Genomic DNA, 119,057 nt, shown 5'->3' with positions numbered 1-119,057 from the left:
CCCTGACAAGTGAAGGGCCGAGAGAGGGCGCCAATCTGAGTGCAGCAATGCAACACGCGTCCATGTAAACAACGCCAGGAGTCACATGGCACAGCAAAACAAAGTGTTATATATACACAGCACCCCCCAGAAGTGAGCCCCCCCCGGACTGTATACAATGTATATATATATATACACAGCACCCCCCAGAAGTGAGCCCCCCCCTGGACTGTATACAATGTATATATATATATACACAGCACCCCCCAGAAGTGAGCCCCCCCCGGACTGTATACAATGTATATATATATATACACAGCACCCCCCAGAAGTGAGCCCCCCCTGGACTGTATACAATGTATATATATATACAGCACCTCCCAGAAGTGAGCCCCCCCCTGGACTGTATACAATGTATATATATATACACAGCACCCCCCAGAAGTGAGCCCCCCCGGACTGTATACAATGTATATATATATATACAGCACCCCCCAGAAGTGAGCCCCCCCCCCCCCTGGACTGTATACAATGTATATATATATACACAGCACCCCCCAGAAGTGAGCCCCCCCGGACTGTATACAATGTATATATATATATACAGCACCCCCCAGAAGTGAGTCCCCCCTCCCCCGGACTGTATACAATGTATATATATATATACAGCACCCCCCAGAAGTGAGCCCCCCCTGGACTGTATACAATGTATATTTATATACACAGCACCCCCCAGAAGTGAGTCCCCCCTGGACTGTATACAATGTATATATATATATACACAGCACCCCCCAGAAGTGAGCCCCCCCCTGGACTGTATACAATGTATATATATATATATACACAGCACCCCCCCAGAAGTGAGCCCCCCCTGGACTGTATACAATGTATATATATATACACAGCACCCCCCAGAAGTGAGCCCCCCCCCCTGTATACAATGTATATATATATATATACACAGCACCCCCCAGAAGTGAGCCCCCCCCTGGACTGTATACAATGTATATATATATCTCCCAGAAGTGAGCCCCTCCCCCGGACTGTATACAATGTATATATATATATACACAGCACCCCCCAGAAGTGAGCCCCCCCTGGACTGTATACAATGTATATATATATATATATATCTCCCAGAAGTGAGCCCCCCTCCCCCGGACTGTATACAATGTATATATATATACAGGGGGGCAAAAAAGTATTTAGTCCCCCCCAATGGTACAAGTTCTCCCACTTACAGAGATGAGAGAGGCCTGTAATTGGCATCATAGGGAGACCTCAACTATGAGAGACAAAATGAGAAAACAAATCCAGACAATCTCATTGGCTGATCTGGAAAGAATTTATTTGTAAATTATGGTGGAAAATAAGTATTTGGTCTCCTACAAACAAGCAAGATTTCTGGCTCTCACAGACCTGGACCTTCTTCTTTAAGAGGCTCCTCCTCCTGCACTCATTACCTGTATCAATGGCACCTGTTTGAACTTGTTATCAGTATAAAAGACACCTGTCCACAACCTCAAACAGTCACACTCCAAACTCCACTATGGTGAAGACCAAAGAGCTGTCGAAGGACACCAGAAACAAAATTGTAGACCTGCACCAGGCTGGGAAGACTGAATCTGCAATAGGCAAGCAGCTTGGTGTGAACAAATCAACCGTGGGAGCAATAATTAGAAAATGGAAGACGTACAAGACCACTGATAATCTCCCTCCATCTGGGGCTCCACGCAAGATCTCACCCCGTGGGGTCAAAATGATCACAAGAACGGTGAGCAAGAATCCCAGGACCACACGGGGGGGACCTAGTGAATGACCTGCAGAGAGCTGGGACCAACGTAACAAAGGCTACCATCAGTAACACACTACGCCGCCAGGGACTCAGATCCTGCAGTGCCAGACGTGGCCCCCTGCTTAAGCCAGTACATGTCCGGGGCCGTCTGAAGTTTGCTAGAGAGCATTTGGATGATCCAGAAGAGGATTGGGAGAATGTCATATGGTCAGATGAAACCAAAATAGAACTGTTTGGTAGAAACACAACTCGTCGTGTTTGGAGGAGAGAGAATGCTGAGTCGCATCCAAAGAACACCATACCTACTGTGAAGCATGGGGGTGGCAACATCATGCTTTGGGGCTGTTTCTCCGCAAAGGGACCAGGACTGATCCATGTACAGGACAGAATGAATGGGGCCATGTATCGTGAGATTTTGAGTGCAAACCTCCTTCCCTCAGCAAGGGCATTGAAGATGAAACGTGGCTGGGTCTTCCAACATGACAATGATCCCAAACATACCGCCCGGGCAACGAAGGAGTGGCTTCGTAAGAAGCATTTCAAGGTCCTGGAGTGGCCTAGCCAGTCTCCAGATCTCAACCCCATAGAAAACCTTTGTAGGGAGTTGAAAGTCCGTGTTGCCCAGCGACAGCCCCAAAACATCGCTGCTCTAGAGGAGATCTGCATGGAGGAGGAGATCTGCATGGAGGATGGGCCAACATACCAGCAACAGTGTGTGCCAACCTTGTGAGGACTTCCAGGAAACGTCTGACCTCTGTCATTGCCAACAAAGGATATATAACAAAGTATTGACATGAACTTTTCATATTCACCAAATACTTATTTTCCACCAAAATTGGCAAATAAATTCTTTCCAGATCAGCCAATGAGATTGTCTGGATTTGTTTTCTCATTTTGTCTCTCATAGTTGAGGTCTCCCTATGATGCCAATTACAGGCCTCTCTCATCTCTGTAAGTGGGAGAACTTGCACCATTGTGGGGACTGAATACTTTTTTGACCCCCTGTATATATATAGTTATATTTAATATAATATCCGTGTGATGAATAAAGTGACTAAAGCTGCAAATCCTTCTAATCCTTTTATTTCCATCCACACAAATGCATTGGGAACACGACACATTCTATTCCAAATCACAACATGAAGAAAAATACATCAAATTTGTGTTGTTCCTCTAAAAAAATTGAGGAAAAGTGAATATTAGACGGTTCAAAAAAATGGCCGTGTTTGTATTCTTCTTTACAAACTCCAACATTCACTATATAAACTGAGAAATGTTTGAAGATTTTGCTTTCCTTTGAATGACTTCATGAATATTTGGTTGTAGTCGCACTGTTTCTGAGAACTGCTGTACATCTGTGTTGCATGGAGTCCCCCAACTTCTGGCCCCTGTGATCAGGTATTCCAGCCCAGGATGATTGGACCACATTCCACAGTTCTTCTCTATTTCTTGGTTTGGCCTCAGAAACGGCATTTTTGATGTCACCCCACAAGTTTTCTATTGGATGAAGATCCGGGGATTGGGCTGGCCACTCCATAACGTCCATCTTGTTGGCCTGGAACCAAGATGTTGCACGTTTACTGGTGTGTTTGGGGTCGTTGTCTTGTTGGAACACCCATTTCAAGGGCATTTCCTCTTCAGCATAAGGCAGCATGACCTCTTCAAGTATTCTGATGGATTCAAACTGATCCATGATCCCTGGTATGCGATAAATAGGCCCAACACCGTAGTATGAGAAACATCCCCATATCATGATGCTTGCACCACCATGCTTCACGGTCTTCACAGTGTACTGTGGCTTGAATTCAGTGTTTGGGGGTCGTCTGACAAACTGTCTCCGCCCACTAGACCCAAAAAGAACAATCTTACTTTCATCAGTCCACAAAATGTTGCACCATTTCTCTTTAGGCCAGTCAATGTGCTCTTTGGCAGATTGTAGCCTCTTCAGCACACGTCTTTCCCCCAACAGTGGGACTTTGCGGGGACTTCTTGCAGATAGCTTGGCTTCACATAGGCGTCTTCTAATTGTAACAGTCCTCACACCTTCTTTCATCTTCCTGGAGCTGATTGTTGGCTGAGTCCTCACAGGGAACGTCACACCTTCTTTCATCTTCCTGGAGCTGATTGTTGGCTGAGTCCTCACAGGGAACGTCACACCTTCTTTCATCTTCCTGGAGCTGATTGTTGGCTGAGTCCGCCCCATGTTGGCTATTCTTCTATCCATTCCAATGGTAGTTTTTCGCTTTCTTCCACGTCTTTCAGGTTTTGGTTGCCATTTTAAAGCATTTGCCATCATCTTAGCTGAGCAGCCGATCATTTTCTGCACTTCTTTATATGTTTTCCCCTCTCCAATCAACTTTTTAATCAAGGTACGCTGTTCTTCTGAACAATGTCTGGAACCACCCATTTTCCTCAGAATTTCAGAGAGAAATGCACTGTAACCACCATGTCCAACATTTGCTGCCTTCCTTCCTTAAATAAGGGCAATAATTGCCACCTGTTTATCAAAGAATGAATGACATCACTAATAGAACTCCACACGGCTATTATTGTGAACACGCCCCTTTCAATGAGTGATTCAATGACACAGAATCAGCAGCATGCATGTCATGACTGTCGGGTCTGTTGGATTTCTATGACTCTACTACACCTGCTAGGAAATTATCTGCCATGTAGAAATATCATTTCCACCAAAAACAGAGATTGATCCGGTTAGTGATGTCTGACGGCTAGTATTTTCAACACAACTGTATATATATATACAGTGAAGGAAATGCGTATTTGCTCCCCGGCTGATGCTGAATGTTCGCCTCTCACACAGAAATGATCGGTCTAACAATGGAATGTTCGCCCCTCACACAGAAATGATCGGTCTAACAATGGAATGTTCGCCCCTCACACAGAAATGATCGGTCTAACAATGGAATGTTCACCCCTCACACAGAAATGATCGGTCTAACAATGGAATGTTCGGTGTAACACTGAGAGACAGAATACAACAACAAATTCAGCAGAAATGCGTCTAACAAATGATGACGGATCTGCATGTTCATGAGGGAAAGAAGGATTTGATCCCCTATCATTCAGCAGGATTTCTGGCTCCCAGGTGTCTCTCATACAGGTAACAAGCTGAGATTAGAAGCAGTCTCTTAAAGGGAGTGCTGCTAATCTCATTGTGTTACCTGTATAAAAGACACCTGTCCACAGGAGCCATCAAACCATCAGATTCCAAACTCTCCACCATGGCAAAGACCAAAGAGCTGTCCAAGGATGTCAGGGACAAGATGGTAGACCTACACAAGGCTGGACTGGGCTACCAAACTATGGCCAAGCAGCTTGGTGAGAAGGTGACAACAGTTGGTGCAATCATTCACAAATGGAAGAAACACAAAACAAGTGTCAGTCTCCCTAGGTCTGGTGCACCATGCAAGATCTCACCTCGTGGAGTGTCAATGATCATGAGAACAGTGAGGAATCATCCCAGAACTACACGTGAGGATCTTGTCAATGATCTCCAGGCAGCTGGGACCACAGTCACCAAGAAAACAATTGGTAACACACTACGCCGACAAGGACTGAAATCCTGCAGTGCCTGCAAGGTCCCTCTGCTCAAGAAAGCCCATGTCCAGGCCCGTCTGAAGTCTGCCACTGAACATCTGAATGATGCCGAGGAGGACTGGTGGGAAGTGTTGTGGTCAGAGGAGACCAAAATCCAGCTGTTTGCCATCAACTCAACTCGCCGTGTTTGGAGGAGGAGGAATGCTGCCTATGACCCCAAGAACACCATCCCAACTGTGAAACATGGTGGTGGAAACATTCTGCTTTGGGGGTGTTTTTCTGCTAAGGGGACAGGACAACTGCACCGCATCAAAGGGACGATGGGCGGGGCAATGTACCCTCAAATCTTGGGTGAGAACCTTCTTCCCTCAGTCAGGGCATTGAAAATGGGTGGTGGATGGGTGTTCCAGCATGACAATGACCCAAAACACACAGCCAAGGCAACAAAGGAGCGGCTCAAGAAGAAGCACATTAAGGTCCTGGAGTGGCCTAGCCAGTCTCCAGACCTTCATCCGATGGAAAATCTGTGGAGGGAGCTGAAAGTTTGAGTTGCCAAACGTCAGCCACCAAACCTTAATGACTTGGAGAGGATCTGCCAAGAGGAGTGGGCCAAAATCCCTCCTGAGATGTGTGCGAACCTGGGGGCCAACTCCAGGAAATGTCTGACCTCTGTGATTGCCAACAAGGGATTGGCCACCAAGTACTAAGTCATGTTTTGTGAAGGAGATCAAATCCTTCTTTCCCTCATGAACATGCAGATCAGTCATCATTTGTTAGACTAATTTCTGCTGAATTTGTTGTTGTATTCTGTCTCTCAGTGTTACACCGAACATTCCATTGTTAGACCGATCATTTCTGTGTGAGGGGTGAACATTCCATTGTTAGACCGATCATTTCTGTGTGAGGGGTGAACATTCCATTGTTAGACCGATCATTTCTGTGTGAGGGGCGAACATTCCATTGTTAGACCGATCATTTCTGTGTGAGGGGCGAACATTCCATTGTTAGACCGATCGTTTCTGTGCGAGGGGCGAACATTTCATTTGGTTTGTCAGTATGGGGTGAGACGGTCTGACTGCCTGAGCCGGAAATGTCCTCAGAGCTTGCAGTCCAGTGACAGACATCGGCTGCAATCGGGGTCTTCAGTCTGCTGAGGAACGTTCCGGGTTTCTGTGCACATAGAAGGACGCACGGCCTACAGGAAATCGAATTGCCTCGCTTGCATACAACAATAATGAGGTTCTATTGTGCGGCTCGTCTCACACACGGCGAGGTTCCCGGCATGAAATCCGCATCGTCTCCCAGGACCCCTCACACGGTCCAATCTGCTGCGCACTTCACTGATCGATTTTAAAGTCCTAATTGGATTGATTGTAATTGTGAAGCCAGAAGGACTATCGATCGATCTCGGCCCCGAGTGGTTGTTCCCTGTAAAATAATTAATTTGGACAACCGCACTCCTCCGTCTCCGGAACCTCTGCTGATTATACCCGAGCGCAACTTGTATCCGGATTGGACAACACGGCCGAACTTTCCACAAACTTCTCACAGTTACCAAATGCCGTGTATGAAAAACTCCGGGCCGTTCACACAACGCGCTTCAGCTGCTTTATTTCTGCATCCAAAACGCACAGAAAGGCGGTGATCTGGTGGTCGGTGTCATCATTCAAATCAGTGCTTGCAGTTCCGGTGCATTCCGGTTGCAAAAAAAAAAAAAAAAAAAAAGAGTAGAACCAGCTGCATTTTTCCTGCACAGAACTGTACTGAAACGCGGTAAAACGTATAAAAAAATGCATCAGAATGCACTGGAGCGAACCAAAATGGTTGTCAGTGTCATAGTTCCCATCAGCGCTCGCAGTTCCGGTGCGATCCGGATGCAGAAAAAAAAAAAAGTAGAACCGACTCCATTTTTCTTGCACAGAACTGTACTGGAACGCGGTAAAATGCATCAAAAATGCACCGGAATACACAGGAGCGTACTAAAAACGCACCAGAATGCACTGGAGTGTACAAAAAATGCACTGCAACGTACCAAAAACGCACCAGAATGCACTGGAACGTACCAAAATGGTTGTCAATGTCATAGTTCCCATCAGCACTTGCAGTTTCAGTGCATTCCGGTTGCAGGAAAAAAAAGTAGAACCAGCTGCATTTTTCTTGCACAGAACTGTACTGGAACGCGGTAAAACACATCAAAAACGCATCGGAATGCACTAGAGCTTACCAAAAACTCACTAGAATGCACTGGAGTGTACCAAAAATGGTTTTCAATGTCATAGTTCCCATCAGCGCTCGCAGTTCCAATGCATTCCGGTTGCAGAAAATAAAAAAGTAGAACCAGCTGCATTTTTCTTGCACAGAACTGCACTGGAACTCTGTAAAACACATAAAAAATGCACCAGAATGCACTGGAGCGTACCAAAATGGTTGTCAGTGTCATAGTTCCCATCAGCGCTCGCAGTTCCAGTGCGGTCTACTGGCTGCATTTTTCTTGCACAGAACTGTACTGGAATGCGGTAAAACGCATCAAAGACCCACCAAAAACGCACTAAAATGCACATGTCCCTATTCAAACGGAGGAAAAAGAGTGGGGGGAAAAATGAACTGGAACATATAAAAAACTCACTGGAATGTGTCAAAATGCATCAAAAACCTACCGGAATGCACCAAAAACGCACATGTCTCTATTTAAACTGAAAAAAAAGGGGAAAGATGAACAGGAATGCATAAAAAATGCATCAAAAACACACCGGAACGCGCCAGAAACACGCATGTGGGAACACGCCTATATTACATTTCTAATTTACACGATTTCAGGTGCAAAATTCTCTTTTTCAAAAAATCGTTTTGAAAAGTTTTGGCTTTAGGTTCACTTTAAGAAAGATCAAAATGAAACGAATCAGCGGAAGTTCGATGAGGACGATTTGCGATCTCCTGAGCTGCCGAGGTGAATTCACACAACATTGGCCACAGAATTTCACGATAAACAAATCATTTAAAAAATGCGTTCTTTAGATACAATGTCACAAACACGGAACTTCCCTTCAGATCTACAGAAGGATACAATGTATCAATAATGACAGAAATCGCCATCAATCTGATCTGCCGACGGCGACGGGTTATGTGTATTGTGGTGGCAAGTTGAAGGACGCAATATCCGGCGCAGAATCGTCCCAATTCTCTATAGAAATACAAAATCGTTTGGAAAAGTGTTGGTTTTAGAGATTCTAACAAAGACGGCGTTTCCCATCTATGGAGGGAGACAATAAATCGATGACGATGAAAATCTCGATAAAGCGAATCGATGGAAGTGAGAGGACCATGGCTGGAGGTAGGAAGGAGAATTTTACCAATTGTAAAAAAAAATGATCTCAATAAAAATGAATTCTGGCTTGAGGTATGAAGGTGAATTTTGACAATTTTCTAAAAAACAAAAAAAATGATTTAGGAAAGTCTTGGCATTCGATAGACTTTACCGAAGACGTCGTTTCCCATCTATGGAAGGAAACAATGTATCAATGACGATAAATATTCGATGGAAGTGAGAGGACCGAGGCCTGAGGTATGAAGGAGAATTTTGACAATTTTAAACAAAATAATTATATATATAAATTTTATTTTATTTTTTTAATTTAGGAAAGTTTTGGCATTCGATACACTTTACCAAAGATGGTGTTTCCCAGTATATCTGTGGAAGGAGACAATGTATCAATGATGATGAACATCTCAATGACATGAATGGATGGAAGGGAGAAGACCGAGGCCTGAGGTATGAAGGAGAATTTTACCAATTTTTAAAAAAAATTTAAGAAAGTTTTGGCATTCGATACACTTTACCGAAGACGGCGTTTCCCATTATGTCTATGGAAGGATACAATGTATCAATGGAAGGATACAATGTATCAATGGAAGGATACAATGTATCAATGGAAGTGAGAGGACCACGGCTTGAGGAATTATTATTATTATACAGGATTTATATGGCGGCAGAAGGTTTGCTCAGCGCTGTACATTATAGTGGGGGCAGTACATGAGACAATACAGTCACAATACAATACACGAGGGGTACGAGGGCCCTGATCCTAGGAGCTTACAATCTAGGAGGGAGGGGGTGGTGGTACAGGAGGAAGTGGCTGTGGGGGATGGAGTGGTAGGAGGAGTGGAGGAGATCGGCTGTTAGGTGAGGGTGGGGTAGGCTTCCCTGAAGAGATGGGTTTTCAGGGTGCGCCTGAAGGTGAGGAGGGTAAGTGACAGTCTGATGGGTTGGGGTAGTGAGTTCCAGAGGATGGGGGAAGCTCTGGAGAAGTCCTGCAATCGGGCATGGGAGGTGGAGACCAGGGAGCTGGAGAGTAGGAGGTCTTGTGAGGAGCGGAGGGCACGGGTAGGGTAGTATTTGGGTATCAGGTTGGTTATGTAGTTCGGGGCAGCGTTGTGAATGGCTTTGTAGGTCAGAGTTAGCAGTTTGAATTTGGTACGCTGGGCAATCGGGAGCCAGTGGAGGGATTGGCAGAGAGGGGTGGAGGACACTGAATGGAGGCCAGTGGAGGGATTGGCAGAGAGGGGTGGAGGACACTGAATGGAGGCCAGTGGAGGGACTGGCAGAGAGGGGTGGAGGACACTGAATGGAGGCCAATGGAGGGACTGGCAGAGAGGGGTGGAGGACACTGAATGGAGGCCAGTGGAGGGATTGGCAGAGAGGGGTGGAGGGATTGGCAGAGAGGGGTGGAGGACACTGATTGGAGGCCAGTGGAGGGATTGGCAGAGAGGAGTGGAGGACACTGAATGGAGGCCAGTGGAGGGACTGGCAGAGAGGGGTGGAGGACACTGAATGGAGGCCAGTGGAGGGATTGGCAGAGAGGGGTGGAGGGATTGGCAGAGAGGGGTGGAGGACACTGATTGGAGGCCAGTGGAGGGATTGGCAGAGAGGGGTGGAGGACACTGAGTGGAGGCCAGTGGAGGGATTGTCTGCGTGATCCCGGTCACCAATGATGAATTTGCGCAGGTTTTGCCGCAGATGGCGATTCCTATCGCATATCAGTAATGCCGAATATCACCATGGGGTGACTTGGCAGGACTGTGACGGCGACTGCGGTTGATTTTTATCGCGCGAAGGTGAAGGTTTGGCGCAGAATTTTCCGTGTTCATCAGACGAGGTGAAGGACGGCGGCACGTGGGGGGAGAACACGACAGGATGGCGGGGGAAGCAATTTGCGCGCCGAGCGGAAGCCGCTCCATCCTATTAATAATCGCAAATCAATAGCGACGTTTCGTATAATTCCCGCCAATAGAGCGAGCGCACTTTGTGCCGCGGGGACCGAGCGCCGCAGATTGCACTTCAACAAGCTGATGGAATGAAAGGTCTGAACGCACGCGGCCCGGCGCTGGGACCTCGCCTCCCCCGCCGGTTGTGCGCAGAGACAGGAGATGAGCGCCGCTGAGCCGCGTCCTCCGGGGGGGAGGGGAGAGGCAGATGGCGGCCCTCTTGTAGAAGATCGTTCACAACCAGCGAATGATACGCATGAAGACGCACGCTCTGCTCCCCCATTGGACCGTCTAGTGGCTCATTATTGGCAGCGCGGTGACGTCGCAGTCCCTGGGCCCTCGCTCACGTTTCTACGCTGCGGGAATTTCGCTCCAAATCACGCACTTTCCCAAACGCACAGAAAAGCGTCGGCGTGCCGCGGCACCATTCGTTCCTGATATGGCGTTCCTGTAGATCTGCGAACGCGCACCAACATGCGTGGAGCAGTGCGGCTCAGTTCTCAGATTGAAGGGCAGCGCGCTGAAACGGCGGGAATGGCACCTCGGGCCGCATCCGAAACCTGCGAGTTTCCAAAACGTGCGACAGAACAAAGTGTGGGAAACGCACGGCAATCGCAGGTCACACTCGCGGGGACATTAACCGTTACGGGGCGCAGACGCGTGATTTGCCGTTTGTTGTGCGCCGAAACACGATATGAGGACAAAATGCGCACTGAAAAAAATGGCAGACGCTCTGCGACTGAGAAGGTGGTGGAGCTACTTTGGGGCGCTTTTCACACGCAAGGCGGCTCATTCCAGCACATAGAGCGACACGCGTGTTGTGGGGGCCCCGGTGCTCCTCATCGGTCACACCGCTGCGATTTGTACGCAATTTCAGTGCCATTTCTGAAGACTTTATTGCGACTTGTGAAGATTTTCAGCGATTTCTTGCGATTTTCAGTGCAATTTCCATGGATGTGAAATTGCAGAAAAAGTCACGCCAGAACTTCAGAAATCACGCCGCGGCAAATCGCATGTCAGGACCGCGACATTCACAGTAATTTCAATTCCCAAATCGCAGCGTTAGGACCCGCCCCTTTCCCTGCAGCCCAGACTCTCACAATGTGCCTTAGAAGCTGCAGCCAGTCAGACAGAGCTCCGCCTCCTTTCCTGGCTGGAGGACGTCCAGCATCATCCATCACTTTCCTCCCCAGCCTGACAGTCCCTGGCCCCGCCCCTTTCATTCATTGGATATAAACTCCGCTGCAGCCTCTCACCTTGTCACTTACTACAAAGTTACAATGTACAGTCTGATCGCTGGGGGAGGAGACTGAGGAAATGACTCCTCCTCCTTCTACAAAGTTACAATGTACAGTCTGATCACTGGGGGAGGGGAGACTGAGGAAATGCCTCCTCCTCCTTCTACAAAGTTACAATGTACAGTCTGATCACTGGGGGAGGGGAGACTGAGGAAATGACTCCTCCTCCTTCTACAAAGTTACAATGTACAGTCTGATCACTGGGGGAGGGGAGACTGAGGAAATGCCTCCTCCTTCTACAAAGTTACAATGTACAGTCTGATCACTGGGGGAGGGGAGACTGAGGAAATGACTCCTCCTTCTACAAAGTAACAATGTACAGTCTGATCACTGGGGGAGGGGAGACTGAGGAAATGACTCCTCCTCCTTCTACAAAGTTACAATGTACAGTCTGATCACTGGGGGAGGGGAGACTGAGGAAATGACTCCTCCTCCTTCTACAAAGTTACAATGTACAGTCTGATCACTGGGGGAATTTGGGATCCTTATAGGTAAAATAAGATGAATATGGCGGCAGATAACGCGTTGTGTCGGGGAGATCAGATCTGGTGATATAGGGATGCGATGCGTGGAGCGGCCCCGGGGGGGGGAGGGGAGTCGCTGTGATGGTCCTTGGTGGAGGAGACCGGTGAGTGGAGGAGAAATGTCATCCAGCAGGAAGGTGGCGGCGCAGACATGTTATGGCGTCACGGATCAGCGCTTCGCACTTACCACTTCTGTGACTAACATAATGAGCCCCCCCCCCCCGCTGCCCTCCCCCTCCTCTGCCCCCCCCTCCTCATCCCCCCCCCGCCCTCCCCCTCCTCTGCCCCCCCCTCCTCATCCCCCCCCCCCCCCCCGCAGACATACCGCAAATCATAACCTTTTCAAGGAACATAAAGCAGGGACAGCCCCCCCTCCCCCCCCCCCCCCCGGCCGCCATTTACAGGGAGCGCTCCAGTAAGCAGGTTAATTGGAGTCGGAGAGCGCGAGATCTGCGCCGAGCGCGTCTTGTACCGCGAGGATCGATCAGGGAATCGGCCAATGAGCCAATAAAACGGCTGGATGAGGCGGACTGTACAGGTGCCGCGCCGCCAGGAGACGCCAGACATTGTCGGCCGAAGAGTTCCTATAACCCTCACACTGCCTGAGCCGATTCTGCGCAATTTTAAAAAGATCTTTTTAGGCCCGAGGACCAGATCACACTCCATGCGTTTCCTACGCACATCTAGACGATGAGGAGCAGATCACACTCCATGCGTTTCCTACGCACATCTAGACGATGAGGACCGGATCACACTCCATGCATTTCCTACGCACATCTAGACGATGAGGACCAGATCACACTCCATGCGTTTCCTACGCACATCTAGACGATGAGGACCAGATCACACTCCATGCGTTTCCTACGCACATCTATACGATGAGGAGCGGATCACACTCCATGCGTTTCCTACGCACATCTAGACGATGAGGACCAGATCACACTCCATGCGTTTCCTACGCACATCTAGACGATGAGGAGCGGATCACACTCCATGCAATTCCTACGCACATCTAGACGATGAGGAGCGGATCACACTCCATGCGTTTCCTACGCACATCTAGTCGATGAGGACCAGATCACACTCCATGCGTTTCCTACGCACATCTAGTCGATGAGGACAGCTTCACACTCCATGCGTTTCCTACGCACATCTAGACGATGAGGACCGGATCACACTCCATGCGTTTCCTACGCACATCTAGACGATGAGGACCAGATCACACTCCATGCGTTTCCTACGCACATCTATACGATGAGGACCAGATCCCACTCCATGCGTTTCCTACGCACATCTAGACGATGAGGAGTGGATCACACTCCATGCGTTTCCTACACACATCTAGACGATGAGGACCAGATCACACTCCATGCATTTCCTACGCACATCTAGACGATGAGAACCGCTTCACACTCCATGCGTTTCCTACGCACATCTAGTCGATGAGGACCGCTTCACACTCCATGCGTTTCCTACGCACATCTAGATGATGAGGACAGCTTCACACTCCATGCGTTTCCTACGCACATCTAGACGATGAGGACCGCTTCACACTCCATGCGTTTCCTACACACATCTAGACGATGAGGACCAGATCACACTCCATGCGTTTCCTACGCACATCTAGACGATGAGAACCAGATCACACTCCATGCGTTTCCTACACACATCTAGACGATGAGGACCGCTTCACACTCCATGCGTTTCCTACGCACATCTAGACGATGAGGAGCGGATCACACTCCATGCGTTTCCTACGCACATCTAGACGATGAGGAGTGGATCACACTCCATGCGTTTCCTACGCACATCTAGACGATGAGGACCGGATCACACTCCATACGTTTCCTACGCACATCTAGACGATGAGGACCGGATCACACTCCATGCGTTTCCTACGCACATCTAGACGATGAGGACAGCTTCACACTCCATGCGTTTCCTACGCAAATCTAGACGATGAGGACTGGATCACACTCCATGCGTTTCCTACGCACATCTAGACGATGAGGACCGGATCACACTCCATGCGTTTCCTACGCACATCTAGACGATGAGGACTGGATCACACTCCATGCGTTTCCTACGCACATCTAGACGACGAGGACCGCTTCACACTCCATGCGTTTCCTACGCACATCTAGACGATGAGGAGCAGATCACACTCCATGCGTTTCCTACGCACATCTAGACGATGAGGAGCGGATCACACTCCATGCGTTTCCTACGCACATCTAGACGATGAGGAGTGGATCACACTCCATGCGTTTCCTACGCACATCTAGACGATGAGGAGCGGATCACACTCCATGCGTTTCCTACGCACATCTAGACGATGAGGACCGGATCACACTCCATGCGTTTCCTACGCACATCTAGACGATGAGGACCGGATCACACTCCATGCGTTTCCTACGCACATCTAGACGATGAGGACCAGATCACACTCCATGCGTTTCCTACGCACATCTAGACGATGAGGACCGGATCACACTCCATGCATTTCCTACGCACATCTAGACGATGAGGAGCGGATCACACTCCATGCATTTCCTACGCACATCTAGACGATGAGGACCAGATCACACTCCATGCATTTCCTACGCACATCTTCAATTTTTTTTAATTCTATTTGTCGAAATTCGTTTAACTATTTTGGATTTATTTAAACTCATTGCTATTGTACTCCAGAAATTCGGATACATCGGAATCTTCGAATAACGAACAATTCATCCGAATTTCGATTTGAAACGACACAAACCGCACATGCCCGGTCTCACTTGCTCCGCCCCCTCATTAAAGCTATTGGATGACAGATCACGCTTCGTTAGCTCCTTCCACGGCCAATACCATCTGGGGAAAGGAACACCGGAACCCGGAAGTGAAGTTTTTCATGTCGCTTCAGGAAGGGGAGAGCAGCGATCAGACATTCACCGATCTCCCTCCCCCCTGGCCTGCCGGTCCCGGGTCCACCGACGGGCACAACCCCAACAATGAACTTCTCCCATATGGTCCCTTTACATCTGTCAAATACATCATTTTGTTGCATCTGTTTGATCCCGCCAGAAATCTTGTGAGGCGATCTGCCCGTGATGCACTCTTAATGGTTACATTGTTTCCAGCATATCACAGAGGACTACAGAACTCCTCCCCCTATGTTATGGAGAAGAAAAGACGGGGAGCACTGGGGGTGGTGGGGGGAGGTTTGTGCATGAGGATACAGAATGGTATGACCCCCACGGAGGTAGTGGCTTAAAAACGCTGCACCCCCCTGGGCACAGGGCTCCTGACGGGGCAAAATGCTCAATGGTCCATCAAGGTTGAAGCCAGGAGGACCCCACTCCTTAAAGGACCTGCCAAAGGTGTTCCGCCATGTCCTTGGTGGAGGGTTGTCCCGAAGAAAGCCCCTTCTGAGTACAGAATGGTCTGACCTTCAAAGAGGAGGGATGCAACCCCTACACCACCCTGGACGCAGGGCTCCTGATGGGGCTTAATGGTCTATCAAGGCTGAAGCCAGGGGGACCCCGCTCCTTAAAGGACCTGCCAAAGGCGATCCTCTGTGTCCTTGGTGGAGGGCTCTCCCAAAGAAAGCCCCTTCTGAGTACAGAATGGTCTGACCTTCAAAGAGGAAGATCCTCAATCCCGGAACCCCCATGGCTCCTGACAGGGGCAAAGCACTCTATGGTCTACCTAGGCTGAAGCCAGAGGGACCCCACTCCTTAGGGACATGCCAAAGCCGGTTCTCCAAGTACTTGGTGAAGGACTCTCCCAAAGAAAGCCCCTTCTGAGAATGGTCTGACCTTCAAAGAGGAGGGATTCAACCCCTACACCACCCTGGACGCAGGGCTCCTGATGGGGCTCAATGGTCTATCAAGGCTGAAGCAAGGGGGACCTGCTCCTTAGGTACATGCCAAAGCCGGTTCTCCAAGTACTTGGTGAAGGACTCTCCTGAAGAAAGACCCTCTCAGCTGGGGAAAGGAAAAAGATTAGAAGGCCACAGTTCCTCCCCCTGAGGTCAGGACAGGCCCCAATAACCTGCACACTCTAGCTTACCTAGCTGAAACCAAGTGGACTCAAATCCTTAGGGACCGGCCAAAGCCAGTCCTCCATATACTTGGTGGAAAGAGAGAGAAAGACCCTCATGGTTGAGGAGATGAAAAAGATTCAAAGGACCCAGATCCTCCCCCCTGATGTCAGGACAGGCCCCCAAAATCTGCACAATCTACTTTACCTAGCCAAAACCAGAGAGACTCCGATCCTTAGGGACCAACCAAGGCCAGTCCTTCAAGTACTAACTGAGGACTCTTCCAAACAGAGATCTCTAGTTGGGGGAGAGGAAAAAAGACCTGTGCAAGCCACAGAGCCTCCTCACGTCAAGACAGGACCTGATAAACCTCATAAGGTCTTCTGGAACTTCTTTATTTTCCTAGATACAGATCACCTCCTTGAACCTTTCATGGCTTAGCTGAGCTCCCCAGTGGGAGGGATAAAAGTCAGAGCTCGGCACTTCTGCTGGAGCCCTAGTCCATTAGGTCTGGAGTATGGAGACTTCTGCCTGACATCTATTCAAACGGTTGTTCTAAAGGTTCTAGTATGGCTGTCTTGGTCAGTATTGTTCTCAGTGGACAGCAGGAGCAAAGCAAAAAGAAAAAGGAAGATTTGCAAACTTGCTTGAAGAGTAGAAGAGAACCGACAACTGTTTCCCTTTCCTGAAAGACTACATTCTCCACCTTCATTGGGTTTTGTGTCATTTCCGTATTTTGGAAGGTTTTCCTAGATCCTGATCACCTCCTTGTGACTTTTAGGGCCCGGGTAAGTTCTCCAATGGGAGGGAACGTATTCTGAGAATTGCACCTCTGCTGGAGAAGCAGTCTATGGAGCCTGGAATGCAGAGACCACAATTTATCTCCACCCTTTCTCAGGCTAATGTCCATTCAAGCTCTTGAATGGTCCACCAGGCCAGTTCATATGGCCCTCATAATTATCCTGCACCCTTGTCTCAGCCCCCACCTTGTCTCCAAAGTTGGCAACAGAAAGGAGGACAGAACTCCTCCTCCAGACCCTGCTCTTTCTGCTTCCAATCTCTGCCCCCCCAGCTTCTCCCGGCAGTAGAACAAAGTATTGGGAGGTGCACTGTGATGTAAGGGATGGTGGAGGACTCTTGATTCTGATTGCAAGGAGGCTCTTGACATACATTATATTGGCAAAAGTATTGGGCTGCCGCCCTTTCCACACACATGACCTTTAATGGCCCCCCCGTCTTAGTCCGTAGGGTTCAATATTGAGTTGCATGCCTAGGGGCTTGATTGTATACACCTGTGTCCATGGAGGGGATTGGAACACCCGAATCACATGATATGGAGGGGATTGGAACACTTGAATCACATGATATGGAGGGGATTGGAGCACCTGAATCACATGATTGGGAGGGGATTGGAACACCTGAATCACATGATTGGGAGGGGATTGGAACACCGGAATCACATGATATGGAGGGGATTGGAACACCTGAATCACATAATTGGGAGGGGATTGGAACACCAGAATCACATGATTGGGAGGGGATTGGAACACCTGAATCACATGATATGGAGGGGATTAGAGCACCTGAATCACATGATTGGGAGAGGATTGGAACACCTGAATCACATGATTGGGAGGGGATTGGAACACCTGAATCACATGATATGGAGGGGATTGGAACACCTGAATCACATGATTGGGAGGGGATTGGAACACCGGAATCACATGATTGGGAGGGGATTGGAGCACCTGAATCACATGATATGGAGGGGATTGGAACACCTGAATCACATGATATGGAGGGGATTGGGACACCTGAGTCACATGATTGGGAGGGGATTGGAGCACCTGAATCACATGATATGGAGGGGATTGGAACACCTGAATCACATGATATGGAGGGGATTGGGACACCTGAGTCACATGATTGGGAGGGGATTGGAGCACCTGAATCACATGATATGGAGGGGATTGGGACACCTGAGTCACATGATTGGGAGGGGATTGGAACACCTGAATCACATGATATGGAGGGGATTGGAACACCTGAATCACATGATATGGAGGGGATTGGAACACCTGTGTCCATGGAGGTGAGGAGAATAGAAAACGGAGAGAAATGTTCTCGGTCCTAGCTGAGCCTTCTGCATCTGTATTTGGGCCTCGGGGGAGGGGGGGGAGGTGGTCTCAGTGGGAAGGAGGGAATTATGGGATCCACACCAGTATATGAAGCCTGCAGTACACGGACCTTTCCTCACCCCCCCCCCCCCCCCCACTCTCCTTTCCTATACCCTCCCGGTAATGAGTGGTGGCACCGGGGAGGACACGTGGCACCGCCTGCCTGTAATGAGAAATGAGTAAACTTAATTCACTGATGAATTATTAAGCCGACTGAAATATTTATGGAAGTTTAGAAGAACAAATTTCCGGCTCTCGGGAAGTTGCTGTTTGATGAGATTCTTATCAGTATCACGGCTACAACCACGAGTGACACCAGCAGATAAAACAAGCCGGTAACACGTGTCTGCGTGTAGGACAGCTTGTACACGCCGCCGCCGGCCTGGGCCAATCGGGACTCTCCACGCTGAGATGGAGTCAGACGCACAGCGGAGCTTTGTTACCCACAGCACTGGGGGCAGAGCGACGTATCAACACTGTGCCACGCTTTGTGGTATCAGCACTCTGCCACCCTCTGTAATATCAGCATTGTACCACGCACCATGATATCAGCATTGTACCACGCACCATGATATCAGCATTGTACCACGCATCATGATATCAGCATTGTACCACGCACCATGATATCAGCATTGTACCACGCACCATGATATCAGCATTGTACCACGCATCATGATATCAGCATTGTACCACGCACCATGATATCAGCATTGTACCACGCACCATGATATCAGCATTGTACCACGCACCATGATATCAGCATTGTACCACGCATCATGATATCAGCATTGTACCACGCACCATGATATCAGCACTGTGCCATGCTTTGTGGTATCAACACTGTGCCATGTACTGTAATATCAGCACTCTGCCACGCACCATGATATCAGCACTGTACCACGCACCATGGTATCAGCATTGTACCACGCTCCATGATATCAGCATTGTACCACGCTTTGTAATATCAGCACTGTACCACGCACCATGGTATCAGCAATCTGCCACGCATCATGATATCAGTATTGTACCACGCACCATGATATCAGCACTGTACCACGCACCATGATATCAGCACTGTGCCATGCTTTGTGGTATCAACACTGTGCCACGCTTTGTGGTATCAGCACTGTGCCATGTACTGTAATATCAGCACTCTGCCACGCACCATGGTATCAGCATTGTACCACGCACCATGGTATCAGCACGCTGCCACGCACCATGATATCAGCATTGTACCACGCACCGTGGTATCAGCATTGTACCACGCTCCATGATATCAGCATTGTATCACGCTCCATGATATCAGCATTGTACCACGCTCCATGATATCAGCATTGTACCACGCTCCATGATATCAGCATTGTACCACGCTTTGTAATATCAGCATTGTACCACGCACCATGGTATCAGCAATCTGCCACGCATCATGGTATCAGCACTGTACCACGCACCATGGTATCAGCATTGTACCACGCACCATGGTATCAGCACGCTGCCACGCACCATGATATCAGCATTGTACCACGCACCATGGTATCAGCATTGTACCACGCTCCATGATATCAGCATTGTACCACGCTCCATGATATCAGCATTGTACCACGCTCCATGATATCAGCATTGTACCACGCTCCATGATATCAGCATTGTACCACGCTCCATGATATCAGCATTGTACCACGCTTTGTAATATCAGCATTGTACCACGCACCATGGTATCAGCAATCTGCCACGCATCATGGTATCAGCACTGTACCACGCACCATGGTATCAGCATTGTACCACGCTCCATGATATCAGCATTGTACCACGCACCATGGTATCAGCATTGTACCACGCACCATGATATCAGCATTGTACCACGCACCATGGTATCAGCATTGTACCACGCTCCATGATATCAGCATTGTACCACGCTTTGTAATATCAGCATTGTACCACGCACCATGGTATCAGCAATCTGCCACGCATCATTATATCAGTATTGTACCACGCATCATTATATCAGTATTGTACCACGCATCATTATATCAGTATTGTACCACGCTCTGTGGTATCAGCACCTGTTGTTATGCGACACTGCATTGGAAATGTAGATTTGTGGTTCATTTTTTCAGTTCATCTCGGTGTCTCTGCAGTCCATTCGAAATAAGTGTGCCACCTTACCACAACGCAGATATTATTGCCACGCGTGTCCTCATTTATAGTCTGTGGCTCCAAACTAGACAATACAGTCCAGAAAGACTCAGGGCCCCTGGATCTGAGGGGCCCGCAGGCAGTGGCACCCTGCGATGTAGCAGAATCCAAGGCGACGGGAAGGGGCAGAGACTGAGGCACTGCACTGCGGGGGATCCATACGGCACGTTCGCTCTATACTGGATGAAGCAGATCGATGGTCCGTTAACCTTTTACTAATGATCATTTCACAGGACCAGGTGCTTTCACTGTGCGCATGACTTCAGTGGCTCAGCCCACTCATAAATCACCTCATTGCGGGGCTGGATTGTGGAGAATGTCGTAGTCCGCCGTGTCCGCCACAAATGGGGGCCTACGAGTATATTATCGAGATCTATCACCGGGAACGGGGGAGGGGAGGGACTGTCAGGGAGCGGGGGAGGGGAGGGACTGTCAGGGAACGGGGGAGGGGAGGGACTGTCTGGGAACGGGGGAGGGGAGGGACTGTCAGGGAGCGGGGGAGGGGAGGGACTGTCAGGGAGCGGGGGAGGGGAGGGACTGTCAGGGAACGGGGGAGGGGAGGGACTGTCAGGGAACGGGGGAGGGACTGTCAGCACCAAATGCCGGCTTCTTCTAGGTGAGAAAATAAAAAGGAAGAAAAGTCGTTTCTGAGAATTTGTGTCGTTTTCTCCTTCAATTGAATAAAGAAACCGCCGGAGATGAGATTCTGGTGAGACCTTTGAGAGCCGGAGAGAGTCAGCTATACGAGGAACCAACACAGGACAATTGTGGGACCAAAATATATCTACACTGTATGACCAAAAGTATTACCCCCCCCCCCAAATCATGTGATTCTGGTGTTCCGATCCCCTCCCAATCATGTGATTCAGGTGTTCCAATCCCCTCCATATCATGTGATTCAGGTGCTCCAATCCCCTCCCAATCATGTGATTCAGGTGTTCCAATCCCCTCCATATCATGTGATTCAGGTGCTCCAATCCCCTCCCAATCATGTGATTCAGGTGTCCCAATCCCCTCCATATCATGTGATTCAGGTGTTCCAATCCCCTCCATATCATGTGATTCAGGTGCTCCAATCCCCTCCATATCATGTGATTCAGGTGTTCCAATCCCCTCCCAATCATGTGATTCAGGTGTCCCAATCCCCTCCATATCATGTGATTCAGGTGTTCCAATCCCCTCCATGGACACAGGTGTATACAATCAAGCCCCCAGGGCGGGGTCAGCGCATGCTGAAGCGCACAGTGCGCAGAAGTCACCAACTGTCTGCAGAGTCAATAGCTAAAGACCTCCAAACTTGGTGTGGCCTTCAGATGAGCCCAACAACAGTGCGTAGAGAGCTTCATGGAATGGGTTTCCATGGCCGAGCAGCTGCATCCAAGCCTTCCATCACCAAGTGCAATGCAAAGCGTCGGATGCTGTGGTGTAAAGCACGCCGCCACTGGACTCTATAGCAGGGGAGACGTGTTCTCTGGAGTGACCAATCACACCTCTCTTGTCTGGCAATCCGATGGACATGTCTGGGTTTGATGGTTGCCAGGAGAACGGTACTTGCCTGACTGCATTTTGCCAAGTGTAAAGTTTGGTGTAGGGGGGATTATGGTGTGGGGGTGTTTTTCACGGGTTGGGCTTGGCCCCCTAGTTCCAGTGATGGAAACTCTTAAGACGACATTTTGGACAATTTCATACTCCCAATTTTGTGGGAGGAGTTTGGGGATGGCCCCTTCCTGTTCCAACATGACTGCGCACCAGTGCACAAAGCAAGGTCCATAAAGACATGGAGGAGCCAGTTTGGGGTGGAGGAACTTGACTGTCCTGCACAGAGTCCTGACCTCAACCCCATAGAACACCTTTGGGATGAATTAGAGCGGAGACTGCGAGCCAGGCCTCCTCCCCCGACATCAGTGCCCCTCCCCCGACATCAGTGCCTGACCTGACAAATGTGCTTCTGGAAGAATGGTCCAACCTTCCCATAGACACCCTCCTAAACCTTGTGGACGGCCTTCCCAGAAGAGGCAAAGGGCGGGGCCAACTCAATATTCAACCCTATGGACTAAGACTGGGGGGCCATTAAAGGTCATGTGCGTGGAAAGGGCGGGGCCAACTCAATATTGACCCCTACGGACTAAGACTGGGGGGCCATTAAAGGTCATGTGTGTGGAAAGGGCGGGGCCAACTCAATATTGAACCCTACGGACTAAGACTGGGGGGCCATTAAAGGTCAGGTGTGTGGGAAGGGCGGGGCCAACTCAATATTGAACCCTACGGACTAAGACTGGGGGGCCATTAAAGGTCAGGTGTGTGGGAAGGGCGGGGCCAACTCAATATTGAACCCTACAGACTAAGACTGGGGGGCCATTAAAGGTCATGTGTGTGGGAAGGGCGGCGGACCAATACTTGGGGCAATATAGTGTATATATGGGGGGGGCGGGGACAATACTTGGGGCAATGTCATGCGTCTATCTCTGATCACAGACAGGAGTTTCCCTGAGAACTGAGACTGGATGAATAAAAGGGGCGGAGTCCCGCGAACGCACACCAGCGCCAAGTGCTGATCACAAGGCCATGTTGAACGCTGAATTATAAATCTTCCACCAAAAAATGTGTTCTTCCCTCACAAAGGTGCCTCTCCTGCGTTATCCAGAAAATCCTGAGCCCCGGTCAGGGCAGACTGACAACTCATGGGGCCCCCAGGCAATACAGGATCATGGGGCCCCCAGCTCTGCTAACCCCCCCCCCCAGTAGTAACCACCAGCCAGGGGCGGACTGACAACTCATGGGGCCCCCGGGCAATAGGGGATCATGGGGCCCCTGTGTCCTTGCCCAAACTCAAAAAAGCCTATGAAAAAGGTACCAGGGGCATCTCATGGGGCCCCCTACTGACCCCGGGCCCTCGGGCAGCACTCAAGTTTCCAAATGGTCAGTCCGCCTCTGGCCCCGGTTCACACTGCGTCGACATCTGTGACCACGGAAAGCCGCACGACAAGACGCATTGGCGTCAAAGGGCGCCATCTTCATTTATACATTTTATATATTTCAGGTCTTTATAGAGATCCACCAATTTACGCCGCGATTTATATATATATTGTTCCCGCAATACTTTTCCTGCGTCTTCAGTGCGACGCGACGGCAATGCAAAAATCACAAAAGTCGCATGGCGGTTGTATCTCCGTCTGACCGCTGGGGGCGGCTCCGGCTGCCACTTCAGAGGGTTTATATTTGTTTTTCAAAACATCAAAGTCGCATGAATGCTGCACTGAAGTTCCGTCACGTCGCGGTGCACACTGGAAGGCGCATGACTTTGGGGGTGGGGGAGGGGAAGGGGGAGGGGTCACACAGGTGAACCGAGCCGAACACTGATATCATCCAATAATATTTCATTATTATAATGAAGGGCCGGTTCACACTCCATGCGGTTCAGTTGCTTTTTTTCTGAAAGTCGGTGAAATGGTTGCCAGTGTCATAGTTCCCATCAGGGCTTGCAGTTCCGGTGCGTTCCGGATGCACGGAACTATTGGAACGCGGTAAAACACATCCAACACACACCGGAACGCACTGAAAACGCATCAAAAACACACTGAATCGAACATGTTCCTATTTAAATGAAATAAAAAGAGAGGGAAAAAGAAGGAACTGGAGTGCATAAAAAAAACGGAACCGGAACGTATCACAAAGACATCAAAATTGCACCGAAACGTGTCAAATATACATCAAAAACGCACCGCAACGTGTCATAAATACATAAAAATCGCACTAAAATGTATCAAAAATACATCAAAACTACACCGGAATGCGTAAAACAAAAATCAAAACCGCAACGTGTCAAAAATACATCAAAATTGTAGCGAAACGTGTCAAAAATACATCAAAATTGCACTGAAATGCGTCATAAATACATCAAAATCGCACCGAAATGTGTCAAAAGTACATAAAAGTCGCACTAAAATGTATCAACAATACATTAAAATCGCACAGAAACATATAAAAAATACATCAAAATCGCACCAGAGTGTCAAAAATACATAAAAAACGCACCAAAATGCGTAAAAAATATAGCAAAATCGCACCGAAATGTGTCAAAAATACATCAAAATCGCACTGAAATGTGTCAAAAATACATCAAAATCGCACCAAATGTGTAAAAAATACATTAAAAAAAGCACCGAAACGCGTAAAAAACACATTAAAAATACACCGAAACGCGTCAAAAGTACATAAAAAACATACTGAAATGTGTAAAAAAATACATCAAAACCGCACCGAAACATATCAAAAATGCACATGTGGAAAAGCATCCAAAACGTGTCTGTACTGTCCCCGGTCACACTGGATGCGATTGGCTGACACGTGACTCTCATGCCAAGTCGCAGCCTATTGTCTACAATTAGATCGGTCACGTCGGTCACGTCTGGCAGATCGCACCTGAAATCAGCCTGTCACCGTCACTGTAAGTCGCACGATTTCAAAGTCGGGTGTGATGTGACCGGGGGGAGGGGGGGTTGTAAGGCAAGATTCACACCTATGCAGTTTGTGTTTTTGAACGTGTTTTTGACGCATTTTGCGTTTTCTTTTACTTGTTGCTGGCAGATAAAAATGCAAAAAGCATAAAAAAATGCATCAAAAACACACTGCGTGCTTTTCTGCAGCGTCTCCAAGTCTATGGAACCAAAAAAAAAAAAAGTTCCCGACCCTTTCCAAAAACGCAGCGGGGTGAAAACGCAGAGATATGAACGTGTCCCGTAGGAAATCGTGTTACATGGACTGCTGTGCGTTTATGCAAAATGCAGCGGAAAACGCATGGGTGTGAACCTAGACTAAGGCTACGGTGCAGTACATCGCATGTGATTCACACAGGAACCGCACTGCATTCCCTGCACATCATATGACTTGTGTGCGGTGTGATCGGATCGGCCATTTTGTATCTAATCGCAGCACACCCGCACCAAGAAGGAGCAGGACCCTTTTTTGGTCTGCACCAGAATCAGATCGCTTGGGTACTGACACCTATGGGATCTGATTCTGCACATCGCACCACATTTTGCGGACCAATTTCGGGGTGTTGTTAACATACACACCCGCAGCGGTTCGCATGAACGGGGCGCGATTCTGATTCGGTGCGGAATTCAAACAGAAAACGCTGCAAATTCTGCACCTCATCAGTGTGAACCCGGGCTCACGTCATGACGCAGACATCATTGTGAACACAGGCTCACGTCATGACGCAGACATCATTGTGATCCCGGGCTGAATGACATTTCTTTATTAATAATAACATTTGATATGAATTCGGATACGAAGTATATACAATGTATCGCTGGTATATATAGGAAGAACAATTCTACAATATTTCAACACCAGCAACAACAGAGCGCAAGAATCCGCAGTCTGGCCTGCATGGAGGAGTTCCAGAGAACCTGGGCTCACGTCATGACGCAGACATCAGTGTGATCCCGGGCTCACGTCATGACGCAGACATCAGTGTGATCCCGGGCTCACGTCATGACGCAGACATCAGTGTGATCCCAGGCTCACGTCATGACGGAGACATCAGTGTGATCTCAGGCTCACGTCATGACGCAGACATCATTGTGAACCAGGGCTCACGTCATGACGTAGACATCAGTGTGAACCCGGGCTCAATTCAAGGCGCAGACATCAGTGTAAACACGGGCTCACGTCATGACGCAGACATCAGTGTAATACCGGGCTCACGTCATGACGCAGACATCAGTGTAATCCCGGGCTCATGTCATGACGCAGACATCAGTGTAATCCCGGGCACACGTCATGATGCAGACATCAGTGTGAACACGGGCTCACGTCATGACGCAGACATCAGTGTAATCCCGGGCACACGTCATGATGCAGACATCAGTGTAAACACGGGCTCACGTCATGACGCAGACATCAGTGTAAACACGGGCTCACGTCATGATGCAGACATCAGTGTAATCCCGGGCACACGTCATGATGCAGACATCAGTGTGAACACGGGCTCACGTCATGACGCAGACATCAGTGTAATCCCGGGCACACGTCATGATGCAGACATCAGTGTAAACACGGGCTCACGTCATGACGCAGACATCAGTGTAAACACGGGCTCACGTCATGATGCAGACATCAGTGTAATCCCGGGCACACGTCATGATGCAGACATCAGTGTGAACACGGGCTCACGTCATGACGCAGGGCTGTATTAATAATAACATTTGATAAGAATATGGATACGAAGTATATACAATGTATCGCTGGTATATACAGGAAGAACGATTCTACAATATTTCAACGCCAGAAACGACAGAGCGCAAGAAGCCACAGCAGCCAATCCGCAGTCCAGCCTGCACAGAGGAGCTCCAGAGAACCCAGGCTCACGTCATGACGCAGACATCAGTGTGAACCCGGGCACACGTCATGATGTAGACATCAGTGTGAATCCGGGCTCACGTCATGACGCAGACATCAGTGTGAATCCGGGCTCACGTCATGACGCAGACATCAGTGTGATCCCGGGTTCACGTCATGACGCAGACATCAGTGTGAATCCGGGCTCACGTCATGACGCAGACATCAGTGTGATCCCGGGTTCACGTCATGATGCAGACATCAGTGTGAATCTGGGCTCACGTCATGACGCAGACATCAGTGTGATCCCGGGTTCACGTCATGATGCAGACATCAGTGTGATCCCGGGCTCACGTCATGACGCAGACATCAGTGTGAATCCGGGCTCACGTCATGACGCAGACATCAGTGTGATCCCGGGTTCACGTCATGATGCAGACATCAGTGTGATCCCAGGCTCACGTCATGACGCAGACATCAGTGTGATCCCAGGCTCACGTCATGACACAGACATCAGTGTGATCCCGGGCTCACGTCATGACGCAGACATCAGTGTGATCCCGGGTTCACGTCATGATGCAGACATCAGTGTGATCCCAGGCTCACGTCATGACGCAGACATCAGTGTGATCCCAGGCTCACGTCATGACGCAGACATCAGTGTGATCCCGGGCTCATGTCATGACGCAGACATCAGTGTGATCCCGGGCTCACGTCATGACGCAGACATCAGTGTGATCCCGGGCTCACGTCATGACGCAGACATCAGTGTGATCCCGGGCTCACGTCATGACGCAGACATCAGTGTGAACCCGGGCTCACGTCATGACGCAGACATCAGTGTGATCCCGGGCTCACGTCATGACGCAGACATCAGTGTGATCCCGGGCTCACGTCATGACGCAGACATCAGTGTGATCCCGGGCTCACGTCATGACGTCATTTCTGTATTAATAATAACATTTGATATGAATTCGGACACAAAGTACATACAATGTATCGCTGGTATATACAGGAAGAACGATTCTACAATATTTCAACGCCAACGACTGAGCGCAAGAATCCGCATCAGCCAATCCGCCTGCGTGGAGGAGCTCCAGAGAGCGATCGGATTGGCTGCTGCGGGCGACTGCGCGCCGCGTCACACCTGGAAAGGAGAAGGGGGCGGATCACAGAGTTCACGCAGGAATCTGACTTACGTGTCGGTCTCGTCCCAGGAGATGCACGTGTGGTTGGTGGTCGCCTGCGGAGAGGGGAGAAAAATGCAGCGTTAAGCGTCGCATGGAAAAGTGGGCGTCGGTCTCCCGGGCCGGCTCACAGCGGTGGGCGGGGCCGGGAGAGGCATTCTGCGCAAACATTAAACGACAATTCGATGAGCTGAACGCGGATTGTGCGCCCGGGGCAAGGTGATCGTCCGCCAGCGCTGGACACGGCTAATGATGGGTATTGATTCCACCACGCCAATGACACGCCGCCAATACCGCGACCTTGGGGGGCTGCGGAGCTGCAGCGACTGTTCATACACGCCATGGTACATGATGTAGACGTGTCATGCCGTTCTAAGGCCTGAAACATGTCACACCAGAACATGGCTGGAATCTGTCGGCCAATCGCCGCCATTCTCATCTACACTGACATGCGGTCACACCGATCCCACGCTGGAATGCTGCGACTTCCTGTGCAGTCACATGACTTCATTCCAACTCGAGGAGCGACTGGATGTCTGGGCAAGTCACACCTGAAGTCACGCGTGTACTGCTATAGAAATCGATGCGGGTCCAGCCGAGTCAGGATGGCACAGATATCAACCCTTTAATCACAGACAATACGGTGCGACTTGGCATGCGATTTCCAACTCGCATGTCATGGCACTATCACACGTCAAGTCGCATGTCATGGCAACATCACATGGCAAGTCACATGTCATGGCAGTATCGCATGGCAAGTCACATGTCATGGTAATATCGCATGGCAAGGCAACATCACACGGCAAGTCGCATGTCATGGCAATATCGCATGGCAAGTGGCATGTCATGGCAACATCGCACGGCAAGTCGCATGTCATGGCAATATCGCATGGCAAGTCGCATGTCATGGCAACATTACACGGCAAGTCGCATGTCATGGCAATATCGCATGGTAAGTCACATGTCATGGCAACATCACACGGCAAGTCGCATGTCATGGCAATATCGCATGGCAAGTCGCATGTCATGGCAATATCGCATGGCAAGTCGCATGTCATGGCAACATCACACGGCAAGTCGCATGTCATGGCAATATCACACGGCAAGTCGCATGTCATGGCAATATCGCATGGCAAGTCGCATGTCATGGCAATATCGCATGGCAAGTCGCATATCATGGCAATATCGCATGGCAAGTCGCATGTCATGGCAATATCGCATGGCAAGTCGCATGTCATGGCAATATCGCATGGCAAGTCGCATATCATGGCAATATCGCATGGCAAGTCGCATGTCATGGCAATATCGCATGGCAAGTCGCATGTCATGGCACTATCACACGGCAAGTCGCATGTCATGGCAATATCGCATGACAAGTTGCATGTCATGGCAACATCGCATGGCAAGTCGCATATCATGGCAATATCGCATGGCAAGTCGCATGTCATGGCACTATCACACGGCAAGTCGCATGTCATGGCAATATCGCATAACAAGTGGCACCCGGTGTGACCGGAGTCATGAAGGATGAAGACCCTCTGTGAGGATTCCCTGCACTCCGAGGATCACACATTTCCCTGATTGTCACGTCTAATATCGAACGATCACTTTGAGCCCAAATCACACTGATGCCGTGCGGAATTCGGGCACACGTGTGTCCTTCATAGTCTCCATACTGGGCACACGTGTGTCCTTCATAGTCTCCATACTAGGCACACGTGTGTCCTTCATAGTTTCCATACTGGGCACACGTGTGTCCTTCATAGTCTCCATACTGGGCACACGTGTGTCCTTCATAGTCTCCATACTGGGCACACGTGTGTCCTTCATAGTTTCCATACTGGGCACACGTGTGTCCTTCATAGTCTCCATACTGGGCACACGTGTGTCCTTCATAGTCTCCATACTGGGCACACGTGTGTCCTTCATAGTTTCCATACTGGGCACACGTGTGTCCTTCATAGTCTCCATACTGGGCACACGTGTGTCCTTCATAGTCTCCAAACTGGGCACACGTGTGTCCTTCATAGTCTCCATACTGGGCACACGTGTGTCCTTCATAGTCTCCATACTGGGCACACGTGTGTCCTTCATAGTTTCCATACTGGGCACACGTGTGTCCTTCATAGTCTCCATACTGGGCACACGTGTGTCCTTCATAGTCTCCATACTGGGCACACGTGTGTCCTTCATAGTCTCCATACTGGGCACACCTGTATCCTTCATGGTCTCCATACTGGGCACACGTGTGTCCTTCATAGTTTCCATACTGGGCACACGTGTGTCCTTCATAGTCTCCATACTGGGCACACGTGTGTCCTTCATAGTCTCCATACTGGGCACACGTGTGTCCTTCATAGTTTCCATACTGGGCACACGTGTGTCCTTCATAGTCTCCATACTGGGCACACGTGTGTCCTTCATAGTCTCCAAACTGGGCACACGTGTATCCTTCATAGTCTCCATACTGGGCACACGTGTGTCCTTCATAGTCTCCATACTGGGCACACGTGTGTAGTTTATAGGTGCAATCGAAGGTCCCTCACATACATACATACATATATGAGAGCCAATTCACCTCCCAGTGTGTTTTTGGACCCCGAGTACCGAGAGAAATCCCGCACAGTCACAGGGAGAACATGCAGGCGGTGCCGTGGTTGGGACTTGAATCAATGACCCCAGCGCTGCCTGGATCCTGTTCATGTATGCTGAGTGATGGGTCCGTGTGACCCTTCCATGTACGTATCCCCTCCCCCGGAGATCACACGACAACCCCGGAGATCACACGACAACCCCGGAGATCACACGACTCCCCCGGAGATCACACGACAACCCCGGAGATCACACGACTCCCCCGGAGATCGCACGACAACCCCGGAGATCGCACGACAACCCCGGAGATCGCACGACAACCCCGGAGATCACACGACTCCCCCGGAGATCGCACGACAACCCCGGAGATCGCACGACAACCCCGGAGATCGCACGACAACCCCGGAGATCACACGACTCCCACGGAGATCACACGACAACCCCGGAGATCACACGACTCCCCCGGAGATCACACGACAACCCCGGAGATCGCACGACAACCCCGGAGATCGCACGACAACCCCGGAGATCGCACGACAACCCCGGAGATCACACGACTCCCACGGAGATCACACGACAACCCCGGAGATCACACGACTCCCACGGAGATCACACGACTCCCCCGGAGATCGCACGACAACCCCGGAGATCGCACGACAACCCCGGAGATCGCACGACAACCCCGGAGATCGCACGACAACCCCGGAGATCGCACGACTCCCCCGGAGATCGCACGACTCCCCGGAGATCGCACGACTCCCCCGGAGATCGCACGACTCCCCCGGAGATCGCACGACTCCCCGGAGATCGCACGACTCCCCCGGAGATCGCACGACTCCCCCGGAGATCACACGACAACCCCGGAGATCGCACGACAACCCCGGAGATCGCACGACAACCCCGGAGATCGCACGACAACCCCGGAGATCGCACGACAACCCCGGAGATCACACGACAACGCCACCATCTGATCTCCTCCCCAGAAGAAGTACCATCTCTATTCCGGCATCTTCCAGGGACATCATCACTGCCTGGGATGGGATGTCGGCTCAGAGATCACACAATCATGTCAGTCCCGGTGTCTGTGCAGATCCCGGCCGTGTTCACAAATGCCACATTGTGACTTGCTACAAAGTTACACTGTACAGTCTGATCACTGGGGGAGGGGAGACTGAGGAAATGCCTCCTCCTCCTTCTACAAAGTTACAATGTACAATCTGATCACTGGGGGAGGGGAGACTGAGGAAACGCCCCCTCCTCCCTCTACAAAGTTACAATGTACAGTCTGATCACTGGGGGAGGGGAGACTGAGGGAATGCCTCCTCCTGCCTGCAGCAGACTGATGACATCATCCCAGCCTAGGCAAAGTCTCTGACTGGAGCTCCAGGACGGCTTTATAATGACAACATGAGGCGCATTATTTCACTGGATATTGTGAGATTGGGGAATCCCTCCTGCAGAGACAGTTTCGGGGTGACATCCCCAATATCTGCGAAACCCAACATTGATCTCCCGGCAGTGCTGTGCAGCGATCTCCGCCCTCCCATTGGCTGCTCAACCTTTTAATGAAGAAATACATTTATTCCTCATTCCAGGTGGTCAGCCGTGATCCCCGAAATCAAACACCCGAACCCCCCTGATCCCCCCCGAACCCCTCGATCCCCCTGAACCCCCCAAACCCCTCGATCCCCCTGAACCCCCGAACCCCTCAATCCCTCCGAACCCCCCAAACCTTCCAATCCCTCCGAACCTCCCGAACATTTCATGACGAAGTTCCCCGGGATGGAAATTCATCAGAAGCAACAAATCAAAGTCGTCTACTTACATTGTACAGGTGGGAGAACTCGATGTCCAGAGGGACGGAGGTGCTGCGGGGGGAGGGCTTCACCGTCACCGAAATCACCCGAGAATTCAGGACCGTCACATTCCTAGAAACCGGAAATATTATAAATGTATCAAACTAAGAAAATAACAAGAAAAAGACTTCCAACCAGATTCCTCCAGAGATCTCCAGGAGTCCCGTAATCTGACCCCCAATGTATCATTATTATACAGGATTTATATTATTATTATCATTATTATTATCATTATACAGAAATTATATTATTATTATTATACAGGATTTATGGAGCCAACAGATTGCTCAGCGCTGTACAATATAATGGGAGACAATACAGATCAATACAAGAGGGATAAGAGGGCCCTGATCCTGGGAGCTTACAATCTAAGAGGGAGGGGCTGATCCTGGGAGCTTACAATCTAGGAGGGAGGGGCTGATCCTGGGAGCTTACAATCTAGGAGGGAGGGGCTGATCCTGGGAGCTTACAATCTAGGAGGGAGGCCCTGATCCTGGGAGTTTACAATCTAGGAGGGAGGGGCTGATCCTGGGAGCTTACAATCTAAAAGGGAGGCCTTGATCCTGGGAGTTTACAATCTAGGAGGGAGAGGCTGATCCTGGGAGCTTACAATCTAGGACGGAGGGGCTGATCCTGGGAGCTTACAATCTAAAAGGGAGTCCTTGATCCTGGGAGTTTACAATCTAGGAGGGTGGGGCTGATCCTGGGAGCTTACAATCTAAGAGGGAGGGGCTGATCCTGGGAGTTTACAATCTAAGAGGGAGGGTCTGATCCTGGGAGCTTACAATCTAGGAGGGAGGGGCTGATCCTGGGAGCTTACAATCTAGGAGGGAGGCCCTGATCCTGGGAGTTTACAATCTAGGAGGGAGGGGCTGATCCTGGGAGCTTACAATCTAAGAGGGAGGCCCTGATCCTGGGAGCTTACAATCTAAGAGGGAGGGGCTGATCCTGGGAGTTTACAATCTAGGAGGGAGAGGCTGATCCTGGGAGCTTACAATCTAGGAGGGAGAGGCTGATCCTGGGAGCTTACAATCTAGGAGGGAGAGGCTGATCCTGGGAGCTTACAATCTAGGAGGGAGGGGCTGATCCTGGGAGCTTACAATCTAAGAGGGAGAGGCTGATCCTGGGAGCTTACAATCTAAGAGGGAGGGGCTGATCCTGGGAGCTTACAATCTAGGAGGGAAGGGATGATCCTGGGAGTTTACAATCTAGGAGGGAGGGGCTGATCCTGGGAGTTTACAATCTAGGAGGGAGGCCCTGATCCTGGGAGTTTACAATCTAGGAGGGAGGGGCTGATCCTGGGACCTTACAATCTAAGAGGGAGGGGCTGATCCTGGGAGTTTACAATCTAAGAGGGAGGGCTGATCCTGGGAGCTGACAATCTAGGAGGGAGGGGCTGATCCTGGGAGTTTACAATCTAGGAGGGAGGCCCTGATCCTGGGAGTTTACAATCTAGGAGGGAGGGGCTGATCCTGGGAGTTTACAATCTAGGAGGGCGGGGTGAGTGGTACAGTAGGTAGTCACTGTGGGGGATGGAGTGGTTGGAAGAGTAGAGGATTCCAGAATTAGCAGAGGGAGGGGTAGGCTTCCCTGAAGAGAGAGGTTTTCAGTGAACGCCGAAAGGCAAGTAGAGTAGGTGATAATCTGATAGATTGGGGTAGGGAGTTCCAGAGGATGGGTGATGCCCTGGAGAAGTCTTGGAGACAAGCATGGGAGGAGGAGACAAGGGAGCTAGAGAGAAAGAGGTCTTGCGAGGTGATATTTAGAGATAAAATCGGTGATGTAATTTGGGGCGGAGTTATAAATGGCTTTATATGTCAATGTTAGTGTTTTGAATTTTATCCGTTGGGCAACTGGGAGCCAGTGGAGGGATTGGCAGAGAGGGGTGGAGGACACTGAAAGGAGGCCAGTGGAGGGATTGGCAGAGAGGGGTGGAGGACACTGAATGGAGGCCAGTGGAGGGATTGGCAGAGAGGGGTGGAGGACACTGACTGGAGGCCAGTGGAGAGATTGGCAGAGAGGGGTGGAGGACACTGAATGGAGGCCAGTGGAGGGATTGGCAGAGAGGTGTGGAGGACACTGAGTGGAGGCCAGTGGAGGGATTGGCAGAGAGGGATGGAGGACACTGAGTGGATGCCAGTGGAGGGATTGGCAGAGAGGGGTGGAGGCCAGTGGAGGGATTGGCAGAGAGGGATGGAGGACACTGAGTGGATGCCAGTGGAGGGATTGGCAGAGAGGGGTGGGATTTACAGAATGGTTAGTAAGGTGGATGACTCTGGCAGCAGCATTCATGATAGACTGGAGAGGGGATAGCCTGCGATGAGGTCGGCCAATGAGGAGGGAGTTACAGTAGTCGAGGCGAGAGATAACCAGGGAGGGAATAAGTTGCTTAGTATTTTCTGGGGTTAGGAATGGCCATATCTTGCAGATGTTGCGGAGGTTGGAGATGTTGCGGAGGTTGGAGGTGTTGCGGAGGTTGGAGGTGTTGCGGAGGTTGGAGGTGTTGCGGAGGTTGGAGGTGTTGCGGAGGTTGGAGATGTTGCGGAGGTTGGAGATGTTGTGGAGGTTGGAGGTTGGAGATGTTGTGGAGGTTGGAGGTGTTGCGGAGGTTAGAGATGTTGCGGAGGTTGGAGGTGTTGCAGAGGTTAGAGGTGTTGCGGAGGTTAGAGATGTTGCGGAGGTTGGAGGTGTTGCGGAGTTGGAGGTGTTGCGGAGGTTGGAGGTGTTGCGGAGGTTGGAGGTGTTGCGGTGGTTGGAGATGTTGCGGAGGTTGGAGATGTTGTGGAGGTTGGAGATGTTGTGGCGGTTGGAGATTTGGCGGAGGTTGGAGATGTTGTGGAGGTTAGAGATGTTGTGGAGGTTAGAGATGTTGCGGAGGTTGGAGGTGTTGTGGAGTTGGAGATGTTGTGGAGGTCGGAGGTGTTGCGGAGGTTGGAGATGTTGCGGAGGTTGGAGGTGTTGCGGAGGTTGGAGATGTTGCAGAGGTTGGAGATGTTGTGGAGGTTGGAGATGTTGTGGAGGTTGGAGATGTTGCGGAGGTGAAGTCTACAAGATTTTGTCAGCAATTGGATCTGGGGCTGCAAGGACAGATGGAAGTCTAGGATTACACCTCGTACCCTGGCGTGAGGGGAGGGACTGAGGATGGTGTTAGCGATATTTATGGAGAAGTCGGGAAGGGGCGCGGGCTGGGGGGAATACTAGGAGCTCAGTTTTGGAAAGATTGAGTTTGAGGGAGTGGAGTGACATCCATGCCGATTTGTCGCTTAGTAGGCTAGCGATGCGGGTGGAGACTGAAGGGGTGAGGTGAGGAGGAGACTGAAGGGGTGAGGTGAGGAGGAGACTGAAGGGGTGAGGTGAGGAGGAGACTGAAGGGGTGAGGTGAGGGGTAGACAGATAGATTTGTGTGTTGTCGGCATAGAGGTGGTAGTTGAAGCCGTGGGAGTTTATCAAGTGACCTAGGGAGGAGGTGTAGATGGAGAAGAGAAGGGGGTCCAAGGACAGAACCTTGAGGGACCCCTACAGAAAGACAGAGTGAAGAGGAGGTGGCAGTGTTATAGGTAACACTGAAGTAGCTCTGAGATAGATAGGAGGAGAACCAGGAGAGAGCAGAGTCTCTGTGGCCAAGAGAGTGGAGTTTTTTGAAGAGGAGGGGATGGTCAACCGTGTCAAAAGCCGTGGAGAGGTGGAGTAGTAAGAGTACAGAGTAGTGGCCCTTGGTCTTTGCAGTTAGTAGGTCATTAGAGAGCTTTAGTAGGGGGGGGTGTCAGTGGAGTGTAGGGGGCAGAAGCCAGACTGTAAAGGGTCGAGAAGGTTGTCGGTGAGGTGGGAGGAGCTCAGGCATTGTAGACTAAGCTTTCTAAGAGTTTAGAGGTAAATGGCAGCAGGGAGATGGGTCTGAGGTTGTTCAGGTTGGTGGGGTCCAGGGAGGGTTTCTTAAGTATGGGGGTGATGTGTGCGTGCTTTAGAGGGGAGGGGAAGGTACCTGTAGAGAGGGAGAGATTGAAGATGTGAGGAAAGGAGAATAGGATGGAAGAGGAGGGTGACCAAAGGAGTTGTGAGGGGACAGGATCCAGGGGGCAGGTGGTGAGGCGGGCTTCTGAGAAGACCTTAAGGACCTCTTCGGTGGTAGCGAGGTCAAAGGAGGACAGTGTTGGGGGAGGTATGGTGTGAGGGATGCTAGGTGGGGTGGGTGTCTGTGTGGTGGCGATGTCCCTACGAATTGCGTCAATCTTGTTTTGGAAGTGGTGTGCAATCTCGTGGGCAGTGAGTGAGGTGCTGGGTGGGGGTGGAGGCGGAGAAAGTGGAGAGTTAAAGGAGAAGAGCCGACGAGGACTGAAGGAGAAGGTATTAATGAGGGTGTTAATGTAAGGGACCTTCTTCCCACTGACCCCCAATGTAAGGGACATTCTTCCCACTGACCCCCAATGTAAGGGACATTCTTCCCACTGACCACCAATGTAAGGGACATTCTTCCCACTGACCCCCAATGTAAGGGACATTCTTCCCACTGACCCCCAATGTAAGGGACATTCTTCCCACTGATCACCAATGTAAGGGACATTCTTCCCACTGACCCCCAATGTAAGGGACATTCTTCCCACTGACCCCCAATGTAAGGGACATTCTTCCCCCTGACCCCCAATGTAAGGGACATTCTTCCCCCTGACCCCCAATGTAAGGGACATTCTTCCCCCTGACCCCCAATGTAAGGGACATTCTTCCCACTGACCCCCAATGTAAGGGACATTCTTCCCACTGACCCCCAATGTAAGGGACATTCTTCCCACTGACCCCCAATGTAAGGGACATTCTTCCCACTGACCCCCAATGTAAGGAACATTCTTCCCACTGACCCCCAATGTAAGGGACATTCTCCCCACTGACCACCAATGTAAGGAACATTCTCCCCACTGACCCCCAATGTAAGGGACATTCTTCCCACTGACCCCCAATGTAAGGGACATTCTTCCCACTGACCCCCAATGTAAGGGACATTCTTCCCACTAACCACCAATGTAAAAGACCTTCTTCCCACTGACCCCCAATGTAAGGGACATTCTTCCCACTGACCCCCAATGTAAGGGACATTCTTCCCACTGACCACCAATGTAAGGGACATTCTTCCCACTGACCCCCAATGTAAGGGACATTCTTCCCACTGACCCCCAATGTAAGGGACATTCTTCCCACTGACCACCAATGTAAGGGACATTCTTCCCACTGACCCCCAATGTAAGGGACATTCTTCCCACTGACCCCCAATGTAAGGGACATTCTTCCCACTGATCACCAATGTAAGGGACATTCTTCCCACTGACCCCCAATGTAAGGGACATTCTTCCCACTGACCCCCAATGTAAGGGACATTCTTCCCCCTGACCCCCAATGTAAGGGACATTCTTCCCCCTGACCCCCAATGTAAGGGACATTCTTCCCCCTGACCCCCAATGTAAGGGACATTCTTCCCACTGACCCCCAATGTAAGGGACATTCTTCCCACTGACCCCCAATGTAAGGGACATTCTTCCCACTGATCACCAATGTAAGGGACATTCTTCCCACTGACCCCCAATGTAAGGGAAATTCTTCCCACTGACCCCCAATGTAAGGGACATTCTTCCCACTGACCCCCAATGTAAGGGACATTCTTCCCACTGACCCCCAATGTAAGGGACATTCTTCCCACTGACCCCCAATGTAAGGGACATTCTTCCCACTGACCCCCAATGTAAGGAACATTCTTCCCACTGACCCCCAATGTAAGGGACATTCTCCCCACTGACCACCAATGTAAGGAACATTCTCCCCACTGACCCCCAATGTAAGGGACATTCTTCCCACTGACCCCCAATGTAAGGGACATTCTTCCCACTGACCCCCAATGTAAGGGACATTCTTCCCACTAACCACCAATGTAAAAGACCTTCTTCCCACTGACCCCCAATGTAAGGGACATTCTTCCCACTGACCCCCAATGTAAGGGACATTCTTCCCACTGACCACCAATGTAAGGGACATTCTTCCCACTGACCCCCAATGTAAGGGACATTCTTCCCACTGACCCCCAATGTAAGGGACATTCTTCCCACTGACCACCAATGTAAGGGACATTCTTCCCACTGACCCCCAATGTAAGGGACATTCTTCCCACTGACCCCCAATGTAAGGGACATTCTTCCCACTGACCCCCAATGTAAGGGACATTCTTCCCCCTGACCCCCAATGTAAGGGACATTCTTCCCCCTGACCCCCAATGTAAGGGACATTCTTCCCACTGACCCCCAATGTAAGGGACATTCTTCCCACTGACCCCCAATGTAAGGGACATTTTTCCCACTGATCACCAATGTAAGGGACATTCTTCCCACTGACCCCCAATGTAAGGGAAATTCTTCCCACTGACCCCCAATGTAAGGGACATTCTTCCCACTGACCCCCAATGTAAGGGACATTCTTCCCACTGACCCCCAATGTAAGGGACATTCTTCCCACTGACCCCCAATGTAAGGGACATTCTTCCCACTGATCACCAATGTAAGGGACATTCTCCCCACTGACCACCAATGTAAGGAACATTCTCCCCACTGACCCCCAATGTAAGGGACATTCTTCCCACTGACCCCCAATGTAAGGGACATTCTTCCCACTGACCCCCAATGTAAGGGACATTCTTCCCACTGATCACCAATGTAAGGGACATTCTTCCCACTGACCCCCAATGTAAGGGACATTCTTCCCACTGACCCCCAATGTAAGGGACATTCTCCCCACTGACCACCAATGTAAGGAACATTCTCCCCACTGACCCCCAATGTAAGGGACATTCTTCCCACTGACCCCCAATGTAAGGGACATTCTTCCCACTGACCCCCAATGTAAGGGACATTCTTCCCACTGACCACCAATGTAAGGGACATTCTTCCCACTGACCCCCAATGTAAGGGATGTTCTTCCCACTGACCCCCAATGTAAGGGACGTTCTTCCCACTGACCCCCAATGTAAGGGACATTCTTCCCACTGACCCCCCAATGTAAGGGACATTCTTCCCACTGACCCCCAATGTAAGGGACATTCTTCCCACTGACCCCAATGTAAGGGACATTCTTCCCACTGACCCCCAATGTAAGGGACATTCTTCCCACTGACCCCCAATGTAAGGGACATTCTTCCCACTGACCCCCAATGTAAGGGACATTCTTCCCACTGACCCCCAATGTAAGGGACATTCTTCCCACTGACCCCCAATGTAAGGGACATTCTTCCCACTGACCACCAGCGTAATTGGGTTTCTAGGGTTCCTCTGCCCTTCCCACAGCTCTGCGCTCTCTTTCCTTGTGCAGATTGATTGGTCACCCTGGTCTAGTCTCCGCCCCCTCCCATAGTTTTCTGTAGTGGGTGGGGCCTGCTCAGCCCCTCCCACAGCTCTGCTTTTTGCTCAGGCTATATACAGCCCAGTGATGATGTTACTGCTGCTTTTACAAGGTAATATCTGGGTTTGAAAAGGCATTCGGCCCACTCAAGGTGGATTTATATCCTGTGTGGCAATGGAAGAAAATATTTCAGTGAATGTTTTTTGACTCCGGAGTTCTTCTTTATCGGTCCAGCCTAATGTATTAGCCGACTTGTCTTCGGAATGCTAATAATCCATCTTATTTCTTCACCTGAAATTCCCTTTGAATTGTAATTATCGGCTCTTCAGATGAAGCCGAATTCCCGCCTCGTCCTCCATACAGCACATCTGAAGTCGGTGAAAGACGGTAATAAGGCTTCAGATCTGAGATCCCAATCATCTGATAATCACATGCAGGAAATGAAGACTTCTCCTCCATTACCGAGGAGAATGAGCGCGGAAATTGTGGAAATGCAGAAATTAGAATTTATACAGGATGGGGGGGGTGGAGTTATCTGATTATTTGGGGGAATTTGTAAGGTTCTGACCAAGACCAGTACAAGGCCAAATCAAGACCAGACCTAGACCAGGACCAAAGCAGACCTAGACCAGACCAAGACCACAGCAGATCAAGACCAGACCTAGAATAGACTAGGCCAAGACCAAACCTTGACAGTGATCAAGCAAAAACCTGATCAAGACCAAACCTAGACCAAGACCAAAGCAGACCTAGACCAGACCAAGACCAAAGCAGACCTAGACCAGACCAAGACCACAGCAGACCTAGACCAGTGCAAGACCAAAGCACATCAAGACCAGATCAAGACCAGACCTAGAATAGACTAGGCCAAGACCAAACCTTGACAGTGATCAAGCAAAAACGTGATCAAGACCAAACCTAGATCAGACATAGACCAGACCAAGACCAGGTTTAATTGGATTTGGCACCCAAACCTTTGTAAGGTTCTGACCAAGACCAGACCAAGGCCAAATCAAGGCCAGACCTAGCCCAAGACCAAATCAGACCTAGACCAGACCAAGACCACACCAGATCAAGACCAGAGCAAGACCAAGCCTAGAATAGACCAGGATAAGATCAGACCTTGACCATGATCAAGCAAAGACCAGATCAAGACCAAACCTAGATCAGACATAGACCAGACCAAGACCAGGCCTAATTGGATTTGGCACCCAAACCTTTGTAAGGTTCTGACCAAGACCAGACAAGACCACACCAGATCAAGACCAGAGCAAGACCAGACCTAGAATAGACCAGGATAAGATCAGACCTTGACCGTGATCAAGCAAAGACCAGATCAAGACCAAACCTAGATCAGACATAGACCAGACCAAGACCAGGCTTAATTGGATTTGGATTTGGCACCCAAAACTTTGTAAGGTTCTGACCAAGACCAGACCAAAGCAAAACCAAGCCTAGACCTAGACCAGAGCAAACGAAGACCACACCAGATCAAGACCAGACCAAGAAGAGACCAGGCCAAGGCCAGACCTTGACCATGATTAGCCAAGGACCAGACCAAGGCCAAACCTAGATTGTCATTAGGATTTATATAGCGCCAACAGTTTGCGCAGCGCTTTACAACATAAGGGCACACAGTACAGTTACAATACAGGAGGATTCAGAAGGCCGGCTTGTTAGAGCTTACAATCTAAGATCAGAAATAGACCAAACTAAGACCAGAACTAATTGGATTTGGATTCAGCACCCGATCCTTTGTTATGACCAAGGTCAGAACAAGACCAGACTAACTTTCATTAACCCTTTATTTTTGGTCTTGGTTACGGGATATGTCTAAAGGGGACAGTGCAACATTTTTTTTTATTTTTGACACTTATTTATATTTTGTACTCATACATATTTGTTCTTTGGTATACACTAAATTGCAATAAGCCTGAATTTTATTTCAATTTGAATTTGTTTAAGACCAAATCTAGACCATGATCAAAACAGACCAGACCTAGCTCTGAGAAAACCAAGACCATATAGGACCAGACCAAAACCATACCAGCCTTAGACCAAAACCATGACCAAGACGAGACCATGACCAAACCGAAACTAGACCAAGATCAGACCTAGACTAGACCAGACCAAGACCAAACCAAGACTAAACCAGATCAGGCCATGACCAGTGCAAGACCATACCAAGAATAAAACCATATCAGGCCAGACTGAGACCAGACTGTGACGGGAGCAACTTTTGGGGGTGGGGGGACCTCTGTATCATCTCCCCAAATCATTATGTTTAACCCGCCCTGTGCCTGTTAAGGGTTACAGGGTGTGTATGTGAATGTCTGAGTACTGTGTATAGTGTGTGTTCCTTTGTCTAGGCCACATGGCTGTCCATTGTCTACTACCATGTGCTACCCCCCATGGTGCTGTGTCTTCCTGCCCAGCGAACTATTATGGGATGTACTGTTTGTGTATTGGTGTGGGGGTTGGTCAACGTCCTTTGCCACATGGTTGCATCCCATTGTTCTGTGTCTGGTTGGATGGGGAGGGGTGATGAGGTGTTTCCTGCCTATACTGTAGCCCTTCCCACTGAGAGGGTAGGCTGATGATGTATTTCCTGTTCCTGGTTGTGTTTCCCCGCCCTCTGTATAAAACATGTTTTGTGTAAAATAAAGGTTGTTGGCTTCCTGTTTTAGTAAGAGCTGGGTGTTGTCTTTTTTCCTGAGGGATCTCAAGGGTGTGGTCCGTGGATGGTGTTCGGACAGGGGAAGTTGTGCTATAACGGAAAAACTCAGTGCGGTCTGGGTTCCGGTTCCGTTACACAGACCAAACCAAAAGCATCCCAAGACAAACTAAACTGGGATATGTCTAAAGGGGACAGTGCAACATTTTTTTTTACGCTTATTCATATTTTGTACTCAGATATATTTGTTCTTTGGTATACACTAAATTGCAATAAGCCTGATTTTTTTTAATTTGAATTTGTTTAAGACCAAACCTAGACCATGACCAAAACAGACCAGAACTAGCTCTGAGAAAACTAAGACCATACAAGACCAGACTAAAACCAGACCTAGACCAAAACTTACACAAAAACCAGACCAAGGCGAGACCATGACCAGACTGAAATTAAACCAATATCAGACCTAGACTAGACCAGACCAAGACCAGACCAAAACCAGCCCTAGACCAAAACCATACCAGACCTAGACTAAAACCAGACCATGACCAAGATGAGACCATGACCAGACCAAAACTAGACCAAGATCAGACCTAGACTAGACCAGACCAAGACCAGACCTAGACCAAAAGGATACCAGACCTAGACTAAAACCGGACCATGACCAAGATGAGACCATGACCAGACCAAAACTAGACCAAGATCAGACCTAGACTAGACCAGACCAAGACCAGACCAAAACCAGACCTAGACCAAAACCAGACCATGACTAAGATGAAACCATGACCAGACTGAGACTAGACCAAGATGAGACCTAGACTAGACCAGACCAAGACCAGACCAATCCCAGACCTAGACCAAAACCAGACCATGACTAAGACGAAACCATGACCAGACTAAAACTAGACCAAGATCAGACCTAGACTAGACCAGACCAAAACCAGAACCACACCAAACCAAGACTAAACAAGATCAGGCCATGACCAGTGCAAGACCAGATCGAGAATAAGACCAGATCAGGCCAGACCAAGACCAGACCAAACCAAAAGCATCCCAAGACAAACTGAACTGAACCTAGGTGAATTCGGCTGATCACTAGTTAGAACCTCCGTCAGGTTTTTATTGTAGACTGTGTTCCCATTAGACCAGGGGTGTCAAACTGGTGGCCCTCCAGCTGTTGCCAAACTACAAGTCCCATCATGCCTCTGCCTTTGGGAGTCATGCTTGTAACTGCCAGTCTTGCAGTTCCTCATGGGACTTGTAGTTTGGCAACAGCTGGAGGGCCGCCAGTTTGACACCCGTGCATTAGAGAGATTTCCTCCCTTCAACTGTCCTGATCACCGAGGGATAAAACTGAAGGTAAATCCAGATTTTGCATCATTCCCAGATCAGGAATAAAAGGGAAATCTCCCGGGGGGGGACAGCTACTCCCTTGGCAGGATTTCTCTTCCATTGGAAAGATCTCCTTTCACTTCCTGTTCTCCTAAATAGCCAAAAGCCTTTAAACAGATGCCTCTCTAGGAATAGCCAAACCTATTTTTTTTCTCAGTTTTGGGTGGAGTTCATACAGGAGAGCGATAATTAGCAATGGCCGGGATGACTCTCATTAAAGTGCGCTGCAGTTTTCTTCGCTGCGTTCTTTAGAACTCCAAATAGGTTTAGTTTCCCTCCCTGTAACAAAAACAAACAAGGCAATCATCCTGATCCGCTGCCTTTTATTTGCTCGCCCGCTTTCAGCTAGTGTGTAAAAATAAATAAATAAACCGAAGCAATTTCAGTCGGCTAATTGGCCCGGGCAGAATAAAGGGACGCGTTTGCGTTTTAATAAGACGGCCTTAGAAGGAAAAAAAAAAAAATAGTCACGGCCCGGAGGAGGCTGTAGCGCTGCTAATCAGCGCGGAACAGATTCGGCGTGCTGCCTTGGGATGTTTCTGCCGCTGCCTCCGTCTTAAAGGAAGATGGAGAATCCATTCTCGCAAAACGCACAGCCCAGAGCGCCTCTTGGAAAGCTGCAGGAGCGCGCCTTCCCGTGCACAGCCGCCCAGACCCCGCTTCCCCCCCACACTCATCTCCTGGGTTCTATGGGGTGGGGAGCATTTAATGTCAACCCTTCTGGCCATGTGGAGAACAATGACCCTCCGCTACAATGTCATGAAGATGGACCCCATTCCCTCGTGTTAACCGTTTCTTTGGCCCCCTGCTGGGCTGAGATGGATGGATGTAACCGTGGAGTCAGCGCCGTAGCCTGTGGCCACAGAAGATGCCAATAATAAGATAATATTTCAGCCTGGACATCAACTTAAGTGTGGTCATCTTATTTCAAGGTCCATTTGGTCTGAATGGAGATAAAAGCCCATTATGCTGAGGGCTTCCACACGGTAAAATGTAACACAAGTGTATCGCCCGCTTCGGAGAATGCAGGAAAAATGAGGAAACCTATCCACTGAAGGGATGAAGAGACCACGCTTCTCAATCAGGCTATAGGAGGCTGTGGAGGATCTTGGTGGCCCAGAGTAGGGGGCTAAGCTGCAGATGCCAATGTAGCCAAAGAACCCAAATCTGACCTTTGGCCTTCCCTTCAGTCTTGCACAGCCGAACCGGCTCCTCTACTGTACTGAAATGGCTTGCTTGGATTTCACTGCACACTGTGAGCTTCTATCCCAGGTACTGCTGAGTATGCCAATGCATGTTTTGGGGAAGGATTGTATTTGGGCTTATGGACGCTTTATGGTCCATTCTGAAAACCATGGCTGTTAATATGAGGGGAGGGGCTTCTCTTTTCTTGTGGCTATAACATCCTTCACTCTTCTAGGAAGACTTTCAACAAAAGTTTTGAGAGTATTCGTGGGAATTTATGCCCATTTGTGAGCTCAGATCCTGATGTTGGATGAGAAGGCTCACCATCAGCATTCCAATTCATCCCAAAGGTGCTCAGTAGGGTTGAGATCAGGGCTCTGTGCAGGACACTCAAGTTCCTCCACACCAAACCATGTCTTTCTGGAGCTAGACATCTCATTCTAAAAACTAGGGTCATTATAATAGAGTTCCCCAATGGCCATTAATATCATCCTCCACTCTTCAGGGAAGACGTTCTACAAAATCGCAGAGGAATTTGCATCCACTGGTGAGTTCAAGTACTGATGTTGGATGAGAAGACCTGGCTCACGATCGCATTTCAATTTATCCTAAAGGTGTTCAGTAAGGTTGAGGACAAGGCTCTGCACAGGACACTCAAGTTCCTCCACACCAAACCATGTCTTTATGGAGCTAAACATATTCTAAAAACTAGGGCCATTATAATAGAGTTCCCCAATGACCATTAATATGGAGTTGATCCCTTTGTGGCTATATCAGCCTCCACTCTTCAGGGAAGACTTTCCACAAGATGGCGGAGGAATTTGCATCCACTGGCGAGTTCAAGTACTGATGTTGGATGAGAAGACCTGGCTTACAATTGGTATTTCAATTCATCCTAAAGGTGCTCAGTAGGGTTGAGGTCAGGGCTCTGTGCAGGACACTCAAGTTCCTCCACACCAAACCATGTCTTTATGGAGCTAGACATCTCATTCTAAAAACTAGGCCATTATAATAAAGTTCCCCAGTGGCCATTAATATCATCCTCCACTCTTCAGGGAAGACTTTCCACAAGACCGCAAAGGAATTTGCATCCACTGGTGAGTTCAAGTACTGATGTTGGAAGAGAAGACCTGGCTCGCGATCGGCACTTCAATTCATCCTAAAGGTGCTCAGTAGGGTTGAGGTCAGGGCTCTGTGCAGGACACTCAAGTTCCTCCACACCAAATCATGTCTTTATGGAACTAGACATCTCATTCTAAAAACTAGGGCCATTATAATAGAGTTCCCCAATGGCCATTAATATGGAGTTGACCCCTTTGTGGCTATATCAGCTTCCACTCTTCAGGGAAGACTTTCCACAAGATGGCGGAGGAATTTGCATCCACTGGCGAGTTCAAGTACTGATGTTGGATGAGAAGACCTGGCACGCGATCGGCATTTCAATTCATCCTAAAGGCATTCAGTAGAGTTGAGGTCAGGGCTCTGCACAGGACACTTGAGTTCCCCCACAACAAACTGGTCAACCATGTCTTTATGGAGCTGGCTTTGTACATGGGAGCACGTGTCGGCACTGGCATGACGGCCAATGGCTTTGTTATTGGCTTCGATAACCACAATGGTCACAGCTTTGTAGCTATGTTTATAGCTCTGCGCACTCCTCCACTACATGGCCAGGAATTGTGGACACCTGACACCTTGTTGGACATCTCATTCCAAAACCATGAACATTAATATAGAGATAACCCCCCCATGGACAGTAATACAGAGATAACCCCCCCCCCCATGGATATTAATATAGAGGTACTCCCCCCCCCCCCGCCTTTGTTGCTATAACATCCTCCACTGGGAAGGCTTTCCAAAAGAGTTGAGTTGGAAGAAGTTGGAATTTTGGAAAACGATTTTGCACCCAACCTGCAAATTTGGAATTCCAGCCATGGTGAATCGTATCCTTTAAATTGCACCATTGTTTTTTTTTGCATGTGTTTAGATCATGAAATTGAAGATTTACCTTAATTTTCAAATGAATTCTATCTATAAGAACATAACTAGGAGAGGTTTGGTATCTCACCTCTGCAGGGTGAGGAATCCTCCCAGGTTCCTGTACAGTACTGTTCCAATCACAAACATGGCGGAATCATCTGCGGAATCTGTAACACAAAAAGAAAAAACTGGTAAGGAGGCGATGCGAGATCCTGGAGCCGCATGGAGGCCCCTAGAGGCTACTAAGTCATTGAGGCCCATAGAGGCCACTAAGTCATTCCGGGGCTAATAAGCTTTTACTTGGATGCGGTAGAATGGGGGGGGATGAATAATTCATAAGGAAAGGTTATCACATGGGGCGCATGTTGTGAATGCAGCTGGTGAGCGGTGCCTTGCAGCGGTGGTGAACGCTTTGGGGCCCCTCTATCTACCGAGGTTAGACATGAAATAGCAGAGTGGACAGTTAACGGAGGGGGAAGGCGAGGAGGACTCTGCGGCTCACTAGGGTGGATTTGACTCTATCGATTTTTTTTTTTGGAGGGGCGATGAATATGTAACTCGCTTGCAGGGGCGGACTGACCATTCGAGCACTCAGGCGCTGACCCGGGGTCAGTAGGGGGCCCCATGCAATGCCCCTGGTACCTTTTATAGGCTTTTTTGGGTGTGCTTTGAGTGTGGGCAAGGACACAGGGGCCCCATGATCCCATATTGCCCGGGGGGCCCAGCAGTCCTCCCCTGCTCGCTTGACTACCCCATAGAGAGGCAAAGGGGGAGGAATTTGGGGCTCATTAACTCTTCGGTTCACCTCTATGTGCGTCTGGAACGCACGCGAAATCGTGTGCTTTTCTAGAGTGTGAGGAATAAACCGTCACGATCTGAAGGGGAACCTACCAGCTCCATGACCAGGACCTCAGCGCTGCAAGACCACATTGGGGTAACCACCTGACCAGAAGGCCTGCACTACCACTGTTGAGCCTTCAAGGAAATCGTCGGCCGTTTTGCACCAAGCGAGCCTTGCGGTTGCTTCCTTTCGGCATGCGAATTCCCATTTAACCCCTCGCTGGGCGGCCCGTCTTGGACTGCCAGTGCATGGAGCATTAGGCACCAGAACGGGAGACATTATGAGATCAGCGGGTGGGTGCAGCTGGCATTTCGCAGGCAGAAAATCTGATCTAACAGCGGTGAAAGTGGAAGTAATGGCCCGCGACATTGCCTTCCCGTCACAGGCCTAATGACGACCTTTCCAGTCCCCACCCTTACCCACACAAAATTCGATCGCCCTAAAATCTTCCTAAAAACACGTCTGTCCTGTCAGCGGCGCATGTCGGAGAGCTCTGATTCCGAGGAGTTACCCGCAAATGGAAATGTTCGGCCTTGTCTGGGCGGAGATGGTGCTGGTGTTCTAGGGGAGCACACGTCGAGGTATTATTATAATGTTTAGTTAGAAGTCGTTCTCCGTCCGACTGTCATTATGTCTTATGTGCTTTTATGTCGATTTCAAATGTAACCCTGAAAAGTCTCCCTCTAGAGCAGTGAGCTCCAAATTGTGGCCCAGGGGCCATATGTGGCCCTTGGCTTATCTTTATCTGACCCTCGAAGCACTATTCTTCCCTCCGATAAAAGGACCTATTCTCTTCACTGACACCGATGGTGGGGCATCATTTCTGCCACTGACACCAACGATGGGCCATTATTCCTCCCACTGACACCAATGATGGACCATTATTCCTCCCACTGACACCAATGATGGGGCTCGTCCCCTGCCTGAAAACTGACTATCCTTGCCACCCACTTACTACACCCTTGGCCAAAAATCTGACATCCTTATCTGCCACCTGCCTTGACCCTCGCCTGAAAACTTGACTATCCTTATCTGGTGCCTGCCTTGATCTCTGCCTGAAAACTGACTATCCTTGCCTGACGTCTGCTTCAACCTCTTCATGAGAACTGACTATCCTTGCCTGCTGCCTGCCTCAACCTCATCCTGAGAACTGACTATCCTTGCCTGCTGCCTGCCTCAACTCCTGCCTGAGAACGGGCTATTCTTTCCTGCTGCCTGCCTCGTCCCCTGCCTGAGAACTGACTATCCTTGCCTGCCTCAACCTCTTCCTGAAAACTGACTATTCTTGCCTGCTGCCTACCTCAACCCCTGCCTGAGAACTGACTATCCTTGCCTTCCTCGTCCCCTGCCTGAGAACTGACTATCCTTGCCTGCTGCCTGCCTCGACCTCATCCTGAGAACTGACTATCCTTGCCTGCTGCTTGTCTCGTTCCCTGCCTGAGAACTGACTATCCTTTCCTGCTGCCTGCCTCAACCTCTTCCTGAGAACTGACTATTCTTTCCTTCTGCCTGCCTCGTCCCCTGCCTGAGAATTGACTATCCTTTCCTTCTGTCTGCCTTGTCCCCTGCCTGAGAACGGACTATCCTTTCCTGCTGCCTGCCTCAACCCCTGCCTGAGAACTGACTATCCTTGCCTGCCTCGACCTCTTCCTGAGAACTGACTATCCTTGCCTGCTGCCTACCTCATCCCCTGCCTGAGAACTGACTATCCCTTCCTTCTGCCTGCCTCGTCCCCTGCCTGAGAACTGACTATCCTTTCCTTCTGCCTGCCTGGTCCCCTGCCTGAGAACTGACTATCCTTGCCTGCTGCCTGCCTGGTCCCCTGCCTGAGAACTGACTATCCTTGCCTGCTGCCTGTCTCCTTCCCTGCCTGAGAACTGACTATCCTTTCCTTCTGCCTGCCTCGTCCCCTGCCTGAGAACTGACTATCCTTTCCTTCTGCCTGCCTGGTCCCCTGCCTGAGAACTGACTATCCTTACCTGCTGCCTGCCTCGTCCCCTGCCTGAGAACTGACTATCCTTTCCTTCTGCCTGCCTCGTCCCCTGCCTGAGAACTGACTATCCTTTCCTTCTGCCTGCCTGGTCCCCTGCCTGAGAACTGACTATCCTTACCTGCTGCCTGCCTCGTCCCCTGCCTGAGAACTGACTATCCTTTCCTTCTGCCTGCCTCGTCCCCTGCCTGAGAACTGACTATCCTTTCCTTCTGCCTGCCTGGTCCCCTGCCTGAGAACTGACTATCCTTTTCTGCTGCCTGCCTCGACCTCTGCCTGAGAACTGACTATCCTTTTCTGCTGCCTGCCTTGTCCGCTGCCTGAGAACGGACTATCCTTTCCTTCTGCCTGCCTCGTCCCCTGCCTGAGAACTGACTATCCTTTTCTGCTGCCTGCCTTGTCCCCTGCCTGAGAACTGACTATCCTTTCCTGCTGCCTGCCTCGTCCCCTGCCTGAGAACTGACTATCCTTTCCTTCTGCCTGCCTGGTCCCCTGCCTGAGAACTGACTATCCTTTTCTGCTGCCTGCCTCGACCTCTGCCTGAGAACTGACTATCCTTTCCTGCTGCCTGCCTCGACCTCTGCCTGAGAACTGACTATCCTTGCCTGCTGCCTGCTTTGGCCTTCACCTCAAAGCAACAAACCACAATCAGCTGCTTCAGGCTGGCCATACACATAGCAATTCACGATCGATCTCGGTCCGAGCGACCACTACCAAGCCATTCATCATCGATTCAAATATTGGTGTCGGGACGGCCTGCCTCGAATTGATATCGACAAATATCCCCGTTTGCCACTATAATGATTGCTAAAGCAACCTGTCGATTATAAATATAAAAGATGTTTGATAACGAACGTTTGCAGTGAGTCGATCTGTATTCGGATCAATTCTCACAAACACACGTGGATATTGGCAGACATCGAATGTCGGAATTTCTTTATTCGGAGATTCAGATGTATCCGAATTTCAGGATCGCAATAGTAACGAATGGAAAGGATTCCGAAATAATGAAAATTTGAATGGAATCGAACTCAAAAACAAAATCGAATTGGAAAATAAATTGGAAATATAAATATATTGCTGATTATTGCTGATTCCCGTCAAAGGCTGTGTGTGTCAGTGTTAGAATATAGCCGCCCTCCAAAATTCGAAGTTTGAAAAGAATAGAGTAGAATAAAACAGAATAAAATAGAATAGAATAGAAAAAATAGAGTTAGAGTGGAATAGAATAAAAAAATAAAAATATAATTAAAAAGAATAGAAAATATAGGAATAGAATAGAGTAAAATAGAATACAGCTGTATTTGAAAAGAATAGAATAAAACAGAATAGAATAGAAAAGTATAGCGTTAAACAGAACAGAATAATTTTTTTTTTTTAAATAGAATATAAACTAAAGGAATACAATAGAAAAGAATAGAATAAAATAGAATTGAAAATAAAGGAATACAATAGAATCAAATAGAGTATAGCCGTCTTCTGACGTTTAAATTTTGAAAAGAATAGAATAGAATAAAACAGAATAGAAAAGAAGTTAAACAAAAACGGATTAGATAAGAATAGAAAAAAATAGAAAATAAAGGAATAGAACAGAAAAGAATAAAATAGAACATAAAATAAAGGAATAGAAAAGAGTAGAATAGGAAAAAGAATAGAATATAATAGAATCAAATAGAATATAGACGTCTTCTGAAGTTCAAATTTAAAGAATAGAAAAGTATAGAACAAATTAGAATAGAAAATAAAGGAATAGAATAGAGTAAAATAGAATAGAAAAGTATAGAGTCAAACAGAACAGAATAGAATAGAATAAAAAAATAAAAAATAGAATAAAATAAAATAGAAAAGAATAGAATAAAATAGAATATAAATTAAAGAAATAAAATAGAAAAGAATATCACAGAATAAAGTAGAATATAAAATAACTGAATACAATAGAAAAGAATAGAATAGAAAAAATAGAATAGAATAGAACAGAATATAATAGAGTATAGCCGTCTTCTGACGTTTACATTTCGAAAAGAATAGAATAAGACAGAATAGAATAAAAAAGAACAGAATAGAAAAAATAGAGTTAGAGCAGAATAGAATAAAAAATAAAAAGAATAGAATTAAAGAGAATAGAAAATAAAGGAATAGAATAGAGTAAAATAGAATACAGCTGTATTTGAAAAGAATAGAATAAAACCGAATAGAATAGAAAAGTATAGAGTTAAACAGAATAGAATAAAAAATTAAAACATAGAATAGAATAGAATAAAATAGAAAAGAATAAAAAAATAGAAAAAAAAAGGAATGGAACAGAAAAGAGTAGAATAGAAAAAAGAATAGAATATAATAGAATCAAATGGAATATAGATGTCTTCTGAGGTTCAAATTTCAAAAAGAATAGACTAAAATAAAACAGAATAAAATAGAACAGAATGCAAAATAATAGAACAGAACAGAAAAGAATAGAATAGAAAATAAATATAACAGTCTTCCAGAATTTGAATTTCGAATAAAACCACAATGAATTTGGACCGATTCGATATTTTTGATTCAAATTCGATGCGAATACTTTGAATCCAGTCGAAAAGCTTTAATCCGGTCCAAAACACCGCCCCACTAGCCGCAAAAATCGGCTGGCGCCATCGCCCCACTAACCGCGAAAATCGGCTGGCGCCATCGCCCCACTAGCCGCAAAAATCGGCTGGCGCCATCGCCCCACTAGCCGCAAAAATCGGCTGGCGCCATCGCCCCACTAACCGCGAAAATCAGCCGGCGCCATCGCCCTACTAACAGCGAAGATCAGTCGGCGCCATCGCCCCACTAACCACGAAAATCGGTCGGCGCCATCGCACTACTAACAGCGAAGATCAGTCGGCGCCATCGCCCTACTAACAGCGAAGATCAGTCGGCGCCATCGCCCCACTAACCACGAAAATCGGCAGATTATTTTTAGGTCCAATTTTTCGAACAAAAAACGTTTGGAAATCGGACCTAAGAATAATCGGCTGATTTCCGCTGTGTTGGTGGGGCGATGGCGCCGGCCGATTTTCGTGGCTCCTCCCCATTTTGTGAAAATTCACGATAAACGACCGATTTTTTTAATCATTGGTGGCACCATCGGATTACAAAACGAACGATGTTTTCAATCGAAAAATCGTTCGGAATTCGACCCGCATATAGCCTGCTTAAACCCCAAGCAGACCACGCCTTTCCACGTTGGATGGACCAGCTGGGTGCCGTTACCTGCGTCCTCCATGGACAGGAAGTTCTTGGAGATGGAGACTTTGTCTTCGGCGCTCCTCGCCCACTCCACCAACCCGCGCCAACCCTTCATGGGGAAGCTGATGTCGCTGGGATTGGTCGCCTGCCGCTTGTAGATGCTCAGAACTGTATGGAAAGAAAAATGGCCGTCAGGGTCACAGAGCTCCCAGCATGCATCCAGTGTTATCGAACATTAAAAACGCATCGATTTTCATTGACCTTTGATCAAATTTTGGGCTCCTTTCAGTAGGCTTCTCACAGGGCTTCCTGAAGGCCACAGCCTCACCCCGTAAATCACACTGTTGGTGGAGAATTCTGCACAGTGCTGTCAGTCTAACATGTTGCAGGCACTGGGGGCTTTGTGGGAAGCTCACAGGAGACGCGGGGCACAGGGAACACATTCAGCAGTAAGAGAACGATCGTTTATAAACCACAGAGCAGGTAGGTGGCTGAACCAGAACCACGGACAGTAATATGAAGGATTGGCCATATAGGTAGGTGTGATGGGTAGGTGACCTCATACTTTTGGCCATATAGGTAGGTGTGATGGGTAGGTGACCTCACACTTTTGGCCATATAGGTAGGTGTGATGGGTAGGTGACCTCATAATTTTGGCCATATAGGTAGGTGTGATGGGTAGGTGACCTCATACTTTGGCCCTGATAGGCAGGTGGATTGTCAGGTGAACTCAGATTTTTGGGTACATAGGTAGGTGTGATGGGTAGGTGACCTCATACTTTTGGCCGTAATGTGCCTCATTAGTGTTCTCAGCACAGTAGCAGACACTGGCCCCCGGCATGGAGCTCCCTTGCTTACTCATTAATAACTGTACAGGACCCTTGTACGTGGGACCTTTGTATGTGGGACCTTTGTACGTGAGACCCTTGTACGTGTGACCCTTGTACGTGGAACCCTTGTATGTGGGACCTTTGTACGTGGGGCCTTTGTACGTGGGACCTTTGTACGTGGGACCCTTGTACGTGGGACCCTTGTACGTGGGACCCTTGTACGTGGGGCCTTTGTACGTGGGACCCTTGTACGTGGGATCCTGGTGATTCCCATTCACACCTGTATCATCGAAGTACATTGGCCGATGTTCAGCACTGCATGACAAGAGGAGAGCCATTCTGTCCCACGGGGCTTGTTCCCTCCCGTACAGGAGATTGTTTTGGTGTGATCATAGACTTCAATGGAAGCCTAATGTGACCTCAGCCTGACAATAGCTGCACTGGACCGTTCTACGTGGAATCTTGGTGGTAGGACACAGGACAGATCTCTACATTGAATCTTGGTGGTAGGACATGGGACAGACCTATACCTGGAATCTTGGTGGTAGGACATAGGACAGATTTCTGCGTGGAATCTTGGTGGTAGGACATAGGACAGACCTCTAAGTGGAATCTTGGTGGTAGGACATAGGACAGATTTCTGCGTGGAATCTTGGTGGTAGGACATAGGACAGACCTCTACATGGAATCTTGGAAGGACATAGGACAGACCTCTATGTGGAATCTTGGTGGTAGGACATAGGTCAGACTTCTACGTGGAATCTTGGTGGTAGGACATAGGACAGACCTCTACATGGAATCTTGGAAGGACATAGGACAGACCTCTACATGGAATCTTGGTGGTAGGACATAGGACAGATTTCTGCGTGGAATCTTGGTGGTAGGACATAGGACAGATTTCTGCGTGGAATCTTGGTGGTAGGACATAGGTCAGACTTCTACGTGGAATCTTGGTGGTAGGACACAGGACAGACCTCTGCATGGAATCTTGGTGGTAGGACATAGGTCAGACTTCTAGGTGGAATCTTGGTGGTAGGACATAGGACAGATTTCTGCGTGGAATCTTGGTGGTAGGACATAGGTCAGACTTCTACGTGGAATCTTGGTGGTAGGACATAGGTCAGACTTCTACGTGGAATCTTGGTGGTAGGACACAGGACAGACCTCTGCATGGAATCTTGGTGGTAGGACATAGGTCAGACCCCTAGGTGGAATCTTGGTGGTAGGACATAGGTCAGACCTCTGTATGGGACCTTGGTGGTAGGACATAGGACAGACCTCTACGTGGAATCTTGGTGGTAGGACATGGGACAGACCTCTACGTGGAATCTTGGTGGTAGGACAGATGTCAGCCTGGGATTTTCTTACCCGTTTTATTCTCATACAGGAAATAGCGGTGACACCACTGTCACACAATAGCGATGATTGGGACACATCTGTGGAGCAGCAGGAAGAGGTCGGTGGAGATGGAGTATGAATGCAGTCATCTCCATTACACAGAACTGCTGAGCAGGCTGCCGGCATGGGTGGGGGAGGGGGATATCCAGAATACATAAGCAGCCGACAAGCAGCCACTGCAACCTAGTGGCAGAACGGAGGGATGGAGGAGGAACGCTCTGCGGGTGGAGATCACACTCTGTACTGAGATATGGAGGAGAACACCAGATTCTGGGATTGGGAATTCGCCAATAAATGATCTCAGCATTCAAGTCTTCCCTTTCTTCATAATACTTGTAGGACCCAACCCCCTGCTCCTGTAATCATCTCACCAAGGCCGACCACCAGCCACAGCCATCCCCAGCAAGGCCGACCACCAGCCACACAGCCGTCCCCAGCGAGGCCGACCACCAGCCACAGCCATCCCCAGCAAGGCCGACCACCAGCCACACAGCCGTCCCCAGCGAGGCCGACCACCAGCCACAGCCATCCCCAGCAAAACCGACCATCAGCCACAGCCATCCCCAGCAAAACCGACCACCAGCTACAGCCCTCCCCAGAAAGGCCGACCACCAGCCACAGCCATCCCCAGCAACGCCGACCACCAGCCACACAGCCATCCCCAGCAAGGCCGACCACCAGCCACAGCCCTCCCCAGCAAGGCCGACCACCAGCCACAGCCGTCCCCAGCGAGGCCGACCACCAGCCACAGCCATCCCCAGCAAGGCCGACCACCAGCCACACAGCCGTCCCCAGCGAGGCCGACCACCAGCTACAGCGCTCCCCAGAAAGGCCGACCACCAGCTACAGCCCTCCCCAGAAAGGCCGACCACCAGCCACAGCCATCCCCAGTAATGCCGACCACCAGCCACAGCCATCCCCAGTAACGCCGACCACCAGCTACAGCCGTCCCCAGCAAGGCTGACCACCAGCCACACAGCCGTCCCCAGCAAGGCCGACCACCAGCCACAGCCGTCCCCAGCAAGGCCGACCACCAGCCACAGCCATCCCCAGCAAGGCCGACCATCAGCTACACAGCCATCCCCAGCGAGGCCGACCACCAGCCACAGCCGTCCCCAGCAAGGCCGACCACCAGCTACACAGCCATCCCCAGCGAGGCCGACCACCAGCCACAGCCCTCCCCAGCAAAACCGACCACCAGCTACACAGCCATCCCCAGCAAGGCCAACCACCAGCTACAGCCGTCCCCAGCAAGGTCGTTCGGTTCACTGTACCCATTGTGGTCGATTTACTAAAGGCAAACAGGCTGTTCACTTTGCAAAGGAATGTTCCTCAAAGCTTGACCAATGAGAGGAAGCTCTGCTGACTTCCACCATCCAATCATGTGCAAGCAAAAATAATAATTTTTTTTTCTATGTTTCTTGTATGTGATTGGGTATGCATTGCGAAAGCGAACTTCCCCCACCTTCAGTAAGCTCAGGGAAAAATTCCCATGCAAGTCGAACAACCGATTTGTCTTTAGTAAGTAACCGTGGTGTATCATCTCTGACGTCATACGGGACGCCGCGTGTCTACAGGGAGGCTTGGGTGCGGCACTCTGGTAGAATCCCCGAACATGGCCTATTACCGGATCTTCAGAACAGAAGCAGGCAAGAATGAAGCTTGGGAAGATCCTTGCCTTGCATTGGATCGTGTGTTGCCGTCCATCAAACCCCGCCATGTTGCCTTGCATTGGATCGTGTGTTGCCACCCACCAAACACCGCCATGTTGCCTTGCATTGGATCGTGTGTTGCCACCCACCAAACACCGCCATGTTGCCTTGCATTGGATCGTGTGTTGCCGTCCATCAAACTCCACCATGTTGCCTTGCATTGGATCGTGTGTTGCCGTCCATCAAACACCGCCATGTTGTCTTGCATTGGATCGTGTGTTGCCGTCCATCAAACACCGCCATGTTGCCTTGCATTGGATCGTGTTTGGCCGTCCATCAAACACCGCCATGTTGCCTTGCATTGGATCGTGTTTGGCCGTCCATGAAACACCGCCATGTTGGCTTGTATTGGATCCTGTGTTGCCACCCACCAAAAACCGCCATGTTGCCTTGCATTGGATCGTGTGTTGCTGTCCACCAAACGCCGCCATGTTGCCTTGCATTGGATCGTGTGTTGCCATCCACCAAACACCGCCATGTTTCCTTGCATCGGATCGTGTGTTGCCACCCACCAAAAACCGCCATGTTGCCTTGCATTGGATCGTGTGTTGCCATCCACCAAACACCGCCATGTTGCCTTGCATTGGATCTTGTGTTGCCATCCACCAAACACCGCCATGTTGCCTTGCATTGGATCGTGTGTTGCCATCCACCAAACACCGCCATGTTGTCTTGCATTGGATCTTGTGTTGCCATCCACCAAACGCCGCCATGTTGCCTTGCATTGGATTGTGTGTTGCCGTCCACCAAACACCGCCATGTTACCTTGCATTGGATCGTGTGTTGCCGTCCACCAAACACCGCCATGTTACCTTGCATTGGATCGTGTGTTGCCGTCCACCAAACACCGCCATGTTACCTTGCATTGGATTGTGTGTTGCCGTCCACCAAACACCGCCATGTTGCCTTGCATTGGATCTTGTGTTGCCATCCACCAAACTCCACCATGTTGCCTTGCATTGGATCTTGTGTTGCCGTCCATCAAACACCGCCATGTTACCTTGCATTGGATTGTGTGTTGCCGTCCACCAAACTCCACCATGTTGCCTTGCATTGGATCTTGTGTTGCCATCCACCAAACGCCGCCATGTTACCTTGCATTGGATTGTGTGTTGCCATCCATCAAACACCGCCATGTTACCTTGCATTAGATCGTGTGTTGCCGTCCACCAAACACCGCCATGTTTCCTTGCATTGGATTGTGTGTTGCCGTCCACCAAACACCGCCATGTTTCCTTGCATGGGATCGTGTGTTGCCGTCCACCAAACACTGCCATGTTGCCTTGCATTGGGGGTGCCATTCACAATCCCACTGCAGCACAGCACGGCATGTTATGTGCTTTATCGCACAGTGCAGTAACGTGCACATTGACCGCAACTCCGAAGTCCAAATGGGCCCTCAGGATTCGGTTGAGGTCAATAATGAAGGACACACGTCTGGTGAGAGTTTTTGGGTCATCTTGGAGGAGATCTGTCCTGAAAGTCATATACGAGGCGGGATCAATACGTTTCAAGTTTTGTAACACGCCAACAGATGTTACCAAGCACCTCCAGGACTGCTGAGGCATCTGTTGTTGCTGGTGATGTATTTTTGCAGGGGGGTCTATGGTTGCTGGTGGGGGATATAGTGTTACTGGGGATGGGGCTTATGTCGCTGGGTGGTCAATTGTTACTTGAAGGGATCTATTGTTGCTGGAGGGTATTTTGTTGGGGGGGGGTCCATTGTTGGTGAGAAGGGGGAACCCAGTTCTGGCACCTCCAGCACTAGATCTATGTAGTGGCAAGAGTTGCTGGGGTGAGCTGGAGAGGCTATTGATGCTGACTGCTGAGGCATCTGTTGTTGCTGGTGATGTATTTTTGCAGGGGGAGGTCTATGGTTGCTGGTGGGGGATCTAGTGTTGCTGGGGATGGGTCTTATTCTGCTGGGTGGTCAAATGTTACTTGAAGGGATCTATTGTTGCTGGAGATCTATTTTTGCAGGGGGAGGTCTATGGTTGCTGGTGGGGGATCTAGTGTTGCTGGAGATGGGTCTTATTCTGCTGGGTGGTCAAATGTTACTTGAAGGGATCTATTGTTGCTGGAGATCTATTTTTGCAGGTGGGGGGTGTCTATGGTTGCTGGAGGGCGATCTAGTGTTGCTGTAGATGGGTCTTATGTTACTGGGTGGGATCTATTGTTGCTGTAGATCTATTTTTTCAGGTGGGGGTGTCTATGGTTGCTGGGGAGGTTTCTGGTTGCTGGAGGGCAATCTAGTGTTGCTGGGGATGGGTCTTATGTTGCTGAGTGCTCAATTGTTACTGGGTGGGATCTATTGTTGCTGGAGGGGTGTTTTGTTGTGGGGGGAAGGTCTACTGTTGCTGCGGGGACCTCTTGTCACTGGCTGCAGGGGATCCATTTTACTGATTTTCCAAATTCCATACAAATTACTTGGCACCACAAAATAATAGCCGGGTCTGTAGTCTATAAAAGGGGCGGTACTGGGAGGCGGGTAGGGGGTGGAACCAAAGGGTGGTGCACAGAGGTGGGTAGGGGGCGGAGACAAGAGGTGATTTGGAAGGGGGGGGGGGGGGGAGTTCCTGCATCTGTCCACATATACAGTCAGGTCCATAAATATTGGGACATGGACACAATTCTAACATTTTTGGCTCTATACTCCACAATGGATTTGAAATGAAACGAACAAGATGTGCTTTAACTGCAGACTGTCGGGTTTAATTTGAGGGTATTTACACCCAAATCAGGTGAACGGTGTAGGAATGACAACAGTTTGCATATGTGCCTCCCACTTATTAAGGGACCAAAAGTAATGGGACAATTGGCTTCTCAGCTGTTCCATGGCCAGGTGTGTGTTATTCCCTCATTATCCCAATTACAATGAGCAGATAAAAGGTCCAGAGTTCATTTCAAGTGTGCTATTTGCATTTGGAATCTGTTGCTGTCAACTCTCAAGATGAGACCCAAAGAGCTGTCACTATCAGTGAAGCCATCATTAGGCTGAAACAACAAAACAAACCCATCAGAGAGATAGCAAAAACATTAGGCGTGGCCAAAACAACTGTTTGGAACATTCTTAAAAAGAAGGAACGCACCGGTGAGCTCAGCAACACCAAAAGACCCGGAAGACCACGGAAAACAACTGTGGTGGATGAGCGAAGAATTCTTTCCCTGGTGAAGAAAACACCCTTCACAACAGTTGGCCAGATCAAGAACACCCTCCAGGAGGTAGGTGTATGTGTGTCAAAGTCACCAATCAGGAGAAGACTTCACCAGAGTGAATACAGAGGGTTCACCACAAGATGGAAACCATTGGTGAGCCTCAAACACAGGAAGGCCAGATTAGAGTTTGCCAAACGACATGTAAAAAAGCCTTCACAGTTCTGGAACAACATCCTATGGACAGATGAGACCGACATCAACTTGTACCAGAGTGATGGGAAGAGAAGAGGATGGAGAAGGAACTGCTCATGGTCCTCAGCATACCACCTCATCAGTGATCATGGTGGTGGTAGTGTCATGGCGTGGGCATGTATGGCTGCCAATGGAACTGCTTCTCTTGTATTTATTGATGATGTGACGGCTGACAGAAGCAGCCGGATGAATTGTGAAGTGTTTCGGGAATATTATCGGCTCATATTCAGCCAAATGCTTCACAACTCATTGGACGCTTCACAGTGCAGATGGACAATGACCCAAAGCAGACTGCAAAAGACACCAAAGAAGTGGAATGTTCTGCAATGGCCAATCACCTGACCTGAATCTGATGGAGCATTTCACTTGCTGAAGACAAAACTGAAGGGAAAATGCCCCAAGAACAAGCAGGAACTGAAGACAGTTGTAGTAGAGGCCTGGCAGAGCCTCACCAGGGATGACACCCAGCGTCTGGGGATGTCTATGCGTTCCACACTTCAGGCTGTCATTGACTGCAAAGGATTTGCAACCAAGTATTAAAAAGTGAAAATTTGATTTATGATTATTATTCTGTCCCATTACTTTTGGTCCTTTAACAAGTGGGAGGCACCTATGCAAACTGTTGTCATTCCTACACCGTTCACCTGATTTGGATGTAAATACCCTCAAATTAAAGCTGACAGTCTGCAGTTAAAGCACATCTTGTTTGTTTCATTTCAGATCCATTGTGGTGTATAGAGCCAAAAATGTTAGAATTGTGTCCATGTCCCAATATTTATGGACCTGACTGTATACATTGTATCTACATGCAGTCCAGTCTGTATACATTGTTTCCTCTCTTCCAGCCTTGATGGACGAAACGCGTCAGGACTTCTCTAGAGCCTCCCGCCTGATCTGTCATGTGAACGATGAACATTCCGAACTCGGATCGACTTCCTGGCCTGCGGACTAAGCTGGGAATAAATAATCGTCCGAACCCCTTATGATCGCTTAACACACGTGTGTGGCAGGAAAAGGGGCGGGCTCTACTGCCCTCGTGCTGCTGGGCAGCCAATGTCTATTGGCTGGGGGCGTGTCCACTGCGCACTCCGGGCACAAAGGTCGATCTGTCATAGACGGCTCTCAGGGGCGGTTCACACTGCAACGTTTTTTGCGCGTTCCGGTTTTGGTTCATTTCAATCGGCTGCCAAACGCGTTTTTTTACAGATGACGGCGCGCCCAACCGCAGGGTACTATGCGTCCCGGAGGCGGGGAATGCGCGTCGTTTGCTGCATGCGTTTGGGGTGCGACTAACAATGAGTGTCTAGCAAGGGCGGTGCGTTCGCACACCGCACCTTCTCCCGGGCCGCGCCCCGCACCTTCCCCCGCATCTTTCCCCGCACCACGCCCGAGTGTGAACCACCCCTAAAGATCGACTTCAAGTCATGTGAGCGGTCATATGATCCTTCACACCCCCTGAGCATTCGGGACCTCGGGGTGGGTGGGAAGGGATTAAACCGCTCCCCCCTTCTGAGTCCCCCATTGTCTCCTCCCCTTCTGAGCACTGCCCCTTAACTCCGCCCCCTACCCAACTCCCAGCCCCGCCCCATGTGGTGCTAAATAATTTGGATGAAATTTGTTAATAACAAGGAAAGCAGTAAAAAAAAACCTCCAGCCAGCAACAATAGATCTCCTACACAAAAATAGATTCCCCACACATTATATCCCCCACAGAACAATAGATCCACACACAACAATAGATCTCCCGCACGCAACAATAGAGATTCCCCCATGCAACAATAGACTACCCCATCAACAAGAACCCTACCCCAGCAACAATAGATCCACCACACACACACACACCAACTCATCCCCAGCAACAATAGATCCCCACACAACAATAGATCCCCTGCACAACAATAGACTCCCCCATCAACAAGAACCCCACCCCAGCAACAATAGATCCACCACACACACCAACATATCCCCCAGCAACAAGAGATCACCACACAACAATAGGTCCCTTACACAACAATAGACTTCCCCATCAACAAGAACCCCACCCCAGCAACAATAGATCCACCACACACACCAACATATCCCCCAGCAACAATAGATCACCACACAACAATAGGTCCCTTACACAACAATAGACTTCCCCATCAACAAGAACCCCACCCCAGCAACAATAGATCCACCACACACCAACTTATCCCCCAGCAACAATAGATCACCACACAACAATAGATCCCTTACACAACAATAGACTTCCCCATCAACAAGAACCCCACCCCAGCAACAATAGATCCACCACACACACACACCAACTCATCCCCCAGCAACAATAGATCCCCACACAACAATAGATCCCTTGCACAACAATAGACTTCCCCATCAACAAGAACCCCACCCCAGCAACAATAGATCCACCACACACCAACTTATCCCCCAGCAACAATGGATCCACCACACAACAATAACCCCCCCCCACTAACAATATATCCTCACACTAACAATAGACTACCCCATCAACAAGCACCCCACCCCAGCAACAATAGATCCACCACACACACACACCAATACATACCCCAGCAACCATAGATCCTCCACACAACAATAGATCCCCACACAACAATAGACTACCCCATCAACAAGTACTCCACCCCAGCAAAAATAGATCCCTCTTCACCATCAGAATATTCCCTGCAGCAACAATAGACTCCTCACACAGCAACGATGGACCACCCGCAACAAAATACCATCCCCAACAACAATAGATCCCCCACACAACAATAGACTACCCCATCAACAAGGATCCCATCCCAGCAAAAATACACCCCTCTCCAGCAACAATAGATCCCCCACACAACAATAGACTACCCCATCAATGAGGACCCCATACCAGCAACAATAGACCCCTCTCCAGCAACAATAGACCCCACCAGAGCAACAATTGACCACCCACAACAAAATACCATCCCCAGCAACATTAGACCCCCAGCAGCAACAACAGAACTCCCAGCAGCCAGCATCAATAGACCCTCCAGCAGCCAGCAAGCTCCCCCTCAACACTAGATCCCTAAAGCAGCAATAGATCCCCTCACCGGAACACGAAGGACTCTCTCTGTTCCCTCCTTCTCCTGTAAGCTGCCAAAACACTGTCCTTCCCATCCCCCAGGGTATGAAACATGTCAGGATCACAGCGACTGGCGCACAGTGCATCGCTCTATCGCTCTTGTCCCACGCAGGACCACGCGAACGATTCTATCCACATATTGTATTCAGTAGCAGCGTATGGAATCCACGGAACGCCCTCCGAATAAATACACAACAAAGGTGATGGAGATCTCTCCGGGGTTCCGGAACGGAGCCTCTCATTCTGCGCCACGTCACTTACCCACGTTGTCTGTCACTTGGTACGAGTCTTTAAAATCTTTCATTCTGAATCCGATGACATCGATGAAATCTTCAATGAGCCTAAAAAGGTCTTTGACACTCAGACCGGCCTGCAGAAAAAAAAACAAATAATATATAAATATATCAATACTGAATGATAATAATAATAATAATAATAGAGAAACTCAGTTTTATAATAAAGTTAACTTTAACACACGATAATATTTATTAATTCATTATTGAAGCCTAACTGTGAACTCATGTTTTATTATTATTATTTATGGTATTATTAATAATAACAGCAATAACAACATAAAAGGTCAGTTTAAAAATTAAACTTTAACAAATAAAAAGGCTTATTAATAGTAGTAAAATAATAATAATAAAAGAACAGTTTAAAACTTAGGCTGCAATAATTAACAACTATTTTGATGTTAACTTTTTTTTTTAACTGTGCTTTTATATATTGTTATTATTATTATTGCTACTACTATTATTAATAATAATATAATAATAATATAATAATAATAATAGTAATAATAATATAATAATAATAATAGTAATAATATAATAATAATAATAGTAGTAATAATAATATAATAATAATAATAATAGTAATAATAATATAATAATAATAATAGTAATAATAATATAATAATAATAATAGTAGTAATAATAATATAATAATAATAGTAATAATAATATAATAATAAAAATAGTAATAATAATATAATAATAATAATAGTAATAATAATATAATAATAATAATAATAGTAATAATAATATAATAATAATAGTAATAATAATAATATAATAATAATAATAGTAATAATAATATAATAATAATAATAATAGTAGTAATAATAACTCTTATTTTTATTTGTTACATTTTTAAACTTTTATATTATTACTATTCTTCTTCTTCATTATTATTATTATTATTATTATTATGATAAAGAAGAAGAAAAATAGTAATAATATAAAAGTTTAAAAATGTAACAAATAAAAATAAGAGTTATTATTACTACTACTATTATTATTATTATATTATTATTACTATTATTATTATTAATAGTAGTAGCAATAATAATAATAACAATATATAAAAGCACAGTTAAAAAAAGGTAACTTAAACACATAAAAATAGTTGTTAATTATTGCAGCCTAAGTTTTAAACTGTCATATTATTATTATTATTATTATTATTATTATTAATAATAATAACAGCAATAACAACATAAAAGGTCAGTTTAAAAATTAAACTTTAACAAATAAAAAGGCTTATTAATAGTAGTAAAATAATAATAATAATAATAATAATATGACAGTTTAAAAACTTAGGCTGCAATAATTAACAACCAATTTGATGTTAACGATTTTAAACTGTGCTTTTATATATTGTTATTATTATTATTACTACTACTATTATTAATAATAATAATAATATAATAATAATAATAGTAGTAATAATAACTTTTATTTTTATTTGTTACATTTTTAAACAGACCTTTTATATTGTTACTATTCTTCTTCTTCTTCATTATTATTATTATTATTAATATTATGATTATGAAGAAGAATATTAATAATATAAAAGTTTAAAAATGTAACAAATAAAAATAAGAGTTATTATTACTACTATTATTATTATTGCTATTATTATTATTACTATTATTACTATTATTCTAATAATAATAATGAACAATTTCAAAATGAGTCTTCAATAATGAATAACTAATGTTAGGTGTTAAAGTTAACTTTTTTTTAAACTTTGTTTCAGTGTTTTTATATTATTGCTATTATTATTAATAACAATAATTATATATATATATATATATATATATATATGTATATCTATATAAAAATAATAATATAAAAACACTGAAACACATTTTAAAAAAAAGTTAACTTTAACACCTAACATTAGTTATTATTTATTTATTTATTTCAGGTACTTATACTGCGCTGTCAATTTACGCCGCGCTATTGAAGACTAATTTTGAAACTGTTTATTATTATTATTATTATTATTATTCTTAGAATAATAGTAATAACAAAGAAGGTTTGTAATAATAACTAACAAATAAAATCAGAATTACAATTTATCTTAGTTTCAGTATTATTGAAGTGCGTACGCCGCGTTCTGCCCCCTCTTCCCCTCCCCAACGGATGGGTCGTCATCGGGGTCTTCCAGCCCAACGCTTTGCGCCCCCCGCCGCGCTCAGTATTTCAGGTAAGTGCAGTCCTGCCATTAAAAGCCTCTTGAAATAAGATGTTTCCGGAGAGGCCTCATTCCGGGGCGGTAATAATAAGCAGATAGGCAGAAAGCCTCAAATTAGTCTTTATCTTTCTGATATTCTTTCCCAATGTCCTGTTGTCTTGACAACCCGGCGGAGACGCTGCGATTCAGATGTTGGTAAGGATCCTGACAATGATAATAATGTGGTGGTGGGGTGGTGGTGTTGGGGGGGGGGAGGGGAGGTGGTGGTGTTGGGATGGGGGGGGGGGGGGGCGGTAGCGCGGGGCGGCTGTACTGCAGCAAATTTCAATGTATTCACCTTGAGATGACTGTTGGTTTTCCACATCTATAATGTGTTGGGTTTTACATCAAAACAAGGTCACATGACACAACTGATCCCTTCACAATGATACATTGTAGCAGCCTGCAGATATTCAGATCAGAAGAAGACGATTCCCAACCCGATGTGACCTGACGTTCGATGTACTGAGATGGTAAAGCCGATGGAATCTGTGATCACCGCTCTGCTCAGAGCCAGACGCCGGCCACAAGAACTTTTATTTATATATATTTGCCTCGCCAGCCACAAAAAATTCAATGACACCTTGTCTGATCCTTGCAATCCTAGATATTACCCTGTAAAGGTATGTACATGGCAGAGCTGTGGGAGGGTCCAGCACACCCCATCCAATACTGGCTGCCTGAAGAAAACTATTGGAGCTCCCACAATGTACCCCGTGGGCTATGGGGGGGACCTTCTCATAGGATGCAGAGCTCAGGCCTGAGCCAATCACCAGACCAAGACACCGTCACATGACATCATCAAGCCCCAACATCAATCCAATGCGGAAGCACCAACATCAATCCAACACGGAAGCGCCAACATCAATCCGACACGGAAGCGCCAACATCAATCCGACACGGAAGCGCCAACGTCATTCCAACGCGGAAGCACCAACATCAATCCAACACGGAAACACCAACGTCAATCCAACACGGAAACACCAACGTCAATCCAACTTGGAAGCACCAACGTCAATCCAACACGGAAGCACCAACATCAATCCAACGCGGAAGCGCCAACGTCAATCCAACACGGAAGCGCCAACGTCAATCCAACACGGAAGTGCCAACGTCAATCCAACACGGAAGCACCAACATCAATCCAACTTGGAAGCACCAACGTCAATCCAACACGGAAGCACCAACGTCAATCCAACACGGAAGCGCCAACATCAATCCAACGCGGAAGCGCCAACGTCAATCCAACACGGAAGCGCCAACGTCAATCCAACACAGAAACGCCAACGTCAATCCAACATGGAAACACCAACGTCAATCCAACACGGAAGCGCCAATGTCACACCAACGCGGAAGTGCCAACATCAATCCAACACAGAAACGCCAAAGTCAATCCAACACGGAAGCGCCAACGTCAATCCAACACGGAAGCGCCAACGTCAATCCAACACGGAAGCGCCAACGTCAATCCAACACAGAAACGCCAACGTCAATCCAACACGGAAACACCAACGTCAATCCAACACGGAAGCACCAACGTCAATCCAACACGGAAGCGCCAACGTCAATCCAACACAGAAACGCCAACGTCAATCCAACACGGAAGCGCCAACGTCAATCCAACACGGAAGCGCCAACATCAATCCAACACAGAAACGCCAACGTCAATCCAACATGGAAGCACCAACGTCAATCCAACACGGAAGCGCCAACGTCAATCCAACACAGAAACGCCAACGTCAATCCAACACGGAAGCGCCAACGTCAATCCAACACGGAAGCGCCAACATCAATCCAACACAGAAACGCCAACGTCAATCCAACATGGAAGCACCAACGTCAAACCAACACGGAAGCACCAACATCAATCCAACACGGAACAAATCTTGAACCCAACAAGAACGAGAGGGTAGCCAAGGTGGTGAGTAGCAGATCGATGCAAAAAGGGGAGGACCTGCAACCTATGCTGCTGGCTATATCTGACCAATGTCGTCACCACTATCCCCGCCCCTTCCATTTCATAGCCAATGGCAGCTCAGGGAGCTGTCATTGGTTTCGTGTTGCCACCAGGGATTGGCCGTGTGCACCGGGTCATCGGGGGGGTTTTATCCCGTGAGTCGGCGCCGAGCATCGTGATTAAAGATGGATTTACGAGGGATTTCTTTTTTTTTTTCGGATAAAGGGTTGAGGTTGTCTTCATTTCTGGCTACAACCAGGGGCGGACTGACCATTCGGGCACCCGGGCACTGCCCGAGGGCCCGGGGTAAGTAGGGGGCCCCATGAGATGCCCCTGGTACCTTTCATAGGCTTTTTTGGGTGTGGTTTGAGTGTGGGTGAGGACATGGGCCTCATGATTTCCTATTGCCCGGGGGCCCCATGAGTTGTCAGTCCGCCCCTGGCTACAACTCTTTTTTTTTTGGTGGATTATTAAAGGGTCTTCCAGATTCTGATAAGCCCATGGGCCCCACAGACCCCCCACGACCACTGGGCCACGGTCGTGGGGAAGAGGTCCTCATCAACACAGGGACAAGGTCCTTTGTATGACTTCTTAAAATGTTTTTTCTTTGTAAATATCAGTGATAAAAAACATCCCGGCTCCTGGCTCAATGGAACTACAAAAGAATCCCGGGTACCCGTTCCTCAGGGCAGGGCCCACCTCCCCCGCTAGGATATTTTTTGACATCCCCCTTGCATATCAGCCTAGAAAATGATTTAAGTATGGAGGAGATCCAGGTAACAGATGGTCGGCTCATTGGTGGTCGTGTAGACGACTGTGCTGGACTGGTGAACCACCTAGGGCAGTGGTCTCCAAACTGTGGCCCTGGGGCTGGATGTGGCCCTTTGTTTGCCTTTATCCGGCCCTTGGGGAACTATTCCTCCCACTGATACAAGATTCTATTCTGCTAACTGACACCTACACTGGGGCACCATGTCTACCACTGACACCAATAATGGTGGACCATTCCTTGAAATGATACCGACGTTGGGGCACTATTCCTCCTCCTAATACCAAATCCCACCGATGCCAGGAAAATCTCCGCTCCCCCTGGGACCAGTCCAGCCCCTCTAAAGTCTGAAGGACAATAAACTGGCCCTTTGTTTAGAAAGCTTGAAGACCCCTGATTTAGGGGATTGTTGGTGGACTTATGTGATCCCTATGGTACTCTACGGGGTGGGGGGGGTCCCTAAAGGTGGACAGTGCTGGTGGATCCAATTAAAGTTCTGTAGCCGCCATCTTCCTGTTATGACATTGAATGCCGTTTCAGTTGAAGTGACTTGAGTCAGTATGGAGGAGCGCCAGGTAACAGATGGTCATCTCGCTTGGTGGTCATGTTGACGACCACGGGGTATTTTGTTGTGTGTGTGTATGTGGGGGGGGTCTATAGTTGCTGGGGGTGGGGGGGTATCTTGGTTTTTTTTTTATGTCGGAAAAAATAAAAACCGCACAGGCGATCAAATACCACCAAAAGAAATCTCAATTCGTGGGGAAAAAAGTATGTAAATGTAATTTGTGTGCAGCGTTGCATGACCGCGCAATTGTCAGCTAAAGTAACGCAGCGCCGTATCGCAAAAGATGGCCGGGTCAGGAAGGGGAAACCCTCTGGAGGGGGAGGAGTTAAAGTGGAACTTCCCCTTTTGGGTGGAGCCCCGCTTTAAATTTGTTTTTGAATTTCGTTTCGTTATTCCGGATTCGTTTAAATTAGTTATTTTTGTCCTTCGTTAGTCGGGTGCGTCTGAATCTCCGAATAACGAACACATTTGTCTGAATCTCCGAATATCGAACACATTTGTCTGAATCTCCGAATATCGAACACATTTGTCTGAATCTCCGAATATCGAACACATTTGTCTGAATCTCCGAATAACGAACACATTTGTCTGAATCTCCGAATATCGAACACATTTGTCTGAATCTCCGAATATCGAACACATTTGTCTGAATCTCCGAATAACGAACACATTTGTCTGAATCTCCGAATATCGAACACATTTGTCTGAATCTCAGAATATCGAACACATTTGTCTGAATCTCCGAATAACGAACACATTTGTCTGAATCTCCGAATATCGAACACATTTGTCTGAATCTCCGAATATCGAACACATTTGTCTGAATCTCCGAATATTGAACACATTTGTCTGAATCTCAGAATAACGAACACATTTGTCTGAATCTCCGAAAATCGAACACATTTGTCTGAATCTCCGAATAACGAACACATTTGTCCGAATCTCCGAATAACAAACACATTTGTCTGAATCTCCGAATAACGAACACATTTGTCTGAATCTCCGAATAACGAACACATTTGTCTGAATCTCAGAATAACGAACACATTTGTCTGAATCTCTGAATATCGAACACATTTGTCTGAATCTCCGAATATCGAACACATTTGTCTGAATCTCCGAATATCGAACACATTTGTCTGAATCTCCGAATAATGAACACATTTGTCTGAATCTCCGAATAATGAACACATTTGTCTGAATCTCCGAATAACGAACACATTTGTCTGAATCTCCGAATAACGAACACATTTGTCTGAATCTCCGAATAACGAACACATTTGTCTGAATCTCCGAATAACGAACACATTTGTCTGAATCTCCGAATAACGAACACATTTGTCTGAATCTCAGAATAACGAACACATTTGTCTGAATCTCCGAATATCGAACACATTTGTCTGAATCTCCGAATATCGAACACATTTGTCTGAATCTCAGAATATCGAACACATTTGTCTGAATCTCCGAATAACGAACACATTTGTCTGAATCTCCGAATATCGAACACATTTGTCTGAATCTCAGAATAACGAACACATTTGTCTGAATCTCAGAATAACGAACACATTTGTCTGAATCTCCGAATATCGAACACATTTGTCTGAATCTCCGAATATCGAACACATTTGTCTGAATCTCAGAATATCGAACACATTTGTCTGAATCTCCGAATAACGAACACATTTGTCTGAATCTCCGAATATCGAACACATTTGTCTGAATCTCCGAATAACGAACACATTTGTCTGAATCTCCGAATAACGAACACATTTGTCTGAATCTCCGAATATCGAACACATTTGTCTGAATCTCCGAATATCGAACACATTTGTCTGAATCTCCGAATAATGAACACATTTGTCTGAATCTCCGAATATCGAACACATTTGTCTGAAATTCGATTCGGAACGTCACGAGCCGCACGTGTCTAGCCAATCCTGACCACAGAGAAAACGTGAGAAATATCGTCTCTTACCGTCTGTGCCTCCTCCCACTTGTCCCGGTTCTCGTCGGATAGAAGGTTGCTGATGACTTGCACAAAGTTCTGGAGGGAGTGAAGAAGCAGAGAAGATTCGATCAGTGTTGGAGGAGAACGAACAAACAGACAGATTGGGAGAACAGATTGATATTCACTAGATGCAATGTCAGGTGTGATCTCAATTCGCAAATCGCATCTGAAATCGCAGCGGTATGACCGGGCACTGAATGTATTGGTCACCAGTCACCCCGCTGCGATTTGAAATCTCACGATTTGTGTGCAATTTCAGGTGCGACTTCTGGAAACAGGTTCTCTTTAAGGGGGGATATCAGGTCCCAGACACCCTCCATGCAGATTGTCTTCTATTACATTCTCTTTTCATTACGTCAGGCACTTCCCCAGACAAATGTCCACACGTCACATTCACAACTACCAGACATTGATCGCTCCGGTCTCCTCCATTCATTGATCTGTGAGCTCCCTGCCTCCTACTTCAAGGGTCACAATGTCTCATCACTGAGCCTTTCATAGGGATGAAAGAGATGGAAGGAAGGAAAGATGGAAGGAAGGAAAGATGGAAGGATGGAAGGAAGGAAAGATGGAAAGATGGAAGGATGGAAGGAAGAAAAGATGGAAGGATGGAAAGATGGAAGGATGGAAAGATGGAAGGATGGAAAGATGGAAGGATGGAAGGAAGGAAAGATGGAAGGATGGAAGGAAGGAAAGATGGAAAGATGGAAGGATGGAAGGAAGAAAAGATGGAAGGATGGAAAGATGGAAGGATGGAAAGATGGAAGGATGGAAGGAAGGAAAGATGGAAGGATGGAAGGAAGGAAAGATGGAAGGATGGAGGGGATGGAAGGAAGGAAAGATGGAAGGATGGAGGGGATGGAAGGAAGGAAAGATGGAAGGATGGAGGGGATGGAAGGAAGGAAAGATGGAAGGATGGAGGGACAGGAAGGAAGGAAGGAAAGATGGAGAGGATGGAAGGAAGGGAAGATGGAAAGATGGAAGGAAAGGAAGGAAGGAAAGATGGAAGGATGGAAGGAAAGGAAGAAAGGAAAGATGGAGAGGATGGAAGGATGGAGGGGATGGAAGGAAGGAAGTTATGATGGAAGGAAGGAAGGATGGAGAGGATGGAAGGAAGGAAAGATGGAAGGATGTAGGGGATGAATGGATGGAAGGAAAGATGGATAGATGGAGGGGATGGAAGGAAGGAAAGATGGAAGGATGGAGGGGATGGATGGAAGGAAGGATGGAGGGGAAGGAAGGAAGGAAGGAAGGAAGGAAGGAAGGAAGGAAGGAAGGAAGGAAGGAAGGAAGGATGGAGGGGATGGAAGGAAGGAAAGATGGATAAATGGAAGGATGGAGGGGAAGGAAGGAAGGATAAGAAGGGAAGGAAGGAAGGAAGGAACAAAGGATAAGAAAAGGAAGGAAGGATGGAAGGATGGAAGGAAGGAAGGAAGGAAGGAAGGAAGGATAAGGAAGGAAGGAAGGAAGGAAGGAAGGATAAGAAAAGAAGGAAGGATGGAAGGAAGGATGGAAGGATGGAAGGAAGGAGGGAGGGAGGGAGGGAGGATGGATAAGAAGAGAAGGAAACATAAAAGAAAAAGACTAAAGACTTTGAGAGGTAAAACAAGGAAACAGATATAGTAAATGAAGGAAGGAGGGATTAGGATTTTCCATTTCGGTGAGATACTCTCAAAGAGTGAAGAACTTTGTAAAGGGATGCAGACCCTGCACCTTTCCTCATTAGAAAACTGCAAGTCCGTCAGCCGATTCATAATGAAGAAGTCGCCTCCATTCAGATTTACTCTGAACATTGACATTACGCAACAAACATTTTTTCAGAGCAGAAACTTGAAGGAATCTGCAACAAAGTTTGTTCAAATCCCTGCAATGTGCGTTGATCACCCGGGGGGGGGGGGGGGGGGATTGTTTTTTATCGCCACTTTCATTTCATTGCTGCCAGATTACAGATACGTCTCGGTATCATTTTTCTTGGTACTCTAGGAGGTCATTAAGTTCTGAGAAGGTCTCTGAGAATTAGTGACCGTTAGCTGCTATGCTCCACGGATGGAGGTCCACATGCCTTACAAAATAAATGTTGGCGTTCCTCTCCACCTACCTGGATGTCATTGGAGGTGGGGCTGTGGTATGGCCGGCGGAAAATCTCCGTCATATTTCTCAGACAGTCCACAGTGGATAGAATATCTCCGCTGTAACTGGCTCCTTCCTGAGTGACGTCTACGAGATTCTGCAACACTGCCGAGACTCCTTCTCCTTTCTGCCCCCTCTGAGCTTTAGTCAGGTGATCCCGAATCTGGAACAGTCAGCACATAAAATAAACCCAAACTGAGCTTTTCAATATAGCCGAAAAACAATAATATTCAGCCTGTGGTAAGTGATGGACCTCTGGACCACCTCATCATGTTTGGATCTCTCAGAGAGAAGTGGTGAGACCTCTGTGCATGAGTTTTCAGGTCAGTACATCTGTTGTGGCCAACACAAGAGGTTCCCACTCTCCTTTATGGAATTTTTATTCATTTTTCATCTTCCAGAATTCAAGAATAGCCGGAACATTGCAAGGTGGCCAACAACTCCCAACATTTCAACATGGACCAAACCAAAACCAAGGTCAATGACAGGGGAACTCATTTCTGAAATCCAAAAGAAATGTAATAATCCAACAGGCAACTAAGCTCACCAGACCCCACCAATAACTACAAATTACAGTAACAATTTGGGTGTATTGATCCTTTACAGGACACAGTTTGAAGGATCGGTCCAATCCCAAACCGATCTATTAGCTGTAGGAAAACATTGGTGGTTTAAATAATCCTCCGGCTTATTATTTCTTTCAGGAACTCTAGGAAATAGGTCTACCACCTGTCCTACCTGTCCTACCTATCCTACCTATCCTACCCTTCCTACCTGTCCTACCTGTCCTACCTATCCTACCTATCCTACCCTTCCTACCTGTCCTACCTGCCCTACCAATCCTACCTGTCCTACCTATCTCACCTGCCCTACCTATCCTACCTATCATACCTATCCTACCTGCCCTACCTATCATACCTATCCTACCTGTCCTACCTATCCTACCTCTCCTACCTCTCCTACCTGCCCTACCTACCCTACCTGTCCTACCTATCCTACCTGTCCTACCTGTCCTACTTATCCTACCTGTCCTACCTGTCCTACCTATCCTACCTGTCCTATGTATCCTAGCTGCCCTACCTGTCCTACCACATCATCAATGTACAAAAATAGCTTCATTGAGAGGTGACTTGAAAACACCATTTTGAACATTTCATCCTTTCTCCAGAAGTCTCTCCAGCGGTGATCTGAGTTTCCAGCCCCACCTACCAGGTAAAATAAGGCAATAAAGCCTGAAGAAAAAAATGGAAACTAAAGCAGCCACCACATCTAGGGACTAGAAGGATTACCTACATACAAAGCCATCCACAATTCTGGCCTCCCCTTCCCTTTTCTGCCAATTCCACCCCACGAGGTTCCAGTTGCCCAGCAATTCAAAACACTAACAAAAGCATACTGTTCCATCCGCAAGTCTGCCGATCCTTCCACTAGCTTCCACTCAGTGTCCGTTCATTGTCCTTCACCCCTCCCTGTCAATCCCTCCACTGGCCTTCACTTAGTGTCCTCCTCTGCTCCCTACCAATTCCTCCACTGACCTCCACTCTGTGTCCTCCACCCCTCTATGCCAACCCCTCCACTGGCCTCCACCCCTCTCTACCAATCCTTCCACTGACCTCCACTCTGTGTCCTCCACCCCTCTCTGCCAACCCCTCCACTGACCTCCATTTATTGTCCTCCACCCCTCTCTGCCAATCCTTCCACTGACCTCCATTCAGTGTTCTCCACCCCTCTCTGCTATCCCTTTCACTGGTCTCCACTTAGTGTCCTCCTCCACTCTCTACCAATCCCTCCACTGGCTTACACACTGTGTCCTCCACCCTTCTCTGCCATGCCCTGAACTAGCCTACACTCAGTGTCCTCCACCCCTTTCTGCCAATCCCTCCACTGGCCTCCATTCAGTGTCCCTCACCCCTCTCTGCCTGTCCATCCACTGGCTTCCAATCACCCAAAAAGTCTAAAACACAACAACATACAAAGCCATACACAACTTTGCCCCGAGCTACATCACCAAGCACATCTACAAACATCACACAAACCGTCCACTTTGCTCCACCCAAGGCCTCCTGCTATCTAGACCCCCTCCTCTCCTCCTCCCATGGTCACCTCCAGTGCTTCTCCAGAGCCTATCCCATTCTCTGGAACTCCCAACCCTAATCTGTCCAGCTACCCACATGGAAGAAAAATATATTTGAAATATACAGTTGCAAAAAAAAGTATGTGAACCCCTTGGGATTACGTGGAGTTTTGCATGAATTGGGCATAAAATGTGCTCTGAACGTCATCTAAGTCACAACAATAGAAGAACACAGTCTGCTGAACATAATACTACACAAACATTAGATGTTGCCATGGTTTCATTGCACATAACATGTAAACATTCACAGTGCAGGGAGGAAAAAGTATGTGAGGCCCTAGCTTAATGACTTCTCCCAGAGCTAATTGGAGCCAGGAGTGAGCCAACCTTGACTCCAATCAGTGTGATGATATTGGATGTGTTGCTGATACCTGTTTTGGGTTTACTGGTTTCAAGAAGCACTGTCTGATGTGAACCATGCCTCGCAGAAAAGAGCTCTCAGAAGATCTACCATCAAGAATTGTTGACTTGCATGAAGCTGGAAAGGGTTACAAAAGTATCTCCTTGAGCCTTGATGTTCATGTGTCCACGGTAAGACAGACTGTCTACAAATGGAGAAAGTTTAGCACTGTTGCTACTCTCCCTAGGCGCGGTCGTCCTGTAAAAATGACTGCAAGAGCACAGCGCAGAATGCTGCATGAGGTAAAGAAGAATCCCAGAGTGTCAGCTAAAGACCTACAGAAATCTCTGGCACATGGTAACATTTTTGTTGACACATCTACAATCAGGAAAACATGAAACAAGAATGGAGTACATGGGAGGACACCACGGAGGAAGCCATTGCTGTCCAAAAAGAAGATTGCAGCATGTTTGAAGTTTGCAAAAGAGCACCTGGATGTTCCACAGCACTACTGGCAGAATATACTGTGGACAGATGAAACCAAGATTGAGTTGTTTGGGAAGAACACACAACACTATGTGTGGAGAAAAAAAGGCACAGCACACCAACATCAAACCTCATCCCCACTGTGAAACATGGCGGAGGGAGCATCATGGTTTGGGGCTGCTTTGCTGCCTCAGGGCTGGACGGATTGTTGTCATTAATGGGAAAATGAATTCCAGAGTTTATCAAGACATTTTGCAGGAAAACGTACGACCATCTGTCCGCCAACTGAAGCTCCGCAGAGGATGGGTGATGCAGCAGGACAATGACCCAAAGCATACAAGTAATTCAACAAAACAATGGCTGCAACAGCACAGAATACACCTTCTGGAGTGGCCCAGTCAGAGTCCTGACCTCAACCCCATTGAAATGCTGTGGCATGACCTTAAGAGAGCAATTCACACCAGACATCCCAAGAATATTGCTACACTGAAACAGTTTTGTGAAGAGGAGTGGTCCAAAATGACTCCAGATCGTTGTGCAGGTCTGATCTGCAACTACAGGAAACGTTTGGTTGAGGTTATTGCTGCCAAAGGAGGGTCAACCAGTTGCCTCTTCGTGAAGTCTAAAAGGCTGAAGTGTTACTTTCTCCATCAACTCATCCCTCGGGGTTATTACGTTTATACCACTTGCCCGTCCCTATCAGATTGTAAGCTCTCACAGTGAGTAGAGCCCACCTAAGGCTGGCCATACACGATACAATTTTCTGCCCTATTTCCTTTAGATTTACCTTCAACTATGTAGTGCACGGGCCGGCCTAATTGGATACAATTGAAAGTGTTGCTCGGTTTGACCTCATATTATATGATTTTTGGTAAATCTAAATCAAAAATCTCAAGAAAATTGTATAGTGTATGGCCGGTCTTACCCTGTTGACCTGATTGGTAACACAAGGGTTGCGGCTCAATAACTCCTGTATAATAATAATAGTCAGGTGCAATATATAACAATTTTGTCTTTGCGTTTCGATATAATGAGGCCCTCCGCCCAATCAGGCGATGTTTTTTTGCATAGCTCTGGCAGACAATAGTATTGCGTGGAATGCGGCTGACGCGCTCTCGCCGTAATGCCATTTCCTTTGAGCTCGGAATTGTTTCAGCGCAGGAAAACCTTTGCACAGCCGGAATAATGAGCTCACAAAGGTGCCTATAATTTAGAAGGAATTACAGTGGCCTGCTGGGCACATTACACATCCCAGCCGAGGCTCCGAGGATCCGCAAAGAGGCTTTAAGACTCCACAACGTGTGTTATTACTGTGTGCAAAGTGCTTCGGATTACAGAGGAAACCTGGAGGAACAAATTGAATTAAATGAGAAATAACAAGACTGCGGTGAAATGCCAGAGACTTTATTTGTTTCTTACCATCTGCTGAATATTCCGGTAGTCAAGGGAGACACATTTGATGTATGTTGGAATCTCCCAGTACGCCTCTCCCACCTCATCCAGAACGCACTTCCGCAGAATGAGACCTGAAAAGGGAGAAAATGCACTTCGTCTAGAATTACTGCTTTAAAGGGCACCTGTCTTGTATCGCATCACTGAGAAGGCAGCCTATCCATTCGATAGAGAGCGGTGACATCACTGAGAATGCAGCCTATCCGTTCACTAGAGAGCAGTGACATCACTGAGAATGCAGCCTATCCATTCACTAGAGAGCGGTGACATCACTGAGAATGCAGCCTATCCGTCCACTAGAGAGCGGTGACATCACTGAGAAGGCAGCCTATCCGTCCACTAGAGAGCGATGACATCACTGAGAATGCAGCCTATCCATTCACTAGAGAGCGGTGACATCACTGAGCATGCAGCCTATCCATTCACTAGAGAGCGGTGACATCACCGAGAATGCAGCCTATCCATTCACTAGAGAGCGATGACATCACCGAGAATGCAGCCTATCCATCCAATAGAGAGCAAAGACATCACCAAGAACGCAGCCTATCCATTCACTAGAGAGCAGTGACATCACCAAGAATGCAGCCTATCCATTCACTAGAGAGCGATGACATCACCGAGAACGCAGCCTATCCATTCACTAGAGAGCGGTGACATCACAGAGAATGCAGCCTATCCATTCACTAGAGAACGGTGACATCACTGAGAATGCAGCCTATCTAATCACTAGAGAGCGGTGACATCACTGAGAATGAAGTCTATCCATTCACTAGAGAGCGGTGACATCACTGAGAATGCAGCCTATCCATTCACTAGAGAGCGGTGACATCACTGAGAATGAGCCTATCCATTCACTAGAGCCTATCCATTCACTAGAGAGCGGTGATATCACCGAGAACGCAGCCTATCCATTCACTAGAGAGCGGTGACATCACCGAGAACGCAGCCTATCCATTCACTAGAGAGCGATGACATCACCGAGAACGCAGCCTATCCATTCACTAGAAAGCGATGACATCACCGAGAATGCAGCCTATCCATTCACTAGAGAGCGGTGACATCACCGAGAACGCAGCCTATCCATTCACTAGAGAGCGGTGACATCACCGAGAACGCAGCCTATCCATTCACTAGAGAGCGGTGACATCACCGAGAATGGAGCCTATCCATTCACTAGAGAGCGATGACATCACTGAGAATGCAGCCTATCCATTCACTAGAGAGCGATGACATCACTGAGAATGCAGCCTATCCATTCACTAGAGACCGGTGACATCACCGAAAATGCAGCCTATCCATTCACTGGAGAGCGATGACATCACCGAGAATGCAGCCTATCCATTCACTAGAGAGCAGTGACATCACTGGGAATGCAGCCTATCCATTCACTAGAGAGCGATGACATCACTGAGAATGCAGCCTATCCATTCACTAGAGAGCAGTGACATCACTGAGAATGCAGCCTATCCATCCACTAGAGAGCAATGACATCACCGAGAATGCAGCCTATCCATCCACTAGAGAGCGGTGACATCACCGAGAACGCAGCCTATCCATTCACTAGAGAGCGATGACATCACCGAGAATGCAGCCTATCCATTCACTAGAAAGCGATGACATCACCGAGGATGCAGTCTATCCATTCACTAGAGAGCGGTGACATCACCGAGAACGCAGCCTATCCATTCACTAGAGAGCGGTGACATCACCGAGAATGCAGCCTATCCATTCACTAGAGAGCGATGACATCACCGAGAATGCAGCCTATCCATTCACTAGAGAGCGATGACATCACTAAGAATGCAGCCTATCCATTCACTAGAGAGCGATGACATCACTGAGAATGCAGCCTATCCATTCACTAGAGACCGGTGACATCACCGAGAATGCAGCCTATCCATTCACTGGAGAGCGATGACATCACCGAGAATGCAGCCTATCCATTCACTAGAGAGCGATGACATCACTGAGAATGCAGCCTATCCATTCACTAGAGAGCGGTGACATCACCGAGAATGCAGCCTATCCATTCACTAGAGAGCGGTGACATCACTGGGAATGCAGCCTATCCATTCACTAGAGAGCGATGACATCACTGTTCCTCGTATTTATCTAAATTGTATTTTCTCATAATGATTCCATAATATCAGCACTACCACCTTGTGACAATGGAAGGGGAAGGGTCTCAGGAAGGACAATGGAAGGGGAAGGGTCTCAGGAAGGACAATGGAAGGGGAAGGGTCTCAGGAAGGACAATGGAAGGGGAAGGGTCTCAGGTAGGACAATGGAAAGGGAAGGGTCTCAGGAAGGATAATAGAAGGGGAAGGGTCTCAGGAAGGATAATAGAAGGGGAAGGGTCTCAGGAAGGATAATAGAAGGGGAAGGGTCTCAGGAAAGATAATAGAAGGGGAAGGGTCTCGGGAAGGATAATAGAAGGGGAAGGGTCTCAGGTAGGACAATGGAAGGGGAAGGGTCTCAGGAAGGATAATAGAAGGGGAAGGGTCTCGGGAAGGATAATAGAAGGGGAAGGGTCTCGGGAAGGATAATAGAAGGGGAAGGGTCTCGGGAAGGATAATAGAAGGGGAAGGGTCTCAGGAAGGACAATGGAAGGGGAAGGGTCTCAGGAAGGACAATGGAAGGGGAAGGGTCTCAGGTAGGACAATGGAAGGGGAAGGGTCTCAGGAAGGACAATGGAAGGGGAAGGGTCTCAGGTAGGACAATGGAAGGGGAAGGGTCTCAGGAAGGATAATAGAAGGGGAAGGGTCTCGGGAAGGATAATAGAAGGGGAAGGGTCTCAGGAAGGATAATAGAAGGGGAAGGGTCTCAGGAGGGATAATAGAAGGGGAAGGGTCTCGGGAAGGATAATAGAAGGGGAAGGGTCTCAGGAAGGATAATAGAAGGGGAAGGGTCTCAGGAAGGATAATAGAAGGGGAAGGGTCTCAGGAAGGATAATAGAAGGGGAAGGGTCTCAGGAAGGACAATGGAAGGGGAAGGGTCTCAGGAAGGATAATAGAAGGGGAAGGGTCTCAGGAAGGATAATAGAAGGGGAAGGGTCTCGGGAAGGATAATAGAAGGGGAAGGGTCTCGGGAAGGATAATAGAAGGGGAAGGGTCTCGGGAAGGATAATAGAAGGGGAAGGGTCTCAGGAAGGATAATAGAAGGGGAAGGGTCTCGGGAAGGATAATAGAAGGGGAAGGGTCTCGGGAAGGATAATAGAAGGGGAAGGGTCTCGGGAAGGATAATAGAAGGGGAAGGGTCTCAGGTAGGACAATGGAAGGAGAAGGGTCTCAGGAAGGACAATGGAAGGGGAAGGGTCTCAGGTAGGACAATGGAAGGGGAAGGGTCTCAGGAAGGATAATAGAAGGGGAAGGGTCTCGGGAAGGATAATAGAAGGGGAAGGGTCTCGGGAAGGATAATAGAAGGGGAAGGGTCTCGGGAAGGATAATAGAAGGGGAAGGGTCTCGGGAAGGATAATAGAAGGGGAAGGGTCTCAGGTAGGACAATGGAAGGAGAAGGGTCTCAGGAAGGACAATGGAAGGGGAAGGGTCTCAGGTAGGACAATGGAAGGGGAAGGGTCTCAGGAAGGATAATAGAAGGGGAAGGGTCTCGGGAAGGATAATAGAAGGGGAAGGGTCTCAGGAAGGATAATAGAAGGGGAAGGGTCTCAGGAAGGATAATAGAAGGGGAAGGGTCTCAGGAAGGATAATAGAAGGGGAAGGGTCTCAGGAAGGACAATGGAAGGGGAAGGGTCTCAGGTAGGACAATGGAAGGGGAAGGGTCTCAGGAAGGATAATAGAAGGGGAAGGGTCTCGGGAAAGATAATAGAAGGGGAAGGGTCTCGGGAAGGATAATAGAAGGGGAAGGGTCTCAGGTAGGACAATGGAAGGGGAAGGGTCTCAGGAAGGATAATAGAAGGGGAAGGGTCTCGGGAAGGATAATAGAAGGGGAAGGGTCTCGGGAAGGATAATAGAAGGGGAAGGGTCTCGGGAAGGATAATAGAAGGGGAAGGGTCTCAGGAAGGATAATGGAAGGGGAAGGGTCTCAGGAAGGACAATGGAAGGGGAAGGGTCTCAGGTAGGACAATGGAAGGGGAAGGGTCTCAGGAAGGACAATGGAAGGGGAAGGGTCTCAGGTAGGACAATGGAAGGGGAAGGGTCTCAGGAAGGATAATAGAAGGGGAAGGGTCTCGGGAAGGATAATAGAAGGGGAAGGGTCTCAGGAAGGATAATAGAAGGGGAAGGGTCTCAGGAAGGATAATAGAAGGGGAAGGGTCTCAGGAGGGATAATAGAAGGGGAAGGGTCTCGGGAAGGATAATAGAAGGGGAAGGGTCTCAGGAAGGATAATAGAAGGGGAAGGGTCTCAGGAAGGACAATGGAAGGGGAAGGGTCTCAGGAAGGATAATAGAAGGGGAAGGGTCTCGGGAAGGATAATAGAAGGGGAAGGGTCTCAGGAAGGATAATAGAAGGGGAAGGGTCTCGGGAAGGATAATAGAAGGGGAAGGGTCTCGGGAAGGATAATAGAAGGGGAAGGGTCTCGGGAAGGATAATAGAAGGGGAAGGGTCTCAGGTAGGACAATGGAAGGAGAAGGGTCTCAGGAAGGACAATGGAAGGGGAAGGGTCTCAGGAAGGACAATGGAAGGGGAAGGGTCTCAGGAAGGGTAATGGAAGGGGAAGGGTCTCAGGAAGGATAATAGAAGGAGAAGGGTCTCAGGAAGGGTAATGGAAGGGGAAGGGTCTCAGGCAGTACAATGGAAGGAGAGGGGTCTCAGGAAGGATAATAGAAGGAGAAGGGTCTCAGGAAGGATAATGGAGGGGGAAGGGGCCCAGGCAGGACAGAGAGCCCTGCCGCCTTTACCTGTGGCGTTCCGTGGGCACCGCACCTCGGCCATCTCTCCCGCCGGAGTCTCTTGCCAAACAAGGGAAGCAAAATTTTCCTCCGGACAAATCTCATGAGGCTCTGAAAAGACAGAGAGATCTCCAGTTAAAGGTCACGTCTGTTGGCCGGGCCCCGCCTCAGGCTTCCAGCTCCTCACTCTCGTCTAGCGGTAATGTCGGAGCGATGAGGAACTTTTTACTGGCAGAAGGCCGTGCCGGGAGAGAGACGAACATTACAAATATCCAAAGATGGTGAGAACGTTCCAGATGGTGTCATCTGCTGCTGATTAAATACGCTGAACTAAAGGAGTTGTCATTAACGTTTTCCTGGAGTCACTTATGATAATTAGAGACGAGAGAACTAATGGACCCGAACCGCAAACTCAACCAAACCGGGTCAATTCATAAATATCGATCGATCTGACTGACGATCGGCCAACAATGGGAGAGCAAGGGGTTTTTTTTTTTGAAGACCTTTAATGTCTCGCATTATAAATGCGTGTTGTGTCTCCAGCCGCAGATCAAAGCCCAGCGCACCAGACGCACCGGCCGGCACACTTGAATACTGGATTCATCTATTTTGTCCCCTCCCCCCATGGAACCTGCAGATATACCGACTGCACAACATGGAGATGAAATGACCACAACAGCCACAGACCACAAAGAAACAATGAAACATTGATAAAGTACCCAACTCTATAACCGATACATAACATGACAACTCTTGGGTTCTAGGAGAGGGTCTTTGGTGTCCACCAGCCTAAAAGATTGACCATGAGCCAACCCTACCCCCAGCTTCCCCCCACAGGCTCAAGGCCAGCTCTAAGCTGACCATTTTCTGCCTTTCCAAGGGATCCAACCTCAAGAAAAAACAACTGATATCAAAAGCAGAAGCACCATCCCGCCAGATGGGCCCCACATTTTGTGTCCATCCCTATAGTCCACGGATCCCTGAAGACCCCCAACCTGCCAAGCTGCCCATGAGTTGATATATAAGAAATGAGAGCGGGCCACACTTCCGGAGCGATCTATAAATCACCACAGTGCCTACTTCTGTGGCTCCTCCTAACCAGAGCGTCCTCCACCCCTCTCTGCCATTTGCTCCATTGCCTCCACTCAGTGTCCTCCACCTCTCTCTGCCAATCTCTCCACTGCCCTCCATTCAGTGTCCTCCACCCCTCTCTGCCAATCCCTCCACTGACCTCCATTCAGTGTCCTCCACCCCTCTCTGCCAATCCCTCCACTGACCTCCATTCAGTGTCCTCCACCCCTCTCTGCCAATCTCTCCACTAGCCTCCACCAATTGTCCTCCACCCTTCTCTACCACTCCCTCATATTGCCTCTGCTTAGTGTCCTCCGCCCCTCTCTGCCATTTGCTCCATTGCCTCCGTTCAGTGTCCTCCACCCCTCTCTGCCAATCCCTCCACTGGCCTCCATTCAGTGTCCTCCACCCCTCTCTGCCAATACCTTGACAAGTTTCTGCTCAGTGTCAGGTCCTCCGCCCTTCTCTGCCAATCTCTCCACTGACCTCCACCAAGTGTCCTCCCCCTTCTCTACCCACTTCCTCAAATTGCCTCTTCTTAGTGTCCCCCGGCCCTCCCTGCCAATCCCTCCACTTGCCTCCACTCAGTGTCCTCCACCCCTCTGCCAATCCTTTGACATGCTTCTGCTCAGTGTCCTCCACCTCAGTCTGCCAATCCCTCCACTGACCTCTATTCAGTGTCTTCCACCCCTCTCTGCCAATCCCTCCACTGGCCTCCATTCAGTGTCCTCCACCCCTCTGCCAATCCCTTCACTCAGTGTCCTCCACCCCTCTCTGCCAATCTCTCCACTGCCCTCCATTCAGTGTCCTCCACCCCTCTCTGCCAATCTCTCCACTGGCCTCTATTCAGTGTCCTCCACCCCTCTCTGCCAATCCCTCCACTGGCCTCCATTCAGTGTCCTCCACCCCTCTGCCAATCCCTTCACTCAGTGTCCTCCACCCCTCTCTGCCAATCTCTCCACTGCCCTCCATTCAGTGTCCTCCACCCCTCTCTGCCAATCTCTCCACTGGCCTCTATTCAGTGTCCTCCACCCTTCTCTACCCACTCCCTCATATTGCCTCTGCTTAGTGTCCCCCGACCCTCCCTGCCAATCCCTCCACTTGCCTCCACTCAGTGTCCTCCACCCCTCTCTGCCAATCCTTTGACATGCTTCTGCTCAGTGTCCTCCACCTCAGTCTGCCAATCACTCCACTGGCCTCCATTCAGTGTCCTCCACCTCAGTCTGCCAATCCCTCCACTGGCCTCCATTCAGTGTCCTCCACCCCTCTCTGCCAATCTCTCCACTAGCCTCCACCAATTGTCCTCCACCCTTCTCTACCACTCCCTCATATTGCCTCTGCTTAGTGTCCCCCTGGCCCTCCCTGCAAATCTCTCCACTTGCCTCCACTCAGTGTCCTCCACCCCTCTGCCAATCCTTTGACATGCTTCTGCTCAGTGTCAGGTCCTCCATCTCAGTCTGCCAATCCCTCCACTGGCCTCCATTCAGTGTCCTCCACTCTTCTCTGCCAACCCCTCCACTGACTTCCATTCAGTATCCTCCACCCCTCCCTGCCAATCCCTCCACTGACCTCCACCAACTATCCTCCACCACTCCCTGCCAATCCCTCCATTGACCTCCACCCAGTGTCCTCCTCCCCCCCCTCTGCCAATCCCTTGACCGTCTTCTGCTCAGTGTCAGGCCCTGCCATGTTTCGTCTCGTATTATAACTGTACCGTCTCCCTGTATATTGTGAATTGTCGTGCAAACTGTTGGCGTTCTATAAATAATGATAATAATAACTCTTTGGCGGTTGTAAAATGGCGGCACATCTTATAGCGCGGTGACAGCTTCCTCCGTAGAACAAGGGATCCCTGTCGTCTGTCAGTCCGTACCTTCCAATCTGCCGATGATGGTGTCACATCGAACGTTCGGAGGAATGACAGAGAAGACAGGTGATCCCGGGTAGGTGGGAGTTCTCTCTCTATACCGTCTGATTCGTCACGCAGATTATGGAGAGATTATTATATATAACAAGGATGTGTTCCTGGAGGCTACGACTGGGGGAGACGCTTGAGGGGCCCTCGGGGCCGGTTCTGAAGGGCTCACGGAGAGCAGCTCATTATGCGCTGACATGCCAGACAGCGATCTCTCCGGGGAGATGATCCGAATGATATTATTAGCACACAAACTGCGCAGAGATGGAGGATGTGAGAGCGCAAAGCCTGGCACCGGAACCACCGGAATCACCGGAACCATCGGGACCACCGGAACCACTGAAACCAACGGAACCACCAGAACCACCGGGACCACCGGGATCAACGAAACCAACGGAACCACCAGAACCACCGGTAACACCGGAACCACTGAAACCAACGGAACCACCAGAACCACCGGGATCACCGAAACCAACAGAACCACCGGAATCACTGGAGCCACCAGAATCACCGGAACCACCGGAACCAACGGAACCACCGGGATAACCGAAACTAACAGAACCACCGGAGCCACCTAAACCACCGGAACCACCGGAATCACCAGAACCAACGGAACCACCGGGAATACAGGGGGGAAGATGGAGAGAAGAACCTACACAGCACACATCTATCATGCTCTGCGAGGGGGCGGAGCTTCTCATATACTTCACCCCAATGGCGTGCTTCACTGGGTGCAAATGTGACCCCCCCCTCCGAGATCACACGACTCCCCCTCACAATGCCACCATCATTTCTCCTCTACAGAAGGATGGCGCTATTGTTCAGGCATCATCCAGGGTCACCGTCTACTTCCTGGTGTCAGAGATGAAGCAGTCATGTACAGTAAATCCTGGTGTCTGCAGTTCCTGGCTGTGTCCACAAATGTCTGACACAGATCAGCCCCTCACCGTGTGACTTGCTACAAAGTTACAATGTACAGTCTGATCACTGGGGGAGGGGAGACTGAGGAAATGACTCCTTCTACAAAGTTACAATGTACAGTCTGATCACTGGGGGAGGAGACTGAGGAAATGCCTCCTCCTCCTTCTACAAAGTTACAATGTACAGTCTGATCACTGGGGGAGGGGAGACTAAGGAAATGACTCCTCCTCCTTCTACAAAGTTACAATGTACAGTCTGATCACTGGGGGAGGGGAGACTAAGGAAATGACTCCTCCTCCTTCTACAAAGTTACAATGTACAGTCTGATCACTGGGGGAGGGGAGACTAAGGAAATGACTCCTCCTCCTTCTACAAAGTTACAATGTACAGTCTGATCACTGGGGGAGGGGAGACTGAGGAAATGCCTCCTCCTCCTTCTACTGTTCTGGATCTGCAGGGAAACGTTGGTCCTTCTCCCCGACACACACAGTACATTGTACCGTTCCCATCGATGTGCAAGACGATCGTACCTGGGCACTTCTTCTCATTGCATGGCTTGTTTTCCTCGGATGGGCCGGGACAATCTTGTCCACCATAAAACGGGCCGTAGCAAGACCGCTCCCTCTTCTGGGACCCTCCATCGCATGTTGTGCTGCAGGTTCCCCAGGATCCCCATTCCTGCCACTTCCCCTCCACTGCAAGGAAAGAAGAACAAGAGATCTGGAGGGTCAGGATGGTAGATGTAGGGATCGGCCTACTAGGGGTGTCATCGTCCCGGGACCCCAATTATTCAATACCCCCCGAGTGTCAGGGTGTCAGTGTTCTGGGACCCCCAAGTGTCAGGGTGTCATTGTTCTGGGACCCCCAAGTGTCAGGGTGTCGTTCTGGGACCCCCAGGTGTCAGTGTGTCATTGTTCTGGGACCCCCAAGTGTCAGGGTGTCATTGTTCTGGGACCCCCAGGTGTCAGTGTGTCATTGTTCTGGGACCCCCAGGTGTCAGTGTGTCATTGTTCTGGGACCCCCAAGTGTCAGGGTGTCATTGTTCTGGGACCCCCAGGTGTCAGTGTGTCATTGTTCTGGGACCCCCAGGTGTCAGTGTGTCATTGTTCTGGGACCCCCAGGTGTCAGTGTGTCATTGTTCTGGGACCCCCAAGTGTCAGGGTGTCATTGTTCTGGGACCCCCAGGTGTCAGTGTGTCATTGTTCTGGGACCCCCAGGTGTCAGTGTGTCATTGTTCTGGGACCCCCAGGTGTCAGTGTGTCATTGTTCTGGGACCCCCAAGTGTCAGGGTGTCATTGTTCTGGGACCCCCAAGTGTCAGGGTGTCATTGTTCTGGGACCCCCAGGTGTCAGTGTGTCATTGTTCTGGGACCCCCAGGTGTCAGTGTGTCATTGTTCTAGGACCCCCAGGTGTCAGTGTGTCATTGTTCTGGGACCCCCAGGTGTCAGTGTGTCATTGTTCTGGGACCCCCAGGTGTCAGTGTGTCACTGTTCTGGGACCCCCAGGTGTCAGTGTGTCACTGTTCTGGGACCCCCAGGTGTCAGTGTGTCACTGTTCTGGGACCCCCAGGTGTCAGTGTGTCATTGTTCTGGGACCCCCAGGTGTCAGTGTGTCATTGTTCTGGACCCCCAGGTGTCAGTGTGTCATTGTTCTGGGACCCCCAGATGTCAGTGTGTCATTGTTCTGGGACCCCCAGATGTCAGTGTGTCATTGTTCTGGGACCCCCAGATGTCAGTGTGTCATTGTTCTGGACCCCCAAGTGTCAGTGTGTCATTGTTCTGGGACCCCCAGGTGTCAGTGTGTCATTGTTCTGGGACCCCCAGATGTCAGTGTGTCATTGTTCTGGACCCCCAAGTGTCAGTGTGTCATTGTTCTGGGACCCCCAGGTGTCAGTGTGTCATTGTACTGGGACCCCCAGGTGTCAGTGTGTCATTGTTCTGGGACCCCCAGGTGTCAGTGTGTCATTGTACTGGGACCCCCAGGTGTCAGTGTGTCATTGTTCTGGGACCCCCAGGTGTCAGTGTGTCATTGTACTGGGACCCCCAGGTGTCAGTGTGTCATTGTTCTGGGACCCCCAGGTGTCAGTGTGTCATTGTTCTGGGACCCCCAGGTGTCAGTGTGTCTAGCTCTGTGATTCAGGACTTGTCTATATACAAAGTAGCTGATTTCGGTGGATCTCTCACCCGGACATTGCATTAGGAAGCAGTCCTTGGTGTCGGACCATTGGCCGTGACACTCCGATCCCCCATAGGACGGTCCGTTACACTCGCGGATCCTCTTCTGGGTACCATTGGAGCAGGTGGCAGAACAGGCACTCCAGCTGGACCAATCATTCCAGTTCCCATCAACTGCCAGACAAAGTAGAGAGAGATGAAGACACAAGAATGTTATCCAACCAATCCGAACCGAACCGAGAGCCGGCTCTCCGAGAGATCTATGAGATCGATGAGGGAGAAATACAGAGAAAGAATGAGACGATCGATGAGCAGAAACAGAACGACTCCCTGCTTTATTCATTGCAATCCGTGTGGAATTGGGGAAAATCGGGCGAATTTGGCTTTGAGATGTCTTTATGAGTAATAATTATTGTCCCACCGATCACCTCTCCTGGGATCCAGCACTGGGACCTTCTGAGGAGGAGGAGGGGGAGGAGGCCCCAATACTTCGAGGCTTCATCTGAACATCAGTGCCAAGACCAATCTGGGTCACCCAATCAGTGCTGCCTTAAATTGTGAGGTGACCTGTGGCCCCCCAGCTGCAGTACCTGCCTCCGGGTCTGCCAGAAGCTTCTTGTATTTTCTGTCTCCAAGCTTGGCCCTGTACGCCCCATGTCTCCAAGCTTGGCCCTGTACGCCCCATGTCTCCAAGCTTGGCCCTGTACGCCCCATGTCTCCAAGCTTGGACCTGTACGCCCCATGTCTCCAAGTGTGCCCCTGTACACCCCATGTCTCCAAGTGTGCCCCTGTACGCCCCATGTCTCCAAGCTTGGCCCTGTACGCCCCATGACTCCAAGCTTGGCCCTGTATGCCCCATGTCTCCAAGTTTGGCCCTGTACGCCCCATGTCTCCAAGCTTGGCCCTGTACGCCCCATGTCTCCAAGCTTGGCCCTGTACGCCCCATGACTCCAAGCTTGGCCCTGTATGCCCCATGTCTCCAAGTTTGGCCCTGTACGCCCCATGTCTCCAAGCTTGGCCCTGTATGCCCCATGTCTCCAAGTTTGGCCCTGTACGCCCCATGTCTCCAAGCTTGGCCCTGTACGCCCCATGTCTCCAAGTTTGGCCCTGTACGCCCCATGTCTCCAAGTTTGGCCCTGTACGCCCCATGTCTCCAAACTTGGCCCTCCTACATCCTTCAATGTCCTCCAACATCCTTCAATATCTATCCTCCAGTATCCTCCTATATCCTCCAGTATCCCCCAATACCCTCCAGTATCCCCCAATACCTCCCAGTGTCCCTCAATACCCCCCAGTGTCCCCCAATACCCCCCAGTATCCTCCTATAAACTCCAGTATCCGCCGATACCCCCCAGTATCCCCCGATACCCTCCAGTATCCATCAATACCCTCCAGTATCCCCCCAGTATCCATCAATACCCTCCAGTATCCTCCTATAAACTCCAGTATCTGCCGATACCCCCCAGTATACCCCGATACCCCCCGATACCCCCTGATACCCCCTGATACCCCCTGATACCCTCCAGTATCCCCTAATACCCTCCAGTATCCTCCTATATTCTTCAGTATCCCCCAATACCCCCCAATGTCCCTCAATACCCTCCAGTGTCCCCCAATACCCTCCATTATCCCCCAATACCCCCCAGTATCCCCCATTAGCCTCCAGTATCCCCCAATACCCTCCAGCATCCCCCAATACCCCCCAGTATCCCCCCATGCCCCCCAGTATCCCCCTGCATTATTAAACTCTTCCTGTGGGCGGGGCTCTGCAGGAAGATGTCTGCACTGACCTGGACATAAGGCGATGTTACAGAACTTGGTCTGCTTCTCGGGTCCTTTACACTGATCCCCCCCATACTGAGGGGGGCTACAGGTGCGCGTCCTCTCCCGGAACCCCCGACCACACGTGGACGAGCACAGACTCCAGGGGGACCACTCATCCCAGGAACCGTGTACTGTGACAACAGAGAGACAACAAAGAGTCACACGCTCATTATCATCACATTTCTGTACATAAATAATAAAACATCCTTATTTATAGATAACATTGGAATAGAAGAAAAATACATTCAAAATAGAAAAAAAAAAATAAAAAAAAAACGTAAAAAAAACCCAAAACCTTAAAGATAATTATCTTTTATTTAGGATTTTTTTTTATAATAAAAGCACAAATTTTTTTTAGCTTTCAGTATTTGGAAAAAAACAAAAAAACAAAAACATGCAAAGTATACAAACGTTCAATACAAATGATACAAAGTTTCAGTGTAACCACTTGATAGAAAAGCCTGTATTTCACAGAACCTTTTATTACAACTCATCAAAATTTCACTCCTATGCCTCACAGATTAAAAAAAAAAAAAAATGATATAAATAAAAAAAATAAATAAAACCATTTTTTTGGAAAAAGAAAAAAAAAATTATACAAAGTTTCAATGTCATCAATAGGCCTCTGTTTCACTGAACCTTCAAATATGCTCGGGACAAGCATAGAGCTATACTCAGACAAAAAAGTAAAAAAAGAAACAAAAAAAAAAAACTAACAATCCCCCCCTCCCCCCCAAAAAAAAACTAAAACAAAAAAACCCTCAAGAAATAAAAAAAAAAAAAAAAACCACACAAAAAAAAGGGTAGACTCGATGGACCCCTTGGTCTTTTTTTGGCGTCACTTTTCTATGTTTCTACCTTTTTTATATTATAAGTCATCAGAATTTTACTCCATAGAATTGAAAAAAAAAAATAATCAAGCATCCCCATTTACAGCCATCAAAATTTGAACAGGAGAAAAAAAAAGGATTCTCTTAGAAAAAAAAAAATCAAAAAAAAAATAATTAAAAACATCCAAAGATAATGAAACCACTATTTTATAGCTTGCTGAACTGGAAAAAGGAAAAAAAAAAATACAAAGTACACAAAGATAAGTCATCAAAATATCACTCGTATGCCTCATAGAATTAAAAAAAATATATAAAAAAATAAAACATCCTTATTTATAGCTATCAAATTTGGAACAGAAGAAAAAAAAAAAAAACATTCAAAATATATGCCCCTTAAATAAAATCCTAAAAAAATAAAGAAAAATAATACAACCACTATTTTTTAGCTATTGAAACTGGAACAGGAGAAAAAAAAATATGCAAAGTTCACAAGGTTTCATTGTCATCACTTGATCAATAAGTCTCCAATTCACAGAACATTTTTCAAGTCATCAAAATTTCACTCCTATGCCTAAAAAATAATAAATAAATCCTAAAAAAATTAATAAAACATCCTCGTTTATAGCTATCAAAATTGGAACAAAAGATAAGCACACTCAAAATATATGCCTCTTAAAAAAAATCCCCCCCCAAAAAAATCCTAAAAAATTCAAATAAATCCTTATTTTTAGCTAACAAAATTGGAACAAAAAAAATCTAAATAAAAAATCCTAAAATAAAAAATCCTAAAGAAATAATAAAAAACATCCTTATTTATAGCTATCAAAATTGGAACAAAAGAAAAGCACACTCAAAATATATGCCTTTTAGAAAAAATCCCCCCCCCCCCAAAAAAAATCCTAAAAAAAAAGAAAATCCTAAAAAAATATAAAAAAAAATCCTTATTTTTAGCTATCAAAATTGGAGTAAAAGAAGAAAACATTCAACATATATGCCTCTTAAAAAAAAATCCTAAAAAAAATCTAAACACTAAAAAAAATCATGAAACATCCATATTTATAGCTATCAAAATTGGAACAAAAGACAAAAACACATTCAAAATATATGCATCTTAAAAGAAATCGTAAAAAAAAATCCTAAAAATAAAAAAATCCTAAAAGAAAAAATCCTAAAAAAATAATAAAACATCCTTATTTTTAGCTATCAAAATTGGAACAAAAGATAAGCACACTCAAAATATATGCCTCTTAAAAAACAATCTCCCCCAAAAAAATCCTAAAAAAATTCAAATAAATCCTTATTTTTAGCTAACAAAATTGGAACAAAAAAAAATCTAAACAATAAAAAATCCTAAAAAAAAATAATAAAACATCCTTATTTATAGCTATCAAAATTAGAACAACAGAAAAGCACACTCAAAATATATGCCTCTTAGAAAAAATCCCCCCCCAATCTTAAAAAAATAAAAAAAATCCTAAAAAAATATAAAAAAATCCTTATTTTTAGCTATCAAAATTGGAACAAAAGATAAGCACACTCAAAATATATACCTCTTTAAATAAATCCTAAAAAAAATAAATCTAAACAATAAAAAAATTCTAAAAAAATAAAACATCCTTATTTATAGCTAGCAAATTGGAAAAGAAAAAGATCATTTGATCAATAAGCCTCCATTTCACAGAACATTTTTCATTAGAAGTCATCAAAATTCACTCATATGCCTAAAGGGAAAAAAAATCCTAACAAAAAATTCACAAACATCCTTATTTTTAGCTATCAAAATTATAGCAAAAGAAAAACACATTCAAAATATATGCCTCTTAAAAAAAATCCTAAAAAATAAAATCCTAAAAAAATAATAAAACCACTATTTTTTTAGCTATCAGAATTGGAAGAGGAGAAAAAAAAACATACGAAGTATAACAAAGTTTAAGTGTCATCACTTGATAAATAAGCCTCCATTTTACAGAACATTTTTTTTATTATAAGTCATCAAAATTTCAATCATATGCCCAAAGAAAATAAAATTAGAAAAAATCCTAAAACAATAATAAAACATCCTTATTTATAGCTATACAAATTGGAGTAAAAGAAGAAAACATTCAACATATATGCCTCTTAAAAAAAAATCCTAAAAAAAATCTAAACAATAAAAAAATCCTAAAAAAATAATAATAAATCCTTATTTATAGCTATCAAAATTGGAACAAAAGACAAAAACACATTCAAAATATATGCATCTTAAAAGAAATCCTAAAAGAAAAAATCCTAAAAAAATAATAAAACATCCTTATTTTTAGCTATCAAAATTGGAACAAAAGATAAGCACACTCAAAATATATGCCTCTTAAAAAAAATCCCCCCAAAAAAAATCCTAAAAAAATGCAAATAAATCCTTATTTTTAGCTAACAATATTGGAACAAAAAAAAATCTAAACAATAAAAAATCCTAAAAAAATAATAAAACATCCTTATTTATAGCTATCAAAATTGGAACAAAAGATAAGCACACTCAAAATATATGCCTCTTAAAAAAAAATCCCCCCCAAAAAAATCCTAAAAAAATGCAAATAAATCCTTATTTTTAGCTAACAATATTGGAACAAAAAAAAAATCTAAACAATAAAAAATCCTAAAAAAATAATAAAACATCCTTATTTATAGCTATCAAAATTGGAACAAAAGATAAGCACACTCAAAATATATGCCTCTTAAAAAAAAATCCCCCCCAAAAAAATCCTAAAAAAATGCAAATAAATCCTTATTTTTAGCTAAAAATATTGGAACAAAAAAAAATCTAAACAATAAAAAATCCTAAAAAAATAATAAAACATCCTTATTTATAGCTATCAAAATTGGAACAAAAGAAAAGCACACTCAAAATATATACCTCTTTAAATAAATCCTAAAAAAAATAAATCTAAACAATAAAAAAAATTCTAAAAAAATAAAATATCCTTATTTATAGCTAGCAAAATTGGAACAAAGAAAAAGATATTCAAAATATTTGCCTCTGAAAAAAATCCTAAAAAATGAAACAAAATCCTAAAAATTAATAAAACCATTATTTTTTTAGCTATCGGAATTGGAAAAAAGATACGAAGTATACAAAGTTTCAGTGTCATCACTTGATCAATAAGCCTCCATTTCACAAAACATTTTTCATTAGAAGTCATCAAAATTCACTCATATGCCTAAAGGGAAAAAAAAAATCCTAACAAAAAATTCACAAACATCCTTATTTTTAGCTATCAAAATTATAGCAAAAGAAAAACACATTCAAAATATATGCCTCTTAAAAAAAATCCTAAAAAATAAAATAAAATCCTAAAAAATAATAAAACCACTATTTTTTTAGCTATCAGAATTGGAAGAGGAGAAAAAAAAACATACGAAGTATACAAAGTTTCAGTGTCATCACTTGATAAATAAGCCTCCATTTTACAGAACATTTTTTTATTATAAGTCATCAAAATTTCACTCATATGCCCAAAGAAAAAAAATTAAAAAAAATCCTAAAACAATAATAAAACATCCTTATTTATAGCTATCATAATTGGAACAAAAGACAAAACACATTCAAAATATATGCATCTTAAAAGAAATCCTAAAAAAAAAATCCTAAAAGAAAAAATCCTAAAAAAAATAATAAAACATCCTTATTTATAGCTATCAAAATTGGAGTAAAAGAAGAAAACATTCAACATATATGCCTCTTAAAAAAAAATCCTAAAAAAAAATCTAAACAATAAAGAAATCCTAAACAAATAATAAAACATCCTTATTTTTAGCTATCAAAATTGGAACAAAAGATAAGCACACTCAAAATATATGCCTCTTAAACCCCCCTACCCCCCAAAAAAAAATCCTAAACAAATTCAAATAAATCCTTATTTTTAGCTAACAAATTTGGAACAAAAAAAAATCTAAACAATAAAAAATCCTAAAAAAATAATAAAACATCCTTATTTATAGCTATCAAAATTGGAACAAAAGATAAGCACACTCAAAATATATACCTCTTTAAATAAATCCTAAAAAAAAATCTAAACAATAAAAAAATCCTAAAAAAATTCAAATAAATCCTTATTTTTTAGCTAACAAAATTGGAACAACAAAAATCTAAACAATACAAAATCCTAAAATAAAAAATCCTAAATAAATAATAAAAAACATATTTATTTATAGCTATCAAAATTGGAACAAAAGAAAAGCACACTCAAAATATATGCCTCTTAGAAAAAATCCCCCCCTAAATAAATCCTAAAAAAAAAAAAAATCCTAAAAAAATATAAAAAAATCCTTATTTTTAGCTAGCAAAATTGGAAAAGAAAAAGATATTCAAAATATATTCCTCTTAAAAAAAATCCTAAAAAATAAAATAAAATCCTAAAAAATAATAAAACCGCGGAGCGGATCTTTTCCCCTTTTCCTTGTGCAGGACATATGTGATGGACATAATATTTGCCGTTAATTTGGAAGATGAGAACGTCGATCTTTAGATCCCAGGAAGGTGGAAATCATCGATAAGAAGGGGGAACGAATCTGAATGGAGGATGAGGATGGCCGGCAGCCGGGGACTGAGGGGGGCCGGACTGAGCTGGGAACTGATAAGGCAGACTGGACAAGCCTAGATCATTAAAGGTGGCCATAGATTTCCGATTTTCTTGCCGAATTATCGGCCGATAAAAAAAATCGTCCGATATCTGTACCGTTATTGGGGAAAATGTCGGCCGTTTTTCTTAATTTTAAGAGATTTTGAAAGTCGTCCAAGGTGGAAAATCCTGAGACGATTCGTTAGATCGGGCGATTTTCGCGGTAATTTATGGTCAAATAGGTCGTTCTTCTGGCCGATTTGACAATAAATTGACTATGAAGAAAAAGAAGTAATAGATTTTTCAGGAGAAGAAGAAATAGAATATCAAGTAAAAGAATAGAAGAAAAGAGGAGAAGATGAAATAGATTTTGCAGAAGAAGACGAGAAGGAAAAAGCTGCAACAATGTATCTATTTGTATGCATTTCGGATACAGATGTTTCTATTCGGATACAAATAGATACAATGTTGTTCCTCTTCTTCTTCTTCTGTCAGATATAATAGATGATCTCTCTGCAGGGACTCCGCTATTATATTAATTGACGGCCGCAGACGGGACTAAAACCCGACGACTTTTTTTTTAAATTAGTGGCAACGTCAGCCGTCTGAACGACCGATTTACGACTTTTAAAAAAAAAAAAACGTCTGTGGGCTGCTTAAGAATCCATCTGACACAATGGACAACCAAAGCCGGCCAGCCGGGGCCAACAGGGCGGACGGGAAAGACAAGGAGGACCCGGGATAATGACCTTATCATGGCAGCCGTCATAAAAATCAATAGAAGAATTCTCTGGGGGACGTCTTAGGCAAGCTACAGTCCTAGACTGATGTCCTACTGTGCACACGGGGCCCGACTGCTCCTCGCTCTGAGGATCGGCTGGTGGGACCATGAACACCAGAGCGGGGGTGTAATTACCACAAAGCATTTGCCTAGGGAGGCATTTTTCAGGGGGGGCAGCACTGCCCCTTGGAAGAAGGGATGGAAGAAGGGACACACGTGGCATGGGGACCTGTTAGGTTCTAAGAGAGGCTGCGGGTTTCATGACATTTAGGAACAGCCCAACTCTCCTTCCCGGGGTGAAGATTAGTGTCTCTCTCTCACCATGGGGATGGTGGCTGGTGTATGGGGGGACAGTGGTAGTGGAAGGCTCTCTTGGGTGGGGGGCTGGGGTATTGTTGGTCAATGTCAGTCTCTCTCTGCGGGGGGGGGGGGGGCAATTTGTGTGTTGCCTAGGGCAGCACAAAACCTAAATACACCCCTGCCCCAGAGACTCACCCAGCTAGAAATCTGGTAAGGAGGTGATGAGGAGTTCTAGAAGAAAATTGCTGGTGCCACCTATCTTAGGGAACCAGCAATGATCAGATCCACTATCCAATCATATGTGCCCGACCCCTGACCTAGAACATTGCATAGTATATACTACAAGAACACCCCATAGTATCAAGAACACCCCATAATAAAAAGAACACCCCATGATAACAAGAACACCCCATGATAACAACAAACTTGTCCCATGAACTTCAGTTGGACCAATTGAATTATAGAATGTTAAAAGTATCACGGTTTGGAGACCAGCAGAGAGGCTCCCATTGACCAGCAAGAGAAGCACACAAGCAGGTCACCCTGGTGGATGACGTGGAGAAGGGTCTAAATGCTAACCAGTATTCACCAGAGCTGATGGTGGGGATGGGTTTTGCTCCGTGTTAGTACCAGACTGTGGTCCTCACGATTGCCCCACCAGGAGATGAGCAAGCCGGGGTCCAGTAGCAGATATAGCAGGTAGGGTTCAAGCAGAAGTGTAGTCAGTAAACAAGGCAAAGGTCGGTAACAAGTGGTCACAGGTTGGGTTTAAGCAGAAGCTCAGTCAAGGAACAAGCCAAAGGTCGGTAACAAGTGGTCACAGGTTGGGTTCAAGCAGAAGCTCAGTCAAGGAACAAGCCAAAGGTCGGTAACAAGTGGTCACAGGTTGGGTTCAAGCAGAAGCTCAGTCAAGGAACAAGCCAAAGGTCGGTAACAAGTGGTCACAGGTTGGGTTCAAGCAGAAGCTCAGTCAAGGAACAAGCCAAAGGTCGGTAACAAGTGGTCACAGGTTGGGTTCAAGCAGAAGCTCAGTCAAGGAACAAGCCAAAGGTCGGTAACAAGTGGTCACAGGTTGGGTTCAAGCAGAAGCTCAGTCAAGGAACAAGCCAAAGGTCGGTAACAAGTGGTCACAGGTTGGGTTCAAGCAGAAGCTCAGTCAAGGAACAAGCCAAAGGTCGGTAACAAGTTTTACAAACAATAAAAATGTATTGGCGTGTTCATCCGGCTTTGGTCTGGCGCTACTTTACTTCCACTTCAAACTTTCTGCACCTCAATGTTACAAAAATGTGGACCTAAAAGATCAGCGAGGTCAGTGAGGACCCCCCCATCTTCCCCCATCTGAGGCCGGCTCCTGTATCTGGATAATACGGAAGGTCAATATACCAAAGGTCAGTAACAAGTGGTTGCAGGTTGGGATCAAGCTGAAGCTCAGTCGAGGAACAAGCCAAAGGTCAGTAAAAAGTGGTTGTGGGTTGGGATCAAGTAGCTCAGTCAAGGAACAAGACAAAGGTCGGTAACAAGTGGTTGTAGGTTGGGATCAAGCAGAAGCAAAGTTGAGGAACAAGACAAAGGTCGGTAATGAGTGGTAGCAGAGATACGGATGGCAGCAGGAGTGACAAGATCAAGAATTTGGCTGGAGAGATCACAATAATCTGGCAAACAGGAAGTGGCTTAAATAGTTCATGGGAGGAGCAAAGGGTTCAAGGGAAACAAAAGTTCAAGGCAAGAACATTCAAGGAATTGTCTTGGTAGCTGTCCAGTGGCTCAGCAAGAAGTGATGCCACCAGACACAGCAGAGGTTGCAGGTTCAGACACGGGTCCTGACAAAAAGATACAAACAATATACATTTCTATCGGATGTCTTACTATGTATTGCGCTTCTTTTACCATTCCATAATTCCAATGCGACAACTGAAGCTCCTGTGTATATCTACTCATCATTTTTCATCGTTAGGACCGTGTTTCATGATGAAGGGGGATGTTGCCCCCCGAAACGCATTTTTTTTTTTTACAAACAATTACAATGATCTAGGCGTGTTCACCCGGCTTTGGTCTGGCGCTCCTTTACTTCCACTTCAAACCTTCCGCACTTCAATCTTACAAATATCTGGACCTAAAAGATCAGTGAGGTCAGTGAGGACGTCCCCACCCCCATCTTCCCCCATCTGAGGCTGGATCCTGTATCTGGATATTACGGAAGGTCAGTATACATCGAGAGATGCAGACTTGATGGATCGCCGACAGAACTAACTTCATTTTAAAAGTCTCTTGTGAGATGTGACGTCGTTGAGGGCCCAACGTGGAAAGGGGACGCCGGGGACACATCAAGGACATTGCTGGGCTGCAGGATCTGGTGTCTTAGTTCACCCGTTATGAGCAAAAAGATCTCCACATAATCAGTGCGAGAGATACAAGAAAACGCCAAAACCCGTCTACATTCATAACCGAGAGCCACAGATCTGTACATCTATTACCGAGTCGCGTCATCCCGCAGACGGCTTCCCATCATTTATAATTATCATTCTACACAACAAATGTCCCACTTCTAATATTATTCCACAAATTCATAGATCCGCTCCTAACATGTATCAAAAATACCCTACATTGCCAAAAGTATTACCACCCCCCCAATCATGTGATTCATGTGTTCTAATCCCCTCCCAATCACGTGATTCAGGTGTTCCAATCCCCTCCATATCATGTGATTCAGGTGTTCCAATCCCCTCCCAGTCATGTGATTCAGGTGTTCCAATCCCCTCCATATCATGTGATTCAGGTGTTCCAATCCCCTCCCAATCATGTGATTCAGGTGTTCCAATCCCCTCCCAATCATGTGATTCAGGTGTCCCAATCCCCTCCATATCATGTGATTCAGGTGTTCCAATCCCCTCCATATCATGTGATTCAGGTGTTCCAATCCCCTCCATGGACACAGGTGTATACAATCAAGCCCCTAGGCATGCAGACGGCTTCTACAAACATTGGTGAAAGAATGGGTCGCTCTCAGGAGCTCAGTGACTCCAAGCGTGGTCCCGTGATAGGTGGTCACCTGGGCAATAAGTCCATCCGTGACATTTCCTGGCCACTAAATATTCCACGCTCAACTGTTAGTGGGATTATAACAAAGTGGAAGCAACTGGGAACAACAGCCACTCAGCCACCAAGTGGTAGGCTACGTCACATGACAGGGCGGGGTCAGTGCATGCTGAAGCGCACAGTGCGCAGAAGTCGCCAACTGTCTGCAGAGTCAATAGCTAAAGACCTCCAAACTTGGTGTGGCCTTCAGATGAGCCCAACAACAGTGCGTAGAGAGCTTCATGGAATGGGTTTCCATGGCCGAGCAGCTGCATCCCAGACTTCCATCACCAAGTGCAATGCAAAGCGTCGGATGGTGTAAAGCACGCCGCCACTGGACTCTATAGCAGAGGAGGCGTGTTCTCTGGAGTGACCAATCACGCTTCTCTGGTAATCTGATGGACGTGTCTGGGTTTGGCGGTGGCCAGGAGAACGGTACTTGCCTGACTGCATTGTGCCAAGTGTAAAGTTTGGTGGAGGGGGGATTATGGTGCGGGGGTGTTTTTCAGGGGTTGGGCTTGGCCCACTAGTTCCAGTGAAGGAAACTCTTAAGGCGACATTTTGGACAATTTCATGCTCCCAACTTTGTGGGAGGAGTTTGGGGATGGCCCCTTCCTGTTCCAACATGACTGCCCCCCAGTGCACAAAGCAAGGTCCATAAAGACATGGAGGAGCCAGTTTGGGGTGGAGGAACTTGACTGTCCTGCACAGAGTCCTGACCTCAACCCCATAGAACACCTTTGGGATGAATTAGAGCGGAGACTGCGAGCCAGGCCTCCTCCCCCGACATCAGTGCCTGACCTGACAAATGTGCTTCTGGAAGAATGGTCCAACCTTCCCATAGACACCCTCCTAAACCTTGTGGACGGCCTTCCCAGAAGAGTTGAAGCTGTTATAGGTGCAAAGGGCGGGGCCAACTCAATATTGAACCCTACGGACTAAGACTGGGGGGCCATTAAAGGTCATGTGCGTGGAAAGGGCGGAGCCAACTCAATATTGAACCCTACGGACTAAAACTGGGAGGACATTAAAGGTCATGTGTGTGGAAAGGGCGGGGCCAACTCAATATTGAACCCTACGGACTATGACTTGGGGGCCATTAAAGGTCATGTGTGTGGAAAGGGTGGGGCCAACTCAATATTGAACCCTATGGGCTAAGACTGGGGGGCCATTAAAGGTCATGTGTGTGGAAAGGGTGGGGCCAACTCAATATTGAACCCTATGGGCTAAGACTGGGGGCCCATTAAAGGTCATGTGTGTGGAAAGGGCAGGGCCAACTCAACATTGAACCCTACGGACTAAGACTGAGGGGCCATTAAAGGTCATGTGTGTGGAAAGGGCAGCGGCCCGATACTTGGGGCAATATAGTGTATTTTACTTTATACTGCAGATATAACGTGATGGTGACAATGGTGGTGACAATGGTGGTGACAATGGTGGTGACAATGGTGGTGACAATGGTGGTGATGATGGTGGTAACGATGGTGACAATGGTGGTGACAATGGTGGTGATGATGGTGGTGACCATGGTGGTGACGATGGTGGTGATGATGGTGGTGACGATGGTGACAATGGTGGTGACAATGGTGGTGATGATGGTGGTGATGATGGTGGTGACCATGGTGGTGACCATGGTGGTGATGATGGTGGTGACGATGGTGGTGATGATGGTGGTGACGATGGTGGTGACGATGGTGGTGACAATGGTGGTGACGATGGTGGTGACAATGGTGGTGACAATGGTGGTGATGATGGTGGTGACGATGGTGGTGACGATGGTGGTGACGATGGTGGTGACGATGGTGGTGACGATGGTGGTGATGATGGTGGTGACGATGGTGGTGACGATGATGGTGATGATGATGGTGACAATGGTGGTGATGATGGTGGTGACAATGGTGGTGACAATGGTGGTGACGATGATGGTGATGATGATGGTGACGATGGTGGTGACGATGGTGATGTCCTGCAGTCTAGGGTTGATCATAAACTAGTAGTATGTAGTTGGAAAATGTGAAGACGTTAGGTATGCCTATTCACCAGGATAACATACTGGGGGGAGGGGGGAGGGTTACTGGCTGTAGAAAAAAATGCCATAACCAGCATCTGTAAAGGCGCCCGGTGTGTATGAGGCCTTCTCACGTTGAGGTTGCTCAGGTGACCGCAGTGAAGGAACATCCTCCTATCGGTTTGAGGAAGACAGCAGAGAAAGGCAGAAACCTGCAACTTTGCCGAAATCTTTGCACCGTCAATACGTCACCGACAGAGGATCGAACATTTTCTGACAAATCTGGATCCCCACATTCAATGTCCATCGATGACATTTTTAGGAGGTCTTCATACCCCCCCATGATGACTATGATGGTGAGTTGTGTTGTTCATCACTCTCGTCACGTCAGGATCACATTGTGGGCCCATCAATACCCGGACAATCACGCCCCCCCCCCCCTCCCGTGTGTGATAGCAGCTGTCAGGAGACGATTTGCTTGGCAGTGGGGGGGCGCCGGCGACCTCTCACCTGAACCCATGACCTGCCATGGGGGGGCGTCATTCCAGGATTCAAAGAGCAGCAAGACAGACAGATGAGAACAAACCTCACTTCTGTGGGGAGGAGTGCAGAATCCGCCGGAAAAGAGCCGAAAAACCTGAACCTCGGGACTGACGAGGAAAATATCGATTGCAAAAATCGACTTCTATCGACGAGAATAGGAGAAAAGCGCACTTACCACCCGGGGGGGGCGGTATTCTAAATAGATACCCCATTATTCCAGTATCAGCATTTTCTATCAATCCATGAACGCCTGGAACGCATCAGCCTACCTCGCCTATTAGGCGTCACGTGCGCCGGCCGATTTTACAGCGGCGGTTTTCGGCGTTAGGCGTTTTTTTCTACAGCCAGTAACCCCGCCCCCCCCCCAGCATGTTATCCTAGCTGTCCGTGCGCACATAGGCTTTAATCAGCATTTTTTGGCTAGAAAAAAAAAAAGAACTGGAGGGTTTCAAGAGGAGGGTTTTTTTTTTAGCTATAAAAACGCTCTAATGCTGGTAAAAAAAAAAAACAAAACACTGAAAACCTGACTTTTTTAGCCCAAATTTTATTTTCTTTTCTAAAAAAAAAAGAACATGGAAAACCTGTATTTTTGAGCCACAATTTGAAATTTAATTTTCTTTTGTAAAAAAAAAAAAAAAAATGTTTATTTTCTTTTGTAGGAAAATAAAACCGCAGAAAACCTGCGTTTTTGAGCCAAAATTTTAATTTTAATTTTCTTTTGTTAAAAAAAAAAACGGCAAACCTGTGTTTTTGAGCCAAAATTTTAATTTTCTTTTGTTAAAAAAAAAAAAAACGTGGCAAACCTGCGTTTTTTATTAACATTTATTTACTTATGTATTTATACTATTTATTTACTTATTGCTTAGTGTATTATTAATAATTTATATATTATATGAATAAATAATAATATTATATAAATTGCTAATAATATGTTGAGCAATTAACTCCTTTAGCAATAGTGTAATTCTTGATATAACCTGCGGCCACCGATAATTTAAATATTACATTTAATATTAATAATTAATTATTTTCCCCACCCACTGGGGCGGGGCTTAGTCATAGAGGGCAGTCATGGGGCGAAACGCGTCAGGGCTATGGGGAGGAGCTGAGGTCACACTTTACTTTCCGTAGAGTCGGAGTGGATCGGCGTGTGGCGGTGACTTATTATTGGATTACGGCGCACCCTGGATGGGATGCCTTTCTACCAACCCCCTTCTTAGTGGGATATTTGGGTGACGGCGCCGGGCGCTTGCTGCAGCGCTCCATCAAGTCTCCCGATTGTGTTACCCCCCACTGACAGCCAATCCCAGAGGTCACGCGAAACAGAAGCCACGCCCCGGGCATAAAACCATTACTTTTATAATTATTTAAATAAAATTAAAAAAAATATATAAACATAATGAATACTCGCCGGCGGGTTTTGTTTCTGTAGATATATTGATACATTTGTGTACATTCTTGTTTTCCTGTTTGGTTAATGTCACTGTAACCCCCGGGGGGGGGGAGGGAGGGATCGTTTCTGCTGCACAACTGCCACTCGGCATGATGGGATAAACATGACAAATGTAATAAACAGGAAAGAAATACGACAACCAACACAATCCACCAATACGACAACCACCACATTCCACCAATACGACAACCAACACATTCCACCAATACGACAACCAACACATTCCACCAACACGACAACCACCACATTCCACCAACACGACAACCACCACATTCCACCAACACGACAACCACCACCTTCCACCAATACGACAACCAACACATTCCACTAATACGACAACCATCACATTCCACCAACACGACAACCACCACATTCCACCAACACGACAACCACCACATTCCACCAATACGACAACCACCACCTTCCACCAATACGACAACCAACACATTCCACTAATACGACAACCATCACATTCCACCAATACGACAACCATCACATTCCACCAATACGACAACCACCACATTCCACCAATACGACAACCACCACATTCCGCCAATACGACAACCACCACCTTCCGCCAATACGACAACCACCACCTTCCACCAATACGACAACCAACACATTCCACTAATACGACAACCATCACATTCCACCAATACGACAACCATCACATTCCACCAATACGACAACCACCACATTCCACCAAATACGACAACCACACACATTCCACCAATACGACAACCGCCACATTCCTGCAATAAGCCAACCGCCAAATTCCACCAATACGACAACCATCACATTCCACCAATACGACAACCATCACATTCCACCAATACGACAACCACCACAATCCACCAACAGGACAACCACCACATTCCACCACAATCCACCAATACGACAACCACCACATTCCACCACAATCCACCAATACGACAACCATCACATTCCACCAATACGACAACCACCACATTCCACCAATACGACAACCACCACCTTCCACCAATACGACAACCACCACATTCCACCAACATGACAACCAACACAATCCACCAACACGACAACCGACACATTCCACCAACATGACAACCAACACATTCCATGTCCTTCCCATGGTCAGTACGTCAGGGGAGATCATGAAATGATGGACCAGGAATCCAGGCGGCCCAGACTCCACCCAGAACCGAACTGACAATCTTTGGCGTTCAATCTTCTTGCATTTCATTGTTGGAAGCGATTATTAAAACCTTTTTATAAAACAAAATAAATTCCTGATGTGCCATGTGATGTGGGAGGGGCGTCACCTTGAAGAAGGAGGGGCTTCACCCTGACCAAGGAGGGGCGTCACCCTGAATAGTGAGGGGCCTCACCCTGAACAAGCAGAGGCGTCACCCTGACCAAGGAGGGGCATCACCCTGAACAAGCAGAGGCGTCACCTTGACCAAGGAGGAGCATCACCCTGACCAAGGAGGGGCTTCACCCTGACCAAGGAGGGGCTTCACCCTGTACAAGGAGGGGCGTCACCCTGAACAAGAAGGGGCATCACCCTGTACAAGGAGGGGCGTCACCCTGACCAAGGAGGGGCGTCACCCTGACCAAGGAGGGGCGTCACCCTGACCAAGGAGGGGCGTCACCCTGTACAAGGAGAGGCGTCACCCTGAACAAGGAGGGGCGTCACCCTGACCAAGGAGGGGCGTCACCCTGACCAAGGATGGGCTTCACCCTGTACAAGGAGAGGCGTTACCCTGTACAAGGAGGGGCGTCACCCTTAACAAGGAGGGGCATCACCCTGAAGAAGGAGGGGCTTATCGCCTTACCTGGACACACGGCGGAGTTGTTGCATTGCTTGTGTTCTTTCAGAGGTCCGCTGCAATGGGTGCTGTAGGAGGAGGAGACGCAGAACCGCGTCCGGGACTTCAGCCCCTCCCCGCAGGTGGTGGAACATACGCTCCAGGGAGACCACTCCTCCGCCGCCGGGTCCCCTGCAGGAAAAATGACAGTTTTATGTGTTTATAAATCGTATAAAATGTTTATTTCTTGTAAAATGTCCCAAAATTACTATTATCGACCTGAAGAGAAATGGAAGATCCAGAGAAAAACCGCAACAGATATCATCTCCTCTGATAGGTACACAACCTGATGGTCTCCTATAGCTCTGTGCCTGCTGTGCCCATTATGAGGGTTCCCACCATCCCTGTGCTGAGTTCCTGGGTCTGTACGCCCGCTGTGCCCATTATGAGGGGTTCCCACCATCCCTGTGCCGAGTTCCTGAGTCTGTACACCCGCTGTGAATATTATGAGTGTGACGAGAGTCACTTTGGATGGGGGGCCCATGGAACACAGCTCACTTTGGAGAGGTGGGGAGACCCCTGTCTCAGCTCCCCATATCCCTCTTATGTGTAAGTCACCCTGTGCCTGTTAGGGGTACAGGGTGATCTGTCCTAATATTGGGGGGGGGGGTTGTGGATTGTTTGGTGTCATGTGGCTGCATCCCATTGTTCTATTGTGTGTCTGGCTTGGGAGCAAACTATTATGGGATGTATGTGTCTCCAGCAGCCCTCCCTCCTTATGGGACTGTCTGCTGGTGTGTCTCTTGTTACTAAATGTAGATTGGCCCGCCCTGTGTCATTATGCAGGGAGGGGGATTGCCCCGCCCTGTGTCATTATGCAGGGAGGGGGGATTTCCCCGCCCTGTGTCATTATGCAGGGAGGGGGATTGCCCCGCCCTGTGTCATTATGCAGGGAGGGGGGATTGCCCATCCCTGTGTCATTATGCAGGGAGGGGGGATTGCCCCGCCCTGTGTCATTATGCAGGGAGGGGGGATTGCCCCGCCCTGTGTCATTATGCAGGGAGGGGGGATTGCCCCGCCCTGTGTCATTATGCAGGGAGGGGGGATTGTCCCGCCCTGTGTCATTATGCAGGGAGGGGGGATTGCCCCGCCCTGTGTCATTATGCAGGGAGGGGGGATTGCCCCGCCCTGTGTCATTATGCAGGGAGGGGGGATTGCCCCGCCCTGTGTCATTATGCAGGGAGGGGGGATTGTCCCGCCCTGTGTCATTATGCAGGGAGGGGGGATTGCCCCGCCCTGTGTCATTATGCAGGGAGGGGGGATTGCCCATCCCTGTGTCATTATGCAGGGAGGGGGGATTGCCCCGCACCTGTGTCATTATGCAGGGAGGGGGGATTGCCCCACCCTGTGTCATTCTGCAGGGAGGGGGGATTGCCCCACCCTGTGTCATTATGCAGGGAGGGGGGATTGCCCCCTGAGTGTATATATCTTGTATCTGTGTTCAAATCCGGTTCCGTTACATTGGTGCAGTCGGGGTCGGTTCCGTTACATTGGTGCAGTCGGGGTCCAGTTCCGTTACATTGGTGGCAGCGGTGGGATTTTGCTTCCAAGCTGTGAACACGTCCAAACCACCACCGGGATCCAAGATCAGGAAAGGAGACGTCGGTCACCCCAGTGGAGATGTGGACCTGGCATCAGAGTTCCCGGGGCTGCTGCGGATCGTTCTTGCACCATACTCCAGGACTGTGTCTGCGGATGAGTACCTGGAGCTCAGGCAGTGGATTTGGGTGCTGCTTTGGAGTGGAGCCCTCCAGGTTGCTGGTATGGACAAGGACAAGTGCTATCCAACCCCAGGGGAACGGGCCAGGGACCATCGGAAGTTACGGATGCCATTCCTGGGAGAGCGACCCCAGGAGCAATGGGTGACTGAGTTGGACAGGCTGGTCCAGCAGGAGATAGAGCTGGACGACCGATATCAGGCTCTGCAATGGTACGCAGAGCAGGAATATTTAGGGGTGACAACAGAATGCTCTCCGGAGGGATATGACTTTGGTGGCCCTGGATTGCTGTGGGAGAGCCTTACAGATCATCGTGTGTTTGGTGATGAAGGAGAACCCACCCTGGAGGAGTTGCGAGAAGGCAGAGAGGCTATGTTCGGTCTCACAGGGGTCTCAGAGCTTGAACCAGATCTGGAATACCTGCTGATGAAAGAACAGGATCTGGAAAGGGCATACAGGCAACTGCTAAAACAAGTTCAGCAGCATGCCCAAGAATCGGCAGTGGAAAATCCAGAGACTGGAGATTTGATAGACTTCTCTGCTGAGGAAAAACAACCTGGTGAGCCTCCAGCAGAAGAGCCGGCAACAGACCCAAACATTGCTGACCTCTGCCCAGCACTGGTAACATCTTCTGGGCTCCACGGACAGGAGATGGTGAACCCCTATCCCTAGACACCAGTTCCAGAGACTGGGGATTTGATTGACTTTTCTGCTGAGGAGGAACCAGCCGGCAAGCCTCCCGCAGAAGAGCTGACATCAGGTCATGGCGTGGTTGACCTCTGCCCACAACAATCAGCACCGCAGGAGCTACAGGAAGAGGATGCAATCGGCACCTCACAACTGCAGCTTGAGCTGATCCATGGATGGGACTTCAGTCTCCACTGACACAACCCCAGAAAAGGGTCTGGCATTGGGACAGGAGGAGGTCAGCTGTACTTTGCAAACACTGGGGGGTGTCCATCAAGTCAGAGTGGATGAGACTACAGTCACCACCTGGGTACCCCAGGGATGGTGGGCAGTCGGCCTAGATCCCCCACCACATGATGGAGTCGGCCCAGATCCCCCACCGCATGATGGAGTCGGCCCAGATCCCCCACCGCATGATGGAGTCGGCCCAGATCCCCCACAGCATGATGGAGTCGGCCCAGATCCCCCACCACATGATGGAGTCGGCCCAGATCCCCCACAACATGATGGAGTCGGCCCAGATCCCCCACCGCATGATAGAGTCGGCCCAGATCCCCCACAACATGATGGAGTCGGCCCAGATCCCCCACCACATGATGGAGTCGGCCCAGATCCCCCACAACATGATGGAGTCGGCCCAGATCCCCCACCGCATGATGGAGTCGGCCCAGATCCCCCACCGCATGATGGAGTCGGCCCAGATCCCCCACAACATGATGGAGTCGGCCCAGATCCCCCACAACATGATGGAGTCGGCCCAGATCCCCCACCACATGATGGAGTCGGCCCAGATCCCCCACAACATGATGGAGTCGGCCCAGATCCCCCACAACATGATGGAGTCGGCTCAGATCCCCCACCACATGATGGAGTCGGCCCAGATCCCCCACAACATGATGGAGTCGGCTCAGATCCCCCACCACATGATGGAGTCGGCCCAGATCCCCCACAACATGATGGAGTCGGCCCAGATCCCCCACAACATGATGGAGTCGGCCCAGATCCCCCACCACATGATGGAGTCGGCCCAGCCACCTTGTCTTCTCTCCAGTGGCTGAGAGCACTTCATGGAGAAGGACCAGTCCGTACTTCTCCCCAGCGGCGGGTATGTTCTACGGGAGAGGCAGAGGTTGGCTGGGTGAGGAATGCTTTGTGTGGGACCATTTGTTTGGGGTACTGTGTGGGTGCCGGTATTGGGGGACTGGAAGTACAGACTAACCTCAGAGTCCACCCGTCTGGGGATTCCTCCTGCAATAGTCTCCTGCTGAAAGAGGAGATATGTGATAGGAGTCACTTTGGGGGGGGGGGGGGGGCCCATGGAACACAGATCACTTTGGAGAGGTGGGGAGACCCCTGTCTCAGCTCCCCATATCCCTCTTATGTGTAAGTCACCCTGTGCTGTTAGGGGTACAGGGTGATCTGTCCTAATATTGGGGTGGGGGGTTGTGGATTGTTTGGTGTCATGTGGCTGCATCCCATTGTTCTAGCGTCTTGCTTGGGAGCAAACTATTATGGGATGTATGTGTTTGTGTATTGGCTTGGTGGGGGGGTCTCCAGCAGCCCTCCCTCCTGATGGGACTGGCTGTTGGTGTGTCTCTTGTTACTAAATGTAGATTGCCCCGCCCTGTGTCATTATGTAGGGAGGGGGGATTGCCCCGCCCTGTGTCATTATGCAGGGAGGGGGGATTGCCCCGCCCTGTGTCATTATGCAGGGAGGGGGGATTGCCCCGCCCTGTGTCATTATGCAGGGAGGGGGGATTGCCCCGCCCTGTGTCATTATGCAGGGAGGGGGGATTGCCCCGCCCTGTGTCATTATGCAGGGGGGGGGGGTTGTCCCCTGAGTGTATATATCTTGTATCTGTGGTAAAATAAACTAGTCTACTTCCTGGATTACTCCAAGATTGGTGTGGTCTGGTCCTGTATGGTCGGCTGTGGTGTCAGTGGTCGGTGTTCGGACGGGGAAGCGATAGTTTAATGGAAGTACCCAGCGCAGTCTGGGGTCGGTTCCATTACAATGAGGGGTTCCAAGCATCCCTGTTCTGGTTCCCGTGTCTGAACACCCGCTGTGCCCATTATGAGGGGTTCCCATCTCCCCTGTGCTGAGTTCCCGGGTCTGCACAGGGATGGTGGGAACCCCTCATAATGGGCACAGCAGGCGTGCAGACCTGAAAACTCAGCACAGGGATGGTGGGAGCTCCTCATAATGGGCACAGCGGGTGTACAGACCCGGGTACTCAGCACAGGGATGGTGGGAACCCCTCATAATGGACACAGCAGCCATGAAGACCCGAGAACTCAGCACAGGGATGGTGGGAACCCCTCATAATGGACACAGCAGCCATGAAGACCCGGAAGCTCAGCACAGCGATGGTGAGAACCCCTCATAATGGGCACAGCAGGCGTACAGACAGGGAACTCAGCACAGGGACGGTGGGAACCCCTCATAATGGGCACAGCGGGTGTACAGACCCAGGAACTCAGCACAGGGATGGTGGGAACACCTCATAATGGGCACAGCGGGTGTACAGACCCGGGAACACCTTCATTACTCCATGCACAGTGAAGGATGTCCTCTGGCTTCAGGTAGACATTGATCATTCTCGATGACGTTGGCTGGTAATGAGGTTTCGGTGAATTGCGGTCCCTCGGAAGGTTCCGTGGCCTTTCTCAGATTGCCGCGTTCCTCAGCTCCCGGCGGCGTGGCTCCTCCCAGTAACTCATCCTGAGTGCAGAGACGTCTTGCCGGTCAGATAACTGCCAGCGCAGCTGTTTTCAGGAGTCATTTTCTCGGCGCTCTGCTCCTCGCAGCTGGGAACTTGTCGGTGAAATATCGGACGTGCTTAGGGACCCGCTGCGAAGATGGAGAGGAATTTGCTGCAAAAAGGCCAACAGCAGGTGGCAGCTCGGAAAATATAGAAATAACCAGGAGAGGGGGATGGATGGCTCCCGGAAGGTTCTTTGTCATGTTATTCCTCAGATACAGCGCGGCCTTCTCCCACCGGTGACTTTAGAGCCCCGCGCCACACACCACACGCCACACGCCACGCGCCACACACCACACGCCACACACCACACGCCACGCGCCACACACCACACACCACACACCACACGCCACACACCACACGCCACGCGCCACACACCACGCGCCACGCACCACACGCCACGCACCACACGCCACGCGCCACGCACCACACGCCACGCGCCACGCGCCACACACCACGCGCCACACACGCCACACGCCACACGCCACACACCACGCGCCACACACCACGCGCCACACACCACGCGCCACACGCCACACACCACACGCCACACACCACGCGCCACGCCCTGATATTATTCTAAATTTAACTTTACAGATGTGGAGAAATAATTTATTGCCGGAAGATTCAACATCTGCAAAATATCGATGTATCATGAGCTGCTGGACTGCCAGAGAAAACCAACCGGATCCAGAAACCTTCTCAGACATGAGATTTAAGGAGGATCTCCGATCAGGAGGGGAAAGAGACGAGTCTATTGGTTATAAAGGTCACCCTCCACCTCTAGAACCGCCTCCCGAAACCCGGCTTCACATGGAACTCCAGGCTCCCTCCAGAGGTGGCCAGACGTTCCTTGAGCTGTGGTTGACTGACCTTCCACTGGATGGTGCCTCCAAGACCAAAGATACTTGGTACAGACCCAGGAACCCATTACAGGGATGGTGGGAACCCCTCATAATGGGCACAGCGGGCGTAAAGACCCGGGAACTCAGCACAGGGATGGTGGGAACCCCTCATAATGGGCACAGCGGGTGTACAGACCCGGGAACTCAGCACAGGGATGGTGGGAACCCCTCATAATGGGCACAGCGGGTGTACAGACCCGGGAACTCAGCACAGGGATGGTGGGAACCCCTCATAATGGGCTCAGGGCTGTACTGTGTGGCAGAGATGTGTAATCTCAGCACTGGATGGGCAGACACACACATCATTTGTCAGGTAGCACAGCTCCCTTGTTTTTTATCTGTACATTCGGATGATTTTCCCGGAGTTCGGCTCTCCTGGTGTCAGGGCCGTCCCCTCCGTTCTGAGTGACACCTTCCCATGCGGCGGGGTGAAGCGCTCTCCTGGTGTCAGGGCCGTCCCCTCCGTTCTGAGTGACACCTTCCCATGCGGCGGGATGAAGCGCTCTCCTGGTGTCAGGGCCGTCCCCTCCGTTCTGAGTGACACCTTCCCATGCGGCGGGGTAAAGCGCTCTCCTGGTGTCAGGGCCGTCCCCTCCGTTCTGAGTGACACCTTCCCATGCGGCGGGGTGAAGCGCTCTCCTGGTGTCAGGGCCGTCCCCTCCATTCTGAGTGACACCTTCCCATGCGGCGGGGTGAAGCGCTCTCCTGGTGTCAGGGCCGTCCCCTCCGTTCTGAGTGACACCTTCCCATGCGGCGGGGTGAAGCGCTCTCCTGGTGTCAGGGCCGTCCCCTCCGTTCTGAGTGACACCTTCCCATGCGGCGGGATGAAGCGCTCTCCTGGTGTCAGGGCCGTCCCCTCCGTTCTGAGTGACACCTTCCCATGCGGCGGGGTAAAGCGCTCTCCTGGTGTCAGGGCCGTCCCCTCCGTTCTGAGTGACACCTTCCCATGCGGCGGGGTGAAGCGCTCTCCTGGTGTCAGGGCCGTCCCCTCCATTCTGAGTGACACCTTCCCATGCGGCAGGGTGAAGCGCTCTCCTGGTGTCAGGGCCGTCCCCTCCATTCTGAGTGACACCTTCCCATGCGGCGGGGTGAAGCGCTCTCCTGGTGTCAGGGCCGTCCCCTCCATTCTGAGTGACACCTTCCCATGCGGCGGGGTGAAGCGCTCTCCTGGTGTCAGGGCCGTCCCCTCCATTCTGAGTGACACCTTCCCATGCGGCGGGGTGAAGCGCTCTCCTGGTGTCAGGGCCGTCCCCTCCATTCTGAGTGACACCTTCCCATGCGGCGGGGTGAAGCGCTCTCCTGGTGTCAGGGCCGTCCCCTCCGTTCTGAGTGACAACTTCCCATGCGGCGGGATGAAGCGCTCTCCTGGTGTCAGGGCCGTCCCCTCCATTCTGAGTGACACCTTCCCATGCGGCGGGATGAAGCGCTCTCCTGGTGTCAGGGCCGTCCCCTCCATTCTGAGTGACACCTTCCCATGCGGCGGGGTGAAGCGCTCTCCTGGTGTCAGGGCCGTCCCCTCCGTTCTGAGTGACACCTTCCCATGCGGCGGGATGAAGCGCTCTCCTGGTGTCAGGGCCGTCCCCTCCGTTCTGAGTGACACCTTCCCATGCGGCGGGGTGAAGCGCTCTCCTGGTGTCAGGGCCGTCCCCTCCGTTCTGAGTGACACCTTCCCATGCGGCGGGGTGAAGCGCTCTCCTGGTGTCAGGGCCGTCCCCTCCGTTCTGAGTGACACCTTCCCATGCGGCGGGGTGAAGCGCTCTCCTGGTGTCAGGGCCGTCCCCTCCATTCTGAGTGACACCTTCCCATGCGGCGGGATGAAGCGCTCTCCTGGTGTCAGGGCCGTCCCCTCCATTCTGAGTGACACCTTCCCATGCGGCGGGATGAAGCGCTCTCCTGGTGTCAGGGCCGTCCCCTCCATTCTGAGTGACACCTTCCCATGCGGCGGGGTGAAGCGCTCTCCTGGTGTCAGGGCCGTCCCCTCCGTTCTGAGTGACACCTTCCCATGCGGCGGGATGAAGCGCTCTCCTGGTGTCAGGGCCGTCCCCTCCGTTCTGAGTGACACCTTCCCATGCGGCGGGGTGAAGCGCTCTCCTGGTGTCAGGGCCGTCCCCTCCATTCTGAGTGACACCTTCCCATGCGGCGGGATGAAGCGCTCTCCTGGTGTCAGGGCCGTCCCCTCCGTTCTGAGTGACACCTTCCCATGCGGCGGGGTGAAGCGCTCTCCTGGTGTCAGGGCCGTCCCCTCCGTTCTGAGTGACACCTTCCCATGCGGCGGGGTGAAGCGCTCTCCTGGTGTCAGGGCCGTCCCCTCCATTCTGAGTGACACCTTCCCATGCGGCGGGGTGAAACGCTCTCCTGGTGTCAGGGCCGTCCCCTCCATTCTGAGTGACACCTTCCCATGCGGCGGGGTGAAGCGCTCTCCTGGTGTCAGGGCCGTCCCCTCCGTTCTGAGTGACACCTTCCCATGCGGCGGGGTGAAGCGCTCTCCTGGTGTCAGGGCCGTCCCCTCCATTCTGAGTGACACCTTCCCATGCGGCGGGATGAAGCGCTCTCCTGGTGTCAGGGCCGTCCCCTCCATTCTGAGTGACACCTTCCCATGCGGCGGGATGAAGCGCTCTCCTGGTGTCAGGGCCGTCCCCTCCATTCTGAGTGACACCTTCCCATGCGGCGGGGTGAAGCGCTCTCCTGGTGTCAGGGCCGTCCCCTCCGTTCTGAGTGACACCTTCCCATGCGGCGGGGTGAAGCGCTCTCCTGGTGTCAGGGCCGTCCCCTCCGTTCTGAGTGACACCTTCCCATGCGGCGGGGTGAAGCGCTCTCCTGGTGTCAGGGCCGTCCCCTCCGTTCTGAGTGACACCTTCCCATGCGGCGGGGTGAAGCGCTCTCCTGGTGTCAGGGCCGTCCCCTCCATTCTGAGTGACACCTTCCCATGCGGCGGGATGAAGCGCTCTCCTGGTGTCAGGGCCGTCCCCTCCATTCTGAGTGACACCTTCCCATGCGGCGGGATGAAGCGCTCTCCTGGTGTCAGGGCCGTCCCCTCCATTCTGAGTGACACCTTCCCATGCGGCGGGGTGAAGCGCTCTCCTGGTGTCAGGGCCGTCCCCTCCGTTCTGAGTGACACCTTCCCATGCGGCGGGGTGAAGCGCTCTCCTGGTGTCAGGGCCGTCCCCTCCGTTCTGAGTGACACCTTCCCATGCGGCGGGGTGAAGCGCTCTCCTCATTACTGAGCGTCTCTCCGGAGAAGATGAAGTCTTTATTGGTTCTGTGATGGCAGCACTGAGAGCCGCCCGGCCCGACCTCACCCCGATCTATTCCGAGACGTCGGATCCCTAAATTATTGAGTCTGTGCTTTTCGCAGCGCTGTACATCATCCGCGCCGTCCTGAAATAGCGGCTATAACAGGGACAGCGCCATAAATCCTGCATGACACCAAATATTACAGAACGATCCTCAGAGGAACGATCGGCCAGGATGAGATGAGACAGTTAAAGGGGGGCTCCACATGGGATGCATGAACCCTCTGTACAGATTCTGGGGTTCTGATCCGCCTGATTCCTCCTCGGACAGCTTGGCTTCTCCTGATGACTATGCAGAGCCAGGGGACCGTATATAGAGCCCGAGGGCCCGTTCACACTCCATGCGTTTCAGGTGCTTTTTTTCTGCATCCAAAATGCACAGAAAGTCGGTGTCATCGTTCCCATCAGTGCTGGCAGTTCCGGTGCGTTCCGGATGTAGAAAAAAAAAAAGTAGAACAGGCTGCATCTTTCCTACACAGAACTGCACTGGAACGCGGTAAAACACATAAAAAATGCACCGGAATGCACCAAAATGCATCACAAATTAACCAAAATGCACCAAATCACATGAAAAATGCACCGGAATGCATCAAAATGCATCAAAAATGAACCGGAATGCACCAAATCACATAAAAAATGCACCAGAATGCACCAAAATGCATCAAAAATGCACCAAGTTGACTAAAAATGCACCGGAATGCACCAAATCGCATAAAAATGCACCAAAGCGCACCTAAAACGCACCGGAATGCACATTTCTCTATTTATGAAGAAATTAAGAAAAAAAGGAGAGGAAACAATGTACCAGAACACATCAAAAACACATAAAAAACGCAGCAAACGTGCATCCGGAACACATCCAGACTGGGCTTCTATGGCTTCCATGTGGTGAACCGACCCTTATACATCCCTCACCCTTTACCCAGTAATATGATCACTGGGTCTCTGTGCTTCTCTATGGAATGCAAGCAGATCATGGATGGTGGGAGGGGCTGTGATGTGTTCAGGAAGCTGTGTACAGCACCCTGCCGGCCCCTCCCACCATCCATGCCTCAGCGCTCCTCTCAAGAGCCCTCAACCCTGCTGCAAACAGTGGGAGGAGTTATGCAAATATCAAAATATGATGGGCGGGTGTCAATGTGGAAGAGTGGGCGTGTCCTAGGCAAGCTGCATTTACATAATAAAGCCTAGAGGTGGTGCTGAACCTCCATCATCATTAGCGGGTGTACAGAACTCGGCACAGGGATGGTGGGAACCCCTCATAATGGGCACAGCAGGTGTACAGACCCGGGGACTCAGCACAGGGATGGTGGGAACCCCTCATAATGGTCACAACGGATGTACAGACCCGGGAACTTTAGCACAGGATGGTGGGAACCCCTCATAATGGGCACTGCTGGGGTACAGACCCGGGAACTCAGGACAGGGATGGTGGGAACCCGTCATAATGGGCACAGCGGGCGTACAGACCCGGGAACTCAGAACAGGGATGGTGGGAACCCCTAATAATGGGCACAGGGATGGTGGGAACCCCTCATAATGGGCACAGGGATGGTGGGAACCCCTCATAATGGTCACAACGGGTGTACAGACCCGGAACTCAGCACAGGGATGGTGGGAACCCCTCATAATGGGCCACAGCGGGCGTACAGACCCGGGAACTCGGCACAGGGATGGTGGGAACCCCTCATAATGGGCACAGCGGGGGTATAGACCCGGGAAATGGCACAGGGATGGTGGGAACCCCTCATAATGGGCACAGGGATGGTGGGAACCCCTCATAATGGGCACAGAGATGGTGGGAACCCCTCATAATGGGCACAGGGATGGTGGGAACCCTCATAATGGGCACAGAGATGGTGGGAACCCCTCATAATGGGCACAGGGATGGTGGGAACCCCTCATAATGGGCACCGGGATGGTGGGAACCCCTCATAATGGGCACAGGGATGGTGGGAACCCCTCATCATGGGGCACAGCGGGGGTACAGACCAGCGCTCCTCTCAGGAGCCCCCCACCCTGCTGCAAGCTGATCATGTCGGCAGGAGAAGCCCACACAGGCCCCCCCGTTATCAGGCAGTATATATATATATACAGGTGGGTGGTGATCTCACCTATCTGGGGTGCCGGGTAACCCAACTGATATTCTTCCCGTCGTCCTTCTTCTTGTTGTCGATCGACCTGAGAGACTGACTGCGGGAATCGTACCTCCCATTGGCTGCAAGAAAACCAGAGAGACGATCTCAGCAACTCGGATGGATGAATGCAGATAAAAGACAATAACAAGATACAATGTAATCCTCCTCCACATGGGGGCGCTGCAGGCGGGATCTACTCAGCACTTTTACTGGAAAGAATCTACTAGTATGACACAGTGATAGAAAATGTGACAGAGAAAGTGACATGGCAGCACAGAGGCTGAGTGGTCAGCACTTCCCCCCGGCAGCACTTGGGTCATCGGTTCAATTCCCAACCACGGCACCACCTGCCTGGAGTTTGCATGTTCTCCCTGTGCCTGGTGGGTTTCCTCCGGGTACTCCGGTTTACTCTCCCTAGTATATGAATGTGAGTTAGGGACATTAGATTGTACGCTCCTCGGGGGCGGGGACTAATACTGATCACAAAATGTCATTTTTTTGTTTTGAATTCTTATGTTTTTATCTAGGAATCAATTTTTAAAGACAATATAAACAGAAAAACCTGAATTTGTCCATAAAAAAGAAAAAGAAAGAAAATCATTTTTGAAATCTGAAATAATGACGAGATTTGGGCTCGGTCTTCACTGTGATTGGCACCCTGTCAGGTGCAATGCTTTGGCCAATCATAGCACACCATGACGTCACATAGGGGTGGGGTCACCTGGTTGACATCACCAGGTGGCCCCGCCCCCTTAGATATTCAAGAACTGTCAGGCCGGCACCAGGGGCCGACTGACAACTCATGGGGGCCCCCGGGCAATAGGGGATCATGGGGCCCCTGTGTCCTCAAAAAAGCCTATAAAAAAGGTACCAGGGGCATCTCATGGGGCCCCCTACTGACTCCGGGCCCTCGGGCAGTGTCCAAGTTTCCAAATGGTCAGTCCGCCCCCCTGGCCGGCACAGCTGATGGACGGCGGGAGTGCAGCGTTTTTTCCCCTTTTTCGGGTTGGCGGGGGGCGGTGGGATTGGCGTTGGATCTACTTCAGGGGACATTGTTTTGTATTTTTGGTTTTTTAAAAAAGGACTCGTCACGGACCGTCTCCGTCATCT

General features: G+C 48.5%; 1 protein-coding gene across 1 annotated transcript; it reads right to left on the bottom strand.

Moving 5' to 3' along the window:
- Nucleotides 1–28,226: 28,226 nt before the first annotated feature.
- LOC149435389 (adhesion G protein-coupled receptor B1-like) lies at nucleotides 28,227–118,027 on the bottom strand (the record flags this gene model as incomplete). Its single annotated transcript, XM_089662703.1, is given in 16 exon segments — nucleotides 28,227–28,305; nucleotides 28,358–28,401; nucleotides 32,763–32,865; nucleotides 47,481–47,559; nucleotides 53,458–53,601; nucleotides 64,158–64,266; nucleotides 71,686–71,754; nucleotides 73,817–74,011; nucleotides 78,228–78,334; nucleotides 83,117–83,218; nucleotides 87,545–87,709; nucleotides 89,198–89,362; nucleotides 90,979–91,143; nucleotides 106,412–106,576; nucleotides 117,924–117,962; nucleotides 117,965–118,027. Coding segments are annotated over 16 exon segments (1,793 nt in total), but the record flags the coding sequence as incomplete, so codon positions are not given.
- Nucleotides 118,028–119,057: the final 1,030 nt, after the last annotated feature.

Source organism: Staurois parvus, unplaced genomic scaffold (genome assembly GCF_062004578.1).
Source record: "Staurois parvus isolate SC_StPar_1 unplaced genomic scaffold, SC_StPar_1.0 ptg001522l, whole genome shotgun sequence".
Taxonomy (NCBI): domain Eukaryota; kingdom Metazoa; phylum Chordata; class Amphibia; order Anura; family Ranidae; genus Staurois; species Staurois parvus.
The sequence above is the reverse complement of the archived record's forward strand: the minus strand, read 5'-3'. Positions and strand labels throughout refer to the sequence as shown.